Below are 124,010 nucleotides of genomic sequence, written 5' to 3'. Positions count from 1 at the left end.
AGGCCATTAAAAAATACCTCATTCTTACATAAAAGGTGCGCCTCAACATCAAACTGCAGGCGATCATAGTCAGGCCATATTGGAGATATGTTCTCTGTGGCCTGAGCATATAGAATAGTATCCTGGCCTGTGATCCAGCTTGCCCAATCTGCTACCTTTATATGATGATGAGAAAGACCTCAAAAGGTATGGAGATTCAGTTCAGAGAAACATCCAAGTGCCAAGCTGTCTATCCAAATGTTTTAAACCTGACTCTCTCCCTCTCTAAAACCCTGTGGCTGAAGCCAGGAAAAGGCGACTCAAACTGGATTTTTTTATCCTACATCACTTATAAATATTCTCTCTGAGAGCTGCACTGCTCTAACGGATATATATACAAAACAGAGATCCTGATCCTGCAGTGAATTCTACACAGGCTGAACCCTTCATCTGCAAGTCAGGGTCAGAAATATACTCTCATGGAACTCACTGCAGGATCAACACCATGGTTTGCCACCTTGCCCTATACATTTTTTAAATGGAAGAAATAACTTTTTATTAAGAAGAAAAAATACAATAAAATTTACAAACAAGGCACTAATACAAAACCCCATGTCGCAGAAAGGAAAGAAACAGCTCTAGAATGCATAGGGATGTTTTAAAGAAAATAAAAGGATACAATATTTTTAAGCCATCATAATTTCTGTTTAGACCACCCAAGTGATTTACACTGTATTCTCATCATCATTCATTGTTTCAAGAAAACACAACAAAATTCAACTTAAAAAATAGTGCTTGCAAAAAACACCCCTATACATGATGTAGAATACTGGTGTATTTGTACACTGTTCTGTCTGTCAAGAGTGTGGGAGTGCTTAAGCAGAGATTATCCTATAGGAGTTACTGGAAGAATGGGTGTATGTAAAGAATGAGCATCAAGTCAATGTATTTCTGGAGGAAGATTATTCAATCACTGTTCATAAAAACAATCCTGATATAGGTCCTTTTTGTTTCTTTTGCAGAGTTTAAGGATGTTCTTGAATATATTCCGAGAGAGGCACTAGTTCTTCTGAAAATCCTTAAATAAGTTCTCAAATACACCTGTTTTCTACATGTATAAAGAAAGGATGATAGTGTGTGTACCATTCTACCAAAGGTCTAATTCTGTGCTCTTCAAGGTCAACGAGAGCATAATTGGACCCAAAGCATTTATTTCAGGAGTGTTAATATTACTTGCTTGTACATTTTAGTACTTCCTTTTATTTAATTTTTCATCACTGTTCTCTGTCTTGCTCTGATTGAAATCAAGGGGAAAATTCCCAAAGACTTCAGTGAGAGCAGAAACAGGATTTGATATGAGAGGAATACAGCATTTCTGATAGGACTAAGTGTCATTTCCGCTGATGCATATGTACAAAATCAGTTAGTGCCACGGCACAGGGCTGTGTGCCACGCCTAGTGCTGGTGACCAATGGAGTGAGTGTACGACGATCATCACTGGCAACCAGCTAGCCTCGTATGGTGAAAAGGAGGCCAAATGCATAAAATAGTACACAGCCTCTCCACCAGGAAGACCCGGTAACTAGGACATCGCTTGCCCAGGTTAATTCTGCAAGGGATCTTGCAGCAGCCTGGGGCACCACCGGTGTAATGAGCAGGTCCACCAGTGTGTGGAATACATGCTGACATTCATTAACCCAGTTACTGGATTGATGGTGAAGACCTCAACGGTCTCTATGGCAGATGAGAGCTATACTCAAACAGTGTAACAAGCAGGTGCAGGCATAGGAGTTATCCACTACTACAGAGGACACATTGAATGATTCCGTATCCATGGCCACAGACTGCACCCTATCCCCTGCCAGTTGTCTTGGGAGTGCGTGCCATTGGAGTTCAAGAGAATGGGTGAGTGTGTGTGTGGATGGTGCCACGCAAGCCATTACCACTTCTCGCGTATGAGTTTTGAGGGTGGAGGAAAGTCCTACAGTGATAGGTGAGGGGCGAAGTGACAGGCATGGTGACGCTGGCGGTCACAGTCACAGACCTGCATGCAGGCAGCCCTCATGGGCTGGTCCCTTGGTGCTGTGCCTGGAAGTTGCACAACCATTTGGCAACATCTTGGGCATCTGAGCAACTCTGTTCATGATTATCCCATATGGGGCTAGAAAAGGTGTGCGGTCAGAAAATGAGCAAACTCACAATCACAGTAGCTTTGTGGAATGTTAGGACTCTATATATGACAACCCTACCACCAGTGGACCTGAGAGAGGCACAACACTTATTGCAAGAGAACTGGCTGGGTATAGAGTTGACAGTGCTGCACTGAGTGAAACCAGACTCACTGATGAAGGGTAACTCTTAGAGATCAGTGCAGAATACCCATTCTTCTGGTGAGGCTGCTCATCCACACAGCCATGACAATTGGGTGTTGGCTTTGCCATTAGCAACTCTATTGGTGCCAACCTTGAAAGTCTACCTGATGGCATAAGTAATCGTCTTACGTTACTGTGGTTGCAATTGAAACATGGGTAGTACACTACCATCTTCAGCACTTATGACAAATGCAGAAGATGAGAAAGAAATGTTCTACGGTGATTTAGACAAACTCATAACATCTACAGCAGCATCAGATAAACTGATCATCGTGGGGAACTTTAATGCAAGGGTTGTAAGTAACGTGATAACTGGGCAGCACACCCATTGAACAGCAAGGGACTGGGAAAGAGAATAGCAATGGAACTCTGCTACTCAGTGAGTGCAACAAGCAGCAATTAGCACTCATTAATACTTTGTCCACCTATCAGACAAAAAAAACAACAACCCAACATGGATGCACCCAAGATCCAAACAATGCCATCTTATTGACTACATCGTTGTTCTGGGGCAAATTCTACAGGATGTACAAATCACTACAGCTATGCGTGGGACAGGCTGCTGGACAGACCATTGCATGATGTGCTCAAAACTCTTACTGATAATACAACCAGTGCAGCACAAGTTATCATCTAAACCAATCAGATGGCTCAACGTAAAGCAATTACAAGATGAAGCTACACAAGCACTGTTCTGCAACAACATCACCATGGCTCTGTCTGACCTTGCAGTGCTAATGTAAATTGTGAGAGGGCAACTCTTCATGATACTGAAGATCTCATGGCATTCCTGCAGAAATATTCAAGTATGGAGGTGAGACCTTGTTAAGGTGACTGTCTGGACTCTTTCTTAATATATGGAGAACTGAAGATATACTACATGACTTCAAAGATATCACTATTGTTACCATATACAACAGGAAAGGTAAAAAGTCCAACTGTGGCAACTATTGCAATATCTTGTTACTCTCTATCACTGGAAATGTTCCGGCCAGAGTACTCTTTGATTGTCTGCTACGTAACATCACTAATTGCATGCTATCAGAGTCGCAGTGCAGTTTCACGCCAATGCAAGGAATGGCAGACATGATCTTTGTAGTTTGTCAGATGCAGGAGAACAGCAACAGGATCTTTATGCTGTCTTCATCAACTTGGCTAAAGCATTTGACACCATCAGTAGACCTGCACTTTTGCAATTTTTATGTAAGTTTGGTTGTCCAGAAAAATTCACTAACATTCTGAAGCTATTTCATGACAGAATGCTCCGAGAAGTCTGTGTAGATGTATTCTGTCTGACCCATTTCCTGTCACTAATGGTATTAAAGAGGGCTGAATAATTGGTCCAGTCCTGTTCAATCTCTTCAATGTAGCAATGGTCGATGATGCTAAAAGAGACCTGAATGCGAGTATCAGGATATTCATAGACTCATAGTTCCTCTGAAAGATTATTCAACCTGAACAGGCTGCGATCTTCCACAAAAGTCTTTGAGGCAATTGTTCATGGGTTGTTGTATGCTGATGATTATGCTCTAGATCAGTGGTTCCCAAACTTGGTTCGCGGCTTGTTCACGGTAAGCCCCGGCGGGCCGCGAGACGCTTTGTTTACCTGAGCGTCCACAGGTACGGCTGCTCACAGCTCCTAGTGGCCACGGCTTGCCGTTCCCGGCCAATGGGAGCTGCAGGACGTGGCACAGTCTGGGCCACCGCTTCCTGCAGTTCCCATTGGCCGGGAATGGTGAACTGCAACCACTGGGAGCTGCAAGTAGCCGTACCTGTGGACGCTCAGGTAAACAAAGCGTCTCGTGGCCCGCCAGAGGCTTACCCTGAACAAGCCGCGAACCAAGTTTGGGAACCACTGATCTAGAAGCACATCCTACAGAAGAGATAGAATTGATTATGGATAGATTTGCAGAGTCTGCAGAAAGGTACAAGCTGACAATCAATATGAAAAAGACAGAAGTTGTGTCAGTCTGCACCAGGGAATACCTACACAAAACCAAAAGTCACCATCAGCAACAATGAAAGCTGTTACGGACTTCTGCTATCTTGGCAGCACATGGTTGAATGCTGCTGCTATAGACAAGGAATTGACAAGTCGCAATAATAAAGCCAGTTCATCATTTGGCAGACTATAAGACAGACTCTGGCAGCAAAACGGTATTAAGCTTCAAACCAAGCTAAAAATCTATAAAGTGGTTGTGCTGTCCAATTTGTAGTATGGGTGCAGGATCTGGACCTGCTGCAGGCATCACATCAAGCTTCTAGATATGTTCCATATGTGACATCTGCGTGCAATACTCTGCTTCAAATGGCAGGATAAAGTTACCAATAATGAGGTTCTGGAATGTAGTCAGTCCACAAGGATTGAAGCCATGCTTATCGCATCACAGTTATGCTGGTGTTGAGGATGGATGATAGTGAAATGCCAAATAAGTTGCTGTATGGCAAACTTAAAGTGAGAAACTGCATACAAGATGACCAGAAGAAACACTTCAAAGATGCATTGAAGCATAACTTGAAAAAGAGCGACATTTATGTCGACAGCTGGGAGTCTTCAGATATAGGTAGATCATCCAACCAAGCAGCAGTCAATGATGGGGATACTCAGTTGAGATTAACCACTGCACAGGGCCGCCCAGAGGATTCAGGGGGCTTGGGGTCTTCGGCAGCGGGGGTCCTTCCGCTCTGGGTCTTCGGGGCACTTCGGCGGCAGTTCCCGGAGTGAGTGAAGGACCCGCCACCGAACTGCCGCCAAAGACCCAGAGTGGAAGAAGCTCCGTGTCTTCGGCAGCGGGTCCTTCACTCGATCCAGGTGTGTTCGGTGAAGGACCTGCCGCCGAAGACCCACCAAAAACTCTCATGGGGGCCCCTGAAAACTCTCGTGGGGGCCCTTGTGGGGCCTGGGGTAAATTGCCCCACTTGCCCCGCCCCCGCTCTGGGCGGCCCTGCCACCATATGGATCTTGAAGCACAGAGACTGAGTTGTAAACAGCAGCAGATTGAGCAGGCATAGACTGTAATCCCTTTCTCGATATTGAGCTACATATGCACTCAGTGCAGAAAGGACTGCCACTTGCACATTGGCCTATTTAGCCACACTCATACTCACAAGACATAATACTGTTATCATTGTCATCTTCAGTCATGAAGAACACTAACCAAAAAATGTACAAAGTGTGCACCAGTATGAAGAGCTGTTACTGAACTGGGTCTGAGAGTATGTCAGAGTAACTGTTCGGATATTATGGTGATGGGGTTATACAAGTATCTGTGTAGATAAAGTCATTTTAAGGGACAAATTTTGTCCCATGAGTTAGTAGACAAGATGAAACCTGCTTAAGGGTCTGTCACTGCAAGTGACACTGCTCAGGAGATTCCAGCATCCTCATGAAGTCGTTCTTACTTTTACAAAAGTGTCATGGGATCTTTAATAAGAAGTTTTACATCTCATCTGAGAGACAGAACCTCCAGCAGCACGATGCCCACAGCAACACAGTGAGTCAGCAAGGAAAATGCCATGTATTAAATCATCAGTACCACTTCCTGCAGTACCAAAGCTCCAATCCAAACACTAAGCAAGCCCAGCCTTGCTTTGCTTATCAGATATGACAGGTTTGCAGCCAGAGGTGCTATTGTCAGTGCTCTTCTATAAATAGAAGCGGCTTTAAAAATAAATAACCACCAGCAATACTTAGGGGGATATGTTTCCTCATCTGATCCTGACCTCTGTGGCAGCATATTCAAAAGATGAAAAGTTAGAAATGAATGAGTCAATTTTAATTTCATACGTGGGCTCTGCTGTTGAGAAAGTTCAGGGGTTTGGAGGGTGAGTTTTTCTGGCAATGTACATGCCAGTATGATGTTCAGATTGCCTGTGAGCCAAATCTAATCCCTTTACTCACTGAATAGAACCTTACTCCGCACATAGTCCTATGATATCTGCTTGGGATTCTTGAAGACTAAGGTGCTATTAAAGGTAGCAGAATCTGGTCCTGTGTGATTTATCCCCAGGCAAGTATTCAATACTAATATATATCACACAAAAACTACATGAGAACAATGTTATTAAGTTACAAAGTCAAGCACTCAAGTGAAGAAAAGCCAGAATAAAGCTTGTATAGGCAACCATAATTCAGTTGCCAGCCTGCAAGGCAAAGACTGGGCTGGTGTAGCCCAGAGGAGAGTGCTTGAGTGGCTGATGGGCTAGTTGTGGAAGGGAGCTAACCCCCAGCTAGTACAGGCAAGACTCCCCTGTGCCAGAGGCAAGTGGTGACAAGGTGGCTCACAGCCCTGGCTGCCTGAGAAGTATCACAATTATCACAGAGCCCTTTGTACTCACTTATAAATGGGGTGGATGATTTTCATGATTCTCCAGGCATTTTAAATTTACCTGGAGCCAGAGAATCCCTCTGCAAGTACCAGAAATGGCACTTAGTACTGCTGTAAATGTCACCAGAGCGATCTTGCTTCTGCCAGTGTTCTTTTACTTTCTTTTCTGTAGTCTCTCCTTTTTCTCTGCTTGTGCTATATCTGCTAACAGTGGGATGGAATAGGAATTAGCCTGCTTATGTGCTCTTACTGGCCACTTTTTGTGCTGGACATGGAGCAAAAATGATCAGCTACTTTTTTTTTATGCTTCTTCGCTCTGCTTTCTGCAAGAGACTATCTTGATAAGCTTTGTGCTACTGACCTCAGTGTATAATGTTGAAAGTAAACACACGTATGGGGCGGGGGCATTCAATAGGGGCTGGGTGGCTCCTGAGACATGCAATGGATTTGTGATGGGGTGGACTGGCTCCGCACTGGAATGGCAGGAATTAAGGCAGTGCTCTTAGCAGCAGAAGCCACACACCCTCGACCCTGCTGGGCATGCTCCAACTGCTGCTGCAGTATAAAAGGGAGCAGCCTACCTCAGTCTAGGCTGATTGCCAAGGAGGAAGGATGCTTGGTAGAGGCTCCAGCTCAGGAGCCGTTACAGCCCTTACTTATGGGAACTGAAGAGCCTAAGACCTGGACCAGAGGCCTGTCACCATCGGAACCCCAGAGACCATCCTGCACTGAGGAGCCTGGAGGCCCCAGTGCCCTATGTACTGCTGCTGCAGGAAAGTTGGTAGGAAGTAACCTAGGGAGGGTGAGTGAGTGGTACCTTCCACCCTCATGAGTTCAGCATGTTTCGGTGGGATTCCCCACTCACCCAGTGGCAGACCATTCCATCACTGTTAGGGCCCTGGGTTGGGGCCCTGTGGAGTAGAGTGGGCCCAGACCCCCCTACCGGGGCTGCCTCCCCTCTTGTGATGGCCCTAAGGCCACACGACCCTGCATCCCAGGGCAGTGGTATTGACTCCAGCCACCAGGCCACACTACCCTGCATCTGAGGGTGGTGATATTAACTCCAGCTACTGAAATATTGGGGCACTTAGATCTGGAGTGAAACTTCACAGCGCAAACCCATTTCTAAATAAATGTGAATAAATATTATCTGCAGAGCAGCAGACAGGTGTAGAGACTTCGGGGGCTAAAGTCTGAGGAAAATGACTGAGTATCTGAGAAAGTGGAGGCTCTAGGGAAAAAAGGTGATTTTCTTATTAGAATGAGGCTTATGAGTTTTTGGTCTGGCAGAAGACATAAGTCTTGAGATGGGATTTGGAGGGTGTCTGGGAGTCAATTTGACAAAAAGATGGAGGAAATGAGGGAGTCTGTTCCAGATATGAGGAGAGGGAGAAGGATCTATTCCCTGCTGTGGTGAGACTGTGACCATGGCCATGAATCAGAAGTACTAATGATAAACATTCTATGATCTACTATGCAGATACCATTGGGTGAGATTTTCAAAAGTGTCTTAAGAGCAAGGCACCCACATTGCATTGAATTTCAATAGGAGCTGGACATCTAACACCCTTATGTCTTCTGAAAATCCCACCATTGTGTCTATAAATTTAAGAGATGGAGGTACTGTCTCCTAATTTTGTCTTGGTTTTGTATTTTGGAGTTTAGTTAGATTTTTTTAAAAATGTAAATAAATACTCCTGGCAAGACAGCCATAATATTTTAAAGTCAGCCTGGGCACACGGGGTGCCAAATAAAGCCATACGTTGCAGTCTTTCCCAGGTAAAATGCCCATTGAAATAACTGGGGATTTTGCCCAGGTAATAGCTGAAAGATTGGGCCTCATGGACATTTGTAACTGAGTTGTGATTAAAGAGTTCCAAGCCAATTTATGGTGTTGGTCAGTTAAAAATAGTCTTATTTTTTCACTTAATCCCCAGATGTGAATCTTGACCTGCTAGTCTTTTGTAAAGCAGGAGTTTAGGAACTGTTTTCCCGATTTATCTTATCCTTCTGACTGTGCAGAGTCACTGGGCATGGATCAGCATTCATGTCGCACTCCCATCAGTACCCAGCCTGGGCCGGGGAAGCTAATGATCCAACCAGTGGACTAAATTCGGTGATGAATCCTGGTCCCGTGCCACCTGAGCCATGTTGTGCATATGCTATGAAGAAGACCAACATACCAGTCAGCTTGGCTACTAGTAACTCAAATATATAGGATTTGAGCATTCCATTTTAAATGCACAGATTGCTGTGGTATTGAATAATCAGCCCCTAGTGTCTGGTCAATATTAAGAAAGCAAGAACGTCCCCAAAGCAAAGTATAACAAACAAATTAAATTCCAGGCAAAGGTGGGCATTTAAAATGTATAGGCTTTTACAGAGCTCTTGATGAAAGCAGAACAGATGAAAGCACTTAAATATTTATTAAGACATGTTGGCTTTAAAAAATTGCTTTCTTGACTAGTCTTATGAGCTCTCCTGTACTGGTTCTCCAGTAAAGCACTGTGTATGTAATTCCTTATTTTACAAACCCTTTCAAAGGTCTCTTGGTGTAGAATCTGCTTCTTTTTCTGCAAAGATGTGTATCACTAGTGCGTGCTCTAGGTCCTTTTTGATCTTAGACATGAAACATTTTTTCCTTTTCCTATTCCTGTATTTCATGGGCTGATCCTATTTAAAAGTTTATGATGCCCAAACAGGTTTGAACTTATTTATATGCGTTGTTTCTTCATCTTGGTTTTTTAGCTTGACTTTTCCTTAATTTTTACTTCCTTATATTTTCTACTGCATGGAAAGTCTGGTTTCTTACAATCTTTTATTTACAGTAGCCTATTTTTATATTTTAAAAAAGCTGCTCTTTCTCCAAGTATGGTTTCAGTTATGTTCCTACTTAAACCCAATAGCATTGAGAACAAAAAGATGCAGCTGTTTAATTTGCCATTTTCTTCTTGAGTTGAACTGGATCAGTGGTTGCAACTCCAGACTTAATTTTGTATTGCAGTAGCAAAACTGAGGGACTGTCCTATAATGGAATGTTATCAATAGGGCTGGTTGGAAATTTTCTGATGAAACTTAGTTTCCAATGTCCACAGCTCTGTATCAGGGAGTCTGCCAACCTGCAGAGCCCTGGCTAGAGCTGGGTCTGTCAGGACTAGAAGGCTTCCTGCTCTGCGGCTCTAGGGCAGACCCACCAGGGCTTCCATGTTTCCAGGTTCCATGGCTCTGAGGCAGCCTGACATGTGATCTGTCCTAAGTCTGGAGACCCGCGTGCTTCCAAGGTGTGCAGCTTTGGCCAGACCCATGCCAGGGCTTTAGGGGTTTCTAGGCTCCCTACTGAGGAGATGGGAAGTATAGAAACACTGGGCGACCCAACTAACTGGAGCTCCAGGCTGGCCAGGAATCTGGAAGTCCTGGTGTCACTGGCCCGTGGCAGTCCACATTGAGGAGAGGGCGCTACCTTGGAGCTGCAGACCCTGGGATCCCTGCTGGCTTCTCAGTGAGACCAGTATTCTTGTCAGTTTCTTGATGCCCCCCCCAGACTACACAGGAATGTCAATTTCACTCAGTAGCTGCTGGTACCAGGAAGCAAATATCATTTTGAAAACAGCATATGGTGGTGTTTTCTTTAAATGAATATTTTTTTCCAGGTTTCTCACTTTGGCATTACAATTCCAAAATTTTCAGAATCCGTTTGAACCAAACAGACTTTTTTTCCCTCAGATTTTTCATCTCTAGTTAACAATAAGTTAGTTGCAGTCATCCTGAATGTCAAACTGAACTTCTACATTTCACTTTCTAGACTGTTAGAATGCTTGACTGTTTGACTGTTGTGCCTTTCCATATTCTTAATGCTGATTTAGGAGGAGTTCTCAGATCACAGTAATTGTGAACCCTACATTACGTGTGCTTCCAACAATAGAAGAAAATGAAGAGCCGAATTCTGCACTGATTAGCACCCTATGGAGATTTCACTGCGAGTTAGTCAGTGCAAAATCTGGACTGGATAATCAACAAAAAACTCCATTTGCAAAAAAACAAAAAAAAAACACCACCACTTGCACATCATCTACAGCTCTGCTAGACAAATCACCTCAACAAATGTTGGCTCTAAGCCATCAGACTGCCTTGACAATAAGAAATCTCCATGACCTGTCAGTTGTGCCAGTTAATCACCAGCTGACCTATTTGAAAACCAAATTAACTTTGGACATCTATGCTTTATAAGTTTTCAACTGCTGTGGGATATAACAAGTTAAATAGAAGAGACACTTTCTGATGGATAAAATTTTAATTACAAGCTCCTGCTAAATAATGGGAGATCTAATAAGTATCCTCAGCTACTGAAAATGAAATTCCTTAAGTGTGAATATCTGTTTTAATATACTGTGCTTTAAAAACAAGTCTTCAGTGACCCCCTTATGTGAGTTGTGAATTTATCTCAATTATATTAAGGAAATAACGGGTAAAAATTTAGAGTGACATTCTCTGGAGCTAAATTTATCCCAGTAACTCCTTAGACTTCAATAGAATTGTGTGCCTCATTGCAGCAGGGCTGAATATGGCCCACTATTTTTGGATATACCCCTCTAAAAGAATTCCTACCATGAGGCAGGGGATGGGCTAGGTAGATTTATAATTTACTTAATCTAGTGTTTTCAGGTGCAGGTATGAGGCCAGACCCATACCTGCCATAACCCCCCTTGACATTAATGAGAGGTGAAGGTATTTGGCTTGCACTCATCACCTTGGAGGCTGATGCTTCTGTGAAAAATAGTGACCAAATGGATTATTAATTATTATTATATATATTGTGTTAGCACCTGGACACCCCTACATCTGCTCTGCTCAGCCCTGAGCAAATATATACCAAACGACTGTCCCTTCCCCAATATTCAGTATAAAAATATACACCTGCATTGTTTCAGTTTACACTTTTTGTATCAGAAGGGAGTGACCTACAGTAAGTTACAATTTCATAGGAAGCACAGTGTAAAGAAAGATGGGAAGTGTAAGGTCTACAATTATGAATGATTTAATGGTATGATGAAGTAAAATAACTGTAATTGAACTAAAAGGGCATTTGTCCGTATAGGGTCCTAGGACTGAAGGAACTGATTTTCAGAAGTGCTGAGTCAAAGGGAGCTACAGAGGTTCAGCACTTTTGAAAATCAGGTTCACACTGTTACTTAGTGTGATGTTGGGGTGATAATTCACAAACTCAAAAGGAGATCAAAGAAAACATTTACATCAGTAAGAGTTACAGTGATCCATGAACCTGAGAAAACAGTTCAAAGCTTCTCCAGCCTAAAACAGGTCCAGATTAACAGCACAGCAAGTATTTAAAATGTTGATAACAAAAGGTCTCCCTGACCTTGTTGGCAGCCAGTTTGATATAATAGGTTCTCAAGGATGAAACTCTTTTGAAACATTTCTCAACTCCATGTGGCACATCTATTACTCATAGCATTTTTTAAAAACCTATTGAAAAAAATGCAAACAAAATAATGCTCCACATTGATGTTTGTCTCCCTGAGTTCCTCATATAGGATTTTGCAATACAGGACTATATTTCTATCTATCTTTTCTATAAAGTCCCTGCTGGCATTTAGTAACATTCTGTACCAGCAGCTTTCAGAAGTAGGGACTGAAATTGATTTTCATCATTATAGTATTTCGAGATCCACAGGGTGCACTTTAACCTAGCTCCCAAATGTGGGCAGTGGCACCAACAACATAGAAGGCAGTAGTAGAAGCTGTTGTGTGGTGGTGTTTTTTTTAAAGCATTCAGACTGACTCTGCAGATCATAACAAATGCTAGTGATGCAAACAGCAATACCTCTCCCAAATTTTTATATCCAGGCATGAAATGCTGTTATTGCAACATCTGGCCATTTAGGACTTTTTAATTGCCTTTATATTGCATGACTTGATGAGCCACTTTCTGGGGTTACCCAGGGCTGTGAGGCACCTTGCTACCATGTGTCCTTAGCATGAGGAAGCCTTGTCTGTGCCCTTCAGGGGGCCAGCTCCCCATGTCCACTGGCTACAGGCAACACAAGCACTCCCCTCTCGGTCTACGCAGGCCCCACTGCCTTTCTACAGGTTAGCAAGAGGCACACTCCTATCCCTGAGCCCTCTGAGCATCTCCCTGGAGGTCCAAGCTCCTGCTCCAGTAGACACTTGCAGCAGTCAGATTTACTGCTTCCAAAGAGGCAGTACACCACAGCTTACCAGTTCCATCTCAGATCACTGCTCCACTTAACACACACAGCATTGAAATATGTTTATAGTGAAATCAAGTATAAGTTTATTTAACAAAGCAAAGAAATTCAAGTAATAGCAAGCAGTAGCATTGGAAACAAACAGTTACATATAAAATAAATTCATAACACACCCTATAACCTAGTCTTAATTAACAAGATAATCTCATGTCTTGTAGAGTATTGCTCACCTAGAATCCTTGTGTTTTGCAGCCAGGCTTTGCTGCAGTCCTCCATTCATGAAAGAAACTCTGTCAGCTTGCTGTTCGTCTGCTAAGTGAAAGAGCAAGTATGTTCCTTTGCCTCCCATCCTTTGTCTTCTTTCATAACCAAGAGTGCTGTTTTGTTTCTTCCTGTAGATTTTCTCTCTTGTGGATTTTACAACCTTTTGTCAGGCGCTGGGCTTAGTCACATAGGCCTCCAGTGTGAGGCAGACAAAACATAATATACATATGACCAGACAGGGAGAAAAGTATCTGTTACCTTCCACCTGAAAGGAACCGGTCTGAAGTATGTGACCTTGGTGACTTGCCTTAATTCCAAGATTTTAAGAACATCATTTTCTGTATAGATACATAACTTCTTAAATATTATCCATACATACATTTCACAGTGGTTATGATGACCAGTGAGTTAGTAGCTCCCAGTAGACCTTACCTGCCACCCTTTGGTGAACTATTATGCATATATCTGACCCCTGGTTCTCTGTAAAACCCTATGCACCCCCTGTACCCTCTGCCAGTTGGCAACAAGAGGTCCCTGGGTCATACATGAGCATCAGAATGTCCCAGTGATAATGGAGATAGAACTCAGGTTCTATTTCTCCAAGGAAGCAAGTTTGGTTTTCAGAAGTGCTGGGCACCAACAGCTTCCATTGACATCAGTGAGATTTGTGGGTGCTCAGCAGTTCTGAAAATAAAGTCATTGATGTTTAGCTGCCTAAATATGAATTAAGGATCTGGATTTAGACATCTAGGTATGACATTTTTGTCCAGAATAAATAGTCACTTTTATAACTATCATTGACATTATCTCCATTTTTGTTAAAATTACAACTGCCACTGGCTTCAGCACCTGAGAAATCCCAGCTTCAGGCTTCCTGGTTTATTGTTATCTACCAACACACGTACCATGCACTGTGTCTTAAAGGTTTGAAAGAACAATTTCTTCTTGTGTCCCTAACCCTGCAGAAATTTACACGAGTAGCTTTGCAGATATCATTTCCATCATAGAACAGACCTACTCAGAAAACTGATGACATTTTCTTTAAGGTAGAGACAAACTCCTCTCCAGTGAGAGTCGCCTTTAGGGCAGCAAGAGGATCATACAATGTCTTTCTGTTTAAGTCTTTACAGTCTGACTCCCCTCCTACCCACCATTTTCAGAAGGTAAATGCAATAGTAAAAATAGACAGAAGACAAAATATTACCTTACAATACTGCACCTCTTAACTTTTAAAGTATCTTTCATAACGCTCATTAAAGCCATGGGGAGTGCCACACTTAAATACTGATGCATCAAAATGACCATATGATTCATAGTAAATTTTCTATGTGAATATCAGTTTTATGTGCTGTGTAGTAATAGTGAAGAAGCTGCTGCAGGGCTTCCAACCTGTCATTATCCAGTATGGATGGGAAATATTCTGTGTAGAGGTTTTAATATACTGCTCATATAAAAATCTGCATTATGTTTTTGTAATTGATATATGAAGCCATATCACTCAGTGCCATGTTAGCTCCAGATTTCACTGCTTTGCTCTGAACACAGTCAGTGGGTAACTCTGGTGCCCCTTGGAAAGGAACTCAGAGCCCCACTGTACCCCACCCTTTTGATTCTCCTAGGAGGAGGCTGCACAAAGATGGGATGTGGCAAAGCTCTCTGCTTGGACCACCAAAGGATCTGCACACCCCATTGGTGTTCTGATGCATAATAAAGTACCAATTAGTATGATACATTTTGCCAGTAAAGACAATTGTTCTCAAATTATTTAAAGAATAAAATTCTCAAAGAGAAAGTCCACAGTCTCAAAAACAATCTGCATATGCAAACAAAAGCCATGGCATTTCAACTAATTCTGTCTTCAAGGATTATATATTCAGTGGGCCCGATTCTCCCTACTTACAGTGTTTTAGCTCCATTGATATCATTGGAGTTACTCCTGACCTACACAGGTGTAAGCAAGTTTAGAATCAGGCCTAATATCTCTCTCTCCAGCTCTGACTGATGCCCCATGGGTATAGATCACCAATTAACGAATGTGCTTTGCAGAGGAATTTATTTTAAGTACAGGTGGTAAGTTCAGCGCTACCAACCAGCAGTGCAAGTTACAGAGCAATCCAAGGAAATAAAAGTGTGCTAAAGACAGGTTTTACTGACACTATAGTTCTGTTCCCATTAGGGCTGTCGATTAATCACAGTTAACTCACACGATTAACTCAAAAATTAACTGCGATTAAAAAAAATAATGATCAATCTCACTGTTTAATAAATTTCAATTTGTATTCTATTGTTTAATATTCTGGTAGATGTTCTTCTACATTTTCAAGCCTATTTCCTGTTTGAATTTGTCGAGTTTCACCTTCCAGCCATTGGATCATGTTATACCTCTCTCTGCTAGACTGAAGAACCCATTATTTAATATTGTTTCCCAGGAAGGTATTTACAGATTAAGTAAATTACCTCTTAACCTTCTCATTGTTAAACTAAATAGATTGAGCTCATTGAGTCTTATTCTTGTGGCTCTTCTCTGAACCATCTCCAATTTAACAACATCCTTCTTGAATTGAGGATACCATAACTAGACACAGTATTCCAACAGCGGCTGCACCAGTGCCAAATATAGAGGTGAAATTACCTCTACTCCCTGTTTATGCATCCAAAGACCAGGATAGCCCTTTTGGCCACAACGTCAGACAGGGAGGTCATGTTCAGCTGATTATCCACCAGTACTCCCAAATGTTTTTCCAGAGATAAAGCTTCCCAGGATGGAGTTCCCCATTCTGTAAGTATGACCTCTGTTCTTTGTTCCTAGACTTATACATGTACATTAAGACATTTAGCCACATTAAAAACACATATTGTTTGCTTGTGCCCACCTTACCAAGCAATCGAGATCTATTTATATCAGCTGTCCTCTTCGTTATTTACCACTCCCCTAATTTTTTTTTTTGTCATCTACAAACTTTATCGGGGATGATTTTATGTTTTCTTCCAGGTCACTGATAAAAAATGTTAAATAGCACAGGGTCAAGACCTGATGCCTATAGAACCCCCCTAGAAACATTCTCGCTCGGTGATGATTCCCCAATTACAATTACATTTTGAGACCCTTCAGTTAGTCAGCTTTTAATCCATTAATGTGTGCCAAGTTAATTTAATATCATTCCGTTTTTTAATCAAAATGTTGTGTGGTACCAAGTCAAATGATTTACAAAAGTCTAACCACTCTCCTTCATTTAAGATCGTTGTAAGAAGCCATTAAGTTCCTTTATGGAACGAGTAGTGGGCTCCATCTGAGGCACAAAAGCCTAAGCATACCAGTACAGTAGTTAGGAACTAGTGATATGGAGAGTTAAGACCACTGGCAATGGAAGTGTGAACTATTTACTGTGTTACCCCCTGTAATGCAACTCATAGCCCTATGTTATATATCCGTTATTGGACTTCGTCCATTGAATGGGACTGTATTTGCAATAAAGTGAATATTGATGTAACAGCATGCTTACATTGATCAGCATACTTAAAACTTTTTTAGCTATTTTAAAAATAGGCTTCTCTGCCCTCAGCTGAGGTTTGTAATGTGCATCTATAATTCCACATTTCCTCTTTCCTCCCTTTAGACAGCTCATAATATGTTCATGCTTTATCTATACCCTTATGGGTATTAATAATGAAGTTTAACCTTGTGAAAGAGGGATTGTTTCTATTTCAAAGAAGAATGTGTTATGGAACCATTTGATGCAGCAACGATATTGTGTTTGTAATCTCTTTCATGTGTTGTGTGTGATTTATGCTGGAAATCACACAGAATACAAATGCAAATTAATATAGTAGAATGGGCTTAGGAAGAATCATTTCTCTCGATGAATCAGATGTAGTCATTTCCTTGCTACCTTGCAGTTGAAACCATTTTATGGACAATACAGCTAGGTGAATGATTCACAACAAATGTTTTATCTGACAAATTTAGCTTCTCTTTTTGTAGAATTTATTTGAGCAAAACATAATTTCTCCAAATATATTTGTTGTTTCAGTTCATTGGACAATTTCATTTTGCAAATTGTCTTCCTTTGTGGACTGAACACCAACAGTTCTGAGATTCCAGGATTATCTGTTCAGGCTCTGTTGGTTGGTGTTATGTTCATGGAATAAACAGAGAAATGTTAGAAAAAAAACATCAAATACTCTTATTGGAAAGTTGCAAAGTACCATTATTTATACTTGGAATCCAGAATGATAATACACAGTAACCAAAGAGAGAGAGAGAGCAGGCTGCTCCCTAAGGCAGAGGGGGACAACTCATCCCACATAGTTCTAGGCTGTTTTTTTCCAGACTGACTTTGATTGCACACTTCCCTACAGAGCCCCTAGCCTGCAAGTTGGACCAGAAGCCCCCAGACACCTCCACGCCATGGCCACAGTCTTTATGTGATAGCTTGCAGTTCCAACATAGTCCTCAATACACCACAGTTGGTCAGACAAGTCACATGGTATTGTTTCTGTTCCCTGATTGGATGAATATGCACTTTCTATGCCAATACTTGCATGTGCATATTTAAAATTCAGTTTCAGTTCATATTTTTATCTGCAGATTTGAAATTCTCTTTCCACTAGAGCTGGTTAAGAATGGTCAAAGTGATTTTTCAACAGAAAATGCAGTTTTCTCAAAACTGATTTAGCAGAATTTTTTTTTTTTCAGAAAAGTTTAAGTGAAATATCTTGCTTTGGGTTCAACCCAGATTTGGTTTGTTGCAGTGCCTCATGCCCCCATTCTCCTCTTTGGAGCTGCCTCCTTGGCCAGACTACATCTCCTATGATGCACCATGGTCTCTTCTCTGACTAAGCCATGTGACTCCCATAATACATACACAACTGCAGGTGTATCGAAACATTTGGACATTTCTAGATTGAAATTTTCTGCACTTTTCCTTCCATGAAAAAATTATATTTGTTTCATCCTGACTGGGACAAAAACAAACACTGAACTATCAGAATTTCCTGCAGGACAGAGATTCTATCACTCAGCTCTACTTTCCAGATATTCCGGTGCCAGTAAAAATTGGAGTAAAAAATTAGTAAAAAGAGAAAAAAAGAGAGAGAACAAAAAAGGGGACAGAGCCTAGTCAAACAAGCTCACTTAAAAAATTGGCAGCTCTTGTTCTTCATTTCCAAGCTTTCTTGTGAGGTGTAACTTCCAAGTTGACACCAACCTTCTTCATATCCTCCTTTAGCAACTCATCATTTTCTAGGTCTTCCACATGGTCTTAGTCCTATGACTACTAGATCTTGTACTTCTGACCAATATATCCCGTATCTCATCATTTCACATGACCCAGCCACCTCAGTTGATACTCCCTCAGCTCTTACATGATGGGGGCTACCTGCACCATGGCTCGTACAATTTCAATGTGTAATTGTTTTACCCTGAATCCACCTGAGCATTCTCATTTCAGCAGTGTGAAGTAGTTGTCCTTCTCTCTTCCTTATTAGCCAGCATTCCGACCTGTATGTCATGACTGGCCTAATCATGGTCTTATACACTTTGCTCTTTTGTTTATTTGGCATATTTTTATTGCAGAAAATTCCCATCAACTCTCTGCATTTGCACCAAGCACTCTTCATGCAACTCCTACAATCCAGACTTCCCTCAGAACTCAATGCTGAATTGAGGTATTTGAATTGTTGCACAGACTAGTTTTATATCATCTAATTTTACTGGCTTCTTGTTGTTCCGTTTCAAGAAGGCATCATATGTATTCAGTCTTTTGTTGGTTGATTTGTAAACCATTTTTTTCTAGTGCAGCCCTCCATCATGCTACATCCCTTTCCAGTTTGTATTTATCTTTGCAACACAACATGTCATAAGTGACAAGCATGCCCCATGGAACCTCACCCCTAATCTCCTGCATCTAGATGTCCATTACAATCAGAAAAAGGAATGGGCTTAAAACTGATTCTGCCCTCATTATGAATGACTCACTGTAGCCACAGCTGCTTCTCACTACTGTTGTGCTACCCTCATACAGATTCATGATTGTCTGAACATACATCTCCGGCTGATTGCATGACCATAGACACCACCGTGTCAATTCTCTCAGAACTCTGTTATAAGCCATGTGTCATCATGCAGGGTGTCCCCAGTGCACGTCCTTGCATCTGGACATGGTGCGTCTCAGGAGACCCGACTCCCTACAGCCTGGAGTTCAATTAAATCCAAACAAGCTTCAGGTGTTAAGGCGCACCCTCCCTAGAGAGTCTCATTTATTTAACAGAAAGTTCTGCAGAAAGCACAAAGAAAATCTTTTGTCTCAGATTCCTCTCTGAGAGACTCAGTCTGTTTGCCCCTACCTGAGTCAACCATTCACCTTCATCCAGGCTCTCCATCCTAAGATCATATCTTCCACTCAACTCACGTTCCCTACCCTAGGAGCACAGGTTCAGCTCAGTTCACACTAGAACACCTCTCATTTGACTCTGGCTCCTTGCTCAGGGAGCACAGCTTCGATTTAGTTCACACCCACTACCCTGGGAGCACAGCTTCTGCCTAACTCAGGCTCTCTGGGAGTGCCCCTCCTCTGGAGTCTCCCTCAACTCAGCTATCAGAAGCTTTTTATTAGACACAAATGCTTCATTGTTTAATTAACTGTCTGCCATTTACCTAGGCAGTTAATTATACCCAGGAGGACCTGGGTTGGATCAATTCCCTTGCAGACCCTTGCAGACTCCATCAGAGGGCCAGCTACCCTATGACACCTTCTCTAAGTCCACAAACACTAACTGCAGTTCCTTGCATTTCTAACTGTACATCTTTTGCAATATTCTGGCTGCAAGTACTGCATCCATAGTTGACCTTTCTGGCATAAACCCGAATTGGTTGTCACTTACTTGGTGCTCCAGTTCCTCACAAAGTCTTTTCTTGATAATTCTTTCCAACAATTTCATTGTGTGATTCATTAACCTATTTCGTGCTAAGTTGTCATGGGTGGTGCATGAACCACCCCTTCTGGGAGGCTAGACCCCAGCACTTCCCCTTCTGCCCAAGGCCCTGCCCTGTCTGCCTCCCAGGGCTCTGGCAGGTGAGGGAACTCCTCCTCACCCATGGCTGGAGAAGCCCTGAATGAACTGCCCCAGTCTTCCCAAGCCCCAGGCTGCTGCCAGCCACTCCGGACTGGCCTGCCCGAGCACCGGCCCGACCTCCGGGCAGGCCCGAGCCCCACCCCTGGCCACTGCCCAGCCTGAGCCACAGGGCAGCCAACCCCAAGCTCCAGGCCACTGGCCTGAGCTGAGCCCCCCACTGCCTTCAAGGGAGAGGAGAAATGAGGGCGGGGCCACGGCCTGGCTTAGGCCTTGGCCTATTATACTGGCTGCCCATGTAAGTCATGGCATGTAAATTAGAAACCCAGGAGATGGAGGAGGCAGCAAAATGTGGTTAGCAAGCATGGAAAGAGGTATGCTCAGCATCACAAAGAGAGATAGGAAAAAACAAATGGAAAGGCGCAAACCAAGGAGAAAGATGTTTTTAAAAGTGTGAATAATCTACAATGGAGATGTGATACCGAGCTTCATAAGGAGAAACAACAGCTGATTATATTTAGACAGAAGACAGTAATCATATTGTGGGCACTACCATGGCAAACAGCAATGAAGATGGAAACATTAACTGATGATCTTTTATAGTCTGATCGCCTACTTGCTATAATTGCCCCAGAACAGGAATGACACAATAGAGAAGCCTTCATATTATGATAGACTGGATGCATTGACATCCAGAGGAAGACAAGGCATGATTGAGCTATGCAGTCTGATCACCTAGGCAAATCCTATGTAACACAGAAGGAATTCAGGAGTAGAAGACATGGGATATTACATTTATCCAATATGCCAATAAAAAGATGCATTTGGCTGAACAATAAGGTTGAGCAAATAATGATTAGTTGAATTCTCAGATGCTAAAGATGTTTCTGCTGCACAGCTTCTCTCCTCATTCATCACTAATGATTAATGCCTCTCACCTATGGAATTCAGAAATGGTCCAGTGTTGTTGCTGGAGGCTCCAGGACTAAGCACCTCTGAAGCAGGCTCTGTCTGTCCCTCACTACGACAACAGAGAAGCCCTGCAAGCATGTCATAGACAGCTCTTCAGGAGCCTCAGAGGGCAACCTATGCCCTGTGCTGTAAGCCCCTGATCCCTGTACTTCCAGAAGATGGGGTGTCAGGGTTCCCTCCCCACTCTGAACTCTAGGGTACAGATGTGGGGATCTGCATGAACCCCTCCCCCATGTTTATTTCTCCCAGCTTAGGTTTAAAACTTCCCCAAGGCACAAATTCCTTCCTTGCCCTTGGTATTGCTGCCACCACCAAGTGATTTAAACAAACATTTAGGAAGGGCCACTTGGAACCCTACCTCCCCCAAAATATCCCTCCAAACCCTAAACCCCCTTTCCTGAGGAGGCTTGAGAATAATATCCTAACCAATTTGTTATGAAGTGAGCACAGATCAACCCCCCTGGGTCTTTAGGACACTGAAAAAAATCAGGTTCTTAGAAGTTTATTTTTAAATAAAGGATAAAAGAATCACCTCTGTAAAATCAGGATGGACGATAATTTACAGGGTAACAAAAAGATTCAAAACACAGAGAATTTCCCCTCTAGGCAAAACTTTAAATTTACAAAATGAGGGATAAACCTCCCTCTTAGCACAGGGAAAATTCACAAGCTAACACAAAAGATAATCTAATGCATTTCCTTGCTATTACTATTTCTGTAATATTAGATGCTTAGTTCAGATATGGCTTAGGGAGATGTATTTTCCCTGCCCTGGTTCCTCGCTGACCCAGAGAGAACAAAGGAACCCAAAACAAAAACCTTCCCCCACAGATTTGAAAGTATCTTCTCCCCTTATTGGTCCTTTTGGTCAGGTGTCAACCAGGTTAGCTGAGCTTCTTAACCCTTTACAGGTAAAGGAGGGATTAACCCTTTACAGGGTAAGGAGAGATTTTATGCTACCGTTAGCTGTATGTTTATGACATGGGGCTTGAGGAAGCAAGCCATGCCCCGCTGCCACTGGCTGTTGACCCTCACTCTACCAGGGAATGCAGCTTTGAGTTGGACAGGCATGTAGGCTCTCAACCCCCACCCAAAACCACAACTGCACTGTGGGAGGCTCAACCAATAATGTGAGGATTTCCATGGAGAGGGGAACCCCTCACAGCCTGCTCAGGTGAGTCTTGCAAACTCCAGAGACTCCTGGTCCCCAAAAGGCAAAGCCAAATGCCTCCTTTGGAAGGCAGCAATATGTATTGTTAAAAAAGCAAGTGGTGTAAAAATCAGGGTTTAAATCCTCTCTCCTTTGCTTTCCCACCCTGGGAGAGAGTTTCTGGGACTTTTCTCCTCACAGTGCTCTGTATCAGGCTCACTGCCTCTCCCCCACCCTGCAGCATGTCTGGCTATTCAGACAAGCCTGTCCCATTGTGAAGTCCTGTCTCAGACTGAAGTGTAATGGAAATTGTGCCTCTCTGGTTTTCAGCCCACAGATCCTCTCTCTGCCAGGGCAAGGGGCTCAGAGTCTGATGGGTGGGAACGGGTCTCCCTCTATGCCCTCCCCCGCTTCAGAGGCTGGCTCGACACTAAAGTGTAAGGAGCACTTCAAGCAGTCTGTGCCCAGAAGAGGCACATAAGGACTCCATTCCCCATGGAGCTGCACCATCATGGGATTACTGAGAGATAAGTGAGAAATCCCTTCCTGTGTTCAAAACAACTCCTGTTTTACTGAGTAAAGCCCTGAGTCCAGGTACTAGTTCTCTCCTAAATGACTCAGATAGGCACTAGCCAACCTGGGGGAATAGGCAGGCATCCTTTCTTGTTCCTACCTAGCAGACTATTCCCACAATAAAAATATTTTTGCCAGTTCCCCTAATTAGCTGGGATGTTCTGAGGCCAGGATGAACAGCATGCTAGCTCCCTCCTGTGAACAGCCAGTGGAAGTACTGCACACGTGCTACCAAAAAGAGAGTTAAATTAAAATGTTTATATAGATAGATATAACTAAAGGAATTTCAGACATTTTGGGAACATAATGTTGGTGTGGCAGTAGCATCACCAATGAAAGACAGTCACATCATCAGAAGGCAACTTCCTTTCAAAAGATCCTGACACACTACACAGAAATTTCAAAGCCTTAACTTTAGCTCTCAGACCAAATGTTTTTCCTGTGCTTAGTCAGGGAAATCTACTAGGAGGCAAGCAACCTGTCTCATTGACTAGGGGTATGTTCACTTGGAAAGTATCTCGGGTTCTATTTTTGTCAAATCCTTGGTGGGACTTATGACTAAATCAATGGCTTCTAAGTTGGTGGCTATAATTAAGCTGTGTTACACCCATGAATAGCAATCTTTAACCTAAACAGATACCTTGGGTATCCAAATTTACAACTGAATAGCTGTCTGGGAAAATATTAGATAAATTAATAGCTGAGACAGCAGAGAGGCCTCAATCCTAACTAGCAAAGCCCGCAGAGCAATCCATTGATCAACACCATCACCATAGGTATTCAAGAAGGGACTATTCCTCTAGCAGAGGAAAAAATCTGGAGCAGAAGCTCCCAAAAAAACTTGGATATAAATTTTCTTCCAACATCAGTACAATTCTTAGAACAACAAAAACAAAATGGAACATTTGTGTAGGAGAACTCACAAGATTCTTCTTTTTTGATCCACCATCAGCACCGAAAAATGGCAGTTAGTAGTCACAGCAAGGCTCAGGTCACAAGATATGCATCTATACCCATTCATGGACAACATGCCAATCAGTGCCCAGTCCAGAAAAGCAGACCCACTCATACTTGCCAGCTGCTGGAAAGGATTCATTCCCACCAATTTAAAATCAAGAACCTTTAGAACACAATACATAGAAGTATACCCATGGGTCAAAACAGATATAGCTCAGGTGGACATACTTTTACCACAATGGTAAAGATTTGCAAAGATCCCAAACTTCACTGTGTCAGCCATTTCCTAGCACTGATCATATATTGCCAGTTATCTCCAGCAGATAGGTTTTCCATGCTGGTACCATGCATCAGTGAATCCTGAATGGGATTTCTCAAAATGCACCTCCACAAATACACCCATTCACTAGATACAAAGCAAAATTATGAGTCATTCCTAGATCACATATGAATGTTTCTCCATTGCCAAATAAAGTACAAACTACGTACTGACAAAGCAATTTTTGCTTAGGGCCTCACATATCCATTATGGAAGCAAGCCTTGCAGGGTGAGGACCTTACCTGGAAAGCAAGTTTCCAAAAGCTCAGAATACACATCCTTTTACTTCACTTTGACATCCCTATCAGTGGCATGTCTGAACAAAAACATATACAGACCTGGCCACATGGGTTCACACCAGTGTGCCACTACGTCCAGTACCAACTGCTTTAGAAGAAGGTTCAAGACATCATGTAGTGGGAAGTTATGGTGCTTACAGGGGAAATTTCCTCCTACTTCCCACCAGAAGTTGACTCATGATTGATCATGAGTGCTTATATCCCTTCCAAAACTAGGGAGAAACCACAGGCCACAGCTTCTCTGTGTCAATGGAATGCATGTCCTAGACAGAGAAGAACCTGCTGTTTCAAAGATAGTTTAAATAAAGGATGCAGACAAGAGGAAAAGGAAGAGTTGAAATCCTCCTCCTAGTCCCCTGCTAGCTCAGAAGATAATTGACATTTGACAGGCAGCTGTGGAACCTTCATTGCACCTGCAAAAAAACCACCAGACCTTTTATTCGTAGTTTCCAAGTTCAGAAGGGACCATTGTGATAATCTAGCCTAACCTCCTATATAAGATAGACCACACAACTTCCCCAAAATAATGCCTAGAGCATAGCTTTCAGAAAAACATCCAATCCTAATTTCAAAATTGCCAATGATGAAGAATCCACCATGGCCATTGGTCAGTTGTTCCAGTGGTTAATTACCCTTACTGTTTAAAATGTATACCGTTTCAGCCTGAATTTATCTAGCTTCAGCTTCCTGACATTGGATCATGTTATACTTTTCTCTGCTACACCGAAGAGCCCATTATCAAATATTTTTTCCCCATATAGGTACACGGGGTGGTGGGTATCATAGGCAGGGGGAGGCCATGCCTCCCCAAAGAGCTTAGCATGGCCCTGCCCACGTTCCACCAGCCCTCCCTGCCTGCTGCTCCCTTCTGTGGCTGAGAGGCTGGGGCAGGCAAGATGGGGCCCGTGGTGTGCAAGACCATGCCATGCTATGCCACGCCACCCATCCTCCCAGCACTGGGACCACGCTGGGCCCGGAGGTGCTCCGACAGCTCTGCCTGCCTGCCTAGCACTGAGACCATGCTGGGGCTGGGGGCACTCTAGCAGCACCACCCAGCGCTAGGAACACGCTGGGGCTGGGGCGCTCCAGCGGCACTGACTGCCCGCCCCCCCCAGCACTGGGCCCAGGGGCGCTCCAGCCACGTCACCCACCCACCCAGCACTGGGGCTGGGTGCATGCAGAGGGGCCAGCAGCCACAGAGGGGCGGTGTGCTCTGGGCTCCAGTGGGGGAGCAGAAGGGGCGGGGCCTTGGGCAGAGTGGGAGGGGCCGTGGACTAGCCTCCCCGAAGGGCACCTGCACCCGCTGCCCATGTAGGTACTTATAGATTGCAATCAAGTCACCCCTTAATCTTTTCTTTGTTAAACAGAGAGATTCAAGGAGCTCAATCGGTGTAATGCATGTTTTCTAATCCTTTAATCATTCTTGTGGCACTTCTCTGAAACCTTTCCAATTTATCAATATCCTTCTTGAATTGCGAACATCAGAACTGGACACAGTGTTCCAGCATCAGTTGCACCATTGCCAAATACAAAGGTAAAAATAATCTCTCTACTCCTGCTCAAGAATCCTGTTTATGCATCCAAGGGTCTCATTAGTCCTTTTGGCCACAGCATCATACCCCCGTACATGTTCAGCTGATTAGCCACCACGACCCCCAAATCTTTTTTCAGAATACTGCTTCCCAGAATACAATCTCCTCTCTTATAAGTATGGACGCATTTCTTTGTTCCTAGATATATACATTTGTATCTGTGACCTGTCCTCCTCATTATTTACCACTCCCCCAATTTTTGTCTCATCAGCAAACTTTATTAATGATGATTTTGTTTTCTTCCAGGTCATTAATAAAAATGTTAAATAGAGCAAAGAACTGATCCCTGCAGGACCTCATTAGTAACATACCCATTCAATGATAATTCCCCATTTACAATTACATTTTTAGTATCCAAACATAAATGATGTTAGTCAGCTTTTAATCCATTTAATGTGTGCCATCTCCATTTTATGTCATTCTAGTGTTTTTAATCAAAATCTCTTGTGGTTCCAAGTCAAATACTTTGCAGAAATCTAAATCTATTACATCAACACTATTACCTTTATCAACCAAACTTTAATATCATAAAAAAGTATCAGACTAGTTTGACAGGATCTATTTTCCATAAACCCATGCTGTTAGGATAATAAAAATAATGCTGCCTTTAATTTTTTTTAATCAAATCCCGTATCAGCTCCTCCATTATCTTGCCTGGGATTAATGTCAAACTGACAGGCCCTGTAATTTCTATGTCATCCCATTTACCCTTTTTACCTTGAAGCAGGGACTCCTTCATCTGGAACTGAATGATCTACAGTTTATAGCCTGGCATTGGAAGAGAAGGGTAGTTCAATAGGGTTTCTCCAAAACTCTCATCAATACATTCTGTTTATCTAGACTAGGGGTAGGCAACCTATGGCACACCTTCCCAAAGCAGCACACGAGCTGATTTTCAGTGGCACTCACACTGCCTGGGTCCTGGCCACTGGTCCGGGGGGAAGGGGGCTCTGCATTTTAATCTAATTTTAAATGAAGCTTCTTAAACATTGTAAAAACCTTATTTACTTTACATACAACAGTAGATTAGTTATATATTATAGAGTTATAGAAAGAGACCTAAAAACGTTAAAATGTATTACTGGCATGCAAAACCTTAAATCAGAGTGAATAAATGAAGACTCGGCACACCACTTCTGAAAGGCTGCTGACCCCTGATCTAGACAGTAGTCAACCAGGAATTTTCAGTCATTGATCAGGTCAAATTATATTTCTAGTGTGAAGGGAAACAAAAAGTTCTTTGGGGCAGGAACCATTTCTTTATTTATACAATGCCGAACACAATAGGGCCCTAGACTCCAGATGTTACTGTAATACAAGTTATTATTATAACTGAAACGTTCTGGTGAGCTCAGCTTCACTAGAGTTTTTCCAAGATGCTCAACTGGAGTCTTACAACCAAGCACCATAGAAAAGTAAGTAACATCTCAAGCAGCATTCTTTAGGTGTGTATATAAGACTCCCCAGCTGAGTATCAACAAAATATCAAGATTAATCAGAATGGCAGATTGGACAAGACTCCAGTTTGCCTTTCTAGTTGCCATTGTCTCCAAAAGAAAGGGGTTTGGAATTAGTTTCTCTGTCCAAAGAAGAACCCCACTACTGTGGTCATGAGTAAAGTTATTCTTATAGCTCCAGAAACCTGTCCATTGAAGGTTAGTTCTTCTTTCCCCAAATAACTGGGAAATAGTTCTCCTTTCATATGATTCCAATCCTCAGCATGCCTTTGGAAGGTTGTGGCATAAATGAGCATACCTGGAATTCCAAAGATATATCTCAAGCATATGAAGCACACACACCAATTGTTCCTGTTCATTTCTTTCTATTCAAAATGCTAGGGCCTTTGGGTTCCAAAGTTGCTGCCAGCAAGATGTAAAAATCCTGCATCAGTTGGTATGCTAGGCATCTGGGCTACTATTTATGAAGAAAGAGTAACGGTCCTACTGGCATTTTGAGGAAAAGTATATGCACCTCATCTGAAGAAGATTTACAAAGTAGGTTTCCATTCCTCTACCGAGGCATCCATTGATAGGCAGGAATTACTGGGCTGGTTTCCATATAATTTATTTAAATGACAAAGCTATATGCAGGGGAAATTCTATTTCTGTCTATTACTCTAATAAGAATGAAAACTCTGCTTCTCTCTCTATTTTTGTGATTCACTGCTCACTATTTCCCATTAGTAATGAATGAGAGGAGAAGCTGTGCAGCAGAATGAGAAATTTCTTACCTGATCATTATGAGCGGGCAGTCAGGCCTAATGGCTAAAACAGGTGTGAGGCCTAGTAGTTGGAGCCAGAGTCAGCAGCTCGGAAGTGGAGCTGAGGGTCAGAGCGAGAATCAAGAACCAGAAGTTGAGCCAGGGTCGGAGCTGGAGTTGGGAGTAAGCAGAGAAGCAGGATTGGAGCAGGACAGGCGCAAGGCCTGCACAGTAGTCATTGCAGTTGCAGGCATAAATCAGGGACCTGCTGCTGAACTTAAAAGCAGGCCTGCTGGTTCCCTTCAGTCAATCAGGCAGGCTGGCCATTCAGATAGTCCTACTAGGTAAATTCATTAATTTGTCTTGAAGCTGGGTTGGCTAGTCTTCAATCCCAGCTGAAAGGAGCTCCCTCCTGACAATAATTTTCTGTCTGTTACTAGTTTCGCTCTTCATTCAATCCACCCTGGAACAGAATTTATAACAACTGAAACTTTCTCTTCAAGAAGACTTGAACACATAACTTCCTTAAGGTTATTTGCAAATTTTATCAAGCCGTCATCTCAATGCTGATAAATGCCACTTTGGAAGAACTCTTCTGGTGGCCTGAGCTGAAGGGTGTAGCTTAATTCTGGAGCCTCCAGCACAAACACTGGGTGGCCTCTGAATTCCACAGGTGGGAGATAGTACTCATTAGTGCTAAATGATGAGAGACATTGCTAAGAAACAGCCATAAGATAAGAAATGTTTCCTACACATGTATTTAGGCAGTTAACTGTCAACTGGTAGATAAGAGTTAGATGAGTAGATATATAAAAAAGTGCTAGACAAAAAGACTAAGAAAGCAAATATTGTCACCTTGTAGGAAACCTACCATAATAATTCCATAAACAGTTCAAGGAGATGTTTAACAAAGCAGCAGAATGATAGCCTTCAATCCTGCAAAACATTTGTGCACATGAGCTACCTTACACATGGGCTGATGATGCTCAATCAGTCTTTCAGTGGGACTGTTCCCATACGTAAGGTTACCATGTTTGTAAGCGTTGCCAGGTACTAGATTGGGGTACTAGAGAACAGGATTGTAAAAGAATATTAGAGAACAAAGCTTGAAGCCAGATTCCTCTTTGTAAAACTGAAATGGAAAGCGGACTACTGTGATTACAATTGTAGTCTCTTTCTGGAACACAAAGGAAGTAAATATTACAGAGGGCAGATTTTCTAGCCAGAAATAGTAACTCCCTTTTCCTGCTAGCTTCTCTCTACCAACCAGGTGGTGCCTTTCTCATAGGCCACTGTTCTGCTCTGAGCAGCAGTTCCCTCTAGTACTGCTTGATCTCTGAGGCAACTCTGGCCAGTAGAGTTAGGTAGCCATTCTCAGCAGCAGCTTCCACCTCTCTCCCTTCCATTATTGGTGCCAGCACACACCACTTATGTTAGCCACTGCTGTACCTGAGTGTGCTGACACCCTGTATCTCAGTCCCTGCTACAGCACTTGCTTAATGGAGCTGGTGAACAATTCACAATGAACAATTAATTTAACAAATGGAATCCTTTTTTCTGTTTGTGAATTGTCTATGGAATAGACTTCAATTTTTGCTGATTTGTCTGCTATTCTTCAACAAATGTTTTGTTAACAAATTTCAGTGAATGGATTGTCCGTGTACTATTCCCTGGAAGCATTCCTTTGAATATTAAGTCAAATGGAAATTTTTTCATTCCTGAATTTAATTTTGTGACTGAACAAACTTAGCTATTGTCTGAAAAATTGCTTTCAGAATGGGATTCCTATGAATAAAACATGTTTTGTACAGACGTTAATGAAAATCTAATAAATTGGGATGTAAATACAGTAAGTGTAATTCTATTCTGAAGTTGACAAAATATTCATAAATAATTTCTCACTACAATATTTGTCATAAAAGTAAGCTTGCCCAGCACAAATTAAAAGCATCTGGGTGATGAATATCTTTAAGTTTTAAATCTTTTTGGGGATTGGCTTAGCTTTCCCCATCATTTTGGTTTTGAAGGCAGTAAATGGGCAGAGGAATGTTGGGAATTTCTGCCAATCATATCACAGAATACTGAAAACATCAAACTGTAGTTTACTATTAAGTGCCAAAGAATGAGGCACCTAAAATCTCATACCTTGGTCTCAAGACAGAAGCTATAGTAAAAACAGAAAGTGGTACATTCTTGCTTTCATAGTACACTAAGGCTGCAGCTGTGTGGCTGTAGCACTTCATTGTGGACACTTACTACAGCAACAGGAGGGGTTCTCCCATTGGTGCAGTAAATCCATCTTCTCAAGAGGCATTAGTTAGGTTGTAAGCAGAGTCTGAATGAGCTCTCCCCTGACACCCACCCTGCCTAGTTGCTCAGCATGATGGGATTGCTTGTCCAAATGGTCACTTTTGGCTAGTGTGGGATCCCCAGTCTCCCTGTTTCTGGGGCAGGAGTAATAAAGGGTTGTTATCCTTGTTGTGTGAATCAAGGGCAGCAGAACTGTACTTGGCATTTCCCAATTGAGGGACTCACCCTCAACTAAATGGCACTCACTAGGCAGGGGACATGGGTTCCAAAGCCCAGTGAGTTGAGAGAGGGTGGGGACAGGTACTTGAGGGTGGTGTGGGCCTTGCCTAAGGGCTAACACACCAGTTGACCCTTTCTCTCACCACTGTGTAATAACAGTGCTAATTGAGAGGTTGAAGTGGAAAATGTCATAGAGGTCTCTGGAAGTCACAGAATCCATGACTTCCATGATGTCTGTAACATAATCTTAGCATTACCGATGATCACTGCTGGCAGGCATCCTCTTCATGCAGCAGTCAGGCTGTTTCTGCTGCCAGGATTTCTCCTCACCATAAAGAGGGGTGGGGTTCTGGGTGCAGATGACAAAACTGTACTAAAAATCCAAAATTTAGCCTCCAACGCAGGCTCAGGAACACTCACAGCAGGTGGCAGCCCTGGACTAGCAGCCGGAGCAGAGCTGGCCAGGTGGTGAATGATTTTACTTGGGGAGCTGGAGGATTAACTCAGCCTAGCTAGAGTGGGGAGGAAGGTGGATTTTCCCAACAAAATTCTACAACCTGAGAGTCACCTTGAAGAGGGAAGGTCCAAACTGAGGGATATTGCTTCCAGGTCCCCAGAGGCCAGTTCTCAGGGGGAACCCTGTGTGACAGGTTCCCCCAGGGTGCCACCTGGAACTGGGGTACTACTGAACCCTCTGACCCACCAGACTGGGCTCCCTCTCAGACTGTGCTACTGTGACAAGCTGCAGCTATGCTCCCGGTCTTACACTTCCACCAGCATATACACAGGTAAGAATACACCCAGCTGCAGTTACATGCAGTCTCTTTGACAAGCCACTGCATCAACCAACAGTAGAAAGGCTAAAGCCAAGGTAACTCTCAGTTCCCCAGGCACAACCCCTCTGGAGCACAACCCCTCTCTGGAGCATAAACCCCTCTCTGGAGCATCTTGTGCTGAACAGGGAACTGTACAGCATAAGCTCATAGAATCCTCCCCCACCCCTAATGTGGAGAGCCTTTCTGAGCTAAGATTCCCATGCACTTCACTCCAAACTCACTGGTTTAGATTAAAACATAAAATAAATTTATTAACAACAAAAGATAGGTTTTAAGTGATTATAAGTGATAGCAAACAGATTGAAGCAGATTACCTAGAAAATAAACAAAAACGCAACCTAAGCTTAATATACTAGATATACTGGATATGAATAGCAGATTCTCACCCTCACTGATGGTACAGGCAGACTTGTAGATTCTTAAGGCACAAGCTGTATTAGCTTTATAGCTTGGGTTTCTCAGGTCTTCATACACAGGCTAGAAGTCTTTTTAGCTTGGATCCAGCATTTTCCCCAGTTCAGTTCTTGTTCCTCATGTGGTTCCAGGACTCTTCTTGTGTGGGGAGTGAAGAACAACAGATTAATAGATTCATAGACTCTAGGACTGGAAGGGACCTTGAGAGGTCATCGAGTCCAGTCCCCTGCCCTCATGGCAGGACCAAATACTGTCTAGAGACATGGGTGGCATGTTTGTAGAAATTTTGGTGGTGCCCAGAACCCGCCCCTGCCCAAACTCCGCCCTGCCCCCAAACTCCACCCCCCACCTGCCCAAGGCTCTGGGTGGGAGTTTGGGTGAGGGAGGAGGTCTGGGGTGCAGACCCTAGGCTGGGGATTGGGATGCAGGCTCTGGGAGGGAGTTTGGGGATGGGAGGGGTGCAGAGGGATGGGGTACAGGGATGAAGGCTGTGGGGTGTGGCTGCAGATAAGGGGTTTGGAGTGTGGGAGGGGCTCAGGGCAAAAATAGAGGTGTAGGGGGTGAGGGTTCTGGCTGGGACTGAGGATAAGGTGTTTGGGGTGCTGGAGGGGCTTGGGGCTCAGGCAGAGGGTCAGGGTGCGGCGGGATGAGGGCTCTGGCTGGGACTGGGGATAAGGTGTTTGGGGGGCTGGAGAGGCTTGGGGCTCAGGCAGAGGGTCAGGGTGTGGCAGGATGAGGGCTCTGGCTGGGACTGGGGATAAGGTGTTTGGGGGGCTGGAGGTGCTCAGGAATAGGGTAGAGGGTTGAGGGTGCGGTGGGGGGGTTCTGGGGTGGGGCAGAGCTGGGGATGAGTTTGGGGTGCAAGCAGGATGCTCTGGGAGAGGGGCCAGAGAGGAGGACTCCCCCCAGCCCTTTCCCTGCCAGCAGCAGCAAGCTCTGGGGGAGGAGCCCCCCTTTTCTGCCCCCCAGCAGCACACTGTCACTGTAGCCTCACTGGGGGTGAGGGATGGGGCTGCCTCCTTGCATGGGGCAGGAGCGGTGACTGTGGGCAAAGGGGGGGCCCCCTGCGCTGCTGGAGGGTCCTGCCGGAAAAGGGAAGTGTTTGAGGGGTAGGGCAGGCTCAGAGTCAGTCTGTCCTGGCCGTGGAACTGGGGGGCACTAGGACCCTGCAGCAGCAGTTGCTGGGAGGCAACATGGATCTGCTCAGGGAAGAGACAATCAGTGATTCTCTGCTCCTGGGCCCGGGAAAGACGAGCGGGGGGCAGGGCCTGGGGGCAGCAAGTCAGGGCTGCGGAACACTCGGGGGAGGCGTGGGGGGGCCCGCAGGTATGGGGGGGGCACCTGGCTCCACATATTGCTGGAGCTGGGTCCCTGGTTCTGAATATTGCTGGTGCCCGAGCACCACATGGGTATGAAACTCGCCGTGTATGTCTAGAGATGGAGATTCCACACCCTCCCTAGGCAATTTATTCCAGTGTTTAACTACCCTGACAGTTAGGAACTTTTTCCTAATGTCCAACCTAAATCTCCCTTGCTGCAGTTTAAGCCCATTGCTTCTTGTTCTATCATTAGAGGCTAAGGTGAACAAGTTTTCTCCCTCCTCCTGATGACACCCTTTTAGATACCTGAAAACTGCTATCATGTCCCCTCTCAGTCTTCTCTTTTCCAAACTAAACAAACCCAGTTCTTTCAGCCTTCCTTCGTAGGTCATGTTCTCAAGACCTTTAATCATTCTTGTTGCTCTTCTCTGGACCCTCTCCAATTTCTCCACATCTTTCTTGAAATGCGGTGCCCAGAACTGGACGCAATACTCCAGTTGAGGCCTAACCAGCGCAGAGTAGAGCGGAAGAATGACTTCTCGTGTCTTGCTCACAACATACCTGTTAACGCATCCCAGAATCACATTTGCTTTTTTTGCAACAGCATCACACTGTTGACTCATATTTAACTTGTGGTCCACTAGAACCCCTAGATCCCTTTCTGCCATACTCCTTCCTAGACAGTCTTTTCCCATTCTGTATGTGTGAAACTGATTGTTCCTTCCTAAGTGGAGCACTTTGCATTTGTCTTTATTAAACTTCATCCGGTTTACCTCAGACCATTTCTCCAATTTGTCCAATTTTGAATTATGACCCTGTCCTCCAAAGCAGTTGCAATCCCTCCCAGTTTGGTATCATCTGCAAACTTAATAAGCGTACTTTCTATGCCAACATCTAAGTCATTGATGAAGATATTCAACAGAGCCAATCCCAAAACAGAACCCTGCGGAACCCCACTTGTTATACCTTTCCAGCAGGATTGGGAACCATTAATAAACTACTCTCTGAGTATGGTTATCCAGCCAGTTATGCACCCACCTTATAGTAGCCCCATCTAAATTGTATTTGCCTAGTTTATCAATAATAATATCATGCAAGACCATATCAAATGCCTTACTAAAGTCTAGGTACACCACATCCACCGCTTCTCCCTTATCCACAAGACTCGTTATCCTATCAAAGAAAGCTATCAGATTGGTTTGACACAATTTGTTCTTTACAAATCCATGCTGGCTATTCCCTATCACCTTACCACCTTCCAATTGTTTGCAGATGATTTCCTTAATTACTTGCTCCATTATCTTCCCTGGCACAGAAGTAAGTTAAATTAACTGGTCTGTAGTTTCCTGGGTTGTTTTTATTTTCCTTTTTATAGATGGGCACTATATTTGCCCTTTTCCAGTCTTCTGAAATCTCTCCCGTCTCCCATGATTTTCCAAAGATAATAGCTAGAGGCTCAGATACCTCCTCTATTAGCTCCTTGAGTATTCTAGGATGCATTTCATCAGGTCCTGGTGACTTGCAGGCTTCTAACTTTTCTAAGTGATTTTTAACTTGTTCTTTTTTTATTTTATCTTCTAAACCTACCCCCTTCCCATAAGCATTCACTATGTTAGGCATTCCTTCAGACTTCTCAGTGAAGACCAAAACAAAGAAGTCATTAAGCATCTCTGCCATTTCCAAGTTTCCTGTTACTGTTTCTCCCTCCTCACTGAGCAGTGGGCCTACCCTGTCCTTGGTCTTCCTCTTGCTTCTAATGTATTGATAAAAAGTCATCTTGTTTCCCTTTATTCCTGTAGCTAGTTTGAGCTCATTTTGTGCCTTTGCCTTTCTAATCTTGCCCCTGCATTCCTGTGTTGTTTGCCTATATTCATCCTTTGTAATCTGACCTAGTTTCCATTTTTTATATGACTCCTTTTTATTTTTTAAATCATGCAAGATCTCGTGGTTAAGCCAAGGTGGTCTTTTGCCACATTTTCTATCTTTCCTACCCAGTGGAATAGCTTGCTTTTGGGCCCTTAATAGTGTCCCTTTGAAAAACTGCCAACTCTCCTCAGTTGTTTTCCCCCTCAGTCTTGATTCCCATGGGACCTTACCTATCAGCTCTCTGAGCTTACCAAAATCCGCCTTCCTGAAATCCATTGTCTCTATTTTGCTGTACTCCCTTCTACCCTTCCTTAGAATTGCAAACTCTATGATTTCATGATCACTTTCACCCAAGCTGCCTTCTACTTTCAAATTCTCAATGAGTTCCTCCCTATTTGTTAAAATCAAGTCTAGAACAGCTTCCCCCAGTAGCTTTTTCAACTTTCTGAAATAAAAAGTTGTCTGCAATGCAGTCCAAGAACTTATTGGATAATCTGTGCCCCGCGGTGTTATTTTCCCAACATATATCTGGATAGTTGAAGTCCCCCATCACCACCAAATGATGATGATGATACTCTGTGCCTTATAGAATTTAAGCATATGTCGGGAACCCTTTGTTTCGAAACTTGGTTCCCAGACCAGTTTGTGAAAAAAAATACTGATATCCCAAGATGGAGTCCAGAATCATGTGGCCTGGTCACATGTGCTTGGAGAGTCACAGAAGCCATTACTTACAGGCTGCCTGGAGTGTTCTCAGGAAGGCTCACAAGGTGGGAGATAGGGAAAACAATAGGCCTTTGGCGAAGCCTAATGGTTCATTGCCCTGAATAGGCCCTTCCCAACCAGATCTCTAGACTAAAACCATTTTATCTATTGAGCGTTACCCAGATGTACCTACATTTGAAGTACAGATGTATAGTCAATATTCATAACTTCAGATACAAAAATGATACATGCATACAAATAGGATAATCATAGTCAGCGAATCATAATTTTTCCAATGACACCTTACATGACCCATTTTGCATAAAATATGTCAATTATGTTATAATCATATTATAATAATATCACTATGAAGAATATGGGGTGCAGTGTCACACCCTGCATGCAGGTTTGGGGTTCACCATACAGCCAGCCCTTCCCTTTCTGTGGCTGGCTCCAGACTACTCCCAAAATGGCTTCTCTCCCACCCCACATAGGGCTCCCAAGAGAGGGCATCTCATTTCCTATTGGTCAGGCTAGCTCTTCTTCCCTGACTTTCCCTTGTCAATCCTTTGACTGTGCCCCCTCCTCTGAGCAGGCATGCCTGCAATCCTCCCCCCAAGCCAACAGGGCCCCTGTTGTTCTAAATAGTCTCTCTCCTCTCTCCCTCTGGGTTGCCTGGCAGACTCTGAGTATGCCTTTGGTTCCCCCTCCCTACCAGGAACAGTGTGCGCCTCCCTGAGTTACCTGCACACAGGGACCTAGGTGATCTCCTTGGCCTTGGTTACACTAGTCTTCTAAAGTAACATCTGATTAGCTGCTGTATTTTATTACTAAAAGCTGGGGTGATGAGAGAGCTGCTGAAACAATACCTTTATTATCCCAGCTGCTTTCCAAAGTACCTTATGGAAGAAGGTGTCACATTTCATTAAACTGTATCATCCATATACCACAAAGGGATGGAGATAATTTATAAATCTCATAATAATTTTCTACACTAGTCCATTTTTCATTCTTTTTAAGTTGCATGATGATACTTTTAAAAATGCGTCTAAAGACCTTTGTACAGCAGGATCCTTGGGCTGGTATTGGCACAGTTCCATTGAAGTCAATGGAGCGTTGCCATTTTACACCAAATGAGGGTCTGGCCCATTATTTACAGTAGGTTTAAGTGTTCAATTTCTGTGTCAGCAATTAGCACTGTGTTAATTTGAATTGACTGGGTTACACTGCATGTTCTCAGACCTATCAGCTGTGCCTAAGGAAAATGCATATGCATATTGTCATTCTTTTCAGTTTCAGCATACCTCTAAGTCTGGGGTTATCTTATTTTTTACAGTTAATTGTACACACAAGAACTCTTGAAACTCCAGATGTATGAAGCGTTGTATATGCTGAGGATAATCTCCCATCACTATAACTTTTTTCCTCCACTAATTTTCACTGTGTGCTTCATTTTGGCTGCTTGTCACTCATTAGAAGGGTCAGTGAAACATTTGGTTCTTGAAGGGTTCAGTGCTATATTACATGTGGTGTAAACATATTATATGAGGTGTAAACACTAGTAAAGCAATAATTTATGGTGAATTATTGCAGACTGCAATGTTCTTAACTTTTTTATTCAAAATTTTAATGATTTTTTGTACTCTTGGGATTGATCATAAATGGCTTCCTGTGAGTATTTGATACTTATTATATAAAATTTTAGCTCTGTTGCTTAGTTGTGATTGGTAGCAGAAGACAGAAGGTGCTTTGTCTGCTCCCTGATGGGACAGCTGTAACTCTGAAGGCCTGAGAAAGTCATGGAAACTACAAATCTCTCAGACGGAGGTAGTAGTTTAGGGAGAGACAATGAGCAAGGTTAGGACATTTCAGAAGTGAAAAGTGGATGAGGGGGCTCAAGGCCCCTCCCTGCACACTTGTGCCTCTGTGCAGGGCTCAGTCACAACTGATGAAGAGTACAGGCACTGCTATAGGTTACTGCTAGACTGTGCTGCTGGTGCTTGGCTCCACAAAGTGGCATTGGCACAGTTCAGAGATAGAGCTCACTCTGCACCCTTTCCAAGGGTGGTAGAGCTTCCACTCAGTGTGTGCTCCCAGTTGGTCTCAGGGGGATTTATCACTGAGTCAGCCAAAATCTGAAACTCCAGGTGCTGCTCAGCTTCTCTTCCCCACACACCCACAATCTGGCCAGTGGCTTAAAGCCATAAATTGGTCCCAGGTGCAATGTGCTTCTAGGACATCTTAAGTTTCAGCAATATTTTACTATGCGAGTCTACACTGTGAAAAGCTTCTGCTCTCCAGGAACAGGTACCAGATTGTAATTTGAGGTCCCACAGAATAATAAGGTCGAAAAAATACATTAAACAGAAAAAGCTATACACATTATGATTTGTCTAGGCAATAGAAATTACTCTATTTTAACTCCTGACGTCATTTAAGCTCCTTGGAGCAGGGACCTTGTCTTCTAATCAACAGTAAAACATCACATACACCTTTGCTGCTATATAAATAAATAAAAATAGAAACTATTATCCACAATGCTCAGTCATCCTATACAATCTGAATAGAGGTCTTCATGGCCACATACTCTATATTTAGCTCACAATAATGTTTCAGTAAATTTGGTCTTACAGTTCATACTAGCGGTTGGTATGACAGCTTCGTTAGCATATGATCAGCATTGTTCCTGGTAATCTCTCTAGAAATAGGCTGTGTTGGATGTGTGTCACTGGAACAAAGTATACTGTGTTTGAATTTGTATCAGTAATATTTCATGCTACACCTTAAACAAAACACATCAAACAAACAAACAAAAATCCCACAACCCATCTATTTGTGTGAGAGATTAGGTACATGTCTAAGTACCATTCAAGGATCACAAGCTCTGGACACAATACTCAGAGCTGCTTTGGGCTATTTAATGAAAGTGCCTGGACATTTGCTGCTTGCATAATGAATGAGGTATCTCTTTATGTTGGACTCTCTCAAGATCCACAACCTAGGGTACCCATGATCCTGATGCTCCCAAACCTCCGATTTACCCAGCTGAACTGGTAATTCCTACAGCTGTAAAAGTTTCCTTGACATAAAATACATAACATGCCTCCTTAGAGATTTCAGCACCAACTTCTGTTGAGACTGAACATTAAGAGGAGAGAAGGAAGGAATTTTTAGCAGCAGATAGCACAATGTATTATGTTACTAAATGACGGGGTGCTCACTGTGGTTGTTATTTTAAGGAAAAGATATAGCAAAAAGCTATAGCACAACATACATAGAGCAGGAAACGAGGAATTGCTGTAGAGTTGTTTATGCATTATCTCAATTTTGCATTATGTACATTACTAACATATACAATCAGGAGAGAATCTTGCTGTTGTAGAGGTCTCAATTATGCATGCTTTAGAACCCAAGTATTCTGCTCAACAGAGCATCTGGAATCTCTGCAAAAGGTAAAGGAATCCTTTCCCCCAGACAGACTGCAATCCTGGCTGCAGTCCTGCTCTGCTAATGGCAAGAGTAGGTTCCACCTCCTTGTTGGGATCTTCCACCCTGTGTCGGAATGCACCCCTGTATTCACACTATACACATTATTGAAATAATCTTCGTAGAAGGCATGCCTTTGGAGGTATCATTTGAAAACTCATAACTTGCTGATCAGTAATAGCAAGTTAAAATGCATATAGTGACATTATATGTAAAGATATAAACATAAGCTGAAATCATGAATGAAGTAAGTTTTCCAGATAAGTCTGGGGAGTGGTTAAACCAATTTCTCAAAGACAAAGGGCAAGCTGACACCCTAGCCAGGTGTCAACAAAGCTGATGGGCCATTGCCTACCAAGTGGCCATTCTTTGGAAAGAAATGGGTCAGTGGCAAAGAGATCCGCACCTTAGCAAAGAAACAGCATGGAGCCTCCTTCCTTCATCAGAATGCCTGTCTCCTGCTTCTTAGCTGGAAATGCTTTTGAAAGAGAGCCTAAAATACTACATAAAGCGGGGGCAAACACCCAAAGACACCCTCTCCCTATCTGCTTCTGGCATTGCATCTAAGACGACAAAGGAAAACAGGCTTCGGACTTAGGGAGAAGGGGTTCTGACCTAAAGAGTTTGGTCAGTAATGCAGTTGGAACCATGTGGATTCTTTTTATTCCTGTAGATTTTATTATGTTTGTGTTTTGTTTTGTTCTGTTGGTGGGGAGGGGGTTAGAGGGATGATTATTGCCTAAGTTTAGAGAATGTTAGGTGTAACTGGCTCTCATGCACCCTTTCTAAACTCCCTTGCAAAACGCCTGTTTGCTGTTCATGTTCATTAGCTCCTCTGGTCTCTTAGAAACTGGCTTTTTAAACACCTGTTCTCCCTGAGTAGTCCCACCCTGGGTTAACAGTTAATGGAACAGTTAGGGATTAGAGCCAAGTTAAGTAGCTCTTCTCCTTGCTTAGAGTTTTTATAATCCTCTTAGAAATATCTGTATGCCCCTCAAACTCCGCATTCATATTGTGCCCAGTACAGGAGCACATTACTGTAGGTATAGGAAGACCAGAGTTGAAAGCCATCTGGAAAAGATCTGTAACTGCAGCAGGGACTGGTTAATAAAACAAATCATCTGAAACAAAAAACCAAGTAAAGAATGTCCCCATTGATTAGAAAGTGAAAGGAAACGTAAAACTAATTTCCCTCTGCCTCTCAGGCAGCATAGTACATAATATATGTGGATATTTACTTACAGAGAACAAAACTGCTGACAGAATATCCTGCATTCACAATTCATGGAACTGTTTAAATCTATTTGGAACATCCCAGTACCTGAAATATTTACTCTTTCAGTGTTAATTTCAATATGTGACAGCCTAGCACAGCACTATTAAATGCACACAGAATTGCTGTTATTTAGAACCCTGTTGTTTCTGGTAATTATCAGCTAGAAAGTGTGCTTAAGTTGAGTACCAGGAAGTCTTGTGTTTATGTCTCCTTAATGAAAGAAATGCACCATACTAGAGTTAAGTGATTATGATGATAAGCTGCTTCCTGCTGTTTGACCTGTTGAGAAAGAGCTATAGAATGATAATCAGGAGGAATCAGATATCATAGAGCATATCTAGAAAAAAAAATGAATGGAACACCCCTGAAACCTGCAAAAAGGTTTTTAAAGTAGATGTGAAGAACTTTTATGGAATACCCTTAAACTGTTGCAGGAAAACTCACGCAGATACAATATGTGTCTATATACACCTCTACCCCGATATAATGCAACCTGATATAATAAGAATTCAGATATAACACAGTAAAGCAGCGCTCCGGGGAGGCGGGGCTGCGTGCTCCGGCGAATCAAAGCAAGTTCAATATAACGCAGTTTCACCTATAACGCGGTAAGATTTTTTGGCTCCCGAGGACAGCGTTATATCGGGGTAGAGGTGTAGTTATATATGGGGGAAGTATGATCTTGGGAGTAAGCCATAGTACTGGGACTCTGGAAAACTGGATTCTATTCCTAGCTCTTCCACTGACTTCTTGTGTGACATTGAACAAGCCACTTACAGGGCTGAGTAAAAGGCCTTTGCTTCACTCAAGTTCTGCTTAAGTTTTATTCTGAGAGCAAGAAAAGTTTCAGTGGAATACATAGATGATGAAAACTCATTATTGTTAATGTGAATGGCTGGTTTAATTCCCCTGCCCATCATGCTGAAATTTTATGCTTTACATCATCCCTTGTGGACTGCTGAGCTCTATTTTATAAACTGTATTTTGAGTACATTCCCTTTGATGAACCAGATATTGAAAAGAAAGCTGTGAGAGTCTCTGTCTAATGCATATTTCATTTTACATTTTCTTTTGGAGATAATGTCTTGATTGTAAATGATTTCTTTGTTGCTAGTATGGTATATTAAACATCAGTTAATGGGGCTTTTAACTAAATGCCAATAAGACATTAAAGAGGAACTTTCATGCTGGAGAAAACTAAAATGTCTCAAATTTAAACATGAGTTAATTTCATATTCATGGGTTTTTAGATTTCTCCTTGCCTGTTTTGTTAATAATTAACAATTATATTTCATCAGGAGATTATCAGTCTCGCGAGGTACCAAAACTTACTTAGCGTAAAGTTGTTTTTGTTCATTGCAAGGGTTGCATGATTTCTCCATATTTCATTTGCTATAGCAACTATAATAGACTCTTGCTGTCCAGCTGATAGTAAGCAGTCATTTTCTCATGGCATGAGAACATTGTAATAACCTTGCTGTATACATAGTGCACACCACTTATGCAGTTATCTTTTGGAGAGTGATTACTTTGATAGGCATGTGCAGGTTCAAAGAGTCTTCTTGAATGGTAGAAAAGCCCTTTCAATAAAGAAATAAACCTTGTCTGCTATGCTACCACTATAGCATGCCACCATCATCCAGGCTATTCACAATCCTAATGAACAGTGGCTTGTTTTATTCAATAAGAAAAAGAAAATAAAGATGGTACCACTGAAGGATCTCTCTTTCACTGCAGAGATCTTTCCATGGGCAGGTTAAGCTGTTCTGGGCACACATTATGCTGGCAGAGCAGTGCCGAACGTCCACACTATGCTAGACAATCTGACTCAAGAAAAGCCTAAGAATCTCATCCTCATTTACACTAAGGTCCCTTTGCACTGCTCTGGCATCCACTTTAAAGTCCCTTTATGCTGCCAGAGTGGTATAAAGGGGCTTTAGCATAAAAGAGAATTAGGCCCATAAATGCTAAGTACTTCAGATAGTCTAAGCTAGTTGACATGGAAGCAGAGTGCTGAGAGAGATTATTATCCACTTGCCATTGTGAAAACCTCTTCCACTTCTGAGCAAGCAGGTGCAGAGGAAGACTCAGCTTTCCACACCATTTAATTCTTGCAGTGCCATCCTTCAGGGGGAGCAAAGCCTGAGTGAAAGAGCTGTGGTGTGGAGGCTCTGCACCTGTCATGCATCATGAGGGTTTATCTGTGCCTCTTCCAAATAGGCCAGTATAGAATGACCCCGTGAGGGTGTGATGGTTCGCTGGGTGCTGAGGATTGTGAATCACTGTTACCCCCCCTACCTTCAGCAAGAGAGAGAGACTTGCTTGTGCTTAACTGGGTGTCCCTGAGACCTTCAACCTGTTAGTCACCCAGACAATCTCCTCAGGGCTCTTCCAGCCCTTATGTTGCCTTGCAGGTTAACAATAGTTACACCCCAGTCTCTGAACCCCTCTGAAGCATTCCCCTGTGGTGTTCAGCCACTGATCCACTGAAACAGCCACAGTAATAACAGGGTAACTGTACACACACCAGCCTGTTGGATTCAACTGAGAATCAGCTCCTATATAACATCACAGCACTGAGATATGTTTATAGTGAAAACAATCATAAGCTTATTATCAAAGGCTAAGATTTAAGAGCTAGTGAGTAAGGATAATAGGAACAACAACAAACTTAGGCTAACCATCTGTCTAAAAGCAATCTTATCTCACCTAAATGTCCTTTATAGTGCTTCCAACCAGGGCAGGTTGGGATTCAATTTTCATTAATGTAATCGCACTGCCCAGTTACTTCCTCAGGTGCTGAATAAAGGGGTGTCCTTTTGCCTTCTCCTTATATTCCTGAAAGTTCATTGTTTTCCACCTGAGTCAGGATGACCCCCTGTGGTTTATCCCTTGATGTGCTGACTCCATGTTGTCTTCACATCCATTCTTCGGATGTAAATGACGTTTCCATTCTGTTGACTTACAATGCTTAATTTACATGTGAACTATGTTAGACAGATGAACATACTTCCTCTTTCTGGCAGAAACCTGTTTGTTAACCCTGCCTGATTTTTTTAATATATATATAATTACACACACACACACACACCCCTTCTTACATAATGTCATTGTGAAATGTATGTACAGAGTCTAATGTTCAGCATGAGTCTGGCTTCCATTTAAGACTTTATACAGTATTCTTTGTGGATGAATGCTATGAAATCAATGTGCTAGGTATAGTGAGTTTGTCAGGGCCATCAGGAGTTGTTGTTATAGAACAGTGAACCCTTTGCCAGTTGGCATTGAGGGTTCTTGGAGTCACAGAGGGCAGGGCTGGGGAGATGCTGCTGATTCCACATAAGCTTGGATCCCATGGTTCAAAAGCCTCAAATAAGTACTGCATTGTAGCTGTGAGGCCTGCCTGCAAGTATGAGATGGTGATAAGTTCTATCCAGGACCGCCCAGAGGCGGGGGCAAAAGGGGCAATTTGCCCCGAGCCCAGCAGGGGCCCCCCCGATAATTTTTCAGGGCCCTTGGAGCAGGGTCCTTCACTCGCTCCAGGCCCCCCAGAAAAACTCTCATGGGGCCCGGGCCCCCAGAGCTTCTTCCGCTCCCGGTCTTCGCTGGCAGAGGGGTCCTTCTGCTCCAGGGTGGAAGGACCCCCCGCTGGCAAATTACCGCCAAAGCGAGACCTGCCGCCGAAGTGCAGCCGGGTCTTCGGTGGTAATTCGGTGGTGGGGGGCCCTTCCATTCTGGGACCCGCTGACGAAGTGGCCCGAAGAGTCGCGGTGGGGGCCCCCCACCGTCGAATTACTGCTGAAGACCCGGCTGCACTTCAGCGGCGGGTCCCGCTTCGGCGGTAATTTGGCGGCGGGGGGGGCCCCACCGCGGGTCTTCGGGGCACTTTGGCGGCAGGTCCTGGAACAGAAGGATCCCCCGCCACCGAATTACCGCCGAAGCGGGGGGTCCTCTGCCGCCGAAGACCCCAAGCCCTCGGAATCCTCGGGCTGCCCTGGTTCTGTCCCATGCACCCCCTATTTACTACCTACCACAAAGCCTGATTACTCAAGATTTATACAGGGAGAGGTAAGTTTCTCTCTTAATACAGAAAGTCCCAACACATAAATAAAATGCTATAATGACAGTATTTAAAATACAATCCTTGTTTAACAAAATTGTTACAAGTGACAGCATTGAAAGTTGCATTGCTAAAAAAATCCACACACACACACACACACCCTAAAAAGTCCTAGGATAAGCATTAATTTGTCCATTAGTAAATGGTAAAGCAATAATGCAAATAATGGTAAAGTACCAACACAAATCCTTTACAAACATTCCTGGTTCAAAGAATCAAATACTTTCCTGTTGTAGTATTTCTCTGGTTGCTTTCAAGTAGTGTATTATCCACTCTAGGATATGGATATGGAGCTATTTTTCTTTGAGACTGCCTTTAGTTCCATATTGAGATGAGAGCATATATTTATTCTGTGTAGCTACTTTTTTGAGAGGCTTGAAAGGAGTTCTCTGGGAACGATTTCCCCACAGGAACTGCAGCAACAGAAGATCAGAAAATAAAGCTGTCAAAGGCTAACATGTTCTCATTGACTGACTCCATGTTAAATTACTCTCCTTTATACATTATGGATAACATGGAGGTTTGTAGCTAGTGTACAGATATGTTTGTAAAAGATTATAATTTAGAGATGCTCCCTCAAAAGGGACAGTTATGAATATAGGAATGTGGAGATGTGCCCTGGAGGTGGGTGGGGTGTGGGAACACCACATGGCTATGTGTGGCAGTTCATCACAGTAGCGCTTCAGTTTGTTTTATTAAAAAAGTTTTATTCCTTTCTCATTCACTGCTTTGTCATTTAATGAAGCCCAAGATTGTTCCATGGTGTCAGAAGTGCTGAATGAGAAGGAAACTGAAGTCATTTTGAAGTTAACTCCTGTGTTTGCAACTGAAAGCAGAGACAAAGGGAGGCACCAGAGAAGCACATGGAGCACCAGGCACAGAGGCTTTTGCATGTATTTGATGAGCACAATAGTAGCTTGACTACCTTAAGAAGGCAAAAAAGCCAACAATCGATGTGTTGCAACCTCCATCCAGTCTGCAATTGTCAGGCAATGTAGTAGAAAACTGTAAAACATTCAGGCAGATTTGAATTATATTTAGCAGCCTGAGGGGCAGAAGAGAAAAAATGATAACGTTAAATCATCTATCTTTTTGCATGTTGTTGGGGAGGACACATTGGATATTTATAACAATTTTAAATTTGAATAAGGTGATACCATGAAGTTAAATAAAATGCTGACTAAATTTGAGGAACACTGAATGCCAAAAAGGAATGAAACCTTTGAGACACAATTTTTTCACATGCATGCAAAAAACTGATGACAACATAGAGCACTATGTCACAGAATTAAGGAAACTCAGTAAAACTTGTGACTTTGGTGAGCTGACAGTCTCTGGTCAGAGACAGAATCATTTATGGCACTGAAGACAATGTGTTAAGAGAGAAACTGCTCCGTGAAGGAGACTTAACTTGAGAAAAAGCTCTCCGAAGATGCAGGGCAGCAGAAATTGTGAAAGCACAAGCCAAAGAGAGGTATTCACCAGAAGCGATTATCCATGTACTAAGTACAAAAGAATCAAGCCAAAATATGTCAAAAGTGGAACCAGTTGCTGTGGAAAAGAGAGGAACCACTTGCTATGAAAACCAGTGCTAAGGGGAAGATTGGGTACAGATGGTCATGTGGAAGGTGTGGATCGCAGCATGGCCTCAAACTGTGTTGCCTTTGGGAAACTCTGTCACAAATGTGAGAAAAATAATCATTTTGCAAAGTTCTTCAAATCCCAAATGCAGAAAATTCAAGTGCATTCAGTTAAAGACAATCTGGTTGAGGAGTTTTTCAAAGATATAATGGGATTAAGCAAGCCTGAAGGGAGGGACTGGCCTATGAAATTGAATGGAACAATTATTCCACTGAAACTGGACATAGGAGCTCAGGTTAATATTCTGTCCAAACAAGATGATGAGAGACTAATAAGACTAAAACTGGGACCAACAAAAATAAATAACTGGTTATTCTGGAACAAATATACCAGTGAAAGTGACACAAATTTTAGGCCTGGCTGCATGTGAGAAACTCAATTTGATAAAATGGGTTCTCTCACTACAATATCATATTCAACATGGCTATGAGACACTCTTTTGGGGATATCATGACCTGTTGGGTTACTTGCAGGGTGAACATACAATCTGGATAAACAAGCAGGTCTCCCTAGTTATCCATTCATGTGGAAAGGTGCCATTTGCACTCTGTGATAAACTCAAGGCTGAGCTTGCCAGGATAGAAACAATGCAAGCAATAAAAAAATTGAGGAGCCAACAGAATTGATGAGCTCCCTAGTCATTGTGGAGAAAAGTAATGGCCGCTATGCATATGCTTAGATCCCAGAGACCTCAACAAGGCTGTAAAAAGAGAACATTCCAAACTACCAATCAGAGAAGAGACTATGGCTCAATTTGCAAATGCTCAATATTTCAGTAAATTGGATGCATCCTCAGGTTTTTGGCAGCTAAAATTTACTGAAGAAAGCTCAAAACTATGCACATTTAACACCCGATTTGGAAGGTACAGATTCTTATACTTACCCTTTGGCATAGCTTCAGCACAAAACCAAAGATATGATCTATGACCATATTAATGATGTTGACACCTGAATGGATGACAATGGGCTCATTGAAACAGGAGCATGGTCATAGACTTTGGGAAGTCCTGGATGCAACTACTGCTGCAAACCTCAAATTAAGTAGGGAGAAATGTGTTTTAGGGGTTACAGAACTGACTTTTGTTGGGGACATTATTTCCAATGAAGGTGTAAAACCTGGTAAGAGGAAGATTTCAGCCATTGAAATGATGCCATGTCCCCAGTCAAAGAAAGATGTCCCATGGTTCCTGGGAATGGATAATTATGTTAGAAAATTCATACCTAACCTATCTACCAAAGCAGCAGCTTTGAGCAGCTTTGAGAAAACTCCTAGAGAATAAAAATGAATGTTACTGGGGTGCAGAACAGGAGGAATCATGGGAAGATTTAAAACAATAACTGATACAAGAACCAGTGTTGAAATTCTATGCACCAGGAAGGCCTGTTTAAATCTCAGCAGATGCTTCACAGTCTGGGTTAGGTGCAGTGATTTTACAGAAATATGAAGATTGTTGGCAACCAGTGGCATATGTATCCAAATCACTGACTGAGGAAGAAAACAGATACGCACAGATCAAAAAGGGACTTTTAGGAATATTGTTTGCCTGTCAGAAATTCAATCAGTATATTTATGCACAGACAGTGGAAGTTGAAATGGACCACAAGCCCCTGATAATATTATATAGCAAACCGCTAAATGACTGTACTGTAGGGATTCAAAGAATGATCATACAGCAGCACAAAAGTGATTTGATTGTGACCTAAGTTCCCTGTAAGCTGTGCAGCCGTGCAGCAGCCTATTTAGCACTGCACAGGCACTTAGAGAACCCACCCGGGACCTGCTATGACTATAGGAGGGGTGGCCCAAACCCAGCCCCAGTCCGGATCTTCTGCGGCAGGCGCTAATTGGTCTAAATCCTCACACCAATTTGGGCATTGTTTGGTTCGTATTCTCATGCCTCATGGTGGAGAGGGCTCTGATTGGTTTAGAGCAGAGAAGGAACGAGGACTATCAGGCACCACCTGCCGGTCCAGCCCGCCCACTCCACGACATAACATGTGCTGGAACTTGCAATCTGCACTAGGGGGGAGGGATAGCTCAGTGGTTTGAGCATTGGCCTGCTAAACCCAGGGTTGTGAGTTCAATCCTTGAGGAGGCCACTTAGGGATCTGGGGCAAAAATTGGTCCTGCTAGCAAAGGCAGGGGGCTGGACTCAATGACCTTTCAAGGTCCCTTCCAGTTCTAGGAGATTGGTATATCTCCAATTATTACTATTACTATTACACTAGCCCACATGCCCTGACCCCAGAGAGAAGGCTTTGTGATTGGTTCTCATTGAGCGATGAAAGGTTGTTGCTAAGGTAGAGGTTGCTGTGGCGGGGAGAAGCACCTCTCCCCCAAGCCCAGGTGCTGCTGTGGGGAGAGAGAGCTGGGGGGAGTCCTCTCTCCCTGCCAACATCACCCTCCTGCACCCCAAACCCCTCATCCCACAGCCCGCACCCCTAGCCAGAGCCCTCACCCCTGCATCCCAACCCTCTGCCCCAACCCTGAGCCCCCTCCCACACTCCGAACCCCTTGGCCCCATTCCCACCACATGAATTTTGTTATGTGCACAGCACTAATACAAAGGTGATGTGTCACACATCACCTCCATATTGGTGCACATAACAAAATTCATTACGCACATGTGTAGGAAAAATTAGAGGAAACACTTTTTTGACCTATATGCCTGATACATTCATGTTCACTGCAGATGCACTTTCCGGAGCAGTGGCTCCCACAAAACCAGAGAAGACTTTAGAGACAGAGATGCAAGTCTATGTAGATCTGATTGTAAAATTAATTCCCATAGCTAGCAGGAAACTACAACAAATAAGAGAGGAAATGGAGAAAGATGAATTATTGGCAATCCCTAAAGCAGCAATAAAGGATGTCCTGAAGAAATAAGCAGTTGCTGTCCAAGTATAAGAGACTATTGGAACTGCAGACATGAATTTACTGTGAATGATGGGGTGATTTTCAAGGGCAGTAAGGTTGTAATTCCAATAAGCCTCCAAAAAGAAATGCTGCAGAAGATCCATGAGGATCTTTTAGGAATTGAGAAGTGCAAACAATGAGCACAAGAGGTGCTGTATTGGCCACCGATCAATCAGGACATCACTAATGTGATAGGAAATTGCTTTTCCTGCTTGAAATACAAGCCATGCTAACAAGCATAGCCACTGAAACTTCATCCAGTCCCACAAAGACCTTATGAGAAGGTTAGCACTGATTTATTTACCTGGAAATCAAAGATTTATTTAGTAATAATTTTATTAGTCAGATTGTTATTCTCTGTATCCAGAAATTTGCACACTACACAGTACTAATAGTAAGTCAGTGATAGCCAGCATGAAGGGAATCTTCTCCAGACATGAAATTCCAGATAAAGTCTTTAGCGATAATGGGCTGCAGTTTTCCAGTGCAGATTTTAGGCAGTTTGCTATAGATTGGGATTTTCATCACAAAATATCATTACGCCCAATCAAATGGACTTGTGGAAAGGTCTATATGGACAATAAAGAATCTTATGAAAAAGACTTCTGGCAGTGGGGGTGATTTGTATAAAGCATTACTGGTTTACTGAAGTACACCCCTGGAGAATGGTTTTTCTATAGCTCTGATGTTAATGGGAAAAAGGATCAGATCTAATTAATCAATTACTGATTTAACTGCTGAAATCTCATAACAATGAAACCATATGGAAGATGGAAAATCAGAAGTGGAAGCAGAAATATTATTTTGACAAAAGAGCCTGTGTCCTTCCACTTCTTAACCCAGGTGATAGAGTGTGCCTGAAGAATCACACCTCTAATACTTGGGCCAAAGGGGTACCATTAAAGAACAGCTGCATCCAAGGTCTTCAGTTGTCCAGATAGACCAGGGTGACGCATTTTCACATAATCAAAGGGATCTATGAGTAATCCCAGAAAGTTCAGACACATGGACAGCTGATGTGGACTCTTGCATTTCCCAGCTGACTGATTCTTTACCATTGACACACACAAGAAAAACTGTCAAGGAAGAAGAGAACAACTCAGACTCTAATGAAAGGCTGATACTGAAAAGATCAGAGCTGGAGATTAAACATTCTGAAGGACTCAGAGACTTGCTGAGCTGCCTGGAGATGGAGTATTTGAGGAAAGTGAGTGGTAAAGACTCACTCTAGAGTGATGTGCTGGTAACCGCTCCTCTCTAGATAGTTGACACATTGGGTTTATGGAAACATACTACATGGGTTGAGAATTTAATGTATGTGTTATTAGATAGCTGTTAGCTGTTTATGAGTTAATTTGTTTTTCTTTAAGAGGGAAGATGTAGAAGATTATAATTTGGAGATGCTCTCTCATAAGGGACAGTATTATGAGCATAGGAATTTGGAGATTTGCCCTGGAGGTGGGGATTGGGAACACCGCATGACTGTGTGCAGCTGTTCACCACAGTAGCTCTCCATTTTGTTTTTAATAAAGTTTTATTCCTTTCTCATTCACCGGTTTGTTATTTAATGAACTCCAAGATCATTACAGCTAGCATCTTACAGCTAGGTGGGTGGGCATGCTATGGTCATAGAATATAGAAGGCAGAGTGATCCTAACTCCTTATTATTAACAATTTTTAAACTATTTTGGAGAGAATGAGAGAAAAGGGTCTGATTGTCCTTTAAGGCTGTAGTCCTGCAAAGATTCATGCACATATGCGCTGAGTAGCCCATTGAAATCAGTGGGACTATTTGCAGTGTGTAAAGTTAAGCATTCACATATGTTTTTGCAGATCAAGGCTGAAATCCATTGAAGTCATTGGAGTCCCACTGTTATAAAACCACTGTACATGAGAAAAGAATGAGGCCTAATATGTGGGTGGACAGTGGTGTTGATGACTCTCATCTCCTAACATATTCCTGAGATTACAACACTAATAAGACATTTATTATTTAGCCTGGGGGGGAAAAAGTAAGTTTCTTATGATTCATTACAGCTAAATAAGCTTCCATCTTTTGCTTTGGTGCAGACAGCTGCAGTTATAATATTTGCCCATAGCCTATGCTAGAGTTAAGACTGGGGTGTCGTTTCCCTCCCCTCTTTTCAGTTTATCATAACTTTATCAAACAAATTCCTTTCAGGCACAAACTTTCCATACTTGATCTCAGTCCAAAGTGCATTTTTAGTTAGTCACGGCGGGTATTTTTAGTAAAAGTCATGGACAGATCACGGGCCTGTGAATTTTTGTTTATGGCCTGTGACCTGTCCATGACTTTTACTAAAAATACCCATGACTAAAATGTAGCCTTAATGATTACCTGTTCTGTTCATTCCCTCTGGGGTACCTGGCATCGGCCACTGTTGGAAGACAGGACACTGGGCTAGATGGTCCTTTTTTCTGACCCAGTATGGCCACTCATGTTCTGATATTCTTTCTTTAAAATAAAGGAGGTTCTAGTAGTTGCAGAGAAATGCTTGAAAACGTGCACCCGAATGGTTCAAATATCCGAAGGCAAATGAAAAGAATCCAACATTAACTATTTTTTAAAATTTCATGATTTTTAAGTCTAACATGATTGTGGGAGGCCTGACTTAGGATTTTTGAATATTTGGGTTGGTACTATGCCCAGCAGAAAGCATTTGCAGAATCAGACCACTGGACTAAAATTTTTGGGAAAGAGACTATTATTTTCTTAACTGTCTGTTTTAGCCTAGCTCACTGAGAGTGGAGTATAAATAAAAATAATAGCAATTAATAGCCTAATTAAATGTCTGTGAAATGTGGCCAAATTCATCCCTGATGGAATAAATCACAGTTGAATTTGGCAATTTACTTTTAAGCAGAAGCCACCTTTGATACAGTTTGAAGTAAGCTATTGTGAAGCAGCAAAAACATTTGATTTTTAAGGAAATACTTAAAAGGAACAAAATCTGGATTTACTCTCAGACTATATTTTAGTCAATGCTTTATGGTCTGCCTGACATTTTCTAATGAGTACATATACAATAACCTTGTTCATCTCCTTGCAAAGAGTGCACCAGAATTATTTTATTTTGGGACTCAATCACACGCTGAAAATTTTTCTCAAAATGTGAAGGCTGCATGTAGTACACAAGTTCTTTTTTGGAGTGAGATTTTCTTGCTTTCCTGTAAAGCTTTGTTTTCTCTGGTTTTCTCATACAAAATGAGAGTCATTTTAGTCAGAATGTGCCCAAGGTGAACTTCCATTTACACAGCACATTTACTAGTATTATGGATTGCTTGTCCACAAGGTAATTATGTTCTCTTGGTTTGACATTGAAAAATGAGGCCAATCACACAATAGGAAATCAAGTCAATTTGTTAAAGCTTTGGTTCAGCAAAATTTTATATGGTATGTTTTCATGCTGCAGAAACCCACAAAAGACTTGGGAAATCAGCTCCCATGGTTTTCAGCAGACTTCTGCACTGTGGGAGAATGAGAGATTCTTCACTGTGCTGGTCGTCACATGCATACACTCAGTTTTTTAGGGGAAAAAAGCCAGTATCATACTGTTATAAACAAAGCATGGTTCTGTGACTTCAATAAAACCTTAGAGAGTTATGCATACCAGACTTACAAACTGACCAGTCAACCATACATGTCATTTGGAACTGGAAGTACACAACTACGAAGCAACAGAGACAAAAAAACAAGAGAAGCAAATACAGTGCAGTACTGTGCTAAACTTAAACTACTAAAAAAATAAAGGGAAAGCAGCATTTTTCTTCTGCATAGTAAAGTTTCAAAGCTATATTAGTCAATGCTCAGTTGTAAACTTTTGAAAGAACAACTGTAATATTTTGTTCAGAGTTACAAACAACCTCCATTCCCAAAGTGTTCATAATTCTGAGTTTCTACTGTATCTGATGATACTGGTGCAGTACGTGGACTGTAAATCACTTGGTCATCTTCCTTCATTAGTGTCAGTGTATGTTTGAGTTATAATATATATTTATACATAAATAATGGATGCAACTTCTTGGGTGGACTGGCAAGCACACAGAGAACAAGGATGGTCATAATGTGAGTTCTGTGCTCCCTGAGTACAAAGGGTGTGGGGGCACTGCAAACAGCACTCAGTGCCTCACAGGGGATATGGCATGGTTCCTCCCAACCTACACACCACCAAGCGGTTGCAGGGTTGTGTTGAGGGAAGCACATACCATACACCTTCTACTGGCCAACTATGCTTTCTTCTGCATATATGGAGAAATTTATGCCTGTGTAACACCGACAGACCCTGGTCACTGGCAGGCAGGATCAAACCTGGAATCTCTGAAGCTTAATGCATGAGCTTCTACCACATGAGCTAAAAGCCGTATGGCTCTTAGCTAAGGCTGTAGAGCAGACTCATTAATCTCTAAGTGGTCTCGGTGCCACTAGAGGGGACAGAGCACCACACCCAGGAGGGTTACACCTGCTCTGGCATCTGCAGACATAATGCCTTCAGCCACCACTCCTCAGGTATTGCTCACTCTTCTCATCCCAGTGTGGCTCAGCTCATAGGGCCAAATTATACCTTCAGATAAACATATGCGTGTCCTGTTGAAGTCAGTGGGAGTTTCACAGCAGTATCTGAGAGCAGAATTTTGTCCACTGAGACATAAATTTAGGCCATGATTCAGCACGGTATTTAAGCATGTATCTAGTTTGAAGTGCATAATTAGTCCCATTGGATTTAAGGTTAAGTACACGCTTAAGTACCTTGCTGAATCAGGGCCATAGTAAAAATGTAAATATTGTGATGTATTCATTCTCACCTGAAAAAGTGACCCATTGAGGTTAGAAATCTGTGCATTAAATTAAAGAATTAATCAGTTTTTAAAAGTTATTCATCAAATAAGTGTTTACCTTTTCCCTGTCTACCTAATCCACTAGTTCCTCATCAAAGAGTAAATCAGCGACTAATATGTGAATCAAAGCAGAGCACCTGAGCTGGGGAATTTGTTATGCCAGCATGAGGGGAAATGACTTTCCTATATTCCAAAGTATTCCCAAATTCTGAAATTCCCTGAAGTGGAGAGACTCTTACGCAAAGTTATTATTCCAACATTTCAGCAAGTTAGGGCATCCTGAATACAATTTAAAAATAAATTTTTCACCCATGTATTTTGCCAAAAGGTAACTATGGAAATACAGAGCATCTGTTTTCCCCTCTGCATGAGGAAAGCATTTGGACCATTCCAGTGTGGTACAGTATTTTCAGTGAGATTTAATTTGAGTTAGGAGCTAAGGGAAGGCAGTCAGATAACAGGCAGAGGGCTTTTATTCCCCCTTCAGTGATAAGAGGAATTATCTGTGCATGAGTAAGAGAAGAGTGTTATAAAGGAGAACCTTACAAATGGCCCCAAAAGTATCCGGGAGGTTCTTACACAGAATAGACTCAGCTTTAACTGATGGCCACCTTTCTTGGTAGATATTAATACTGTTCCCAGTAGGAAAAGTGATTTGAGGTAGGCACCTCCATAATTACATTTCTTTTTAATAAAAAAAAATTAGATTTGATGAATGTAGCCAGGCTTGAATTCTTCCAGGTCATGTCATAAGTCTAATGGATAATCCAATCAGCAACCAAAGCAAAGAGCAAATGCAGACCTTTTGCTGTCTACCTCAGCTGCTCTGAGAGGGCTCTGCTGGCTGCCGCATGCTGCTGACATTCACCCTTGTACAGTGAGATTTAATTTTAACATCTCACACATAAATGGACAAGGCATGAACTTAAAATGGATACCCAAGAACTGGATGTCTTGAGAGAAAAATCTTACTACAGTATTTTTAGTGTTGAATGGCAGTAGCCTATTCAGTTTTGTAGATTTAAAGAGAGCGTCTGCTTGTTAATGTTGAGGCCCACACTGTGAGCAGCCCCTTTGCCAAAGCACTCAGGAAGCTTCTTTCTTGCACATCTGGACAATAACAGTCCCTGCACTCCCTGTGTTCTGTGTGGTGCAGGAACTACTTGCTTCCGGACTTGGGTCTGGTTCTGTTCAATATCTTCATCAATGATTTAGATAATGGCATAGAGCGTACACTTATAAAGTTTGCAGACGATAGCTAGCTGGGAGGGGTTGCAAGTGCTTTGGAGGATAGGATAAAAATTCAAAATGATCTGGACAAACTGGAGAAATGGTCTGAAGTAAATATGATGAAGTTCAATAAGGACAAATGCAAAGTACTCCACTTAGGAAGGAACAATCAGTTGCACACACAAAAAATGGGAAATGACTGACTAGGAAGGAGTACGGCGGAAAGAGATCTGGGGGTCATAGTGGACTGTAACGTAAATATGAGTTAACAGTGTAACACTGTTGCAAAAAAAGCAAACATCTTTGTGGGACGTATTAGCAGGAGTGTTGTAAGCAAGACACGAGAAGTAATTCTTCCACTCTACTCAGCGCTAATTAGGCCTCAACTGGAATATTGTGTCCAGTTCCAGGTGCCACATTCCAGGAAAGATGTGGACAAATTGGAGAAAGTCCAGAGAAGAGCAACAAAAATGATTAAAAGGTCTAGAAAACATGACCTATGAGGGAAGATTGAAAAAATTGAGTTTCTTTAGTCTGGAAAAGAGAAGGCTGAGAGGAGACATGATGACAGCTTTCAAGTACATAAAAGGTTGTTACAAGAAGGAGGGAGAAAAATTGTTCTTCTTCACCTCTGAGGTTAGGACAAGAAGCAACGGGCTTAAGTTGCAGCAAGAGAAGTTGAGATTGAACATGAGGAAAAACTTCCTAACTGTCAGGGTGCTTAAGCACTGGAATAAATTGCCTAGGGAGGTGGTGGAATCTCCATCATTGGAGATTTTTAAGAGCAGATTAGACAAACACCTTTCAGGGATGGTCTAGATAATACCTAGTCCTGTCATGAGTGCAGGGAGCTGGACTAGATGACTTCTCGAGGTCCCTTCCAGTCCTAGGATTCTATGATTCTACTCCTCTCCTGCTTTTCACTGAGGAAAAGAACACTAAAAAGTGGGTGAGGAAGGCCAGGATCATGGCCCCACTCAGCCTCTGCATTAACCTGTAGAGTGAGGCTCTTGTACCAGGGGAAGGATCTGATCCCTAGTAATGAATGGAACAGATTGCAAAGAGCAACATGGTGAGAAATTGGGCCTTCCTAATGGATGGAACCGCTTGCTCCTACTGGTGTATCAAGCCCACGGTAATGCAGTACAGAAGTCAATGGGGCCACTACATAAAATCCCTGTGACACAAAATCCTTCTGGCAAGTACAGCAATTGTTTACATGGAAAAGTAATATTAGAAAAAGGTTGCAATGAAGTTTTTGTTTCTTTTAATGTGACTTAGCAGCTGGAAAGAAAGATAAGAGCAAGTGCCAGGGGAACAGCCAGATCTCTCTGCAGAATGGTAGTAAGCAAAAGGCGCAGCAAGTGAGCCATTGTTCTACAGTGTATATTCACACCAAAGGTACAATGCAGACAACAGTGCTGGAAGTTTTCCCCACACTGCCCTTCAGTGTGCCTCATCTCTGAGCTCCAGAGCCATAGACCTGTCTTTTAAAAGGGGAACAAAAAGGACCTGGCGTATTACAGACCAGTCAGCCTAACTTCAATACCTGAAGAGATACTGGAACAAATTATTAAACAATCAATTTGTAAGCACCTGGAGGATAATAGGGTTATAAGGAATAGCCAGCATTGATTTGTCAAGAACAAATCATGCCAAACCAACCTCATTTCCTTCAACAGGATTACTGGCCTAGTGAATAGGGCGGACGCAGTAGATGTGATATATCTTGATTATAGTAAGACTTCTGACACAGCCCCCCATGACATTCTCATGTAAAGTAGGGAAATGTGATCTACATGAAATTACTATAAGGTGGGTGCACAACTGGTTGACAAACTGTACTCAGAATAGTTATTAATAGTTTGCTGTCAAACTTGTGGGGTCAGTCGTAGGTCCAGTATTATTCAATATTTATGACTTGGATAATCGAGTGGAGAGTATGCTTATAAATCATTGGATGACACCAAACTGTGAGGGGTTTCAAACACTTTGGAGGACAGGATTAGACTTCAAAATAACCTTGACAAATTAGAGAACTGGTCTGAAATCAACAAGATGAAATTCAATAAAGACAAGTGCAAAGTATTAACCTTATGAAGAAAACATCAAATGCACAACTATAAAATGGGGCCTAACTGGCTAGGAAGTAGTATTGCTGAAAAGGATCTGGGGGTTATATGGATCACAAACTGAATATGAGTCAACGATGTGATGTAGTTGCAAAAAAGGCTAATATGTATTAACAGGAGTGTCATATGTAAGACAGGGGAGGTAATTGTCCTGCTGTACTCGGCACTGGTGAGACCTCAGCTCGACTACTGTGCCCCACTGTCCAATCCTGTGCCCCACATTTAAAGAAAGATATAGACAAATTGGGGAGAGGAAAGCAACAAAAATTATAAAAAGTTTAGAAAATGTGACCTATGAGGAAAGGTTATGGGCATGTTTAGTCTTGAGAAAAGAATACTGAAGCGGGGGACCTGAAACAGCCTTCAAATACTGTGACAAAGTTCCTCCTCTACCTTGATGGGTCCTGCGCTTATTGGTGGATTTTCTCACCTCAGTGATCTTCCCCTCTGGTGGAACCCACAGTCTAGGTCAACTCCTCCTGTGTCTGATCACGAGTTGGGAGGTTTGGGGGGAACCTGGGCCCGCCCTCTACTCCAGGTTCCAGACCAGGGCCCTGTGGATTGCAGCTGTCTATAGTGTCTCCTGTATCAGCTGCATGACAGCTACAACTCCCTGGGCTACTTCCCCATGGACTACTCCAAACACCTTCTTTATCCTCACCACAGGACCTTCCTCCTGGTGTCTGATAACACTTGTACTCCTCAATCCTCCAGCAGTACACACTCTCACTCTCAGCTCCTTGCGCCTCTTCCTCCCAGCTCCTCACACGCAAATCTCACTGACTAACTGGGAGGCTTTTAACTAGTTCCAGCCAGCCCTTGATTGGCTTCAGGTGGCCCAATCAATGTAGCTATCTCCACTGCCTTCTAGAAAGATCTTAATTGGCTCCAGGTGTCTTGATTAACCTGGAGTAACTGCCATTTGGTTACCATGGTACTAGGGATTTGGTTAGCCTGGGGGTAACATACCTGTTCCTTACTACTTCACTGTAGCCATCTGGCCTTGCTCCATCACAATACGTCATGGGCTGTTATAAAGAGGACAGTGATCAGTTGTTCTCACTGTCCACTGAAGGTAGCACAAGAAGTAATGGGCTTATTCTGCAACAAGGGAGATTTGGTTTTGATATTAGGAAAAAAAAAAACTTTCTAGTAGTTAAATTCTGGAATAGGCTTCCAAGAGAGGTTGTGGAATTCCCATCCTTGGAGGTTTGTAAGAACAGGTTGTCAAACACCTGTCAGGGATGATCCTGCCTCAGGGCAGGGGGCTGGACTTGCTGACCTCAAGATCCCTTCTAGTCCTACATTTCTTGATTCTAACCCTAGGAGAGAGAGGGTAGAACAGTTTTCAAGCTCTTTTAATCTGTGGTAGTACTGCTCAGGCTGCTACACAATTGTGATGGTGGCTTAATAACATGGAACCTATTCACAAGAAAATGAATAAAGGCCTTCATCTCATTTTAGATAGGCCAATGAACAGCCATCATGGGGTAACAATTTTTAATCGTGTTTCCTATTCCTGTGTACTATTGTACATCTTGCATTTTCACAAAGCTATTTATAGGCATTATTTTCTAGCTTCCTATTCATGTCCCCAAAAGAGTTTCTCTTTTCTTCCTCACTCTTCTTTGATATATCTTTGGTACCCTTATGTCTGAGTTTTTCTGCACTGTTCTAGCTTAACCTCACCTTGTGGTAGAACAATAGATTTGATGCACCAATCTGAGATCTAAAAATATGGGAAGCAATAGTATGGACACCTCAGATTCCACTACTAAAATATTGTTCACAGAAGAAAATGGGCCAGTTTCTTACATCAGTGGAAAACCAGTGAAAATGAGATCTTCACTGACTTCAGTGGAATTACTTCTGATGTACCATACATTGTGAAAATCAGGAGCAGCTATGTCACATGGGCAAAAGGGAGCTAAGCCCCACCAATAATGTCACAAGTGTGGCAGATGTACGGCAGGATGTGGTACCCACTTCTGCCAGTTGGGAACTCCTAGTGGGGCAGGAACTGCTGCAACTACTGGAAGATGCAAGGCAGCTGGTTGCCACCAGCAGCGTCCTAGCCTGGCTGTACAATAGACTGCAGGGAGCAGAGAGCGAAGGCACAGTGCAGAGAATACAGGCTTCTGTAGGACTAGACTCATAGAAGTAGGATATCGGGGATAGTAGGGTAAGAGCTATATTAGAAGGGATTTGGTTGGGGCTCAGAGAAAGAATAGTGAAAGGATCACAGAGGGTTACATTGTTTTCTCCTACCCTTTCCTTTACTGTAAAGTGTCCCAGTATTTAGTCTGAAAGGAGGCAGGGGATGGAAGAGGAGAGAAGATGCCCCTCCCCACACCTTCTCCATCAACAAAAATACTCCCCAGTGACACCTCAACCACAGAGAAAACGTGTTCGCTTATTATGAGCACGAGCCACCCCGGTTTGTATCTGAGCACACAATAGATGCTCAGGGCCTCTGGCTTTTTGCCAAGCATTAAAAAATAGTTAAAATAAACTAAAACAAGCTTGAGAACTTGTTTCAAAAGATGGTTAACGTAAAACATCCTGAGACATTGGAGCATTTTATGATTTCTTATTGGGTTCAAGTTTGGTATTTAATCTCCTAAATGGCTTAACACAGAATAAGCTGCTCTTTCCCTATTTTAATCATAGAACAGGAGTCTAAAGATAGATATTTCTCTTGCCTCAGGATGCTGTGGCTTTGACATTATGTACAAAGGCCGAGAAACTCAAGTGGCTGCTTGCGTCTACCTGAGGTTTGAAACGTGAAACAAGAACTAATTTTCCACCCTTATTTATAATGACAGCAGGGTCAGTTGAGTGAACACCTAATGGAACAGATATTGATGCACCTGTTTGTGCTTTGGAGAGTGGCCCTGGCAAGCTGAGAGAGAGACATATTGTGCAATTTAGTTCAGCTGACCTCCTTCCTCTCTCCATGTTTCATAACAAACAATTACAGAATCGTAGTGTTGTAGCGGTCTCGTCAGAACAAAAACAAACTAACAAACCCAGAAAGGGAAACTGAATCTAGTATAGGTCCTAAATTTAGTGTTTTTAATGTGGGGTGGGTTTTTTTGGTGCGGGGTGGGAGGGGGGGGGGATGAGGTTAGCTTTTAAACAGATGGTGATGAAATTTTTAACATTAAATCATATCCTGCCCAAACCTGCAATCACACATATGTGAATGTATGACTATCCTAAGCAATAAAGTGAGAGAGAACATCATCGTCATTTACAAATATGTGATGAGAATCCTAATGCCAGTAACAGAAAGAAACTCCTTGGCATATGATCAGGAGGGCATAACTCGGAGCAAGGGGATGAAATTAGGGAAAAAAGTTTTATTTGAATACCAGGAAAAACTTCGGAATGGTGAGATCTATTAGGTTATGGAGTAATCTCCTAAGCGAAGGGGATTACTCCATAACCTACAAGACAAACCCAAGAAAGAAACCAACAGAACTCCACTGGCTATCACATACAGTCCCCAGCTAAAACCTCTCCAACACATCATCAGGGATCTTCAACCCATCCTGGACAATGATCCCTCACTTTCACAGGCCTAGGGTGGCAGGCCAGTCCTCGCCCACAGACAACCTGCCAACCTGAAGCATATTCTCACCAGTAACTGCACACTGCACCATAGTAACTCTAACTCAGGAACCAATCCATGCAACAAACCTCAATGCCAACTCTGCCCACATATCTACACCAGTGACACCATCACAGGACCTAACCAGATCAGCCACACCATCACCGGCTCATTCACCTGCACATCCACCAATGTAATATATGCCATCATATGCCAGCAATGCCCCTCTGCTATGTACATCAGCCAAACTGGACAGTCCCTACGGAAAAGGATAAATGGACACAAATCAGATATTATGAATGGCAATATTCAAAAAATTGTAGGAGAACACTTCAACCTCCCTGGACACACAATAGCAGATTTAAAGGTAGCCATCCTGCAACAAAAAAACGTCAGGACCAGACTTCAAAGAGAAACTGCTGAGCTCCAGTTCATCTGCAAATTTGACACCATCAGCTCAGGATTAAACAAAGACTGTGAATGGCTTGCCAACTACAAAAGCAGTTTCTCCTCCCTTGGTTTTCACACCTCAACTGCTAGAAGAGGGCCTCATCCTCCCTGATTGAATTAACCTCGTTGTCTCTAGCCTGCCTCTTGCTTGCATATATATACCTACCCCTGGAAATTTCCACTACATGCATCTGACGAAGTGGGTATTCACCCTCGAAAGCTCATGGTCCAATACGTCTGTTAGTCTATAAGGTGCCACAGGACTCTTTGCTGCCTTTAAGCGAAGGGGGGAACTCTTGACATTTAGGATGTTTCAGTTGAGACTGGACAAAGCTCTAACTTGCAGGAGGAATCCCAAATTGGTAGGGTGGTGGGTGAGATATCTGAAGATGGATTTTCCGTCTCTCCTATCTGGGAAGACAGCACAGGCAGTAGAGTTAATGAGCAGTTAACGAAGTAGGGCAAGGCAAGGAGCCAGCCCTGCCTGAACAGAGAGAGCGAAGAAGCAAGCACACCAAAATAATCTCTCAATGGAGAAGCAGAGCAGCCCTGCCATTTACTAGAGATAGCTACTGCAGATAGGGAGGGTGGGCTTTGGGGCATCCTATAGGGGAGCACTGTGTGTAGCTCTAGACTCTCCCCACTCCAGTCTGTTCCTGTTCTCCCTGTTCGTCAGACAGGCAATGGAGCTTCCGTCTACCAAGGCAAACTGATGTGTGTGGAAGTAGTACATGGAACATGGGTGGTTTGCTTGGGGAGAGGAAGGGAATTTGTCAGAGTGGGTGGTTTACTGGGGGTGAGGTTATTCGGGGCATGTAATGCAGTGTATGAATCCAGACGTGAAAACGCAGATGTAACTCTTCCTGTGAAGGGGCAGCACCAAGTGAGCCAGAGTGAAATAAGAGGCTAGGCTGGAGTCCTACGTGTGTTTTTATCAGGACGATTGTTTTCCCTTTTAAAAGCAACACACAGCATGGGCCTGGTGCACGACAGGTGCGGAGCACCCTTCAACACTGACTAAAGGGTTGCAGATCATATTGTGGCACCTCTCAGGATTGGCCCCCAAAACACTATTTTTTAAGCTAGGAAACTGAAGTGCATGGCTAAGGCTGGCATCTGACACGTTTCTGTGAGCAATTGTTTTCTTCATTAATCCTCCAGTGCTAACGAAAAGGAAGGATGTGTGTCCATCTTCCAGTCACGTTCTTGTGTCTTGATTGATTTAATAGGCAGGTCTTAAACCAATACAATTTACCTTGCCTAAATAATACCTCCAGCACCTACTTAGTTTAGCTAATTAAAATTTAAACAGCCAAACAAGGTTCTTCCTTTTAATTATTAGACACATAACCTTTGAATAATGCCTTGCTGTCTATGTGAAGTGAGTTTTGCAATCACTTTAAAACAGTCCTCAGGAGGCTTTACATTTAAGGGAGCATTTGAAGTAGAAGCTAGTTACACTTTTATCAGTCAGAAATGGTGTAAAATACACTACTGTGATAAGTTAGATAGGATGTCTGTCTGCTGTTGCCTCCTCCTTGATAGAATCAGAACATCAGTTGTCTCATCACCACTATTCTGGTTTCTGCTGCTTTCCTTTAGCTCAAGTGGTGGGAGCCAGACCATCAGAGTTCTGTCTCTGCTGTTGCTGTGAGTTAGCTGTGGTTTGTAGCATAGTGAGACAAACAACATGTCCCAGGTGATCACATACTTACTATATATTGAAGAGTTGTTGAATGTCATGCAGGGTGGCAAATCCTGGCTATCTGGCTTGCATAGTCTTCCTTATTTCAGTGGAGCACTTATGGGGACAACTTCCACCCCTCACTCTCAGCTGTTTTAATCTAGTCCCTTACTTCTGTTAATATGGAATAACTGTTGTATTGGATGTCAAGCCAAAACAGTAACATATAAGTACACTAGTTAACAATCATTGTAATATTAACTGTTTTTAAACCATATTTAGAGAACTACAATGCAGTAATCTGGGGTAGGAGTTATTCTTATACAATAATTCTGTGAATGCCTAAAGCAACACGTTAAGGGTTAGAATGTCGCTTTGTTGTGATGCAAGGGAGTAGTGTTTCCACCGCACCAGCTAACCATATCACAGGCAGTGAGACAAGGCGGAAGAGCAGTCTTTGTGAGGTCACTGCTCCCCCTCTTGTGCAGGCAGGTAAAGTGGGTAGGGAGGGATGGGGAGTTGGTGGAGGCTTGTCAGCGACCAGGTATAGGGCAGACAGATTACTTCCTATCCAAGACAAGGCCTAAGGGGGTGACCAGGAACCAAATGGTGACTCTCTGAGACACAGTCTGGTTCTAGATCTGTTCCCAGGTAGTGCAACTAGGTGCTGACCCTTCCTGGGGTTTGTGGCAAAACTATAATTTAGCCCTAAATTAGTTTGTTTTCAGCCAAAATTACCTGAGGTTTCCATGATGCCATATAGAATTTGGTTTTCTAATAACTGAGGAGGATAGATAGAAGATGCCTCTGTGTCCTAATTAGATTTTATCTGACAGATCTGGCAATTGATAGTAACCCTACTAGCCTTTAGATTTTGATTGCCAGACCAAAAAAAAAAAAATATCAACGATCCTGCATGTCAAGTCATGTGAAGGCAATGAAAAGTGTCCTGCCAAACCCTAGAACAAAGCAGTGAGGGACAGGAGGCTATTGCTGTCTGATAGTCCTTCCAAGATGAGTGGGAGACATTGAATGCTCCAAAACTTGTTTAGGGGGAAGAAAAAGCCAGGCAGGAGGTACTCAACCCAAGGGAGAGAACAAAGAGACCTAATTACAAGAGACAGCAGTACTTTGAGGATGTAAAACGTGAGACAATTAACAATCAAGCACCCCATGATTGGGTACTGAGTAGAGCTGTGCAAAATATTTTGGCCAAATCTTTTTGGCAAAAAATGCAGTGACACCAAAACATTTTATGAATTGATGTTGGTTTCACAGAACTGTTTTTGTCAAAGTCCTCCTTCAAAAAGTCAATATATTTTGAATTTTTGGTTTGAAAAGACATTCAAATTTTCCTTTAATTAAAAAAAATTCAAAAGTTTTTAAATGGTCAAAAATGGAATAAACCATTTTGTCAAAATGAAACATTGTTTTAACCCAAAAATCAAAGTTTAAAAAAAAAGTCACCAAAATTTTGAAAAACATTGTTTTTGGTTCAGCCTGAAATGAAGTCCTTCCCGTGATTTTTTAAGAATTGCCAGTGAACAGCTAGCACTGAGAGAGTCAGAGAAAGGAATTTTTTCAGCCATGCTGCAGGGTCATTGCAATGCCAAAGATTGCAAGAGTCTAGCATGCTGTGTGAACATAGTTTCTAGACTGAGACATGTTGTATACCACTCAACTTTCAGTCTCTTGAGTATCTGCCTTTTGTATTTTCTGTGTTAAATAAAGCAAGGTTTATTAAGACTGCTTGATTTATTGGCTAATGCTGAAGAGAAGAACAAAGTTCTGACCTTAGGAAGGCATAGTGGGGCAAAATTGAATCAGGTGGCATGCTCAGTAAAAGAGGTCAAGCAGATGGGTGCACATCCCCAGTAGAGATGCTGGTTACAACCAATAGGTTTACTAAAAAAGAGTAGCTGGCACAGGGAAGTGATGGTAGGTGCTTATGCCATTCTTATTTAAGCCATTTGGGTCTTTCAACATAGACCTAGATCTCTCCCTCTTATTCTGTAGACTACAAAAAAAAATGCACAAGATTTACACCCTTGAGTAATGATGACTAATCAGAATGATCAAGCAGTTCACATTTTATGCTTCAGATACAACATGTTGACAATTAAAGCTATATTTCCTCTGCAGGATATCAAATGTGACTCCTTGGAGGTAGATAATTACCTATGCAAGTCATTTGGAAAGACATTAGTAAGTTCATAAAAAGTAAATTTGCAGATCAATGGCAGCATTGACTGTTATTAGAACCTGAATTGACCATGGAGCTGTTATTAGGACAGCTGCAAAATTTTGGAATTACCAGAAGAATTCCAGATACTATCAAGGGGAAAGACTAATTTATCTTAAATATAAGAGCTGTGATCAGCCACTGTAATTATGCTATCATTAAGGTCAGGCAAAAATTAAAAAGAGGTAATTGTGACATAGCAGCAATTTTGAAAATGTCTCCTCTTTAGCTATGTAACCATTTTATTGCTGTCATTTTGACTTTCAGTTTAATAGTACAGCGATTCATTGAGCAATAAGAAATTGGTGATCTCCTTCTGAATGTTTTGTGTTATGCTTCCTGATGCATTAACTAATAAAAGTTTTGTCACAAATTTCCTCTCTGGTTTCTTCATTATTCCCTTTATTGTTCTGCAAACATTCTGGAAGCCTATATATGAGCTGTATCAAACTAGGACATGGACCACCAATGCAAGGACTTGGTGGTAGTTCAAAAAAGACCCAAATAGAAATTAACATTGTTTTTGGTCCATGTAGCCAATGATAACATACAGGATAAGGGATAGAAAATTACATGATAGAAGGTATTTTACATACTAAAAGGGAAGCAAGCAACAGTTCCACTACATTACACTATTAGGTCTTGTCCTGAATTCTCAGTGAATCAATAACTCTTTGTGCTATGTACTAAAGGTCTTGGCTTTAGTCCCACATCAGCAATTAGCTTGTACTAATTGCTGGTGCTACAGTGCTGTAAGTGGAAGTGTAAAGCTGCAGATACTTCTTGGGAAAAAAAACTACTGGAAAATATTTACAAACCATCCTTCTGGTATAATAGATATTTTCCTTCTCTCTCTCCATCTTTCCATCAGCACTTTGGACATTTGTATAAAAACAAGTTAGTTGGTTTCCAAGAATTCATCTGTTCTTGCTCTTTATATTCATACTTAGGGATGGGTTAATTGGGCTGGCTAATATGATATTCTATCCAAAATATCACCCATCCATCTAAAGCTCTGATCCTGCAGAGACTTATACACATACATAAATTCACATACACGGGCAGTCCCATTGTACTCTGCATGTAGATAAAGTTAAGCATGTGCACACAGTATATGTTTTCAGGAGTGGGGGGTAAGGCCTAGATCAGGGGTCGGCAACCTTTCAGAAGTGGTGTGCCGAATCTTCATTTATTCACTCTAATTTAAGGTGTCGCGTGCTAGTAATACATTTTAATGTTTTTAGAAGGTCTCTTTCTATAAGTCTATAATATATAACTAAACTATTGTTGTATGTAAAGTAAATACCGTTTTAAAAATGTTTAAGAAGCTTCATTTAAAATTAAATTAAAATGCAGAGCCCCCCGGACCGGTGGCCAGGACCTGGGCAGTGTGAGTGCTGCTGAAATTCAGCTCGCGTGCAGCCTTCGGCGCCCTTGCCATAGGTTGCCTACCCCTGGCCTAGATCAAAGGTATTTAGGTACCTAACTCCCATTAAAATCAATTGCTGAAGGGATGACTATAGTATGGTTATGTATTCACTGAGGGGAGGATTGTGCCTTCCACAGATCTGTCCACTGAATGCCTACATCCCACAAGGAAAGGGTGCTCAGCTGTCTGTGGCACCCTTGCCCCTCCTCTGAACCCCACAAAGTGTTTTTAGGGGTGTAGTTTGCAACCCCTACTCATTTGAGTAGCTCCACTGAGTTAATGGGACTTCTCTAATAAGTAGGAACCACTCCTGGGAGTAAGGGTTGTAGAATCCACTATAAAATGCTTTTCCTCTCCTATCTACCCTGCAGGAAAGCTGTGGCACTGAGAATTGTTACAGTACCATGCGTAATTATGGGCACTTTCCTTCAGAAAGCACAACAAATGAAAGACATTAGTAGTAAGTTTAAGGAAATTAAAAAGCATTGCAACTTTACATGTTACAGTTTAAAAGCTGGCAATAATAAAAGACCATTAGTAGCATTATACATAAGCAGCAATTATTTTAAAATTAAAAAAAAGAAACCTCCAATGTTATCCTACTGTATTATGAAAAAAGTGTGAGGTTATTACTGTCTGAAAGCTAAGCAGAAGCCAGATTGTCTCTCTCAACAGCAAATGCACCAGCTGTGCAAGTGGTCTTTCTATAATCCTACATCAAGATAATGCACTTTTAATCTTATCCTTCAAATGTGATTCCTGAAAAAGGACACCATGTCCCCTTCTCTATTATTGTATATTCTGCAGCCGTATTCTTCCTTGTACGCGTCACAATTATTGTTCTGGGCTGGATAAGCCTCACACCCATAGAGCTGATCTGAGTTTTCTAACACAAAATATCATTATTTTAATGTTGAAGACTCAAACGCACAGTCGCTTCAAATACATATTAGAATTATCTGGGCACATAAATATTCTTCAGCTCTTAAAATGAAACGCAGTTTCTTTTTCCACATCTTCCAAACCCTGTTCCTAACAAGCTCATGTTGGGGTCATTTTACTTCTATTAAGGTTAAACTGGGAAGACACTGAAATGTGTTTTTAAAAAAACAAAACAAAACCCACAGGCCTGATTCTATAGCCTTCACTAAATTGACCTCAGTGAACTACTTATCTGTGTAAGGGCTGGAAGATCAGGCTCATGTGATTGTGATTTTGTAACAGTTTGCTTTTTCTATTTATTTTTTTTAAAGGATATTAACAATAATTGGGTATTTATAAAAATATTTATCAGCTTGATATTTATGCAAGAAGTAATATACTTAGCCATTAGGCCCAACTCCTGAAAAGACTTATGCTCTTGCTTAACTTTATGCAGTCAGTAGTTACAAGTGAAGTCAGTGGGACCACTCATGCTGCATAAACTTCAGTACATACATAAGTCTTTTCAGAATTGGGGCCTTAGATAGTACTTTTTATCTTGAAGGCTCTTTGAAGCATTAAATGATTAAGCCTCACAACATCCTTGTGAGGTGGTTAAGTAAATATTATTTCTATTTCACAGATGGAGAAACTAGAAAAGTGTTTAAGACCAGATCCTCAAAAGTATTTAGGTACCTAACTCCCATTCGGCACCTAAATCCTGCTGAGGATCTGGGCTTTAGTGATTTTCTGAAGATGATAGAGAAATTCATAACCAGGATTAGAACTAAAAGTTCCTGATCCAATTCTTGTTTTTACACTGTGATAGCCCCCGCCCCACCAATAACTGTAATCCTGCTAATCCATTTTCATTTGCCAAAAAGGTTAACATCTAAATGCAACTAAACAAAGATCAATTGTTCCATAAATGTAGTATAATTTTAAAGCTATTTCAAGCATAGCGTTGTAAAAACAAAGACTTCAGATAGGCTAATTTGTACTATCTGAAGTCTTTAAAATAAAATAATTTCAGAAAGTTTTTGTCAGCATAGATATGGAGGCTATTTGTACTATCATTACAACAGGGTGAATTGGCATGATAGCTATGGTTTGATATTTTCATATTTTAATGAATTCCCAGAGCACTCTCTTAAAAATGCTGGGTAATAGGGGTTCTAGAGACCAATGGTATAATGAGATTGAACAGGGCCAAATGAGCACATCTGAGAGTATTGGCAGCAGCAGCAGCAGCAGCAACTGCTGTTCAAGAATCTGGTATAAAAGGTTTGTCTAATGAAGGGTCTGCAACTTTTTAGACTGAAAAATCATATTTCCACCCGCTGTCACATGACTAAGAACAAAGGTCACATAACAGATCTGATATGGATGTTCTCGAATTAATATGGAAAAATGATTGAAGCCACTAGCCTTGTGGACAGCTCCAGTAAAACTGGTGGATCAGTGAAGCCGAGTTAACAGATTATTAGACTATCAGAGAGGTGATTCCTTTTGGTAGACCCCATGTTGTATACTGAGTGCAGGATTAATTGCTGTAACAGAGGAAAGAGATTATTGCCTGCAAGAAAGTGCAGTATAGGGAAACTGTGGTTATTCATAGAGCAGAGTTGGTTCCTTGAACTGATTTATTTATACAACCTCCAGATGAGTACATACCAACATTATCCTTGGAAGGAGTCCAACTCTAACACACACACACACACACACACACACAACACTGAACTAAATGAGAACAGCACTACTCATCTCAACTGCTTTAACAATTCCACAGTAGTTCAGTGACTGCAACTGATCATTACCTCAGTTTTACATCTCATCTTAATATGGCACCTCTAATAGCACAGTATGCTATCCCTAAACATGTTGTGGCATTGATTCAATACTGAATCAGAGAGAAGAGTGCCCTGAACCTTAATGCTGAATTTTAGCACTTGAGCCAGGATGATGTAACATAAGAGCTTTGTATTCCTCTGTGGGTATCCGTCCTAGTACAGGGCCATTCAGTAAGTGGTATTCTTCCTTCTGAAGCATTACAGTGGGGATGTTGAAGAATACCGGCAGATGAGTCCAATTACCTCCCAGCAGGATACAAAGGGGGTGTGATGGCCATTTTGGGTAGAGGGACAAAGGAGGTTCTGGAGGGAAACCGAAGACCAGCTAAGCTAAGAGTAGAAGCTTAGGCTGAAATCTGAATGGTGTTATTATTTTGGAGGTTATCAGTAAAGGGGGTGAGTTTGGACACCAAGCCAGGGTCTGTGCACTCTACTACTGATAACTGGGTAGGTGCCAGCCAGCACATGTGCATGCACTCTTTCAGCACCCTCTGGGTTTTTCTTACGGGTCTTTCATCTAAGTACTGACATGGCCTGACCCTGCATTGCTTGTGCAACCACTGACTGAAGTAGTATGGTGGGAAGCCAAATACAACATAGAATCAGCAGAGCTCCTGCGGAGCTGGTCTGGAACATTGGTACCTTTTGCTGGCCTCTCTTCCTGGCTATAGTTACCATCACTAACTTCCTACGCTACTTCATCTCTCATACTAAGTTCCACTTATCATAATTAGAAAGCAGCCATGAATTACAGAAGAATTGTGCCTAGCAACATCAGAAATCCTATGGGCTTTGTGGAGGTACGAATTCCAGAGTGTGGATGGAAGGAGCAGTGAGGGGAAGAGATCTGTGGGATGGTGCAGATTCAAGAAGAGAGAGAGAAAGGGTTGGGAAGCTGGCGGGGGGCGGGAAGAAGGGGAACAGGGAATAAACAAACAAGGAGGTGGAGAAGAAGTAATAAAATGAGAGAGGAAGTTATATACAGAAGAGGCAAAATAACGAAGACATTGCTGGTGACTTTGAAAGTTGCCCAAGGGATTTGGCTGCTTTGAAATGGTGTGGTGCTGATATGGAAATGGTAGAAGTGAGGACGTGAAGGGAGTAAAGAAGTGGATGATGCGAGGGGTGGGAGTGAGAATGAGAGGCCATTTTAAAGTTGGCACATCTGTAATTGTTTGCACATAACTATAATATTTTCCCCAAGCTGCATTGTAATTCCATGACAGAGACTATCTGGGAGGAATTTCTGGATCAATTGTGGCAGGATGTCAACCAGGCACTCCCTTCTCTCCCCAGTGTGAATGATGGGAGAACAACTAAGACACTAGGAAAAGTCTCATCTCATGGGAGTCTTAAAAGGTCCAGAAAAGAACAAAAGCTTAGAGTTTACGGAGGGGATTTGTATTTGATAAACATTTGCAGAGATGGAGGCGCAGATCCTCAAAGTAATTAGATTCCTTACTCAGTGAAATCAATGGGAGTTAGGTGTTTAAATACCTTGGAGGATCTGGGTATGAGGCCAACATTTTCATTGAGGTCTAAATTTAAGCATCTAAATACATATTTAAGCCCCCCAAATAAACATGTGTGTGAGGGGAAAGCTAAGCACCCACAGCTCCTATTGGGAGCAATTCTGTCCTCACTGACGCCAATGAAAGTTTGACCATTGACTTCAGTGGACCAGGATTTCACATTTGGCTTCAAGAATGGTACGAGATTTAGGACTCAAGGGTTGCAATTTGACTCGGGCTGTACTTTTCGCACCCTTGAAATGAAAAGCATAATGCAGAGTGTTACTTAGAAGTGGGCAAAGGCATGAATAAGGGTAGACCTTTCATGGCAGAGGCCATTCTAGCTCTAGGCAAGCTAAGCAGCTGCCTACGCCGGCAGATTTGGCCTGACTATCTCTACACCATGACAGAGGGACAGCTAGACCAAACCTGAATTGCACTGTGACCCCAGGTACCAGGTCGCAATGCCACTTACTCAGATCTGACCCTTCTCCTCCCCTCTTCATGACAGAGGGATGGCTAGGCCAAATTTTAATGGCGTGGGAGAGCGACCCACTGAAGTGTTGCCTAAGGCAGCAGATTGCCTTGAGCCACCTCTGCTTCACGGTATACTGCAGTGTTTAGAGAGTATCTGTTTATTCCCTTTTACACATCAGCATTTGTTCCACCCCAGTGACTTCTACAGTGTTATGATGTCCCTGTAGGAAATGCTACTGCCACATAAGGAATAATCAGGTGCCTAGATGCCTCTCTGTATTTTTAGACACCTAAATACCTTTATAGCCCTGGCCCCAATTCCCTGTAGGGTGGACAGATGGAGAAAGAGAAGGAAAATATCTATTATACCAGTAGGGTGGTGTAAAGTAAGGGCCAGAGACAAAAGCAGGAAATATAGCATCACCTGTGACTTGTAGAGCACAGAGGAGAGGGGCAGAGTCAGCAGCACTTGTGATAAGAAGGGGGAGCATTTTGAGTGGGTGGCAGAAGGACAGGGCATGGAAAGAGGGTATTTCAACATCGTGTAGGAGGGGCCTATAGTACATTTAACATGTGCTGGTGGGAGGGTCCACACTGTTAAGTGCCTGCTTCTACTTTGGAAAAAAAATCTGGGATCCTCACATGAAAAGAACCCGATGTATCTAGACTGTAGTACACAAATGCCAACTATACTGATATCAGCCTTGCAAGGCCTCCCCATTGTGATGTATCTCCAGCACACAGACTGTATACCATAGATAATACCCATCTTTAGCCATCATAGTTTTGTTCTGAGTTTATTTTTTGGACCACGATCTCCTGGTGTAACTGTGCTGAGCCAACAGATATACACCGGGGATGTATATTGCTTGGTTGTATTGCAAGATCAACTTGGGCCTGATTCTGAGAAATCCTGAGCACTTTCATTCCTTGTTGGCTTTATTGGGAGTTGCATGTGCCCAGTACCTCTCAGGATTCAGTCTCTGTTTTGCAAAATCTGAAAATCAGTACAGAGCTTTTATTTTTAAACAAACAAAACAAAAAATGACAACTAAACAGCTCCCATCCTACCATAAAGTACTATTCACTGACATCACTTCTGTGATGCTCCGCTCTGGACACCCAGAACCATAAGCCACCATGTTACTGCTCTGCCTTAGAGAGAGTGAGGCAATTAGAACTGTTTGTCAGCTCCCTGCAATAGTCCAGGAGATTCTGCCAGTCATAACTTTGCTGTGAAGATAACATTCAGTGTTCAGGCCCTCTTGCTGTGACACTTACAGAAATTATTAGGTTTGCTGCCCCCAAAGACAGCTTACACACCGGCCTGTTGGCTTGCGGAGCATGCTCTTTACCTTAAAACACCATTTCTAGTAAAACTAAGAATAACTTTATTAATAAAGAACAGGGATTTAAGTGATACCAAGCAAGAATAAAAGTCCGAGAAAAGGGTAGCAGACAAAACAACCCCCCACCATGCATTCTAGTGCTAAAACTTAATTCTAGCAAGCTATGTCTTTGCCTAACACAGTTTCTCACTTATATCAAACTACCAGCATCTCCAGCCCTCCTGGTAAGAATATCTCATGTTCACAGAATCCAAGGGCACTGACTCCTACATCATGGATCACTAGAAAGTCTTTTTACTCCCCTTATATTTCCCAAAGTCCATTGTCTTTGCTTCAAGAGCAAGGAAAACCTCCTGAGGGTTCAGACTCCAATGTCTCCTGGTGTGGTCACCTAGCTATTTCCTCCACTGCTTGTTAGCCTGATTGCTTTGTTTACCTTATATGTAAATGTACTTTTGTCTAAAGTTTACAAAGCTTGACCCAGACAGGTAAAGCCACATTTCTTTGTCTAAGGCAGGCTTGCCTCCAAAATATGTTTTAGGAACATGTTTCCAGCACACATGCTTAAGTCTTTATACACAACCTGTACATACATCACACAATGATATTCATGACCAGCATGTCACCAGTTTTTATGATACCTTACAAGACACTGTTTAGCTAAATATTCTAACAGAGTGTTGAGTGTGTTGTTTGCCAGTTGGCATAAAGGGGCTTTTAGGGTCACAACTTCATTTACAGAGTTAGGCTAATTATTTATGGCCTCAGAGCCATCACTTACACTTGCTTACCTAGGATTATACTTACCAAAATGTGCGGGGAGAGGAGGGAAGGAGGAGGCATGGAAAAATATTTAGAGCATTTTTAATGAAATCACAAGCTCTGGTTTCTTCTATTTTAATGAGTTTAATGAGAACTGCCTATAGAATGGACTTGTCAAAGTTTTCCATAGGGTGGTCCGCATCTGAGTAAAATGTTCGCCAGTGCCTTCCCTTTGCTGATCATGAAGGCCACCTCCAATAGCAAGTACAGTTACTGCTAACATGAAGCAGTCATAACATAACAAATATGATTTAGCAGCTGGAAACAAGGACAGGCAGGATCATATGGACCAGTCAGCACTCCTGCTGGGCCACAGGGCAATGGTGGCCCACCAGAAGGCCTCCTGGTTTATAATCAAGTAGCACAGCTCAAGCAGTACGTCTTTTGCAGGTTTATATATCAGTTAGATAATCAACAGTAGCTTTAGAAGCTGCTATCATTTTCATTAATGATAGAACATTGTAATGGCATTGGAGGTGCTAGTGGCACGTAACTACACTAAAAATTAGTTGTCAAATAGGGTGAATGACTGAATAAGGAGAATGCACAACCTAAACAACATAAAACTTCAGCTTTGTGTTTGCAGTATAAAAACAAGCAAAATAAAAAAACCTCGAAGACTAAGGAAAGCAAGTCAAATCATGCTTAGCTCACACTGTCCTTGAATTGAAACATGTGGATTCTCCATCAATTACAGTTTTAAAATCAAGATTGGGTGTTTTTCTGAAAGCTCTGCTCTAAGAATTACTTTGAGGAAGTTCTGTGGCCTGTGTTATACAGGAGGTCAGACTAGATGATCACAATGGTCCCCTCTGGCCTTGGAATCTATGAAAGAATGCTCTCATATGATTTTGGCTATAGAAAACTACAAACACCAAGATTTAGGGCAGGTTATTGAATGTGTGTGAAGCTGAAGCAAGAGATTAATTTTTGTGATTAAAAAAAGCCATGAAAAAGAGCCTTTGAAAAAAATAGGGCTGTCAATTAATCGCAAACTCATGCTATTAACTGAAAAAAAATTAATCGCTATTGAAAAAATTAATCATGATTAATCACACTGTTAAACAATAGAATACCAATTGAAATTTATTAAATATTTTGGATGTTTTTCTACATTTTAAAATACATTAATTTCAATTACAACAGAATACAAAGTGTACACTGCTCACTTTATATATTTTTATTACAAATATTTGGACTGTAAAAGTGATAAACAAAAGGCAGTATTTTTCAATTCACCTCATAAAAAGATTGCACTACAGTACTTGTATCATGAAAGTGCAACTTAACTGAACTCAAAAGCAACGTAAAACTTTAGAGCCTACAATTCCACTCAGTCCTACTTCTTGTTCAGCCAATCGCTAAGAGAAACAAGTTTGTTTACATTTACAAGAGATAAAACTGCTGACTTCTTAATTAAAATGTCACCTAAAAGTGAGAACAGGCATTTGCATGGCACTGTTGTAGCTGGCATGTGAAGATATTTATGTGCCAGATGCGCTAAAGATTCATATACCTCTTCATGCTTCGGCCATCATTCCAGAGGACATGCTTCCATGCTGATGAGGTTCGTTTAAAAAAAAAAAAAAGTGTTAACTACATTTGCGACTGAACTCCTTGGGGGAACATTGTATGTCTCCTGCTGTGTTTATCCACATTCTGTATTATATTTCATGTTATAGCAGTCTCAGACGATGACCTAGCACATGTTGTTCATTTTAAGAACATTTTCACTTCAAATTTGACAAAATGCAAAGGAGATAAAGATAGCTACAGCACTCGACTGAAGATTTAAGAATCTGAAGTGCCTTCCAAAATCGGAGAGGGACAAGGTATGGAACATATTCTTTTAAGACTTCTGAAAGCAACACTCTGATGCGGAAACTACAGAACCCAAACCACCAAAAAAGAAAATCAACCTTCTGCTGGTGGAGTCTGACTCCGATGATGAAAATGAACATGCATTAGTCTGCTCTGCTTTGGATTGTTATCGAGCAGCATCCATCATCAGCATGGACGCATGTTCTCTGGAAAGGTGGTTGAAGCATCAAGGGACATGTGAATCTTTAGCGTATATGGCATGTAAATATCTTCGACGCCAGCTACAATAGCGCTATGCAAACACCTGTTCTTACTTTCAGGTGACATTGTAAACAAGAAGCGGGCAGCATTATCTTCTGCAAATTTAAACAAACTTGTTTGTCTGAGCGATTGGCTGAACAAGAAATAGGACTGATTGGACTTGTAGGCTCTAAAGTTTTACATTGTTTTATTTTTGAATGCAGGGGTTTTTTGGTACATAATTCTACATTTGTACATTCAACTTTCATGATAAAGAGATTGCACTACAGTAAGTGAATTGAAAAATGCTATTCTTTTGTTTTTTACAGTGCAAATAAGTGAGCACTGTACACTTTGTATTCTGTGTTGTAATTGAAATCAATATATTTGAAAATGTAGAAAACATCCAAAAATATTTAAATTCTATCATTAACAGCGCAATTGCGATTAATTTTTTTAATTGCTTGACAGACGTAAAAATAATAATTATAATTGTGTCTGTTGCCAGTAATACTACTGTAGTTGAAGGTCTGTCAGTATTTCCATTTACGCCTCTAGGGTATATAAGCAAACATAATACTGAGCAGTTATATAATGCTTTACAACTTCAAAGCACTGCACAGACTAATTAATCCTCACAATGCTCCTGTGAAATAGGTATTATCACCCCAATTTTACAGATGGAAAGAGAAAGCGAGGTTAAGTGATTTGCTGAAAATCATATTAAACCAGAATTACAGTAGGATTAGTACTGGTTTCCAGAGCTAAGCTCAGTCCACTAGATCACATTGCCTCTCAGCTATGCCAGCTACAAAGCTGAAGACATGGTAGTAAACATTTACTCCAGGCTGTAATTTGGGGAGATGAGATCTTAGCCCAGGAGGGAAGTTTTTCAGGTATTTTTAGTAACTAATTTTTTAAATTCTGTAACTACTAAACAATTGTGCATTTGGGGTGGGTGAGGCATATTATTTAAACAAAAGCTTCTGGTTTAAAAACATAACTTTTCACACATTACTTTGCCATATAATCTAATTACTTTAATAATGAACCGAATATAACTTTAAAATATATAACCCCAGTACATATGGGCAAACCCTGCAGCCTCCTCCTCTCCTGTGTACCAAGGGCATTCAACACAGCAAGACTAGAGAAGGTTCTGCTGCACATGGATAGGAGGCAAGATATGGGAATGGTGCATAGTATGGCTACAAACCTAGGGTAATACCCCTATTCATGCTGGATAAAGGGACTGGGGCCAGGTAAAGGTGCTCTAAAAGCCCCATATCAGAAGACAGACAATTCCGTTGGTACAGACACTGAAGAAGACCCCTCCAATGACCCCCTTCACAAGGTCTGGTGTACGGGGTGTGCTGGAGATGGGCCTGAGGGGTGTTTGTGTGTGTGCGCGTGTAAGAGCCCTAGGGTGAGCCCACAGCACAGCTTTGCAAAGCTTCTGGGCAGCACTGGGAGGCTGTCATAATTTAGGCAGGTCCCAGAGCAGTTTAAAGTACACCAGGAGCTGCTTTGTCTTCCCAGCAGCAACCTACAATCAGGAGGGCACAAAGGTGACAAAGCCCCAGGTCTGAGTTCTCTGCTACACTTTTTAGTGGCATAGCCCAGAATCTCAGTTAGTTAGTTATGAGGTTGGTCAGTACCTTAGAAAAGCCTATGGCCTTGTTGCTGTAAACTTTTACTCCAGTGAAGGATCCTTATTTAGGCAAATAGTTCCACTTAATCTGATGAGATTACTTGGACAAATAAAGGTTTGCAGCACCTGCTGCTTAGATCCATTCCTCTTCTAGGTCACAGACCATGGCTTTGAAGGGGTTTCCTCTGTATCGGTGCAGACTAGTGTGTTGGGGACAGGGGCTGAGTATTCATGGTGCCTCTGTTATCAGTACGTGCCCTGGGCAGGTTCCTCCCAATGCCTGTGGAACTCATCATTGCTCAGTACTGGGAAGATCTGGCACTTTTCAAAGAAGTGTCAGAAGTACTTTGTGTTATACTGATCAGCATAGTCACATTACACAGGAGGAGTATAGCATACGGTTCAAATAATTGTTCTTTATCTACAGTGCTGCTCATATGTAGCTCAAGTAAATGCTTAACTTTTAATATAGCCTCCAGGGTGCATATCACAGCATGAATAGCACATGATAGAGCTTATGTCAACAGAACAATGTCTGAATACCACAGCTTTTAGCTGTAACCATCTTTTACTATCACATGGTTCTTCCTTAGGCACTTTGTGCTGCTATCTCATCCACTTTTCCATATTAACTATATTGTAACTTTCTATATACCTTGTGACTAAACTAACATCTACCTTCAGTGATCAAAAAAGCTAGCATCCTGGACAGAGCAGAATCTAGCCCACAGGTGCTAATCGTTGGGGACGGAATGGAGGGAAACCGTGTTTATCAAAGGAATTGAAAAGCTTTTGTAGGAGGTTAGACTAGATTTAATGGTTCCTTCTGGCTTTAAACTTTATGAGCCTAATATCATTGGATTTAGAGATGAAGAGAGATTTACCAAGTCAGCTTCTCCATGTCTCTGCTAAAGGGATATTATTCCTTTCAATATATTTACCTGAAAAGGCTTTAAATATACCAGGCTCCAACATTTGAGAGTTTAGAGTGGGGGATCTGTTAGAGTATTGCCTTAGGCATGCATCTACAGTATCCTGAATATCAGCAATGGACGAGTCCTTCTCTTCCTCCCTTTGGCTTAATCCCTCTGGTGGGATAGTCCTGGACAATGAAGATCTATTTCTTTCCACCATCCCTTTGAAGGAGGAAGAGTTTGGTAGATCAAATGCAGTCAGGCCTCTCAGTAGAATACGGGCTCTGTCCGATTGAGAATGCTTGCTAGAAGTGCTGTAGACTGTCAGCACACCACTATAAGTGGACTACTCCCACTTAACCCCACTAGTAGCCATGATATTCAGGGGTATGGTGTTAGCTCTATTAAAAATATAACATGCTGTGATGGGGTGGGACTCACCACTGCAGTGGCTCCTACTGGCTGTCTTGGGAATTAGCTCTGTGCCCTCTTCTGGTGATGTCTCACCTGCTGTAACCTCTGCTCCTGGACCCGTGTCACTCCAAGGACTGCATCATCCTCTTTAGGACACAGCTGTCCAGATGTGTCTCACTCTGTTCTCTCCCTTCCAGGGAAACTGCAGTCCACTGTCCAGCCACTTAGAATCATAGAATATCAGGGTTGGAAGGGACGTCAGGAGGTCATCTAGTCCAACCTCTTGCTCAAAGCAGGACCAGTTCCCAACTAAATCATCCCAGCCAGGGATTAGTCAAGCCTGACCTTAAAATCCTCTAAGGAAGGAGATTCCCCACCTCCCAGTGGCAACCACAGCCAATTATTTGGTCACTTCCTCATTGGCGACAGGGGTGGGGAGTCCTCGCCCAGGGACCCTGTAGATAGCAGCCACTTGCTGCATCCCCTCCAACTGCTCAATCTCTTTCCCTGGGCAACTTCCCCACTGCCTTAGCACCTTCTTCACTCTTACCTCAGGGCCTCAGCATGCCAGTTTTAGGAGCCAGCTAGGAGCTCGCTGTCACTCCCTTGATCCTGCTCTGTCCAGAATGCTAGCTTTTTTCTACTAGTCCTCCCTCCTTAAGTTCAAGGGAGCAACTGAACCTGCTCTGACCTACAGCTCTTCTTATATGGGCCTGCCAGGCCCTGACTGGCTGCTCCTTGCAGCCCCTCTCCTATTGGCTGCTTTCTGCGCAGCCTCCCTCAGGTCCCATTAACCCCTTACAGGCCAACGTGGGGTGGACACCCCATCAGACATGCCCACCAAATACTTCTGGGCTCTCATCTTAAATTAGAAGTTGGATATGTGTGGTAGTGATTTAAAATCTTTTATGGAAGAGTCCTATATATTGACTAGAAAGTTAAGTTTTAAAAAGATGTAGAAAATAATCCTGTAAAATGTAATAGGTAGTTGTTTCCCTTCTATCAAAATCTGTAGAACAGAAAAAAAAAATCACACAGAAAGATTGTCATGAAATACTGTCATTTAGAGTCATCTCTATACAACAATTAATTTTATTGAAATCTATTGGTTTGCTCCCTATTGAATTCAAGGAGACTTCTCCCTAAGAGATACACCCGGTATTTCAAGAAAGAGCTCTGGAACGGCTGCGATTATTTTGTCTTTCCTTGTTATAAGATATTAAAAAAACAAAATCAAATTTAACCAAAGTGATGAATAGTCTGGGATTTACTGACCTCTAATGACTAAATTAAAAACTGCTGTCTTCTGGTTATCCTGTGCCTCTAAAATGAAAATATACATACAGTAGTTATTTGCCTTTCGGGACCATGTCTGCCTACCTACAGTGAAAAAACATGCATTTTTATATTAGCCTAGTAAATAGCACCTTACTCACCTGTTTGAATAATTTGACAGATGAGTCAATCATTCATTTTCAATCATGGTGAAAGAAAGGCAACTAGAATTTGTGCCTGGGCTAGTAGGTTTTAATCAGTGTTTTACAAGCCAGGTGTATTTGAAGTTTAGCTTCTCTCCCTCCAAGTTTAAAAAGGCCTGGAAGTGTTTTCAGTATCCATCTTGTAGGAAGTATATGGAGGGTTACAGTATATTTCTACAAGCCATTTAAACACTAGTGAGAATCTGCTTGAGCCACTGGACACCACAAGAAGATTATATGTAAATGAGGAACACAGGGGTTACAGGATGCTCCCCCAAGGTACAGAATGTCACACCCTCCATGACAAGTGTTGTTGGCATACGGGTGTGGGCCCTCTCACTCCACCAGGCTCCAACGCAGGGCCCTATGAGAGGTAACAAGAACAAACAACCTTGAAAGGCTGGCTTCCTGGGCCACTTTGTACTATTTGCCTCCCCACAAGACAGCAAAACAAAAAATAACGGAAGCTTCAGCCCAGCTGGGCTCAGTTGTTAGCCCCTTTCTGGCAGCAAAGGCTATTTCAGGCCCCTTGCTCAGGGGCAGGGGCGGCTCTAGGATTTGCGGTGCCCCAAGCAGGGCGGCGCGCTGCGGGGGGCGCTCTGGCGGTCGTTGGTCCCGCGGCTCCGGTGGACCTCCTGCTGACGTGCCTGCGGATACTCCACCGGAGCCACGGGACCAGCGGACCCTCCGCAGGCATGCCTGCGGGAGGTCCACCGGAGCTGCCTGCCGCCCTCCCGCGGGATGCCGCCCCAAGCACGCGCTTGGCGCGCTGGGGTCTGGAGCCGGCCCTGCTCAGGGGTTCTCCGGATAGGTCTGTCCTTCTACCTTCTCTGTCCTCCTCTGAGCTGTATGGCTCCCTTTCAAGCTTCTCCCCCCAACTGGAGTAGGTTCTACAGGTGCAGGGGAGAGGAGACACTTGGGCCCAGAACTGGTCCTTAACTACTTCAGTTCTAGTGTGGTGTTTATACACCCCTCACACCTTCCTTTAGAGAAGGATTAATCATCTCTGTCAGCAGTGGGCCCAGTAGCCCCTGCTGGATTTTGCCAGCAATACAGGATAGGGATCCAGTTCACAGAATGGCTTTCCTCCAGAACCTCCAGTCATGCTGTCTGGAGTGGTTTGTGGCCATGGTGCCAACCTCAGGTCAGACTGTCAAAAAGCAGGGCAGATATCTGGTTGTATGTTCAGTAATTAGATTTCTCCAACCCAATGACAAATGTGAACTCCTAAAGTACTATAACAGTCTTACCATGGAGTTACAGACAGTCCCCTTTGCCATTCCAGTCTCTCTTGCTACCCAGGCAAGCTGGACTTAGTGATAGTTGGTTGCCATAAACCAAAGAGCACAAGATTCAGGTTGCTCCCAGTCCCAAGAGATGAGGCACTCACCACAGGTCGATTAGTACCTCACATAGCACACCAAAGACATTTGTAGCCAATCCTATAGTAAACTATCTAAGGATTTATTAACTAGGAAAAGGCAATGAGGGAGTTATTTACAGGTTAAAGCGGGCAACATAAACACACAAGTCAGTGGTTCCAAAAGTTGACAGTTGTAGCAATCTGTTAGCACTGAATGCCTTTTATAGCTAACCCAAGTTGACCCCGGGGGATCTCTGCTTCTATTTCTTAGTTCCAGCACAGTGAGAGTCCAAACAGAGAGATTAAAAATTCATGTGCCCCTGTTTCATTTCCTTCTTCCAGCATTCAAGCTGATGAGACAGACTTTCTTGCACATATTAGCTGCATGGGTGTGAGAGGGCCATTTACCAAGTCTTTGTACTGTGATATTTCACAATGGCCCGTTTAGTCTTGATGGGCAGTGAACTATTTCTCCTGATTGGGTTCACAGGTTCAGAGCAAGCATTTTTACAGTTATAAAGCAAGACTACATATCACCTGGTCTAGACAGTATTTGGTCCTGCCATGAGGGCATGGGACTGGACTTGATGACCTCTCAAGGTCCCTTAAAAGGTTAAAAAAAAAAAAAAAAGGTAATAATTGGAGATATACCAATCTCCTAGCACGGGAAGGGACCTTGAGTCCAGCCCCCTGCCTTCACTAGCAGGACCAATTTTTTTTTGCCCCAGATCCCTAAGTGGCCTCCTCAAGGATTGAACTCACAAGCCTAGGTTTAGCAAGCCAATGCTCAAACCACTGAGCTATCCCTCCCTTCCAGTCCTACAGTCTATGAATCTATGAATCACCCTTTATAGCATTGGATACAGATATTACAAGTGAAATTAATGCATGCAGCAACCTACAAGAATTCCATAAGGTCTAAACATTAAACATTTGTATAAGTCTAAAAACCTATCTTGAACAATACTAACATACAGATGAGCTGGTCTGGTTTCCAGCTATGAATTTGTCAGTGCTCAGCTGATGCCTACAGCATCAACAAGAGCTGGCACCTGGTTTACCAGCATCTTAGATAATGACTGGGACTTGGTGAGAGGGACAATACTACTTTCCTCTTTCTTTTTTTTTGGTAATAATCGCCCTGCCCCTTCTAGATCTCCCCTACTCCTAATGTTCCTGTTCAGACTCTTCAGTGGCCTGGGAAGTTGCATGTAAACTCTTCAAATTGCCAGCTGCATGTGGCTTTACTCGCTGAAGCTCCTCATGCTCCCAGAATCTCCTTCACCCCTCCTTGGCAGTTCAATATTTTCAGTAGAGCAGGACGCTTCCAAGAAATGGAACCGCTTGCATCATTCAAGCCTTTGGAGCCATGGGTTGACATTTACCGTTCATCCTCTTTGTAGTCATACAATATGGATATATGAGTGAGTGGTCCTAAAACATCAGCTGTTCTCCATTAAGGGGGGGTGGAGAAGGAGTTAATCATAGCAAATCAGATCACAGTTTCTCATGCTGTCTGTCTCTCCCTGCTCTGTGTCCCAGAAACTCAAGGCCCTGACAGAAGAAAAGCAAAGAGGAAGAGCACACATTAGCAATAGTGCCCCAGGTTAGAAAATATATCTTCGTATAGATTTAACACTTCTAAGTAGTCAGTGACACTCTGGTTACTTTTATTAGGACATATTCACTGCAGCTTGGCATATTTGAAGAGACTTGAAGCTGGTTGCAATTTCTTGCAAGTCCTTGCAGTTAGTTGAGTTACAGCTACGTGCTGAAGCAGCAGGGCTTGTGCACTAGCTGAGGCAGACTAGTAGTTCAAGCATATTGCTCTAATGCCATTTAGACCCGTGTCTGTAGTCCAAAGGGTGAAACCATCTACTTGGTATCCACAAATTTAATAAATAGTAGATTCATCACTTCCCTAGAAGAGATCTTAGGACATCCAATCCTTTCTCCTGTCAGTGCAATATTTTCCTTTATAACTCAATATGTTGCACCGACTCCATCTTCATGCCTATGTATCTTAGGCCCATTTCTAAAACTCCTTTTTACATGACTTTGTCACACAAGAACAGTGGTCCTCAACCAGGGGTACACATACCCCTGGAGGCACGCAGAGGTCTTCCAGAAGGTACATCAGCTCATCTAGATATTTGCCTAGTTTTACAACAGGCTACATAAAAAGCACTGGTGAAGTCAGTACAACTAAAATTTCAGAGAGACAATGACTTATTTATATTGCTCTAGCAGCAAAGAGTCTTGTGGCACCTTATAGACTAACAGACGTTTTGGAGCATGAGCTTTCGTGGGTGAATACCCACTTCGTCGGATGCATGTAGTGGAAATTTCCAGGGGCAGGTATTTATAAGCTCAGGATTCAATTGCAAGGCAAATCAAAACCAGCCAAATCAAAAAACCTTTTCAACAGCTGGGCTTTTCCACCCAACTGGCCACAACAAGGCACACAAGGGCTCACCAAACCAGTCTATCAAACTCACTTGCACACCACCACCAAACAACAAAAACACTTCACACCCTCACCCACACAAACCACCCACACACAAAACCAGTGCCACCTCCCCCAGGTCCAAGCACAAAAACCCCCAATAAACCAATAAAAAACCCTCCCAAGATCACCCCAGACCAGAAAATCAGAAAACCAATCATCTAAAAAAAAAAAACCCCACAAATAAAGGTATGCCAATGCCTTAATTCAAAAAAGTTTTGGTTAATCAAAACTTAGAAAAAAAAAGAAAAGCAAAGCTTTTAGAAAAATTGCATGCCAGAAGGGCAAAGGGTTTGGTTCAAATTACAGCAATACTGCAATAGTGTCAGTAATGGTTCAGTTTCAGTCTCTGGAAAGTAGCCTCCAGTAAAGGAGCAGAGGATGAAAGTCCTAAAAGTTCAGGATTAAACTAAAGTGATTCAAAGCCCTGTGTGAAGGCTTCAAGCAGTAGAAGATGAGCCTTTCTTGGACTTGAAGGGGTTCTGGAGATGGAACTTCCCTGTGTAAGTCTCTCTTTGTCTTCACTCCCTTTGTAGGTCTGAGTCAATATGAAAAGTCAATGGAGTCTAGTCAGTCTCTCTGCTGGGGTCAGCGTGGGCCATACTTTGCCATGGGTCAGTGTAGCTCTGCCTTCTCTGCATGGGTCCCATCCATCAGCAGGCACAGCTTGTCTGAACTTCAACCAGAGCACTCCATATACAGGAGCAGACATAAACATACAGACACATACAGACAGCAATACATACAGACAACTACACACAATTATACACAGACATACATATGACATAATTTACTTGGTCTTTGACACCACTACATGACCCTTATACCCAACCCTGTTCTTACTTTTTCACCTTATATATCAGGCTATTTACCCCCCAAAAACGCACTTGGAACCCAAACATACCCTATGCAACAAATGACCCCCAAGTCAAAATTTTTGTTCTGTTCACCCTACCAAACAGCGCTGACTACATCCTACAGAGGGCCACACTTCATTGGTCTCATAAATGCCATGGACTAGTCATGTAATGGTTAATCAATATGGTACTTCATTTATTGGTTTAAGGTTTATAGTGGTTAGCTTTCATGTTTGTTATTTTACAAATGTGAAATATAACTTGTAGAGCTTTTGAAGCATTTTTCCTTTACATATCATGTGAACTTAGCTACAAGAAAAGAAAAATATTGAACCATAGTAAAAACCCATTAACATTTTTTGATACCAAAAATAGCAAAAATTCATAAACATATTTATTTATGAAATTTATTCAAATCTTGGCATTTAGCCATTTACCATATAATAGCTGTTTCCCCTTTCATTTCTTTTCTAACATTTATGGAATGCATTTTTTTTCATAAACATTGTTTTCTGTTTACATGTATTACATGTGACATAAAAGTTCCATTTACATGTTTATCATAATTTGTGTTTTAGCATTTTTCTTTCACATTTTTTTAGTTATTTTATTAAATTAGCATTAGCCATAGCAACACATTAGTTACAAAATTTACAGCATTGTTTACATTAGTACATAATTAGCTACATCCAACACATTGTTTCAATTTACAACAATTATTGGCTTTTTTGTCATGGAATTTTGCATTTTTCCCAAACCAATGTTTTTTCTCTTTCTTTCTTTTCTTCTCTTCTTTTCTTGTTCTTTCTCTTTAACCTCTCTTCTCTTGGGCTGATGGCCCTTCTTTCTCTTTTCTCTCAGCTTCTCACAGCTAAAACTGATCTCTCTGGCCTCCTTTCTTCACTTTAGCAGACATGTCTTCCTTCTCCTGCCTCTTATAAGCAAGAGGCTGGACTCTCCACACCACTTTACTTTAACACAGGTGGAGACTGGCTGACTCTGACTGCTTCCTCAAGCATCTAGCCCTACAACTGTTGAGCCCACTCAAGCACCTAGCCACCTCTGTCCTGCCCTGAAACGGCTCCTCTCCTGCAACTCTCAGATCCCAGCACACAGACTTCTACTTACAGACCACATCCTCAGACAAGCCTCCTTCAACCACACAGCCTCAGCCACCCACACACACACAGTCTCAGGCATTCCAACAGCACCTCAGCTTCACAACACACTTAAGCCTTTTAACACACCTCAAAAATAAGTCTCTCTCTTCTACTTAACCTCAAAAAATTCAAGTGCTGGATTCTGGAAAAAAGAAAATTTCTGGGATTTTTTCAAGACACTTTCTGATAAATTCACTTTGCTAAAAAACTGCTTTTTGCTTACCTCCTTTTTTCCTTAGGTTGCTCTCAACTACCCAGGCTCACCCCTCTCACAATTCCTCTCTTCCCCTTCACCCTCCCTCTGCCTCTAACCTCCTTCTCCCTCACACCACTTCTGAGCTGACCACTTCCTGCAACACACAGAAGTAGTCTCCTTCTACAGGCCATGAACAAGTTCAGAATCTTAACAGGCTTTCAACAGTTTTTCCTTGTCTGTCAGTAACACTCAAAAATCAAGTCTTTAACACACCTTGTCAAACTGTCAGTCTCCCTGTCTTATAAATCACCTTTAATCACCTTTCCAACCTCGCTGGCACCTGGCTGAGCACCAACCAAGCACCAGACAACTCTGTTCTCACATTTTCAACTGGCACACTGCAAGCAGATGCAACCTAGTCACAAACACTAACTGGCTGCATGACACAACCCCTGCCAACTACCCATTTTGCCCATTCCCCCATTCCACCTTCCACAGCTTCCAACCATTACAACCCAGGCTGAGACAACTGCCAACCCTGCTCCACAGACACAGGCACACCACAGAGACATCTAGACACACACCAGACACAGCACACAGAGACAGATTCAGCTCCACCCACACACAGCACACCTTCCCAGACAACTGCTTGGCACACAGGACTCCCTAGACAACTAGGCAGAACAAGGGGACAGACAAGACAGACACAGACCCCTCATAGCACATTCCCTCCACCCCACACAAACAGGAGGACATGGACACTCATCACTCCACACTCCTCCAGGAACCAATGGAGGGATCCAACATCCTCATTCCCCAAAGCCTGCCTAGCTCCTGCAAAAACTCCCACAAGGGCACTAGGCCCCTCCCAACAGATAAGCTGCTGCTTTTTCTACACACTGAAGCTAGCTTAGCAAATCACAGTTACAGCTACTTTCTTTACTTACATCTTTACTACATTTTTCAGGTTTACTTCCATTACCATTACCAATTAATACCTCCTCACTTATTACTTTAACCCCCCCACTTACTTTTTTAACCTCCTCTTTAATCATTTTCTTAACCTTGAGATCTTTTCTCTTCTCTCTCTCTCTAATCTTTTCTTCTCACTTTCATCAGATTCAGATTCACAGACATCAGACAGACTGCTTTCTTTTTCAGACACACACACAGACAGTTCAGACAAAGACAAAATTCTCCCCATCCCCCCTCTCCATCTCCCCAAACTTAAGAAAAACTAAAAAACACCCCCCTGCCATACCAAAACATATAAAAACTAACTAAACAAATCAGAACAGTTTGATACAGTTCTTGCTTTTCTTTTTGACTCTTTTAGCTTGGAGTTGCAGTTTCTTGTTGTCTTTTTGTTTGTCTCCTGCTGCACTCCGCAGTCTCTCCTCCTCAGCCCAGCCAGCCCCTCGTCCCCTACCGAGCTTTCTTCTCTCTCAGCTCTCTCTCTCTCTCTCTTCTCTCTCTCTCTCTCTCTCTCTCCTCTCTCTCTCTCTCTCTCTCCTCTCCTCTCTCTCTCTCTCCTCTCTCTCCTCTCTCTCTCCTCTCTCTCTCTCTCTCTCTCTCCAGCTCGCCTCTTCTTCAGCTGGTCCTTCTCTTCTTTTCTTGCCTTTTCCTTTTTGCCAGTTCTTGCTCATTCTCATCACTGGCTTGCTGCTCTCAAAACGCAGGCAGTTTTGCTTCTCTTTTTCTCATGGTGGTCATTCCAAATTTAACCAACCTCTCTCCACATTTTTTTTTTATTGCGTGGGGTTCTGACCCAAAAGTTCAATTGACCTAGTTCTGTGGATCCTCTGTGACTCTGCACACTGTGCAACTCTGGCTGGCGGATTCTGACTCGACCCCAAAGGGACCCAAAATCAAACAGAGGGATGGGTCCTTCAGTCGTTCAGTCAGTCCAAAAGCTTCAGTCCCAGCAAAGTCCCTCCAGAGGTCAGAAGCAGGATTGAAGAGAAGATGGAGATGAGGCCTTCCTTAGCTTAGACTTGTCTTGGTGTAAATCCTGTCTTGTTCTTCCTATTTTAAAAAAAAAAAAATGGAGTGAGTCTCATGGGCCCCCAGTCATACTTTGCTGAGTCACAAGGCGTGTCTGCTCTCTCCTTCTGTCAGTGGTGGCTGATGGCTGATCTTATGGGCCATCAACCCAGCTGCAGGGCTGCTGGGGCTTGTCTGCTTGGGACACTTGAGCAGAGGCAGAATAAAAAAAAATATAGACATTACAGAGCCACAATATATACTTCACAAACAACAATACACAACACATACAGACAGCATAATCATAAATAATAAACCAGAACCTGGTCTTTAGACACCTATATGACCCTGACCCTTAGGATTTGGTGCCACTACAGGACCTTGGTTGCAACCCATGTTCTATATGGTCCCCATTTATATCAATAACGTCACATAAGCAAGCAAGAAGCAGGCTAGAGATAACGAGGTTAGTTCAATCAGGGAGGATGAGGCCCTCTTCTAGCAGCTGAGGTGTGAAAACCAAGAGAGGAGAAACTGGCAATGCCCCTCTGCTATGTACATCAGCCAAACTGGACAGTCTCTACGGAAAAGGATAAATGGACCCAAATCAGATATTAGGAATGGCAATATACAAAAACCTGTAGGAGAACACTTCAACCTCCCTGGACACACAATAGCAGATCTTAAGGTGGCCATCCTGCAGCAAAAAAACCTTCAGGACCAGACTTCAGAGAGAAACTGCTGAGCTTCAGTTCATCTGCAAATTTGACACCATCAGCTCAGGATTAAACAAAGACTGTGAATGGCTTGCCAACTACAAAACCAGTTTCTCCTCTCTTGGTTTTGACACCTCAGCTGCTAGAAGAGGGCCTCATCCTCCCTGATTGAACTAACCTCGTTATCTCTAGCCTGCTTCTTGCTTGCTTATATATACCTGCCCCTGGAAATTTCCACTACATGCATCCGACGAAGTGGGTATTCACCCACGAAAGCTCATGCTCCAAAACATCTGTTAGTCTATAAGGTGTCACAAGACTCTTTGCTGCTTTTACAGAGCCAGACTAACACGCCTACCCCTCTGATACTTATACTGCTCTATATACCACACTGAAATGTAACTACAATATTTATATTACAATTGATTTATAACTATACTGTAAAAATGAGAAAGTCAGCAATTTTTCAGTAACAGTGAGCTGTGACACTTTTGTATTTTGATGTCTGATTTTGTAAGCAAGTAGGTTTTAAATGAGGTGAAATTTGGGGTACACAAGACAAATTAGACTCCTGAAAGGGGTCAGTAGTCTGGAAAGGCTGAGAGCCACTGCACTAAAATACTTTAATTCTTTAGTTAGCAGGAACTCCACCTTGCATTGTGTATTCAAAATGCAACAGATCTAATCTTGACAGGCAGATGCGTATCTGAACATATGACTCCTGCTATAGAGTCTTTGCACTGGCTCCCTGACAACTTAAACTTTGAAAATAATATTTATTTCATTCACATTCAAAGTCCTGAATCCTGTGCTATGGCCCAGTCTATGTACCTAATCTTCTCTTTCATTATGTTCCTAGAGGGCATATAGTAAGGTCTGAATCATCAGGATACTGTATTTGGTAGTCTTGATTATATTGAGTCAGTTGGAGGTGGGGCAATTTGTAACTCTGTACCCTGAATTAGACTATGAAATACACTGCCTAATACAATTGGCATTCAAGGCAAGACTAAAGAAATATAGGTTTGCTGTAGAGTAAGTGCTGATAATGGTATTCTGTAGTTATCAGTACAGCAGTCTGCAATATTGCTGTGAAGGACACTATGTACATGTAAACAATTGTAGTACATTCTCTAGAGCACTGCCCAGTCCAGGGGTAGTGAGTTGTATGGGCCTGTGGTGCCCGGGCTCCAGCAATATTCAGGGCCCGGGGGCCCGGCTCCACCAATGTTTGGGGCTGAGTCTCTCCCCCTAATGTCCTCAGCCCCACTTGCTGTCACCACGTGGCTGCCCCAGGCCCCGGAGCGTGTCCCTACCTCTCCCCAGCAGCTCCCCTCTGACTCCGCTCTGCTGGCTCCCGACAGGCATCAACTGCTGCCTCTGCCCTAGCCCTGAGCCCCCTCCCAAACTCCTCATCCCCAGCCACACCCCACAGCCCTCACCAGTGCACCCCCTCCCTCCACACCCCCTCCCATCTCCAAACTCCCTCCCAGAGCCTGCACCCCAGCCCTCCACATTCTGTCACAGAGCCTGAACCCCTCACCCCCTCCTGCACCTCCACTCCCTGCTCCAGCCTGGAGTCTGCACCCAGCACCCAACTCCATCCCAGAGCCTGCACCCCCAAACCCCCTTCCCCACCCAAACTTCCTCCCAGAGCCCAACCTCTCACCCCTTTTGCACCCAAACCCCCTCCCAGAGCTGCACCCCAATCTCCTGCCCCAGCCCAGGGCCTGCACCCCAGACCTCCTCTCCCCACCCAAACTCCCTCCCAGAGCTTTAGGCAGGTGAGGGGGGCGGAGTTTGGGTGGGCAGATTCTGGGCACCACCAACATTTCTACAAACCTGCCACCCCTGGTCCAATCTTGTTTCAACTATCCTAAAACATTAAATTTCTTCTGCTTCCTTTGTGAGATTTTTCTACTGGCTATGAGATCTCTGTGTTAGAATGATATTCTGATACTGAGTGTATATTTTAGTTTGCTCAATTTCATCCCATTAATCCAACAATTCATCACTTTCCTTGGCATTTATGCCCTTCAAATATTTATGCAGCATCAGAGCTGCAACCACACAAAAGGTTGATGGGGACCTAGAATGAAAATGCCTGAGTCCAAAGCAATAATGAGGGAACACCAACGGGCTACTGAAAAATCAAGGGGAGTGTAGCAGGCTGCAGCCCTTAAAGGAGCTTCTCTCAGCTGGCCCCTTTAAACTGCCCTCAGCCAGTTCCTCCTAGGCTAGCAACAAAATCTTTCAAATAAATAAATAAAAATCCAGACAGAACCTCCATAGCAAGTGTCCTTTCACTCAGGAATCTCTTCTGGAGTGCAGCCTTCCTTCACAGCTTGGAGACCAAGTCTCACCACCTCAGTCTTTTCTCCCACTGGGGCAGATGAAGTTAGCAGTCTCCCCCCTGCTACTCCCATTATGCAGGAAGAGGCAGGCTATATGCTGCCCTCTTTCCCAGAACTTATCCTGGTTGGCTGAGAGGGGAGCCTTGTCCCACCCTGAAATATAAAGCTTCAGAGCCCAGGCCCTTAAAGAAACAGTCACCCCAGACAATGTCACCAGAACCACTTCCTCCCTCCCAGCACCTGCCTCTGCCATTTCCTAGGCCCTTGTCCACTTGAGGATTCCTGGAATGGGGAAGCCTGGCCTCCTCGACTTTCCCTGCTTGCCTTAAAGGGAAGGCCTGTTACAGGGAGGATGTGTTCTCCTCACCCCTGCTGACCACAATGGTTATGTTTATGCACAGCATATCCCTCCATTACTAAGTCATCCTTCAGCCAACATTTAAAACAATTACCTTCTGAATGAATCCCTACAGCCTCTTAATCTCCTTTGTTGCTCTTTCAATTACTGCCAATGTATTTGAATTTTTCTTCTGCGCAGGTGCTAGAACACTAAGCAGCTTTTATGGGCAGCCTCAACAGTGAACACTAGAGAAAGACCATCTTTTCTCTAGTCTGTGATGTGATGGCTCTGAGTCAAATCCTCTGCTTCATTCCACTCCCTTTGTGCAGAAGGCGACTCCTTCTTTGAGAAGATGCTCTTGTTAGTTGTTTGGCTTTTGACCAAATGGTTCTTAGATTTACAACCTACCATTTGTAGTACATTTAAAATTTGCAATTAAAAACTCCAAACAAGTATTTAATACAAGGCACAAATCACAATAACTAACACTGAAATACAACTTTCAAACATAACAGAAAACGAAATATGGAATATTAAAGCAAAGTACAAGTTATGAAGCTGCATCCCGAGTCTGTGTAAACACATGTGGAAGACATGAATATGGTTTTATGAATAAAGAGGTGGTTGACCAAAAGCAGAGATTTCCTAGCAATTTCCTAAATTAGCTTCAACATTTTATTTAATTAAATGTAACCCTTCTGCCAGGTGGAGCTAGTAGCAACAAGGGCCGGGTTCAGTATCTAGGGGTTCCTTTTCAACAATATAACAAAAAAACAGCTCAAGCCCCCACCCAATGACCTGGGACAATTAAACTCCACCCCCTGGGTGCCTCTAAGAGAAATACTTCCCTTCTTGCAAGCAGAGTCTGAGTGTAGTAAAAACTTTTTATAAAAGGAGAGAATTAACTTAGCATTAATTTGGGAAAACGCCACAACTAGGGTTCATAAACACAAACCATGAGCAAAAGACCCGCCCCCAAGTAAGTTGGGCAGGGTCCTTTCCCCTCAGGGTCTTAAGTCCAGCAACTGAAAAGTCCCTTTAATGTGCCTATCCCTTCTCTGTATCTCACTCACAGTTGCTGTCCTTGGCCAGTGCAGTGTAGTGAAACATGCTGTGCTGGCAAACCACACACGTGTTTATTACATTTACTCCTGGCTTAAGGTAAAGCAATGCTCAGGTTATTGATTAAGCATAGACTAGGCAATAGCTCACGTAGTCCCTTCACCATTCATGATATATTGCACAACGGGAGATGGCTGTGGGTGAACCAATCAATATGTTACAAGTAACCATGATCTCATGCTCTTTGATCTAATTACTAATAAAAACCCAGCTCAAGAGAGCTCGGGACGCCTGCTTAACAAACCTCTTGACTCCGTGTCTCCTTGATCCCAACATCTGGTGACCCCGACGTGATTCACTGGATCCTGAGGACCCCTGCTCATCCGACTGGAATAGTCTAGGTGCACCCGCTGGAAACAGCCACTCGTGAGTATGGGGAGCGATTTATCAGTGCCACAAAAGGCTCATGCTAAGGAATTATTTAAGCTCATTGAGGGGAGCGGTTGCCCAGCGGTTACGCTGCGGCATGTAGAGGATTTTGTTAAGGAAATAGAATGTCAATGCCCCTGGTATCCCGAAGAGGGGTCCCTGCAGCAAGAAGATTGGCAAAAGATAGGAACACAGCTCTTTGAGAAACCGAGAGCAGCAGTACAGCTCCTGCTCATGTGGCAGCGCTGTACTGAGGCAGTGGGAAAACTGGGGCCACAGGCGTCTCTCACTGCCGCCCCGCTTCTCGCGCTGACAACACCGCCTCCGTACCCGCGGGTGCTACCACCAGCGCCTGCGGTGTCGGATACGGGGCAGCGGCCCTCGGATCCCCCCGTTGATAAAGGAACTGATCAGCCTTGTTTCCGGGGGAATCGTGGGGGCTGCGTCCGGGCGGCGGTTGCGTTGGCGCGTGAGACGGGGGAATTGAATTTGGAGGAAGAACATCAGTGGGAGGGGGAGTTGCCCATGTTAATGCCTATAGCGGCAGGAGTCGATGCACAGGGCAATGCCATCAGACAGTGGACGGCGCTACCGTATACAGTACTGAGGGAAGTGAGAAAAGCTATCACGGAGACAGGCATCAGGTCTAATTTCGTGGCAGGCATCTTAGAAGGAATTGGAAATGGCTACATTATGGCTCCACAAGATTGGAAAGACTTATTTCGTATGGTGCTGACCCCCGCCCAGTATATGGTGTGGGACAGTGAGTTTAGGTTAGCTGCTGTGGGATACTCAACCCCAGCTGCCACGCCTGACCAGATTTATGGAGCAGGCCAATTTAGCACTATAGAGGGACAGTTGGAGTTAGACCCAGATGCATATATTCGTACTAAACTTAGTGTTATGAGAGCTTTCAGAAGGGTTCCCGTAAGTGGGAAACCGACTAGGTCTTTCACAGCCACCCGGCAGCAGCCTACAGAGCCGTATCCGCAGTTCATAGATAGGCTCAAGGAAGCAGTACAGCGGCAGGTTGATAACGAGGAGGCACAGACAGAGCTTTTACGGCGACTGGCCTATGAGCAGGCTAATGCTGATTGCAAGAAGATACTGCAATCTATAATACATCGCCCCTCGTACACTTTAGCGGACATGATTCAGGCTTGCGCGGATGTCGGTAGTCAAACCCATGCTATGGCTCTTTTGGCGGGGGCTATAAGACAAGGTAATAAACCAGCAGGAAATTGTTTTAATTGCAAAAAACCGGGACACTTTAAAAGCCAGTGTAGGGCACCCGGAGGGGGAGCACATAAAGGAAAACCCCAGGAAGGGGGTAGGCCCTCCAAAAAATGTCCTAAATGCAACAAGGGGTATCATTGGGCAAATCAATGTCGATCAGGACTGGGGCAGGGAAACCAGTGATCGGGCCCTCCCCGGGCCCCAGAAAAACAACGGGGGCGGAAGAATTGACTCGGGCGCAACCGGCAACGACCAGCAGTGCTGGAATAGACTTGTATAATCAAGAAGAAAAATCCTCATTCTTACCGGGGGAAGTTCTTTTAATGCCTACTCAACTAAAAGGGCCCCTTCCTGAAGGGACGGTGGGCATTATACTCCCTCGGTCATCAGCAAGTAAACAAGGAATTATGGTAGTTCCAGGAGTGATTGATGCTGATTATCAGGGAAAAATATATGTTCAGTATTGGAGTCACCTGCCTTTTACTTTAAGACGAGGGGACTCCTGGGCACAACTGATACTGTTGCCATATGAGCTCCCTGGAGAAAAATCACAGGTAACACGTACAGGAGGTTTCGGATCCACCCGTACTGAAGGCGACAGCGACTCTTCCTTTCACCCACAGGTGGCGGCGTTGGTACACCGAATATCCCTGCACAAACCTCAACGTAAGTATATACTCCAAGGTAAGTGGCTGACCGGTTTGTTGGACACAGGGGCGGATGTTTCTGTCATAGCTGAAAAGGACTGGGAACCTAAATGGCCTTCTGAGATAGCCCCTGCGGTATTCGGGGTAGGAGGAAGCCAAGCATCTAAAAAGAGCTCTCAATGGTTACCGGTAAAATCCCAGGAACAAGGCCCCATAATAGCATATATTCAACCCTGCATATTGCCTTTACAGTTTAACATTTGGGGAAGAGATTTGTTAGAACAGATAGGGGCAAAACTGGTTTTGGAAGATGAGTAAGCCTCAGGCTCTTCCGTTACAGTGGAAAACTGATAAACCAGTCTGGGTAGAACAATGGCCATTACCTAAAGAAAAATTAGAAGCTTTGCAGCAATTAGTTGAGCAACAATTAAAAGATGGACACATTGAGCATACTACAAGCCCGTACAATACTCCTGTTTTTGTAATTAAGAAAAAATCAGGAAAATGGAGGCTCCTTCACGATTTAAGGGAAATTAATAAAATACTAGAACCAATGGGCCCCCTGCAGTGTGGCCTCCCCAATCCAAATTTAATCCCTTATGACTACCAGGTAGCAATAATTGATTTAAAGGATTGTTTCTTTACAATACCGTTACAGAAAAAGGATAAAAAGTATTTTGCATTCACAGTGCCAGTCCTGAACAACGCCCAACCCACAACACGTTATCATTGGAAAGTGTTACCCCAGGGCATGTTAAATAGCCCTACCATGTGTCAGTATTTTGTAAACACTGCTCTTCAACCTTTCAGAAATAAGTTCAAACAGCTACTTGTCTACCATTATATGGATGATATCTTAATAGCCGGTAGGCCCCTACCCACCACATGGAAAAGTGAGTTAACTGATATCTTAAGTCAATCGGGTCTGGTAGTAGCCCCAGAAAAAATACAGGAAGCCGAACCTTTTCAATATTTAGGTCATAAAATGCTTACAGCATACTCCATGCCCATACTTCCAAAACTTACCTTGCCAAAAAAATTAACATATGTAGTACTACAGCAAATTCTGGGATCCATAAATTGGATAAGACCGTATTACAAGATTCCCACATCTATGCTAACTCCACTGTTTAATGCCCTAAAATTAGGAAAGCAACCGGGAGACATAATATCACTAACAAACGAACAACAGGAGGTAGTGCATAAGGTCAACGAAGCCATGGCAGAAAGGTGGGTAGATAGAGCAGTACCTGACGTGCCCCCATCCTTAATCATTCTTGGGGACACTAAGCAATTCATGGGGGCATTACTTCAACATACAAGTGAGAGAGAATTTATCCTCGAGTGGATGTATTTACCACACACACACAAAAACACACTCGTCCCATTGTCTGGAATGTTTGCTCAATTAATCACTAAAGGACGCAATCGAGCACTAAACTTGTTTGCCATGGATTTAGTAAACATTATTATCCCCATCCCCATCGCCACCTGGGAAGTTGCATGTATGCACTCGGAGGAGGTGCAAATAGCCCTAGCCAATTATGTTGGGTCCGTAACTTACCATACTCCCAAGGATCCTCGTCTCCAAGTTGCTCAGCATATTCCACTGAAAGTATTTTACTTGGTATCTCCCGTTCCCATACAAGAAGCTCTTACCATTTTCACCGATGGTGGCCCCTCTAGAGGGGTGGTCGCTTGGAAGAAAAATGACCAGTGGAAATCCCAGTTTACCTTACCGCAACGCTCTCCTCAGCGTGCGGAGCTAGCTGCGTTAATTCTTGCCTTTAACACATTTTCTGATCAACTGGTTAACCTCATAACAGACAGTTTGTATGCTGCAAATGTTGTTAGTAATATTGCTTCTAGTTGTGTTACTGCATCTTTGGATAATAATTTGCTTGGTTTATTTCTTTCCCTACAACTGATATTACGTCACCAACGACATCTATTTTTTATTGCACATGTTAGAAGTCATCAGCCTTTCCCCGGAGAAATCTCGCAAGGCAATGCCTATGCTGATAACGCCTTAACGGCTTTCCCCTGCTCTCCTATGGAAAGTCACTCCTTACATCACCAAAATGCTAGGGCATTGGCCAAGCAATTTTCCATACCACTATCTGATGCAAAAGCGGTTATTCAGCAGTGCCCTGAGTGTACTGGAAACCTCGCAGGACCCGCTATCGGGGTAAATCCTCGGGGGCTAGGTGCAAACCAATTGTGGCAAATGGACATCACTCGGTTCCCACCATTAGCTCCCTGGTCCTATTTGCATGTAGTCATAGACACTTATTCTGGATATATATGGGCAACGCCACAAAAAGGGGAAAAGGCGAAACATGTCTGTAATCACCTCATTCGTTCCTTTGCAGTGATGGGAAAGCCATCAGCTTTAAAAACTGACAACGGCCCAGCCTATTGCTCTTCAGCGATGGCAGCGTTCTGCACGCGATGGGGAATCAAGCATACCTTTGGCATCCCATACAATTCCCAAGGACACGCCATTGTAGAACGAGCTAATCGCACATTAAAAACTGCTCTCCTGCGGCAAAAACAAAAAGGGGGAATTGTCCCCGGCAGCCTGACAGAAAAGGAAGAATGGCTGGCTCAAGTACTGTTTACACTCAATCATTTAAATCTATTACCTTTCAATTCTCAATTTTTCACCAGGGCACAATGGCATTATCAGACGACTGAAGTTCTTCCTGCTCCAAAGGTAACCTATCGTCAGCTACCTGGCCCGGAGTGGAGCGGACCTGTGCCACTAATCACCTGGGGGCGCGGTTACGCAGCTGTATCAACACCAAGCGGCCCGCTCTGGGTACCTGCACGATACGTTCGACCATACAAGGATGGCGTGGCATCAGGGACTGAGCAACCCCATCCCTGACTTCAACATACACTTATATAATGAAAAAGCAGTGGACAACCAAATTGTAAAACTACATACTTTAACAAAAGAAGTTACTATGGATGTTGGTTTTTCAGGATTCTGGGACTGGCTTACTGGATGGCTGCCAGACCTATCCTGGCTAAAGCAAATATTTGCATATGTTATTGTTATAGCTGCAGGACTAATAGTTTGCTGCTGCATATTACAGTGTATTCCTTCACTTATTAGCCTATTTGTCCACGGCTGCCCTTGGCAACGACTTAATACAAAACAGAGCATTCATTATGCCTGCAAATTGCTTAAAAACAAAAAGGGGGAGATGTAGTGAAACATGCTGTGCTGGCAAACCACACACGTGTTTATTACATTTACTCCTGGCTTAAGGTAAAGCAATGCTCAGGTTATTGATTAAGCATAGACTAGGCAATAGCTCACGTAGTCCCTTCACCATTCATGATATATTGCACAACGGGAGATGGCTGTGGGTGAACCAATCAATATGTTACAAGTAACCATGATCTCATGCTCTTTGATCTAATTACTAATAAAAACCCAGCTCAAGAGAGCTCGGGACGCCTGCTTGACAAACCTCTTGACTCCGCGTCTCCTTGATCCCAACAGTGCAGCCCCAGAGTTCAGAGGTTCATCTACAGAGTTCACCTCCCACCCTGTGTGGAAGGCAGTGGGGCTAAGGAGGCACTTTACATGCTGCACTGCTCAGGAACTCGCCCATCGCCCCAACGGCCAATTGCCATGCATCTGCGGGGGCTCTGCTCTGGCTCTCTCCACAGCCTCTTTGCTGGCCACTTGCCAAGCCTCTCCATCAGCCACCTCACTGCCCACTCTACCAGCTGCCAAGATATCTCCAGGCCCCCCCAAACTTAACACAGCTGTCAGTGATTTCAGCTGTTGGTGGGGAAACCTTACTACTGGCACATACTAGGCAGTCTCTTGCAATAGAGACACTATCTCAATGAAGATCTAATACTTAAACCTACATACCACTGATTATAACTCTATAGCATATAATAAGACTTTCAATTAAGTCCAAATTAGCTCTTTTATTATACCACAGAAAGAAAAAGGATCAAAAGATGTCTAGGATCCTTAAGCAAGACCCATATCACCCACTGCAAGTACTTGTCCCCACCCTTACTTAACCCATTAGGTTTTGGAATCCAGATCCCCAACCTAGCGAGTGCTGTCCAGGTGAGGATGAATCCCTCCATCGGGGTATTCCAGGTACAGTTCTGCTGCCCTTGATTAACACAACAAGGATAACAACACTTTATTGCTCCTGCCCCAATACCAAGGAGACTGGGGATCCAAAACCAGCCACAAGTAATCATTTGGCCAAGAAATCCCATCATGCTGAGCACCTAGGCAGGTTTGGCATGTCCATGCAAACGAGATCAGCTTCTGAAGTCTTTTCCCACAGCTCACCACTAGATGTCAGGGGAGAGCTCATCCAGACTCTGCTTCCATAAATAATCAACCAAAAACATAAGCATGTGAACTATTGTATTCTCCCAAGCATCATGTGTGTGAAAATAATTCCTAAAATTCAGTGAAAGGAAAGGCAAGTTTGTAATAACCTAAAATTAGAAAAATAAACTGTGATTGTATTAATAACCATTTTTGCATTAATATTTAGGTCAATTCTCTATATCCCAGTGAGCATAAAGCCATTGTAACTGGCTCCTACACCCCCTTTCCTCCATCCTCTAGCACAGGGGCCATATCATGGGAGGGAAGGTGGCTCGCTGGGGTCAGGGGTGTCAGGGAGGTACTGTGCTCCAGCTATGTCCAGCTGGAATATTGTCCCTTGGGGATCATAGTGGGCTGGTGCAAGTTAAAACAGCCAGCGAGCTGCTCTGACCTCTGCTAGAGCAGAGAATCAGGGAGACATGATCAACTTCCTACCAGTCCCTCTTTCCCTTCTCTGTGGTGCCATGGGGTGTCACAGGCAGGGGAAATCAAAAACACTTTCATAATTGGAGTTTTGTAAAAACAACATGTTTCTATAAAAGCATGTTGGACTAGGAGGACATATCCAAATTTTGGATAACCTGAAATTGGATAATTTGGGTTTAAATAATTGGGTTCTATCTGTATTAAAAGCTATATTTACAGATTGAACGTTGAACCTTGAATTTTGTGTTTACCTGCCCATTTCAAATCCCTCTGAGTCCTTTTGCATCATTTCACTGTCCTCGCTGGTATGAATGTATTGTTTACCTCTTCTTCCAGAGCATGGATACAGTTGTTCAGTAAAACTGGGCCTAGCATCTATTACTGCATGACCTTACTGTGGACCTCACCGTGCACATGATATATTTCCACTTATTTCCCTGTTTAGGATCTGTCAGTCAACCTAAGTCTAGGCAATGGGGCTCATATGCAAGCCAATCTGAATTCATTTAAGAAAAAGAAAAAGAAAAAGAAAAAGAAAAAGAAAAAAGGGAAGCACTGAAGTCTCCAGATAGTGTATACTGCAGGTACTGCACCCCTTTTCCCCATGAAGTTTGCAACTCATTAAAAAATGTGATCAAGTTTATGTGCTATGATTTATTATAATCCTGTTCTGTCAGTTGTCTGTGACTCTATTACCCTCTAGCTTCTTACAGATTGCTTCTGTTAATTGTGATTCTGTTGCTTGAAATTACATTTAGAAATATATATAGGGAGATATACCTATCCCATAGGGCTGGAAAGGACCCTGAAAGGTCATTGAGTCCAGCCCCCTGCCTTCACTAGCAAGACCAAGTATTGATTTTTGCCCTAGATGACCCGCTCAAGGGCTGAGCTTACAACCCTGGGTTTAGCAGGCCAATGCTCAAACCACTGAGCTATCCCTCCCCCTACTAAAAGGTGTTATTTACTACAAGGCATTTGTCAGGACTGCTCGTTTTTGCTTTTTAAAGATCCGTACATTGCTTGTCATTCTGCCACCTCCCTAGCTCTCCAGAACTTAACAAAAATAATTACCTATAGTTCAGTAAGATGTTGATCAAGCATTCCATATTCAAGCAAAACTCCCATGGAAGTGAATAGCAGTTTTGTCTCTGAGAAAGGACTGCAGCATCAAGTCTTTATAATCTTAAGATCCTTGGCTGTATACCGTCTAAACTTGCTGCCTTGTATAGATTCACTTTTCTAAGTATCTTACCTGCTTTTATCATCACTTATCTTGCCTAGGACTCCAATACCTCCTGATTGTACATTGTTTTGTCTTAAAGAGCAATTTTAAGGTTAGTAGCTTGGCCATTTAAAAATCACCATTGATTTAAGATGATTAAATTTCTCCCTGCCCCCCCCCCCCACATTGTAGTGGGTAGAAAGGTTGTAGCAAAAATATGGGGACCCAGAAGTATGGTCAAGAAATTGTATGTCTTGTAGCCTAGTGCATAGAGCATGAAATATGAGTCAGGAGACCGAGGTCATGATTCTTGGCTCTTCCACTGCCTATTGGGTGACCTTAGGTAAGTCACTTCACTCCTGCATGCTTCAGTTTCCCCATCTATAGAATGGGGCTAATGGTTCCTTTGTAAAGTACTTTGAGATAGTTGGAAGTATATCACTATATAGTAAGATTTAGCTATGACTCTTAGGAGTTCAGGTGCTAGGTGCTTTATTCAATAATCCACTTTTAATTTTATAAAAAATTAAAAAGATATTGTATGTATTTTAAAAAATATCCTTTAATTCACAATAAAGGAAGAGAGCCCACAAGCCTTTGAAGAATATATTGTCCTATAGTGTAGATGGTAGAATATATTCTGTAATTCAGCAGAGTATGGGACACAGTTCACCTTCAAACAAGTTTTTGAAATAAACATTACAATATTTAAATCAGCTCTTGGAAAGTGTGCCAACAGCAATCCTGATCTATAGAAAATGGACTAATATTTATCTCAGCCTACAGAACTTGTACTGATCAACAGGGCATCTACCCTAACATTAAGTGATAGTTACTGTTCAAACCAAAATATGTTTCACGCCTTTTCAATTTCACAGAGGGGCTTGTGGAACAATTGGCAGGAGCAACCATCATTAGAAAATTATCAGTAAAAAAATCTATCATCACAGTTAGCTAAAGTCTGTGAATTGTAACAGACAATTAACAGTTTTCTAAATTTTATGCAGCCATTTGGAACTTTTGTCAATTAAATGGATTTATATTAATAAAATAATAGTCCAGAACTTTCAATGGAAGAGAAACTCATTTTAAAATAAATGTTAACTGACTAGAAAAAAGGCCTTGTTCTATGGTCTTCAGTGTCAAAACCTGCAGGTGCCCCTCAGTAATGTTTCTTGTAAAGATAATGCTAGTAACATCAAAGAAAGATGAGGTTTGCGGTGGCAAGGAAACCGAAAACATTCAGTGATCAAGTCAAACCAAAAACAAAAGCACAAATGGCTGGCAAAGATGTGTTTCTTCATAATGACAAGAATCTCTTTGCAAGACTTAGTGTATTAGGTCAAAGTAGGAAAACGGATCTCAGGGAAATCTTGTCCTACTCTTTGGGAGCAGTTTTCTATTCTCTGACTAGTCCTGATGGTACTCTGGCAAAAACCAAAAGATCAGCTCTGCTTGATCTTCTTCAGTTCAAAGGTGAAGACTGCCTTATTGACCATGTTCCAGAGAAAGGCGCAATAATCTTTTGATGAAATTGCTGTCATCCAAGCACTATCTGATGTTCCTTCACATTTGGTACACTTGAAGACACCACGTACATGATTTAGCTTGCAAGACAGTACAAGTATACTTGTTTGGACTTTATCACAGACCAGTATCCCATGTGAGCATCAAAATGTGGAATGGCCACACCAAGCAGCTGGTGTCTCACAAATCTACAGAAAGGACCAGAAAATCCCATCTCAGTGGAAGAAGTAACAATAAGGAATCATGGCACAAATTATTGTGGAGGGATGCAGATTTGCACGCTGTAGGTAAGGACATGGGCTATATAGCCCCTGGAGAGGAGTGTCACTGCCTGGCTATGTAGAAGGATTCATTGACAGCCACAGTTATTGATTAATTAAGTTGTGACCACGAAGAATGTAACACACATATATTCATTTGAAATCTGCTGCCAGCAACTACCAGAATGTGAGAATTAGGAGCCAAGATACAGATGTTGCAGTCATAGGCATCAGTCTTAAGTCACAACCAGCAGTCAATTTGCATTTCTTCACTGATGTTGGGAATCAAAGCAACATTATTGATTTGAAGAAAGTCACTTCAACTCTAGGCTCTGTACCTCCCTTACTGGACACCACACATTCACAGGATGTGATGCTACAAGTGTCCTGCATGGGAAGGGAAAGAGACAGATATTTGCTGTGGCCTCTGAGAGTGAAGAGTTCCTTCCACACACCTCGGGAAAGACTTCACACTTCAAGGCACAACATTTCTTGTGCCTGAGAAATGTGTGTGCCAGCTGTATGACCAAGCTTCATCCCAGCGTGTCATTAATGCCTGATACCAGGTTCTCTGCCAAGCATCATCTGCTATAACGAGGCTCTTTTGTTAACAGGATTCATTCTCTTTCTCTTGTTGACCATTGATGGTGTTTAGAAAACAAGGAGCTTGCCATCAGCGGAATGACAAGCAGTCCAGCACCGGATAGCATGTTGCAGGCAGAGCATTGTGCCTGAAAGCATGTGAAATGGCCAGCGGGGAGGTATAGACCTGATTTGCTGCTGAGCATTCCTGAACAGACTTGTGTCAGTGTCAGACATGTGAGGAGACTGATAAAAAAGCTGCTAACCCTCTTATTCACAAAGATGATGTGTCTCATGAGAGTGACTTTGATGAGTAGGATGTCATGATTGTCAGACTGGGAAATAAAAATTTATTTTACTTGGGGAATAAGCACTATAATGCCAACAGCAATACACATATTTCAAAAGGAACACTGGATTTGAATAAGAAAATAAAATATTGATTTATATCAATAATTACATCAATTCATATCAATCCAGATAAGCTGCTGCTTATAAATATTTGAGAATTAGTATCATATACTGGGGAATTCCAGGAAAATGGTTTATGTTACTTTTTTCAGTGCTGTTGCTGAGGAAAATATGCTGGTTGTCAAGGAAAATAGTAATATTTTGGGTATTAACATAGAAAAACGCATCAGATATATTAAAATTTATCATTTCACATATTTAGGCTGGTGTACAAACACTTCTCTTGAGGATAAATGTAACATAGAGACAAGTCTACGGTGAAAGGCGAGTATTGCCCAGAAAAAACCGTTATGGGGATGGATAATATCTTGACCTATACTTTTTACCAGAAGATTGACATGGTAATTTATTGCACATAACCTACTAGATTGATGATTGTGGAAAATATTTATGCATAAAACAATCCAGTAGGGCGAGAATAATTCCTTTCTTTATCAGATTTTATTGTCCATAAATACTAAAAAATAAAAGAATTTTCATCCAGATTGACTATTTGCAATATTTATTTCATGTATATGACTTTTCAGTTCTTCAGGCCATCCAGTCTTGCCTTTAATATACTTCCATATACATTTCAATCATTTTCAGCCACTGGACAAATATAAATGAAGTTATATACAATAGCCCTTCATTGGTATGGTATCAAAATTGGTAACTTTGGATGCTCTGTGACAGAAAACTGCAGAGTTTCTTGTGGAGAACTTTTAACACAAGATCTCTCAGGTTATTGGCTATATAAATCTGCAGGGAGCAAATAGTGCCCCTATTGCCAGAACAATTCATTTTCTAAGCATAATAATGGGCCTCACCCTATGAGCTACTATTCAGAAAAACACTTAAGTATATGCTTAACTTTAAACACATGCTGGAGTGCTGTGCTTAATAAGAGCCGTAGAGCCCATGATATAGAAGTTAGAAGCAAATTTACCAATCAAACTAGGCTGGTGAGCATGGTAAAGGTAAATATTTTCTTGAGGTTTTGGTACATATCATTCAGCATTCAAACAGGAACCATACATATACAGATGTCCCCCACTTCCAGCCAGGATGTGATGGGCCTGAAGAGTCTCTTTGTCCTATTTCTGCACTTACAGTAAACTCCTCTGAGAAAAGCCTAGAGCCAGATTTTTTTGGGCTGAGTGTTGGCTGAAAGGGGCTTGGAACTGTGAACAAAGATATTGCCTGTCACTGTGTTCAGAGAAACAGGACTTTGTTCTTTTCTTTGTAAATAAACAGGATTATAACAAAGATATTTGAATCCATCATTAATTTTTCCTCCTAGCCAAGACAACCTGCAGGCCCCTGAACTTTGACTAACCTCTGGGGTCAAAAAGTATAACTGATGAAAAAAATGTGACAGTTTTACTGAATGTAACTGGGGATAAAACTTCTAACCTGCCGAGCATTCTACAAAATGCCCTATCCCCAAAGGCTAGAATGATTCTGGAGCGTTCCTGCTTTTATCAATGGGCTCATAAATAAAATTAAGCAATTTTTGGATATGTGCCTGAATTAAAGAAGTTAACAGAGCCTGGCCAATTTAAATGAGGCATTAAGGGACCAATCAATATGTGGTAAGCAAAATGAAGCCATCCAAAACTAGCTATTGACTAAGGCTGATTTAAACTAAAATCTGCACTAGAAACTGCTATATCAATAGACATCTACTAAGGATGCCCAAGAGCTGCAACAGCACCATGTAGTCTGTGCAAATAAACAAACTGGGGACGAAGCAGAAAGTATAACTTGGACAACTCTCAACAGCAGTGTGCTTTCTAAAGGAGGTTGGGAATTTCCCACTGGAATGATTTTCTTACAGGTCTGTGGCTTCCAGGGACAGCTCTAGGTTTTTTGCTGCCCCAAACAAAGGAAATTTTTGCTGCCCCCCACCCCAGCCCTGGGCTCTCATCCCCCCACCAGTGCCCTCCCCCACCCGCACCCCCTGCCGCCCCAGCCCTGGGCTCTCTCTTCCCCCCCACCCCACACCCCCTGCCACCCCAGCCCTGGGCTCTCCCTCCTACCCCACCCACACCCCCTGCCGCCCCAGTACTGGGCTCCCCCACACCAGTGCTGACTCCACCCACTCCCCCTTCGCCTCCAGCTGCTCCGGTGCTGGCAGAGTCGGGGTAAGCAGCAGGGCTCTCGGGCTGCGCCTCAGCCCAGGGTCCCTAGAGCCAGGGCTCCCGCCTCCAGGACCAGCTGGGACCCGGGAGAGCAGAGCCGGAGAACTGCCCCAGCTCCTCAGCCCCCTGCTGGGGAAAGGCATCCCCAGAGGGAGTGGAGCGCTGGAGATCGAGAAATGGACCCCGCACGGCAGTGCCCCGCCCTCTATGGCCCCGCTGCTGCTGCTTCTGGCCACCCTGCCGCAGTCCCTGGGCAGCTCGGGCCGCTTCACCCAGCCCCGGCTGCGGTGCTGGGGGGTGGCTGCCCTGCGGCACCTGCAGACGGCTCCGTACACCCTGCGGAGCGAACCCCAGCCCGAGTGTCCCCAGCTCGGAGCCTGCCCGGCCCAGCCACAAGGTGCGGGTGCTGCTCCCCCGCGGCGCGAACCGCAGCGGCCCCGTGGCTTCCACACACCCCTCCACGACATGCTGCTGCTGCCGCCGGAGCCGGCTCTAGGCTTTTGCTGCCCGAAGCAAAAAAAATAAAGAAGAAGAAGGTGTCTGGAATGCCACCCCTGAAAATGTGCCGCCCCAAGCACGTGCTTGGTTTGCTATTTTCTTCCAAACTACTGCCTCAAGTACCTAAATGATCTTGAGGGGAAAGTTATGTTTACATTAACATTTTTTACTTTAAAAAGGGCAGCATTATAATCCCCTTTATTGTTGATATATTATTAAATATATCAACAATAACTTTTCTTTCACATGAATTACTACACCTTCAAGCTTTAATTTTCCTGCTGTTTTGCTAGAAAGTTATGATAGCTACATTAGAACATGCAGAATACTATCATTTATTATTCTAGATTAAATTTTGTACCAGTAAATGTTACAAAGAGAATTTATACAAAAATCTTTGCTAGGGTGAAGCTAAGGTTCCAGGCATGTATTCATGGTGAAAGGACTTATTATCTTTCAAGAACCCACCTCCCAATGTCTGAAACCCAGGAAATGCAGAATTAGGGTTCCAATTACAAAACAAAGTGTAATGCTGGTAGACCAGGTGCCGGATCTTGCCAAGGCTTTAGGCCTCAGCCAAGTGCTGACAAATTCATTGCTGAAAATCAGTCTGTCTCACCTGTGTGTTAGTGTGGTTAAGATGGGTACTGGATTTATAACAATGTGCTTAGTGTTTTCACTTTATGAAATGCTTGTAAATTGCTGCATGCATTAATCTCACTTATAATATCTTTATTACATGCTATAAAGTAATATTTACGTTTTTGTTTTATAACTGTAAAAAACGTTTGCCCTGAAACTGTTGAACAGTCAGAAGGGATCATCTTTGCCCATCATGGAGGACTATCAAAACTAAACGGGCCATTGTGGGATATCACAATGTAAAGACTTTGCTAATTGCCCCTGCACAGGCTACATGCAAAAGGGCTCATCTCATCAGCTTGAAATCTGAGAGAAGGAAATAAAAATAGTGAACAAGAAATTTTTTCATCTCTTTTGTTGTTTGGACTCCCACAGGACCTGGAGCTACAAAACTGAAGCAGAGATCCCTAGGGTCAACCTGAGTTAGCCCTAAAAGACATTAAGAGCTGAAAGATCACTAGAACTCTTTCACCTTTTGGAACCATAGACTGTAACTGTTTTGTGTGTATATGTTTGCCTGGTTTAAACTGTAAATAACTCTCTCATTTCTTTTTCCTAGTTAATAAATCCTTAGTTAGTTTACAAGCAGAGGTGGATTTACAGTAAAACACAGAGTGCCTTGGCATGGAGCCCCCCAACAACAGGGGACCCCAGGGCTGGACAGCTGTGGGGGCAGAAGCTTGGTCCTGCTGGCTTCTGGGACTCCTGCTGCAGTCTCTGAACCCACCGGCAACCAAGATCCCCCCTCCCCCGCCACTTCCCAGCCTCCTCCCCCAAGCATGCCTTGTTCCCACCTGCCCTTCCTCCCAGTGCTTCCCCCACCACCAAACAGCTGTTTGATGGCACTCAGGTCGCTCCAGGAGGGAGGGGAAGGAGTGGGGCCACAGCGCATTTGGGGGAGGAAGTGGGGAAGATGCGACGGCGGGGACTTGGGGAAAGGGGTGGAATCGGGGCAGGGCGGAGCAAAGCCCCCTTCCACACCCTAACTCCTAGCCAGACCCCACACCCCAACATTTTTTTAACATTTTTTTAATAAAGTGCTCTTATCCAAAGTACTTTACAATAGTTAGCTAACGGTACAAACAATATTTGGAAAGATCATTAAGTGGTCCACCAAGACCCTCAGCAATTTTCAAGTGGTCTGTGGAAAAATAAATTAGACTACAAAAACAGTCAAGGTACCTCACTTTATTTTCATTTACTTCCTGTTACTTATAGGAGGAGGATGAAGAAAAAAAAGAATGAAAAACAGGCAGGGGGGAAATAAGAGAGAATGTTCTTTTTCTTGGAGGGGCCCCAAAAATGAAGCTGAGCACAGTGCCCCACTAACTCTAAATCTGCCACGGGTTACAATTATTGTCTTTGGTGTGAGATCTGAGGTACAAATTGACCTTGACTATGTGCCTGGTTTTTTGGGACTGGAAACAACCTGACCCTTTTGGGATCTTTGGTATATGGCAACCAACTGTCACTAAGTCCAGCTTTCCTGGGTGGCATGGTAGACTGGAATGCCCAAGGGGATTGTCTGTGACTCCATGGTAAGACTCTTCTAGTGCTTTAGGAATTCACGTTTGTTAGTGGGTTGGTGAAATCTAATGATAGACCATACAATCAGTTTGGGGTCTCTGCCTTGCTTCTTGACAGTCTGCCCTGAGGCTGGCATTCACGGTTGTGAACCATTCTGCACAACATGACACAAGTACCCATTAATTCTGACCCTGTACAGATTCCAGCCTAACATCTTCCCTTCTTTAAATGTAGTATATTGCTAATATGTACCACAGAACACTGGTTTTATCATTTTGGGAAATCATACCTCTAATCTACTGGAATTCTTCGAGGGTGGTAACAAAATAGTAGCATAAGGACAAGTAAAATTCAGTGAAATATATGGTAATAAAAATTGAAGGGAATAATTTGAACCACTCAGACACACTGTTGGGTTCTAAAGTAAGTGTAAAGACTCGGGGAAAAGATCTTGGCTTTATTGAAGAAAGCTGAATGAAACTCTGTACTCAATGTGCAATGGCAGTGTAAAGTGCAAACAAAATGTTAGAATGTATAAAAATTGAGATGGAAAATAATAGTGAAAATGTTACAGTACCATTTGATAAAACACTGAGAATACTGTATTCAATGCTGGTCACCCTATCTCAAAAAAGATATAGCAGAAATAGAAGGATTTCAGACACCAGTGACTGATTAGATTCATAGAAAGATGATTAGATTCATAAAAGTGATTAGATTCATAGAAAGATGAAGAAAGATAGAAAACTGGGACTGCTCATTTTAGACAGGAGATTAATAAGCGAGTACATGATAAAGATATAAAATAATGAATGGTGTAGAAGAGGGCTGTCAAACTCATTCGGAGGACAAGGCCAGATTCCCTATTTAATTATGATCCATGGGCCAGGTTATAAATACAGTATTTTATACTCGCCTCAGTCCATGGCAGATCCCCCACTGATGAAAGTGGAATGTTTGCACAGACATCAAGGGCAAAATAACACCTTTATGTAGTAATTACACTTATATTTATTATTTATTCTGTACTTGAGTGTCACAGTCAGTGTTAGAGGGCTTATTCCTTCACCCTCCCAGTTCCCCGGTCCTTCTTGTGTGAACAGAGAGCAACAATACCTGAAGTCCAAAGGTGCAAACAATTTGATGTTTATTGGGGTGAACTTCCAGCAAGCTTAAATCCTTATTTTCGAATCCCAACTTACTTCCTTTTTGCCCCTAATTTATATAGTAATATTCTCAGCTATACCTTAACCAATCATTCTACTGAAATTTACCTAACCAATCCTAACATACTGTAACATGATTAGCTAACCAATTATATCCCACCACCTTAATTAGTTTATACCCTGCAAAATTAATTATACAGCAGACAGAAACAACTAGAGAACCAGACAGATTAATGATAGAAAAGTGGAGGCCATAAAGATAAAACATACAGAAATGAGGGTTTCACAACCACAACTACTGAGAAGTGATTTCTTGCCAGACAGGATGTTATCAAATTAAGTTTTCTTTAACCATCTTTATCTGGTGGTGAAGGCATTATCCAGACAGGATTGTATTCCTAACAGCCCAATACCACCTTATTTCAATGTCACTGGTTTGGAATGTGAGGATGTGACCATACCCTTCCCAGCTTATGGCTGCCTCTGCTACTTAACCAAAGGCCTTAGCCTAAGAACCAGGCCTCAGATTATCCTAGTGAGAGAAGGCCTATACACAGGCGGACTGTGATTTTGATTCTTTGTTTTATACCTCTATAACTATCTAAGTGATAAAAATACACCTAAGTTCTTAAAGTATGGGCCTTTACAGACAGGCCTGAATATCTATATCCTAACAGTCAGTATCACTAATTAAGACAATGTCCTCTCTGTTAGGCAATTGATACTTCTGTCATTTGTTTTGCTTCCTTCTTATCTTCCCTTCCTTCTTTCTCTCCCACTTTCTTCTCTTTTCCAGTCTCATTTGTTCTTCTTGCTGCATTTCCTTCCCTGCTGCAACTCCCAATTCCCACCCCTTGACAGCTTCACTCCCATCCCCCTTACTGTTCCATCTTTTAAAGTGACTAGCAACAGAATAGTTAATGTTCACATTAAGATATCATCACTCAGCTTTCGAGTTGACACACAACTGAGGTTAATAAGGACAGGACAGTTCACATCTCTAAGTCATTGCTTCTGGCTGTCTGCACAACAGGAAGGTACAATGACATTGGCTTATACTTGGTTCCTATTTGCAAGGTTATTTCTGCATTAGAAGGCTAGAAGCTTACTGAGTTTCAGGGTATGTCAAGCAGGCCTAGTGTGACCAGATGTCCCAATATTATTGGGACTGTCCCGATATTAGGGGCTTAGGTTTATATAGGCACCTTTTAGCCCACCGTTACTCCCCGCCCCCCAGTCCGGATTTTTCACACTTGGTAGTCACCCTAGGCAGGCCACATAAATACATTGTATGGGCTGAGTTGAACCTGTGGGCTGTATGTTCAACACCTCTGATGTAGGGAAGATAAAATCATTCCTGAGTCCCAGAGCAGCACCTTAATAGTCAAAAGTAGGGATCATCACAAAGGCCTAATTTAAAGTCATTATTATTTTGCTAAGCAAACTAAAAGACATTCCAGAAAAGCTGAAACAAATAACAACTGAAAGTGTGTGGAAGACAACTATCTTTAGCATCCACAGGAGCAAAATCCCATTGATAGTCAATTATTTTCCTTTTACTTTCAGTGGGACTTGTACTCCCACAGCCATGGACAATCTCTCCTCTAGGTTGAGCATGCTGATTCAAATGAATCACTTGTACAATTCCTTTCAAGTCAGGGAAGGTACACCAGGGATAACATAATAAAACTTACTATGATGAATTTATATCCTGCCTTAAAAAAATTGCAAAGATAGAATAGGTGGATAATAAACTTTCAAATAAGGGTGTTGTTTTTTTCTAATTCCCTTCCTCCTCAAAGCCCTAAATTAAGAAAACAATTAAGCAATTAGCCTATGCTAATATAATTCACTGTAGGGACTGTTACCACAGCATACGTGCACTAAGAATAATTTTTCACAGAACTAACATTAGCAATATAATATTAAATTTCTCTGAAAAAGGAAATTTTACAGTTTTTATCCTGGTGCATAAAATACATGTCTCATAAAACACAGGGGCATAATCAAGGGTTTGTGCAATAATGTTAAATGTCCACAACGTGGTGCCAGTGTTGTATAATCTGTGCACTACAGAAATCCAGGTAGGATCCGAAGGAAAGTCAGTGCCTCCCTTATATTATGGTAAAGTCTGTTTTCTGCAAAGTTTGCAAATACATTAATCAGAGGTCCCAAACTCTGGCTGCTCCAGGGCCACTTTCTTCTACTCTACCAGTATGAGATGATCATAAAGCCAGGTTAGTTGGGCTTCTGGAATATTCCCCTGCTTAGGGGGATACCAGCCAAGTGGCATAGCATGGCCTGTGCAAGGGGAATGGCCAAGTGAAAGAGGACATACAAGGGCGTCCCTTCATGCTGGTGAGCTCCAGTCCTACAATAGCCCATTGGGTTATTTGCCACCTGTGTAAACTTGAGCTGCTGTAATTTATACTGGGGACCAGTGCAGAGTCTTCACAGTAGGGCTGAGTGAAAAATGTCCATCAAAATGGCTTTTGATGGAAAAATGGGATTTTTGACTAAACACATTTTTTTTTCACAAAAAGTATCTGCTTTCTGTGTCTGCTTTCTGTGGAAAATCTTGACTTTGTCAAACATCCAAAATGGAAAAGTTTGGTTGGGAGCAGAGAAATAGGGGAGGGGGAAGCTTTGAAGTGGGAAAACTTTGGGGATGAGGCTGAGAAATCAAAGCTAGGATAGAAGGAAGACTCCACCTGGGACCAGGTGTGAAGTAAAGAGACCACTGGGCTGGGGGAAACTAATAGAATCATAGGACTGGAAGGGACCTCAAGAGACTATTCGAGTCCCCTGCACTAATGGCAGGAATAGGTATTATCTAGACCATTCCTGACAGGTGTTTGTCTAACCTGCTCTTAAAAATCTCCAATGATGGAGATTTCACAACCTCCCTTGGCAATGTATTCCAGTGCTTTATTATCCTGACAGTTAGGAAGTTTTTCCTAATGTCCAACCTAAACCTGCCTTGCTGCAATTTAAGCCCATTGCTTCTTGTCCTATCCTCAGGGGTTAAGAAGAACAAGTCTTTTCACTCCTCCCTGTAACAACCTTTTATGTACTTGAAAACTGTTATGTACCCTCTCAGTCTTCTCTTTTCCAGACTAAACAAACCCAATGTTTTCAATCTTCCCTCATAGGTCATGTTTTCTAGACCTTTAATCATTTTTGTTGCTCTTCTCTGGACTTTCTCCAATTTGTCCACATCTTTCCTGAAATGTGGCACCCAGAACTAGACACAACACTCCAGTTGAGGCCTAATCAGTGCGGAGTAGAGTGAAAGAATTACTTCTCAGATCTTCCTTACAACACTCCTGCTAATACATCCCAGAATTATGTTCGTTTTTTCCCCAACGGTGTTACACTCTTGACTCATATTTAGCTTATGGTCCACTATGACCCCCAGATCCCTTTCCTCAGTACTCCTTCCTAGGCAGTCATTGACCATTTTGTATGTGTGCAACTGATTGTTAATTCCTAAAGGAGTACTTTGCATTTGTCCTTATTGAATCTCATCCTATTTACTTCAGACCATTTCTCTAGTTTGTCCAGATCATTTTGAATTTTAATCCTATCCTCCAAAGCACTTGCAACTCCTTCCAGCTTGGTATCATCCGCAAATTTTATAAGTGTACTCTCTATGCCATTATCTAAATCATTGATGAAGATATTGAACAGAACTGGACCCAGAACTGATCCCTGAGGGACCCCACTCGTTATGCCCTTCCAGCATGACTGTGAACTACTGATAACTACTCTCTGGGAATGGTTTCCAACCAGTTTTGCACTCACCTTATAGTAGCTCCATCTAGGTTGCATTTCCCTAGTTTGTTTATGAGAAGGTCATATGAGACAGTATAAAAAGCTTTACTAAAGTCAAGATATACCACGTCTACTGCTTTCTATCCATGAGGCTTGTTACCCTGTCAAGGAAAGCTATCAGGTTGGTTTGACATGATTTCTTCTTGACAAATCCATGCTGATTGTTACTTAGCACTGCTGACTGTTACTTATATTTATCAATTATGTGGGAAACTCTCTTTTGCTGGAGGAAATGGGCTGGTGTTTTTTGGGGGAGGTGATGTCTGGTGGTCTAGCCCTTTATCATCTTTCTCCACTGACACTGCAGCATGTTCAACAGTGAGACATAATCCAGCATATAAATATATTTTATTCCTGAATGGAAGAGAATACCAAGGAAGGTGTCAAGTATCAGAGGGGGAGCCGTGTTAGTCTGGTTCTGTAGAAGCAGCAAAGAATCCTGTGGCACCTTATAGACTAACAGACGTTTTAGAGCATGAGCTTTCGTGGGTGAATACCCACTTCTTCGGATGCAAGAGGTGGAAATTTCCAGGGGCAGGTATATATATGCAAGCCAGAAGCAGGCTAGAGATAACGAGGTTAGTTCAATCAGGGAGGATGAGGCCCTCTTCTAGCAGTAGAGGTGTGAAAACCAAGGGAGGAGAAACTGGTTCTGTAGTTGGCTAGCCATTCACAGTCTTTGTTTAATCCTGAGCTGATGGTGTCAAATTTGCAGTTGAACTGGAGCTCAGCAGTTTCTCTTTGAAGTCTGGTCCTAAAGTTTTTTTGCTGCAGGATGGCCACCTTAAGATCTGCTACTGTGGGCCAGGGAGGTTGAAGTGTTCTCCTACAGGTTTTTGTATATTGCCATTCCTAATGTCTGATTTGTGTCCATTTATCCTTTTCCTTAGAGACTGTCCAGTTTGGCCGATGTACATAGCAGAGGGGCATTGCTGGCATATGATGGCATATATTACATTGGTGGACGTGCAGGTGAATGAACCGGTGATGGTGTGGCTGATTTGGTTAGGTCCTGTGATGGTGTTGCTGGTGTAGATATGTGGGCAGAGTTGGCATCGAGGTTTGTTGCATGGATTGGTTCCTGAGCTAGAGTTACTATGGTGCAGTGTGCAGTTGCTGGTGAGAATATGCTTCAGGTTGGCAGGTTGTCTGTGGGCGAGGACTGGCCTGCCACCCAAGGCCTGTGAAAGTGTGGGATCATTGTCCAGGATGGGTTGTAGATCCCTGATGATGCGTTGGAGGGGTTTTAGCTGGGGACTGTAATGTGATGGCCAGTGGAGTCCTGTTGGTTTCTTTCTTGGGTTTGTCTTGCAGTAGGAGGCTTCTGGGTACACGTCTGGCTCTGCTGATCTGTTTCCTTATTTCCTCGTGTAGGTACTGTAGTCTTGAGAATGCTTGGTGGAGATTTTCTAGGTGTTGGTCTCTGTCTGCGGGATTAGAGCAGATACGGTTGTACCTCGGTGCTTGGCTGTAGACAATGGATCTTGTGGTGTGTCCGGGATGGAAGCTGGAGGCATGAAGGTAGGCATAGCGGTCGGTAGGTTTTCGGTATAGGGTGGTGTTAATGTGACCATCACTTATTTGCACTGTGGTGTCTAGGAAGTGGACCTCCTGTGTAGATTGGTCCAGGCTGAGGTTGATGGAGGGGTGGAAGCTGTTGAAATCGTGGTGGAATTTTTCCAGAGTCTCCTTCCCATGGGTCCAGATGATGAAGATGTCATCAATGTAGCGTAGGTAGAGAAGGGGCGTGAGTGGATGGGAGCTGAGGAAGCGTTGTTCCAGGTCAGCCATAAAAATATTGGCATATTGTGGGGCCATGCGGGTGCCCATAGCGGTGCCACTGATCTGGAGATATATATTGTCATTAAATTTGAAATAGTTGTGTGTGAGGATAAAGGCACAGAGCTTAGTACCCAGTTGTGCTGTGGCATCATCAGGGATACTGTTCCTGACAGCTTGTATTCCATCAGTGTGGGGGATGTTTGTGTAGAGAGCCTCTACATCCATGGTGGCTAAGATGGTGTTTTCTGGAAGGTCACCAATGCATTGTAGTTTCCTCAGGAAATCAGTGGTGTCACGGAGATAGCTGGGAGTGCTGGTAACATAGGGTCTGAGTAGAGAGTCTACATATCCAGACAGTCCTTCAGTGAGAGTTCCAATGCCCGAGATGATGGGGCGTCCAGGATTTCCGGGTTTGTGGATCTTGGGTAGTAGATAGAATAACCCTGACCAGGGCTCTAAGGGTATGTTGATTTGTTCCGGTGTTAGTGTAGGGAGTGTCCTGAGTAGATGGTGCAGTTTTTAGTGTATTCCTCAGTGCGATCAGAAGGAAGTAGCCTGTAAAATTTGGTATTGGAGAGTTGTCTGGCAGCCTCCTTTTGGTAGTCAGACCTGTTCATGATGACAACAGCACCTCCTTTATCAGCCTCTTTGATTATAATGTCAGGATGGTTTCTGAGGCTGTGGATGGCATTGCGTTCTGCACGACTTAGGTTGTGAGGCAAGCGATGTTGTTTTTCCACAATTTCTGTCTGTGCACGTCGGCGGAAGCATTCAATGTATAGGTCCAGACTGTCATTTCGACCCTCAGGAGGAGTCCATGTGGAGTTCTTCTTCTTGTGCTATTGGTGGGAGGGTAACTGTGTATCAGTGCACTGTTCAGTGTTGTCCTGGAAGTATTCTTTGAGTCGGAGACGGCGAAAGTAGGCTTCCAGATCGCCGCAGAACTGTATCATGTTGGTGGGGGTGGCAGGGCAGAAAGAGAGTCCCCGAGATAGGACAGACTGTTCTTCTGGGCTGAGTGTGTGGTTGGATAGATTGACGATATTGCTGGGTGGGTTAGGGGTACCACGGTTGTGGCCGCATGTAGCAGGTAGAAGTTTAGACAGCTTACAGTCCTTTTTCCTTTGTAGAGAGGTGAAGTGAGTAATGTAGATCTCCTGTCTTATTTTAGTGAAGTCCGTTTGTATGGAAGTTTGGTTATTGATGAGAGTCTCCAGGTTGGAGAGCTCTTTTTTGATGTTTTCCTGTTTGCTGTATAGGATGCTGATCAAGTGGTTCCTCAGTTTCTTTGATAGAGTATGGCATAATCTCTCACTGTGGTCTGTGTAGTATGTAGATAGCAGTGGATTTTTTACCTTTAGTACATTAGGTATGATGTCCATCCATTTACATTTGGAAAGGAAGATGATATCCGTCTGTATTTGTGCAAGGAAGGTGATTTGCGTGTTTGCAGCTCTGTAAAAGTATAATTGACAAAGATTTGCTTAATTAAGGTGCCAGGGTTCCTTTGAATATTCTGAATTGAGCATATAGTTCCCTACAAAGGACCAAAGACAGTAGCAGTTAATAATTAGGGCTTTATTTCTTTGAAAAATGCCACTTATGCATTTTTTCCTGCTCTTCTATAACTTTTCTGTTGACTAGAATAAATGTAAACAAAGCCCTCAAACAGGCTATAACTCTCTTAGGTTGAAATATGCATTGGATGTGGCTGCACAAACAGGAAATTGGACTGTTTTATTGTCCCTCATGGAAAAGTTACGGAATTTGTCCCTTAAGGGATACAACTAGTGATTCACAGGAATGCTGCAGGGAGGGCACAAAAATGAAAAAAACAAACCAAGATAGAGTGCCCTTTGCTGTTTGCTTCTTCTGGGAGCGGAACACTAATTAATAAATTATATATTTATTTGTCAGTTTTCCCCAAAGGGATAAAAATCAGCTTGTTTACAGAGCAGATTAGCCCATAGCTGAAAATTACACTCATAACTCAAAGATCTTTTCCCTCAGTGGGAGGATTTGGGGACTTGTGCAAGGTTCATGTGAGTGCTGTGGAGTTCTCCCTGTTCTCAGAGCCAACTTAAGGATTAAGGGCAGGTCCAGGAGTTGAATATATGGGATACTCCCCAAACTTAATTGATATAAAAATGTGTAGGGTAAAGGGGGGCAGGATCTTTCGGTTCACCCCATGCCACTGACCTGCTGCAGAAGGGGATCTCAGCCACATATACATCTAACAGAATGGGGTTCTGATCCATGATGGAGGCTCCAAGATGCAACGATAATATAAATAACAAGTCACTCAGCAATGGGTTTGGGTCAACTTAAACTGATTTATGACCTGAAGGCTTTTTTCAAGGAAAAAATACTGAAAATTGAGATTCTTCCTCAGAGGCCTCAAAGTCTGGCTTTGTTAACGAGGGCCCCCATGAGCTCGCTTCAGCTCTCTTGTGAAACAGGGGCCAGGATACAGCTAGCTTCTGCATAATGCTGAGAAGAAAGATTCCTTCCCTCCTGCCTTTGTAAAACTCCCCAGTGGCCTGTGGCCAGTTGGGATGCAGGCTGGGTCCAGGATTTGGTTGATAAGAAGCATAACAGGTAGCTCATTTCTGACTGGCTGTAGAGTGATGCTATAAAGGCGGAACAGCCTAGTGTGGCCTTTTGGCCTCTCACCATGGTTCTTCCTAAGTCATGTGCCTTTGCGTTTGTGTCCTCTGCTGGAAGGTATTGTGCACAGACAAGTGTCTGACTGCCAGGGGAGATTTCCGTCCTTGGGCTCTAAAGCTTCTCGTTTCCCTGGCCGTTGCCCCACACTGTGATGGCAAAAGGCTCTAGAGCAACCCCTTCTCCCATCCACGTGTAAGGCGCCAGCTGGGGAAGAGAGGCCATGGGAGAAGGAGGAATCAGCTTCACGGTGTTGATACCCACCTCCTATTTTATAATTTCCCAGTAAGATTAAATTACACTACAGTAATCTTGACAAAGCTCTCAAGAATGATAGCACCTTTACCCAAGACAGGGCTCTTTATTTCATGTGATTCTTGATCATTGAATGAATCTTCAAGGGATTAAGAGAGTAATCTGTATGCTGAGATTTCAATGTCATAGCTGTCAGAGTACTGGCATTTGCCAGGCTGCCAGTGAAACCAGTGCTTAGTTCATTATCTATAAATAGTGCATGTATACACACACACTCCAGCGGCGACATTTTCATAGATAATTTACAGTAACAGTGCACTGATATAGTGAGAAAAAATACTTTTCAGTTCAAGAATCTTTAAGGGAACTGAATCACTGGTGTCTCTGCAGGAATTCAGGAACTTTAGTGAGCTAACCAATTCCCTGTGAACTTCCCTGAGAGTAGGACGATGATCTTATCATTTGGACATGAGTCAAGAATTCTGAGTTCTATTCCAAGCTCTGCCATTCACTTAGTGATTTTTCCAAATTATTTCATTTCACTGGACCATTTGTAAAACAGGGCTAATGATACTTCCCTACACCACAGGAAGATTGTAAGGAATATTAATGTTTAAAAAAGCTTTGAGAGCTTCAAATGAAAGGAGCTGTATTGGTGTAATGCATTATTAATACAAGATTAACATTTTCTTAAACTGACTCTCTTTTATGTAGCAAGACCCATTAGAAATAGATGACGTGCTTTTTTGCTAATAATCTTACAAATTGACACAATTTGCATTGCAATAGTTCTAATTTTAACACTAGGAAGACCTTAAGTGCCTTAAATTGAGTATATTCCTTTTGTGTATACATCTGCCATGTGTAGATCTTCTTCATGGATGGACAGGATCCCAGTTTTATCCTAGTCATGGTGTTGTATCAGACATATTTTTCTAAGGATATAGATTTTGATGGACATGAAAACCACTGGGAACATGAAATCTGGACATGGGGAGTACTGAAATCATGGAAACACATAAATTTCACAACACACAACTTTTTAAAATATAGTAAGAATCTTACGATTTAGGTAACTATGTCACCGAGTGTGTCAAATAAATAACATCAAAACTGTTCAGGTGCTAGAGACAGATTATTATTGTTTATTAGTTGTATTGTCATAGCAGTTACAGGCTAAGGCTCCTTTGTGTTATACACTATAACATGTAATAGTCCTTGCCCTTAAAGGATTATAATCAGTTTTTTTTTCTTTTACATAAAGTTGCTGGCCAGTTTCTTCTTACCTTCCCATTGTTTCCTCTGGCCCCTCGATATTAGGGCTTTATGAACAATGTCCTAAACAGAGCAAGGGTTGCACAATGGACGATCAGGAAGGGACTTGTGCCAATATGTGGATGATTCTGATTATCTCTAACACTTGGAGAGACCTACCTCTTGGGAACCAAAACTCCCCCTGATATAGCCTGAATATGGTCTCTTAATCCACATTTTCTATTTGAATGTCAAAAGTTCCACTGCTCTGGACAATCCAGGGGTGTGTGCTTCCATCCAGCACACGAAATACCATCTCTGTCTCTGCTTTCTGGAAGCTTGCAGGGTTTGTCAGCAAAGAGTCTGGCTAGAATCAGACAAAGTCCTGCTTGTACATGCTGTAGCTATAGAGCCAATCTTTAGGAGTTTCTTTTTTAAAATTGTTCTTCCTTTTCCACGTATTTATTTTTAAAGCCATTCCCTCTGTTCTGTCTGTATTCGCCTTAGTGCAGGAGTATAGAGACATCAACTGATACTTTAAGAAATAGTCAATACGTGAAATATTTTATGTTGTTTTCTGCAGCAGCAAAATTAAATCACTTAGGGCCTGATCACCCCACCACCACCATCGGTGGTAAAGCCTATTGGGAAGAGGAAAACTTTACAGTCTCTCTCAGTATTTCTTCTCAAGTCCATCTGAGTGGGGAGAGGGCAGAGGGAGGGGAACTGAATTTGCATTATCGCCATGGAATGGGCCATGGGGCTTGTACCCAAAATCTGCCAGTTCCCCAGGATCCGCAGGTAATCAAGGCCATCCGTGTAGAGGTCCCATGCCTGCACACTAGCTCTGGAACCTCAGGGCTCTCTAATACCAAAGCCCCAGTGAAACCATGCTACCAGGGACACCCCTGGCCGACCCCAGGACCCTCATTAAAATGGGATTCTTGCATGGATGGAGCTATGTGGTAAAGGCAATATGACTCCAGGCTGTATTTCCCTTCCCATGAAATCTCTCTTGGTTTATGGCAGGGCCAATGCTCCCACCCCAATCTAGACAGAGATGATACAGTTCCCATTTAAACCCATACAGTCCCTGTCCCCTTCCCCTACATGGATCTCACCCCTGCTGAGCCCCCTCCATAGGACATAGAGAAATAGGGAGATTGCTGCAGAAAGGACTGCTCAAGAGCAGATGGATCTGCCCTGGTGAGTACCTCTTGCAAGGTTCTGAGCATCATTAACTCCCAGGGCAACAGAAGTTAAGGGCACTCATCACCTCGCTAAATTGGCCCCTTAATCCAATCCCACCTGGATTTTTGTGACAGAGATGTACATTCATAACTACTTATAAGAAGCATAGGCTATTTTTATGGAATTATATTAAGTTTTGATAATACAAAGCGCTATTTAGGTTGCACATTGTGTGAGACACATACTCACCTTGGGTCTGATGCTGAAGTTCTTACTCCCTTTTTACTCAGTCCTAATTTAGGCAAAACTTGTGTTGACTTTAATAAGAGTTTGCCTGTGTAAGAATTTCAGGATTTGGCCCTTTTAGGTGCTATGATTAATTAATGAATGGACCTGAACTTGCAGTTTTTAACTCAGCCAAATCACCCACTGAAGTCTTGTTGAAGTCAATGGGAGTTTTACTTGAATAAGAACTGCAGGGTCTTTGTTTCTGTACAGTGCTTTGTACAAAGTACCACTTGAGTTGTTAATTATCATTATTGACAAGACTCCATAAAAGCACAGACTCCTTTTTGCTGTGGGATCAAACTTTCCACTTTTTGGCATGTCCCATGAGTAGTGTAGTTAACTAGTTCTCTGTTTGTCCTGTCTCCAGCTGTCTGAATGTCTGAAATGTACATTGTGTGCCTTTGTTTTTAATGGGAAAGCATTTTGGGTCATCTTAAAATTCATGCGCACTGTCAGTACAGGAACATTTGTAACATATGAGCTGTTCCTTATGTCTTTTTTTATGCTTTTCCCTGTCCAGCTGTAGGTGTATTTACAGGTTATTTTTTTCTTAGTGAATTGCTGCTTGGTCTTGTAGCATTTGCCATTTATCAAGTAAGGCGGATGCAATTGTAAATAGCTGATTGTTGTCATTTCTAACTAAAACATTTTCAACAATTATTAGGGGTGAAATGCTGTCAGCGACACCCGTGCAAATCAACTGGACCAAATCTATCCCTGGTGTAAGCATGTTCTGTTCCTTTTGACTTCACTTTTGACACTCACTTGCATCAGAGCTGAATTTGGTCCATTTGTATTACAGTAGTGTCTAGAAGACTCAACCATGATCAGGGTCTCCATTGAAGTAGGTGCTGTACAGACACAGTAAAAGTCAGTCCTTAACCCAAAGCACTTACATTTAAGTAGACAAGACAGACAAAGGGTGGGATGGGGAACCATTGGCTTTGCTGATGTTGCATGGGTGTAGCTGAGGGCAGAATATGGCCCATGAGGTAGAGATATTCAAATCATAATGATGACTATCCAGAATAGCTTATTCTCTCTTTGGGCTATTTGATTCCCACTGATGAGGCTCACTGCATATGGGGCAGTCACTTATGAAAGCAGGCAGGCAGTAAGTTCACCAACACCTTCAAGGCTTCTGCCAAGGAAGGTCAACTATAATCTCCAAAAGCTCCTAGGAGCCCCACATGCACAGCTTTTCACAGAGCTCCTTTCCCTGCTCACTCTGAGCTGCCTTTTCACTTCCCTGGCCTTTGCCAGAGACTTCCCACCTCCTCTCTCCTGGGCTCCCCCTAAGTGAGTTCCCTACTCTGTTCATGTAATTGCCACTGATCCCCCTGCAACTGGGCTCAGTCATTTTAATCAAGTCTCGATATCACGTTCAGATAGGGGATAGCTGCCAGGTCATTGGCCAGGCCAAGTGCAGTTCTCCTTAAAGGGCCAGTCAGCCTGTGACAGAACCCTTTCACTTTGCTACCTGAAATGCATGAGTGCATGACATTCAAAGGGCCAGCACAAAACCTAAGCGGGACTTAGGAGGAGCAATCTTGAGGATTTAAGTGATTCTTAACTGGTATGATAATAGGAGATATACCAATCTCCTAGAACTGGAAGGGACCTTGAAAGATCATTGAGTCCAGCCGCCTGCCTTCACTAGCAGGACCAAGTACTGATTTTTGCACCAGACCCTTAAGTGGCCCCTTCAAGGATTGAACTCACAACCCTAGGTTTAGCAAGCCAATGCTCAAACCACTGAGCTATCTCTCTCCCCCAATAGAATGTGTGCTGACACTCTGCACAGGAGTGAATTTCACCTCACATGAGCCATACTCAACTTCAAAATTATTGTCAGGAGAGATTTAAAAGCATTTTTGTTGCCCTCAGACATCGTCTGTAATCTTGCTTCAGTTTACTCCCTGATTGATTTAAAAGGAAAGACTGTTTAAGATTAATTTGCCATTAAAGGTAAATGAGAGGGCCTTAGGGAAGAGAGGTGCTGCATACATCACCAGTGACATATAGGATTTAGTTAGGTAAATGATCCACTATTAAATATAATTGTCTAGTTTCAAACCAAAAGGTTATATGGAATAGGCTGTGGTAGCAAAATTGTATCTGAAACACAGGCAGCTATGGGAAGCACTGTAATTCAGAGATTAATTCCACTCTTCTGAAATAGTAAAAACTTATACACTCCATCCAGCTAGTAGCAGTAAATGAAATGCCATGTTATACAATATGGGCTCATGAATTACCAAAGTCAAATCTGTCAAAAATGATATGTGCTAAAATACAGCAAATTCTTTAAATAGCTTATTGTACCTATTATTAGAAATGTAAATGTGATTAACAGCCAAGTTTATATTGGGAAAGAGTCTGCTACATACCAGTGCCACTCATCAATGGCCTGTCATGCTTTCCATGATAAGGATCATTTTTTCAGGGGCTGATTAGTGAGTGCTTTAAATCCCCTAGGGTTAGAAGTTAGTACAGATTTCAACAGCCTATATGCAACACTTAGAAACCGAGGGTGCATCTACTTTGCAGTAAAAACCCCCACAGCAGTGA

The 124,010-nt window shown here is 42.7% G+C and overlaps 1 long non-coding RNA gene across 1 annotated transcript; it reads right to left on the bottom strand.

Annotated features, from left to right (window-relative positions):
• Positions 1–27,470: 27,470 nt before the first annotated feature.
• Positions 27,471–91,695, bottom strand: LOC120405409. The gene is made up of 4 exons (XR_005598565.1): positions 91,560–91,695; positions 32,052–32,217; positions 28,331–28,471; positions 27,471–27,855 (listed from the first exon to the last, which is right to left on the bottom strand). It is a non-coding gene; the product is annotated as an uncharacterized LOC120405409 (long non-coding RNA).
• Positions 91,696–124,010: the final 32,315 nt, after the last annotated feature.

This window comes from Mauremys reevesii, linkage group 1 (genome assembly GCF_016161935.1).
Source record: "Mauremys reevesii isolate NIE-2019 linkage group 1, ASM1616193v1, whole genome shotgun sequence".
NCBI classification, from domain to species: domain Eukaryota; kingdom Metazoa; phylum Chordata; order Testudines; family Geoemydidae; genus Mauremys; species Mauremys reevesii.
The sequence above is the reverse complement of the archived record's forward strand: the minus strand, read 5'-3'. Positions and strand labels throughout refer to the sequence as shown.